At 37.8% G+C, this 121,896-nt stretch overlaps 10 protein-coding genes, 1 long non-coding RNA gene and 3 pseudogenes across 56 annotated transcripts; 7 read left to right on the top strand and 7 right to left on the bottom strand.

Moving 5' to 3' along the window:
- Positions 1-803: 803 nt before the first annotated feature.
- On the top strand, positions 804-9,518 carry LOC137748685 (putative inactive poly [ADP-ribose] polymerase SRO1). Of its 15 annotated transcripts, none has more exons than XM_088682418.1 (10): positions 1,603-1,912; positions 2,033-2,077; positions 2,463-2,575; positions 3,245-3,732; positions 3,841-4,495; positions 5,126-5,367; positions 5,749-5,837; positions 6,341-6,568; positions 6,674-6,764; positions 9,176-9,518. In XM_088682418.1, exons 4-10 carry the CDS (start codon positions 3,372-3,374, stop codon positions 9,184-9,186), a joined length of 1,677 nt encoding a protein of 558 aa, XP_088538544.1. In that variant the 5' UTR covers positions 1,603-1,912; positions 2,033-2,077; positions 2,463-2,575; positions 3,245-3,371; the 3' UTR covers positions 9,187-9,518. The 15 variants fall into 15 exon arrangements, with proteins under 15 accessions (XP_068344961.1, XP_068344959.1, XP_088538544.1 ...); XM_088682415.1 differs by having other exon boundaries at positions 2,442-2,575; positions 6,674-6,769; XM_088682412.1 differs by having other exon boundaries at positions 2,341-2,575; positions 6,674-6,769.
- A 3,554-nt stretch (positions 9,519-13,072) lies between these two features.
- On the top strand, positions 13,073-15,315 carry LOC137748378 (transcription factor DIVARICATA). Its single transcript, XM_068488525.2, has 2 exons — positions 13,073-13,515; positions 14,709-15,315. The coding sequence occupies exons 1-2, from the start codon at positions 13,157-13,159 to the stop codon at positions 15,040-15,042; spliced, it is 693 nt and encodes a 230-aa protein (XP_068344626.1). The 5' UTR covers positions 13,073-13,156; the 3' UTR covers positions 15,043-15,315.
- A 3,066-nt stretch (positions 15,316-18,381) lies between these two features.
- Positions 18,382-22,693, top strand: LOC137746977 (protein RBL). 2 transcript variants are annotated; one of them, XM_068486980.2, is made up of 6 exons: positions 18,382-18,638; positions 18,810-18,908; positions 19,672-20,759; positions 20,834-21,092; positions 21,664-21,737; positions 22,182-22,693. In XM_068486980.2, the coding sequence occupies exons 1-5, from the start codon at positions 18,620-18,622 to the stop codon at positions 21,732-21,734; spliced, it is 1,536 nt and encodes a 511-aa protein (XP_068343081.1). In that variant the 5' UTR covers positions 18,382-18,619; the 3' UTR covers positions 21,735-21,737; positions 22,182-22,693. The 2 variants fall into 2 exon arrangements, with proteins under 2 accessions (XP_068343081.1, XP_088538522.1); XM_088682396.1 differs by lacking the exon at positions 21,664-21,737.
- A 360-nt stretch (positions 22,694-23,053) lies between these two features.
- On the bottom strand, positions 23,054-24,698 carry LOC137746978 (uncharacterized). Its single transcript, XM_068486981.2, has 2 exons — positions 24,487-24,698; positions 23,054-24,125 (listed from the first exon to the last, which is right to left on the bottom strand). Exons 1-2 carry the CDS (start codon positions 24,632-24,634, stop codon positions 23,170-23,172), a joined length of 1,104 nt encoding a protein of 367 aa, XP_068343082.1. The 5' UTR covers positions 24,635-24,698; the 3' UTR covers positions 23,054-23,169.
- LOC137746976 (uncharacterized) lies at positions 23,810-31,819 on the top strand. Of its 6 annotated transcripts, none has more exons than XM_088682392.1 (12): positions 25,338-25,496; positions 26,148-26,395; positions 27,092-27,296; positions 27,583-27,673; positions 27,807-27,952; positions 28,260-28,503; positions 29,547-29,651; positions 29,789-29,971; positions 30,180-30,390; positions 30,668-31,160; positions 31,427-31,499; positions 31,601-31,819. In XM_088682392.1, the coding sequence occupies exons 2-11, from the start codon at positions 26,170-26,172 to the stop codon at positions 31,497-31,499; spliced, it is 1,977 nt and encodes a 658-aa protein (XP_088538518.1). In that variant the 5' UTR covers positions 25,338-25,496; positions 26,148-26,169; the 3' UTR covers positions 31,601-31,819. The 6 variants fall into 6 exon arrangements, with proteins under 6 accessions (XP_088538512.1, XP_088538518.1, XP_068343078.1 ...); XM_068486977.2 differs by having other exon boundaries at positions 31,427-31,506; XM_088682391.1 differs by having other exon boundaries at positions 25,422-25,619; positions 31,427-31,506.
- A 12,718-nt stretch (positions 31,820-44,537) lies between these two features.
- Positions 44,538-45,748, bottom strand: LOC148698380 (large ribosomal subunit protein cL37-like). Of its 2 annotated transcripts, none has more exons than XM_088682366.1 (2): positions 45,218-45,748; positions 44,538-45,053 (listed from the first exon to the last, which is right to left on the bottom strand). In XM_088682366.1, the coding sequence occupies exon 1, from the start codon at positions 45,590-45,592 to the stop codon at positions 45,242-45,244; it is 351 nt and encodes a 116-aa protein (XP_088538492.1). In that variant the 5' UTR covers positions 45,593-45,748; the 3' UTR covers positions 44,538-45,053; positions 45,218-45,241. The 2 variants fall into 2 exon arrangements, with proteins under 2 accessions (XP_088538492.1, XP_088538496.1); XM_088682370.1 differs by having other exon boundaries at positions 44,538-45,040.
- Positions 45,749-45,854: 106 nt separating this feature from the next.
- LOC137748619 (phosphoenolpyruvate carboxykinase (ATP)) lies at positions 45,855-52,019 on the top strand. 13 transcript variants are annotated; one of them, XM_088682323.1, is made up of 15 exons: positions 45,855-46,520; positions 46,632-46,691; positions 46,787-46,987; positions 47,106-47,191; positions 47,347-47,595; positions 47,694-47,788; positions 47,907-47,991; positions 48,496-48,549; positions 48,660-48,730; positions 48,845-49,018; positions 49,150-49,215; positions 49,373-49,420; positions 50,672-50,714; positions 51,407-51,498; positions 51,618-52,019. In XM_088682323.1, exons 7-12 carry the CDS (start codon positions 47,915-47,917, stop codon positions 49,381-49,383), a joined length of 453 nt encoding a protein of 150 aa, XP_088538449.1. In that variant the 5' UTR covers positions 45,855-46,520; positions 46,632-46,691; positions 46,787-46,987; positions 47,106-47,191; positions 47,347-47,595; positions 47,694-47,788; positions 47,907-47,914; the 3' UTR covers positions 49,384-49,420; positions 50,672-50,714; positions 51,407-51,498; positions 51,618-52,019. The 13 variants fall into 13 exon arrangements, with proteins under 13 accessions (XP_088538449.1, XP_088538474.1, XP_088538455.1 ...); XM_088682348.1 differs by having other exon boundaries at positions 49,140-49,215; XM_088682329.1 differs by lacking the exon at positions 50,672-50,714.
- A 1,106-nt stretch (positions 52,020-53,125) lies between these two features.
- On the top strand, positions 53,126-58,616 carry LOC137748011 (uncharacterized; annotated as a pseudogene). Its single transcript, XR_015951873.1, has 11 exons — positions 53,126-53,213; positions 53,920-54,124; positions 54,411-54,501; positions 54,635-54,779; positions 55,126-55,357; positions 56,404-56,508; positions 56,647-56,829; positions 57,040-57,222; positions 57,402-57,958; positions 58,224-58,303; positions 58,398-58,616. The product of XR_015951873.1 is annotated as an uncharacterized LOC137748011 (transcript).
- A 1,492-nt stretch (positions 58,617-60,108) lies between these two features.
- On the bottom strand, positions 60,109-64,270 carry LOC137748012 (uncharacterized). Of its 2 annotated transcripts, none has more exons than XM_088682293.1 (3): positions 63,322-64,270; positions 62,675-62,986; positions 60,109-62,575 (listed from the first exon to the last, which is right to left on the bottom strand). In XM_088682293.1, the coding sequence occupies exons 1-3, from the start codon at positions 63,559-63,561 to the stop codon at positions 60,251-60,253; spliced, it is 2,877 nt and encodes a 958-aa protein (XP_088538419.1). In that variant the 5' UTR covers positions 63,562-64,270; the 3' UTR covers positions 60,109-60,250. The 2 variants fall into 2 exon arrangements, with proteins under 2 accessions (XP_088538419.1, XP_088538422.1); XM_088682296.1 differs by having other exon boundaries at positions 63,290-63,464.
- A 141-nt stretch (positions 64,271-64,411) lies between these two features.
- LOC137746451 (toll/interleukin-1 receptor-like protein pseudogene) lies at positions 64,412-65,057 on the bottom strand (annotated as a pseudogene).
- Positions 65,058-68,741: 3,684 nt separating this feature from the next.
- Positions 68,742-71,004, bottom strand: LOC137746466 (uncharacterized). The gene is made up of 4 exons (XR_015954663.1): positions 69,780-71,004; positions 69,574-69,682; positions 69,051-69,117; positions 68,742-68,969 (listed from the first exon to the last, which is right to left on the bottom strand). It is a non-coding gene; the product is annotated as an uncharacterized LOC137746466 (long non-coding RNA).
- Positions 71,005-91,122: 20,118 nt separating this feature from the next.
- LOC137746656 (uncharacterized) lies at positions 91,123-101,345 on the bottom strand. 2 transcript variants are annotated; one of them, XM_088682363.1, is made up of 10 exons: positions 100,971-101,345; positions 100,783-100,873; positions 100,559-100,676; positions 100,421-100,470; positions 99,767-100,070; positions 99,541-99,663; positions 99,133-99,228; positions 98,360-98,470; positions 97,227-97,405; positions 91,123-91,652 (listed from the first exon to the last, which is right to left on the bottom strand). In XM_088682363.1, exons 7-10 carry the CDS (start codon positions 99,199-99,201, stop codon positions 91,610-91,612), a joined length of 402 nt encoding a protein of 133 aa, XP_088538489.1. In that variant the 5' UTR covers positions 99,202-99,228; positions 99,541-99,663; positions 99,767-100,070; positions 100,421-100,470; positions 100,559-100,676; positions 100,783-100,873; positions 100,971-101,345; the 3' UTR covers positions 91,123-91,609. The 2 variants fall into 2 exon arrangements, with proteins under 2 accessions (XP_088538489.1, XP_088538485.1); XM_088682359.1 differs by having other exon boundaries at positions 99,541-99,608.
- A 558-nt stretch (positions 101,346-101,903) lies between these two features.
- On the top strand, positions 101,904-108,282 carry LOC137746449 (uncharacterized; annotated as a pseudogene). Its single transcript, XR_015954622.1, has 7 exons — positions 101,904-102,645; positions 103,594-103,618; positions 103,782-103,964; positions 106,677-106,887; positions 107,165-107,655; positions 107,920-107,999; positions 108,088-108,282. The product of XR_015954622.1 is annotated as an uncharacterized LOC137746449 (transcript).
- A 381-nt stretch (positions 108,283-108,663) lies between these two features.
- LOC137746448 (TMV resistance protein N) lies at positions 108,664-119,533 on the bottom strand. Of its 9 annotated transcripts, none has more exons than XM_088682280.1 (7): positions 118,528-119,533; positions 118,413-118,452; positions 118,207-118,315; positions 117,682-117,748; positions 111,380-112,481; positions 110,726-111,037; positions 108,664-110,626 (listed from the first exon to the last, which is right to left on the bottom strand). In XM_088682280.1, exons 5-7 carry the CDS (start codon positions 112,388-112,390, stop codon positions 108,827-108,829), a joined length of 3,123 nt encoding a protein of 1,040 aa, XP_088538406.1. In that variant the 5' UTR covers positions 112,391-112,481; positions 117,682-117,748; positions 118,207-118,315; positions 118,413-118,452; positions 118,528-119,533; the 3' UTR covers positions 108,664-108,826. The 9 variants fall into 9 exon arrangements, with proteins under 9 accessions (XP_088538406.1, XP_088538416.1, XP_088538397.1 ...); XM_088682290.1 differs by having other exon boundaries at positions 118,246-118,315; XM_088682271.1 differs by having other exon boundaries at positions 118,413-118,619; positions 118,784-119,533.
- Between the last annotated feature and the right edge of the window lie 2,363 nt (positions 119,534-121,896).

Below are 121,896 nucleotides of genomic sequence, written 5' to 3'. Positions count from 1 at the left end.
CTTAACGGACTGTCAATGCCCAATTGACAATCCTGTGATCAGGAACGTTTAGGATGTGTCAACGAAAGAATGGTCTCATGAATCTAACTTCTTTAGATCGCATTCTTCCAATCACATATTCCTTGGACTTATCGTTTAAGCATATAACATTTATATGAGACGGCTCAAACAATAATCTTTGCCCTTTACATTTAAACTACATTAGTTTAACTTTGTGAAATGTCCGTAAAGTATCATCATATGATTGGTTTTAGGGCACATTTCCAACAGAAAGCTTGGGATTTGGGTTGGGCGATGGATATTTGAATCAGTGGAGTCGTCGCTGGCGAGGAATGGTGAGCTAGAAGCTAGAGTAAATGGGTTGAGGAAAGACAGTGAGTGCGCTGGTTAAAATTATTCTTGGTTGTGTGCTCTAAAATAAGGGCAAATTAGAATCCTTAGTGATATTATTTTTTTAATAAGCAAATTAAGTTTACAAAATGAATGTCAACAAAGGCATCCTTAAAAAATGAGTAATTTAGGTAGATTAGGGTTTGCTTGGTATCGTATTAAAAAAAATTTAGAAATTTTCAAGACATTTCTTAAAAACATCTTTTAAGAACGGTTTTCTTTAAGATTTAAAAACTTATTTGGTATAAGACTCAAAGTTGTTTTTAAATTTTAATAATTTAAGAGAAAAGAAAAAAAAAACCCAACATAAGCTCCTTGTAAATTCGAATATTACTATTAAATTTAATTGGACAGACAAAGAAATTCAAAGAGAGATAAAAAAGAGAGAGGAGAAAAAAAGCAAAGAGATGAGAGAACCATAAGGTAGAGATTCAGAAGGAAGGGAGAGTGGAGGAGAGAGAGAGAAATGAGGGGAGAGAAAAATAGGATTGAGATAGAGAGCTTGCAGCCGAAGTTTGAGAGTGAGAGGAGAAAATAAAGAAAGTAGTGGGTCTGGAGTTTAAAATTTTTAAAAACTTATTTTTTGTGTTTTCTATAAGTAGGTTAATTTTTAAGTTAGTTTGAGTAGAGTTTATGAAAACAGTCCAACCAAAATAAGATGTAAAACTTAAAAAATATTTTTGAGTTTATAAAATTGGATTCAAGTAGAGTACTAAAGATACCTTTAATATTTTAGACTAAGTTTGTAAATTATATAACATGTCACTAATAAAAAGTAAACAATTTAATTAACATTTAACTAATAATCTAATTACCAACCTCTATACTATGACCTGATTTGATACTGAGGTGATTCTGAAAAAAGCTGCTATAAAAAAAAGTTGGGAGCTGTTTTTGTGTTTGGTAAACACTCAGCTTCAACCTTTTTTCACAGTTTTGGATGAAAAAAGCCAAAAACAAGAAGCCGTAAAACCCAGCTTTGAAAAACCGGTTTTTTTTCACATCTGTTTTACATAAAAGTTTACCAAACACTCTAATACTGTTTTTTTTTTTTTCAAAAGCACTTTTACAAAGAAGTTTACCAAACACTCTGCTGCTTTATTTCACAGCTGCTTATTCTCACAGCACAAAAGAAGCAGTTTTTTTTCAAAGCACAGCAATATCAAACCAGCCCTATATCATTTATAAAATTTTATCTAAAAAAAGGATCAAACTTTGAAAAATACGTCTCACCTTTCCAAGGAAGGGGGCCCGAGAGGCGATTATTAATTTTCTTTATCGCCACGCGTCAACGTCATAGCTGACTAGTATTGTAGGTAAGAAAACGCAGGATCACAACTTCTAGGTCTTCGTCCTCGCCACGCAACCCTCCCATCTGCATTTACATGTCAAAGTAGCGCCTGCCTTGTCAAACCCTTGGCCAATCCGAAACCCTAGCACCGTCGTAGTAATCACCACGACTCCGTCTCACAATTTTCAAGCGAAGCCATGGAAGCAACTGAAGCCATCAGCAAGCCGATCTGTGAGTGTTGAGGGAAAACCTGATTTTTATTTTTAATTTACAAATTATACTTTTCGTTTTAAAATTCATTTATGTTTTGGTTTGATGCTAATATCTAATCAATTGTTTTTTTTGGGTCAGCCTTGATTGCACCGGGTTTACCGGGTTGTTGATTTGAGGATTGAGGTAACTGTTGCTTTCTTTTGGTTGTTCTGTTGGCGGATCGATGCCCATACTGTTTAGATGATTAAGTATTTTTGATTAGCTGTTGTATTCTGCTTATGTGTTTGAACTGTTTAATTTTTGATTGCAAGTTATCTGAATATCTGTTTGGTAGTTATGCTGGGCTGATGTTTATGTTGATTCGATGTTGAAATTGCTTTGATCTGGTTGAAATTGATCTATATGTGTATGGGCTGATTACAATTCTGGATATTTTTCGAAATTAGATTTCGGAGTTTGTACGTTAATTTTGTGCTGGAGAGATCCTTTCTCTGATTCCAAAGAACAATCACGACAACCACTTTTGTTGATCTTGATTCTTCCCTAGCTGAAACATCGTTGGTTACAGCTCATCTAACCCCCTACTCGTAGAAAGAAAAGAGAAACAAACATATCTGAGGCGTGGGATCATTTCCCTGAAGAAGATCCCCGTATTGACCCCCACAGACCCTAGGGCCAGAGGTAATTCTTTGAGGCAACGTTGCATGCTCTTCTAAGAAGTATGACCTGACCTTAACAATCCATTTAAGAAGCCTGCTGATTGGCATTTTTATGGGTTTTTAATGCATTTCTCTCTCTTTGGTTGTTATAAAGTTTGACTTCGCCAAGTAGCTTTTAACTGTGGAATTTCACCAAGTGCTATGATCTTAAATTTTAATGCCTTTATGCTATCATATTTATAAGTCGCCATGCCATCATGTGTACAATTGGTTTTGTTTTATTTGAAATATTTAGAATTTGTTATCAAATAATTGTTTTTTTTTTTTTTTGATAAAAATTGGGTTGTCAATGAATTGATTGATGCTCCTAGGTTGTATCTCTTTCAGGAAAAGACCAATTCGCTTCAAATGCTTCTTCCTCCCATCACCATTGAATTATAGTTAATGTGATCTCCTGCATCCGGATTTTGAAAGTTCGTCAATTCAAGAATTCTTGTCTACTTAGTTAGCTGAAAATGACCGAAATTCTCTAGTTATATGAAAGTTGTGTAGTGTTGAATGAATTGGTTGCACAATAATGCAAGCTTTGGATTGCAGCCATTTAAGTTTGCTCATCTATTTGTCTGATTTTTCTCTATAACCTTGATTACGTTCGTGTTCTCATATATGATTCATATTTTTCCCCACCCAGGAAGGATTTGAAAAATATCTTCGATGGCTCATCTTCTGAGAATGATGGGAGCTAGAGTTCTATCTTAATTTTGAATTCGAACTTTTGGATTCATACTTGCTGATAGATATCGGTCTAGCAGACGGAAATGGAGACAAAGATCGCAAAGGTATTGGATAGTGGTCCAAGTGTTAAGCTCGATTCAAAGAGAAAGCGGGCAACGCGGTATGCTGCAAATTTTCCTGGAGCTACCCACAGAGTATCTCAGAGGCCGAGCTTGAATAAGCTTGCCAAGCGAAGGAAATTACATGGAAGCAAAAGCAAGCTTATGAGCCCTGGATCTCGACGATCCTTACTTGCATCTTATTCAAATTTTTCAAGAAGCGGTGTGCCACAGCGCCTAATGTTTTATCAGAGTGGTGGATGGACTGATTTTCCTCAAGATCTTGTTGACTTGGTTATGAAAGATCTACAGGTCAAGAAGGAAACTGTGAACATCAAATCACATGGTGAACATTATTTGCTAGATTTTTTGCATATGTTCCGATTGAACTTGAAAACTGGTCTAAAGCAACATATTGCTTGGATTGATGAAGCTGGTAGTTGTTTCTTTCCAGAAATTTACGATGAGGATGACGATGAACCAAATTGGTACTGCTCACCTCAAGGTGGCAAAGATTTGGAACCCTGGGCTGAAGAGCATTGCGGGTCACGTGAAATAAGACTGCACCTGGAAATTGAAATAAATGGTATGGGTCAATCTGGGTTGAATGAATGTAGTGGGGAGTCCAATGGCTTTGTAAAGAAAATTCAGGTTGATCAAATTCCTGCCAGCCATGGTGATGGTGCGGAAGTTGAGAATAGTTGCAACAGGAAACATGGTCTAAAAGTTGATGAGTATTCTGAAGACAATGAAGCAATGACAAAGAATTTAGCTAGAGCAACTGAGATTGAAAAGGAGAAGTTGGATCGGGATACTGTTCATAAGATATTCCTTAAAGGAATGAGCAGCTTTGATGTTGTAGAAGTACTTGATATATACCAGTGCTCAAGTACTCTGATGCAAGCTCGTTTGGAACTTTTTCAGAAGCAGGTAGAAATTACAAAAACGTTTCGCGGTGATGCAAATATACGATATGCTTGGCTTGCTTCTTCTAAAGGAGAGCTTTCAAGTATAATGATGTATGGGCTTGGTCATTCTGGACTAGCCATGAACAAGTCCATATATGGCACTGGTGTTCATCTCACAGAAGCGAGCTTCTCTAACACCTGGTTAGTGTTTGTTTGTTTAATATTTATGTTTTCTGTGTGAGAATTATGTTCATACTGTTCATATGAATGATCAGATGTTTGAAAAGAGTTAGTATTCCTGGGTTGGGTTGCTACTTCCGCCATTGATAAAAATGGTTTCTTGCATGGGGAAAGGATGAAGTAATGGTTTAGGGTTTCCTAAATAACATTGTCGGCACAGTTGACGGATAGTATTAAGGGCTAGACATGATTACTGTGAAGTATGGAGGTGGTATGTTATTGTCCTGCACCTAGTGTCTTGTTAGGCCTAGTTATTCCATATGGCACGTCCTCTGTGACCTGCAGCTGTTTATTACCCGCTAGCTTGGAAAGTGGCTATTTTGAGTGACAATGCTATAGCAGGCATTTATTAATTTGTTTTTGTTCACTACCTTCATTGGTAAAAATGTACTAAGGTAATTGTTGGTTGCTTCTATTTTATTATGGTTATATGTTACTGCTGGCTTCCTTTGCCATGAGAAGGTATTGGTATTGGTTATTAAGGGTATCTTTTCTGATAATTTGACTTATGCTCTTGCAGTTGTTTTACATATGGTTACTTTTTGTTAGTATGCTCATTAGAGGTGGAATAAACTTTTCATTTGTTCACAGTGCAAATTCTTGTGATGTTGACGAAAATGGGATACGACACATGTTATTCTGTCGTGTCATAATGGGAAATATGGAGTTACTTCACCCTGGAAGTACACAATTCCATCCCAGTAGCAAAGACTTTGATAGTGGAGTGGATGGTCTTGAGGATCCAAAACATTATATTGTCTGGAATATGAACATGAATACACACATATATCCAGAATTTGTTGTTAGTTTCAAGATCATATCCAATGCTGAAGGTGATGCTCTAATCCTTAAATCTTCCAGTTTGTTTCAATTATTTTCTTTTGCTAACCTGTAATAAGAACCTATGTGTCCATACTTACTGTATTTTAATAGTTCTATGGCTCTGAAATACACTGTTCAGTAGCTGTTACAATTTGGATGGAAAATGTTTGGAAGTTATTTTAAGCAAATAGGCTTCATCCATTGGCCATAGACATCAATGGTTGGGATGTTTCACCAAATCCAAGAGATGAATGATGAATTACCTCTCCAACTTCTGATTCACTGAGACAGCTGGATGTATCTTCAGAAAATGCTGTATCAGTAACGTGTTTTCATTATTTGGGACTTTTTTTTTTGAGTACTTGAGAACTGGCGCTTGACGTTTTTTACAGGGCATCTGATTGGAACTGAGAATAAACTTGGTGCATCCGGGGTTGCAACATCCTGCCAAGGACCACAGGGCTCGTCTGCAGTTGATACAGTGCGTGCCAAACTTTCATATATTTTTTATGGTTGTTCTTGGCTGTAACATGGGATGCTTGTAACTTTACCTGATTACTTGCTTTATTACTAAATCTTACATCTATTCCTCATAGTAGAATGCTTGACGTGAGTTACATGTTCATCCAATCCAAGTGGCTGCCTCCTGAAAATTTTATTTTGATGAGCTTAGTTTGACATATAAGTCCTCATCCATATTGAGGCTTAGATCTTATTTTCGAGCTGTTTGATTTATTGAACTGAAGTCCCGGAGAAGTTTGGTAGGCTTTCTATGTCTTGCACCGAGTAAAATTCCCCTTCAGTGGAGAGTACAGCTTGCATTATTTTGGGACTTAGTGTCACATTTTTACTTCGAGAATATTTTGTATTGCAACAGAAGTTTTCTTGCTATTTTTTTGCCTTTCCTTTATTGACTGTGGAGTACTAGTAGACCATGGTGATCAGCGATTAGCATTTTTTTTTTTTTTTTTTTATTCCTAATAGGGGAGCGAGACTCAGCCACTTTCTGATTCTGGGAAATCTCATGGAAACAATATTCAAATGGTTTCAAAGCCTGGGGGATTTCAGGGGGAAAGCACTACTACTGGTTCTGCTCCTCAAAGAGCCCCTAAATCGCCTTGGATGCCTTTCCCCATGTTATTTTCTGCTATTGAAAATAAAGTTCCTCCTGAAGTTATGAAACAAGTTAATGTTCATTATGACTTATTCAGGGTATGATTAATATTGTTATTTTCCCTTCTCCCTTTTTTTGTTTGAACTTTTTAGCCTCGAAATATCTAGACACTTCTGTGTCTGACTATGATAATATCTTTTCAGGTAAAAAAGATAACTCGTGATGAATTTGTGAAGAAGTTGAGGTTGGTTGTTGGAGATACTTTGTTGAGGTCTACGATTACAGAACTTCAATGTAAGGTACAATTTTACTTTTTTTGGAGTAATTGGGTCACATTGACCTTCATCAGTTTCAACATGGATTTATTTAGTACATTAAAAGGATGAAATTAACTTACTAAAGAACGATAATGCAATCGAATAATTTAGCTTGTAGTTTGTTCTTTAGCCATTCTATTCTTTATCCAAAATTGTGGGTTGGAAACAAGTCTATATACAGTTTTACAGGTGTTCCTTTTGTATTAAATTGTATTATAAAATATGATTATGAAAATACATGATATTGAATACATATCATATACAAACTTAACTTGTATGATTATTGAACTATATTTTGACTTTTTAATTTTAAATGAAGCATAGATTACCAATCGAGATTCGGTACAAACTTAGGCTCTGGACATTGTTATGCACATTTTATATTAGTTTGTTATAAGGACATGGTATTGAGCACAGAGCTCAGGTGCAAAGGGTGAATTGTCACGTCCCGGATCCGAAGTTGGTGAATGAATAACCCGCGACCGGTGCGTGAGTAAAAAAATTTTAAAAATAAAAACAAAGACAAAACTTCTCTTATTCAAAAAAAATCCGAAAAACCTTACAAGGTGTACAAAATAATAACAAAAAAACTCTTAAATTCCTTGTCTAACACAACCTCAGCATGTCTAGCACCTTGTCTTGCCAAATAACTCATCTGTAAATATAAAAGGGTGACGGGTGAGCAACAACCACCGTTGCCGAGTGAGTAGGATATGTAATATGCAGTCAAGCGTGCTGTTTTACCCACACTAAAATATATGATAATAATTATACATAGTGCCATATCATACCGTCCCTTCACATTTTGGTTATCCTTCATGATATGTAGCTCACCACATGACCCCTACATTGGCCATTTGCCCTAATTTACCCGGGTGCCATACATTTATCTATCGAATAACCAAACAATACAGTTCTCATGCTTCATGAACATCTCAAACGATTGCACATGGAATGTATATATACACACGTCGAAATCGATTACACGAAATCAAACATGCTTGACACGATTGCACATGGAATGTATATACACACACGTCAAAATCGATTACATGAAATCAAACATGCTTGACATGAAAATAGATCGAGATTTAGAAATAGAATAAATCCCATGACAACTCATGGTTTTCATGTTATTTGAAAAATAAGAATATTTGGAACACATTACTTAAACCACTCACCCTGATCGATAGCTAGACCACAAACAATCTCCACACATCGAACCCTCTAACCCACTAACCTAAACTCTTTCTTTCTTTCGTTTTCCCTCACTCTCTTTTCTGTATATATAAACATATACATTTACATACATTCATATACATAACCTGGAAGATGCATGCATTGCAGCAGCCAACCGACGTTTCTAGTGGAGTTGAATAAATGAATGAATGCAAGTCCTTTTATAGTGGAAATGGGCGGTTAAAAGACTTAAGGGCTACTAAGCAAGTATAAATGAATGGATAGATAAAAATATGGTCTGATCTTGAAGTAATGAGTCAACGAAGTAGAAGTTGACACCTACAAAAGCAAGTTGCTGCGTGTTTTAAACTAAAACGAAACTATCCCATTAACTGACACCACTAAGATTTCAATTGCAGTCTACAGCATTCAAAATGCATGCTTGAAAACCTAGTGATTATAAATTGTAAACAAACCACAACAACAAACTAATAATATACTTAAAATAGATTGAAGAAACCATGTACAATAATATCTTTTTACAGAAAGTACACATTTAAAAATACGGGATCTCACATGAATACTGCTAACCACTTGAGTTACAAGCTCTCGGCATATTTTATTATCTAAGAAGTTAAGAAAGAGGTCAGAATACCACAAATATGGACTGGAGGGTGAAGTCCTTTTTATTAGTGAAAACATGAAATAAAGAGGTCAGAATACCACAAATATGGATTGTGGAAAATGATGTAGATTATAACCGTTTCCGATTGACCAATTTAGGCGAAATGCAGTGCTTCTTCAGTTCCAGTCTATTACAGTCTACGGATTTTAATTTTTAAGTCCCAGTGGATTGAGACCAAGTTATTAAGAAATAAACCACAAAATGTTAGATAGAGGTGATTATGAATGCCCTCCATGAGCATTACAAAGACGTGAGAGGGCATTCATAATCACCTCTATCGGGTTCATTTCTTGAAAACTTGGTGTCACTCAAGTCCCAAGCTCGAAATTCCCTTGGGACTTGGAAATTCCTTACCTTTGACCAAAAAAAAGAAAAAGGAAAGTCCTTAACCCAAACCGAGCCGAAGATTAAACCAGACTCGATGGTTGATTGGTTCCAAGTGAACCCAGTCGCATTGGCTCATCCAGTTTTTAGATCATATCCTGTGCGGTATAAGTTTATTCATTATTTTGTTTTTGTTGCAGATGCCTTATAAAAGCAATGAGTAAATTCGAAGTTCCAAAGACAGGTTTACGCGGCCTCTAGTAGCGTGGTCCTGCCTCTCGGAGCCTGTCCATAAAAGTTTCAGATATCTGAAGACAAAGATCGTTTGAAGCTTGCCTGGTACTAATGTGTCGACATGAAGTAAATGTTATCATGGACCTATTTAAGGTTTGTTATTCAGGAATATGGGAATTCTTAGCTTGTTTTTTTTTGGCGAAATTTTATCTAAACATTTTACAATTACGTTGGTGTAGTGCTTAAAGTTTATGCTTTGTGTAGAACCCTAGATTTGATGGTTTTAAAGTGGATTTCTGCTGTCTACCATTCTTGTGTATATTTTGGAACTCATAGCATGGAGAACGCCTTCATCTTGTGTGAAGCCTTTGCACTTTTCATTAACTTCGGTCCAAATCTATCTTGAATGGCTTCTGACTTTCATACTCTTGACAACCTCTTTCACGATCTTTTCTTCGAAAATTGATACGTATCTATCCAGCATTGTTGCTACTTATTTGAAACACCGATAATCAGGAATCGTAGTTGTATTTTGTGTGTGTTTTTTTTCCCCTTATTTTTTTGTCATAGGTAGACCTGTAAACGGATGGGATCCATCGGATTTGGATTTTATCATCAAATTGAAAGTTTCGATCAATATTCTATTAATTACATTGTATTTGGATCAAAAAGATCCGATCCATTGACAGGTCTGGGTATGGTTATTGTTTTGAAACTCCAAATTTGCTTGCTTGAGTTTTTCCTCCCAGAACTCCCGAAGTTTTTAATGACATAGGGATCCATCAATTTGCTTCTCTATATGCTTCTTACGTGCCTCTCATTCTTTCTGAACCCTAATCTGTACTCAGAACACAAGGTTGACATGTCACACTGTAGGGAATATTCGTAATGTTCTTCCGCTTGTATTATGATACATAGTATGCCATCATGTGTTTTAGGTACATTGAAACACCTATCATTAACTAGGGCTGTGACGTACAAGGATTGTTATGTGCATGTAATTCTTCTCTACGTCAAGTTTGTACTATGGTTATGTGCATTTAAGATTTCGAGCATGGTAATGTAAGCAAAAATAACAAAAGAATGAACAAATTAAACAATGAAAATCGATTTGTTAAGACCATATTAGAGAGTAAAAATCAAGTCTCGTAGGAGTTTGGAAATATTTAGAGACCGTTTGATAACCATTTCGTCTTTAGTTTTTATTTTCACCTTTTTTTTTCCTGAACTTTTGCCCCTATAAGGAAAATGAATGAGATCCTCAAAATCAAAGATGAGAGTGAAGGATTTTGTGCAGGATTTTAAACTGCGTTTCTCTTCCTCCCATCCTTGTGCCATGCAACTATTAATAAAGTCATTAATGTAATTCAAATAGTATTACATGCATAAACCTCATTTTTGCTAAAGCGGCTGGAAGATCTATCGTTGAGGTGCTGAATGACTTTGCAAGTGCTTCTGGTCAAAAGGTAAATTTCCACACATCCTCACTTTTTTTCTCAAATAATACTTTTAATCAGACTACGAGTGACATTGTAAACATCCTACCGATACAGCATAAAACTACTAGGTAAATATTTGGGCATCCATAATATTGTGTTCTGGAAGGATCCTACAGATGGGAAAGAAATAATGCAACCTTCAAAAATGCAAAGCCTCGCCCTGCTAAAGTTCATGCTTTAGCTACTGCTATTGTGATGGATTTTTCAAGAATAACTGCAGAACAAGAAAGAAAAAAAGGAAAGGATCTGTGGCACCCGCCTGATTCGACGTTTGTAAAAATTAACTTTGATGGCTCGGTTGCGGGAAGCAGTTATGCTCTCGGTTTTGTGATTCGAAGTGAAATGGTTGCCCTATCACTGCTGGAGCCAGACCATTAGGTGTACGTACTATAACGGTGGCTGAAGCGTTGGTGCTCAAAGATGCACTTAAGATTGCAAAACAGAATGGTTTTTCTCCTTTCATTGTGTGAGTTGGAAGCATATTTATCGTGGAGGGAGACTCTAAGCTAGTTATAGACGCTGTGGAAGGAAGGTGTGTTGTCCCTTGGAGAATTCGAGAAACGGTTGATGACATTCGTTGGTTGACTTTCTCCTTTTATTGTGTGACTTGGAAGCATATTTATCGTGAAACAAACTTTGTAGCTGATGCAATGACTAATGTCTCTCTAATATGCATATTTGGGATAGGACCCTTCCTTTACGGGCTACTTCTGCTTTTATGATTGATTGTATTGGTAATGGTTGTTTGCAAGGTTTCTCGTCTTAATTAATTTAATTTTTTAGCAAATCGTGCAATGCATCATAAAATAACATAAACAAGCATAGATAAGGTCAAGAAAAACTCCCTTTAAGTAACTAGGACTATTTCGAAAGAACTGCGCACACCGTCATTGTCATAGTAACCATGGGTTGCATTCCAAGAAGTGCTAATTATCAAACAAGGGACAATTGCTTCTGTGACGTAGGAACTCTCCAAGTGGGCTCAGTTAGATTACCATTCTCATTGAGTGTAACTTCGATTTTCGAATCTTTGATCTCCACACCTCGAAGAGGAATGACTTAAACATCTCATAGAGTTCAATATGATTCTCATTCTAACCCGATAATCGTGAATAATCGTTGTTTACTATCTAATATTCCCACAAAAGCATCATTCAGCCTAAAGTACTAATCCTTGTGATTAGGTTGAACAATTTTGTCGACAGTGTGCTTGATTTACATAGTCGATATCTTATTGGCCTACTTAATTGTCTATCCGTTGGGATAGTTTATCAACCAAAGAAAAAAGTTAGTCCAATTACCACCCAGTCTTTAGGTTCTCTAGTCATGAGGCTAAATGTGCTACGTTTTAGTCTTCAAAGAATTATTTTTTAAGGATAATGATAGAGAGATCCAACTACGTTTTTTTGTTTTGTTTTGGAGTGCAGTAAAGGTAAGAATATTTCCATCTTAAGTAGGATGGATATTTTATGTTTTTATTTTTTTTGTTTCGGATTTCCACTGCATTTTTGTAATTTCACAACTTCAAGAAATAAAATACAACAAAATTAAAAACGAGTTATAACAACGCAATAAATACCCTTATTTTACATATATCTTAAGTGAAGTCATTTACCGTATACTCGACAAAAAAAGAAAATCACTTATTCACCGAACACTTGTCTAATGAACCTTAAATTCATATTGTCGTGGAAGATGGTTGTTGGATTGGATTAGATGCTTGATAGATTGGATTAGATGGTTGTCTAATAGCACCAGCTTATTAAAAACAATTATATTAAGGTATCAAACTAGGAAGGTTAAATTGCATCTTCGTCTAAGACTTCCGTTTGCACCTGGACGGCCCTACACACCACCACCATCACATCCCACCCAACCCTACACCACCGCCAGAATTCACCAAAACCGACGCCACTTCGGCCATCTCCATATCGTCCCCATACAAGAGTGCGTGTGAGAGAGATGGAGACGAAAGAGGAGAGAGAGCGAGATAATTCATTTTTAATTTATGTTTTTTTTACTAAATTTAAAAATAACCAGATGAGAAACTACAATAAATATGTTATCCATCGTGTAGTTTAGCCAAATTCTCGTTCCTCTAAATGTAAAAATATCAATGTAGTGAAAAAAAAAAAAAAAAAAAAAACCTCAGGACAAAAAAGAAAGTAAAAGAAGCAGAAAATAGGCGCGTACATTTGTCACTCGATTTTACAAAACGACATGAAACAAATAGTAAAATAAAAACCAAAATAATAGAAAAAACGTGTTGATTTAGAAGTCTGAGCTGGCAGCACCAAAATTATTATTAAAAAAATAATAAAATAAAAACCTCTCTCCGTCGGTCCGTCCTCTATAAAACCCACAAACTCTCCAAATCTCCCACCAAACCCAAATTACGCGAAATATCCAAGAAACCAAGACAAAACAGAACTCAACCCAAACCCGCAAATGTTTCAAGAAACGGCGCCGTGTTGGTCGAGCGTGGTTCAGTCGGCGGCGTCGACTCCGTGGACTCGGCTTGAGGACAAGGTGTTTGAGCAGGCGCTGGTCAGGTTCCCGGAGGACTTGCCCGATCGGTGGGAGAGGATCGCGGGAGAGTTGCCGGGCAAGACTCCCAAGGAGGTGTTGGAGCACTACGAGGACTTGGTGCACGATGTCTTGGAAATTGATTCCGGCCGGGTCAATTTGCCGAGTTATGCTGATGAGTCTATGGTCGGCTGGGAGGACACGGCCAGTCAGATCACTTTTGGGTCCAACCGCGAGACTGAGAGGAAGAAGGGAACGCCTTGGACTGAAGAAGAACACAAGTAATTTCTTTCTCTCTCCGTATCATTTTTTCGTATTTCTTTAATTTTTCAAACTTTGTTTTTAACTGGTGAGAAATTTATTGAGAGAAAAATTAAACCAAACTGAGATAATTAATTGGTTATTTGATTCTAGAAAACAACCGAAGAAAATGATGTAGGTGATTTGCGTTGTTTTTGTTTCTGATTTCATTATCCACACCCTTTTTGTTTTCGGGGAAATTGGCTGAAATGATCACTTTTTGGTATTTGGCCAAATATGTCATTCATATTTGATCAAATATTGATCAAATACTGAGCATTTCGCCAGTTGGAATTTGTAAGTTCATCGTTTCAGCCAGCCAATTTCCGTCCTTTTGCTATTTGATTGGATACATTGGGTTGTAATTTACTTTTTATAGTTACATGTGTCTATTTATTTTAAGTGCTCCCAATAATTAATGTTTTAATGTTCAAAATGTTCAAAATGTTGGTTCATCACTTTGTCCTCCATTTTGTTTTGCTACCAACTGGAGCTAGTTGGAATGTGTTAGATTCTATATTTATGTTCACCATTAAGTGTTTGATGATGTCATGAAAACTTTCTTGCCAGCTGAACCGGGAATTTCACCTTTTTTTTTTCGATTTAGGAGTTTGGATGTTGCATATGTTCTAAATTAGAATGTTATTTTGTTGCTAAATTTGGAATAAAGGGTTAAATAGATGTTCTGTATTGTGTCTAAAAACATATCATGGACATCCCATTTTCATTAAAGAGAGTTGGTGGTTTTCCGAAGGCCGTTAATTTCATAACTTGGGGCTTTTAAGCAATTGAAATTCTTATTTTTTACAAGCTATTGAATGTCTAAGCTATGTTCTACTTTTCCAGAATATATTGCATAGTTACATAATTAACGCTTGAATTGTTTTAAGACACAAATAAGTTTCAATTTAATTTTCATCTCAAAGTGACAATTGAGTAGAAATTGTTAAGCTGTTGTTCAAGTTTTCTAATATTTTTATTTAGTTCATTGATACGGCAGGCATACTGACAATCGTGGTTGTGTTATCATGAAATCTATTCATTTATTGTTTTTACGACCCTACATCAGATTTAAATACGATGTGGTTGTGTTAGGAAATATTAATACTAATACCAACCTGATAGCTCGATTCTACTGTTCAAGAGCCTGATTTTCTTTATGTACTCTGAACAGGTTATTTCTAATTGGACTAAAAAAGTTTGGTAAGGGCGACTGGAGGAGCATTTCAAGGAATGTGGTTGTGACAAGAACACCAACCCAAGTAGCAAGCCACGCCCAGAAGTATTTCCTTCGTCAAACCTCAATGAAAAAGGAAAGGAAAAGATCAAGCATTCACGACATAACCACTGTAGAGAGCAACTCAGTATCTGTGCCTGCTGATCGCAACTGGATTCCTCCACCTGCAGTTCCGGCTCATCAGTCTCCATTGCAACATTTGACCCAACAGAGTCATTTGCCTGATCAGGGGGATTTGTCGGGGTACCAAGATTTTGGCTATCCGATGTAAAGATGATTACAATCTCGTGCTGCATACTCTGTGTATAGAGAAATTGCCTTCTATGAACAGTCCAATTTGTAAAGTTCTAAATATTTTTTAGTTCTTTGTAGCCGGTAGGCGGTTAGGAGATCTGTGAAGTGAATATGACAGTTTAGGTTCTGTTTTCTTATGTGAAGGGAGAAAGAATTAGTGGAGAATAGCTGTGGATTATGTAGGATACTGTTATTAGTTGATAACCTCTTTCTTGCCCAGTAAATTTAGTGTACAAATTTCTTTGGTTTACTGGTTCTGGAGAGCCAAGTGCAATGACGTTTTAAGATTCATATAGCCGACTTCATTTAGTGGGAAAATGTTTTGTTGTTGTTGTTGTACTGGTTCTGCAGGGCACTTTGAGTTGGATTCTGCTAGTGCAGTGTTGCTGGTCCAAAAGCCTTGGTTTGGGCTAGGGGCGATTTTCGGACGGATCAAATCGGAAACAAGGTTTGCAATTTTCCTTGTTTCCAATTTTTGTTCCCAAAATTCCGGATCGGATTAGAGTTTTCAGAGGAGGAAGAGATGTTGTAAGACGGATTCAACCTTTGAATCTGCCTCCGCTGTCGACCGAGCATCGAGACCGAGTGAAGAGAGGCTGGCAGTATAATTTAAATTGAACTTTACGTTAGTACTACAATGCAATCCATCCAAGTATAACAATTTTACCTTATAATATGACGTTCACACCGTAAAGAGTAATTTGGTTATAGTAATACCAACGTCATTTATGCATCTTAACAGTGTAATATGACATTCACACTGTAAGGGGCAACCTTGTTATCGTAATACCATGGTCATCTACGTAATTATATATAACGTAGACTTAAAAACTCACCGCCTGCCAATTCCATAGCTCGTTGAAAGGCTTTGTTCTACTTTTCAGACGAGTGATCAAGATCTATCCAATCCAAAGTCAACTTGCGGACCCTTGAAGATAAGTGTGTTATTCACATATCATGGAGGCTGATCCGCATCGTGTCGATTGATCCCATTGTTGACAGCATGAATTGCCTGTTACAAGTAATTGATAATGTCAAAATTACTGTAGGACTAACAAGAATCCAAGTCAAAGAAAATCTTTAGGATCTCATACAGGGCAGCAGAAAACGTGTGAGACTCTCTCTCTCTGATTTCTCAACCTTGCAAACTCCTTTGCCGCCAGCCCCAGATTTTGGCTTGGGTGCCGGTGGCTATCCTTGTCCAAGTTCCTTGTTCTCCTCTTTCCCTCTTTCTCCTAATCCTTTTCTCTCTTTTTCAATTTTCCCTTGAGATTTTTCTCAGTTTCCTTGAGCTTTGTCTCAAATTTTCCCGTGAGTTTGTCTCACTTTTGGATTTCATGTCCCTCCTCTCCACCCCTCCTCCCTCTCCTCTGGCCGTTCTTTTCCAAACCCAAAATTCCATCTCCCCTCACTTTTCCCCTTTGCCTCCCTTCCCCATAAACCATCCCCACCCCATCCTTTGCTCTGATATGCAGACTCTGGGCCTAATATGGTTGCCAGCTTTATTTCCCTCCCTCACTGTCCTCCCCCCCAAAACGGCCTGCCGAATTTCCATCGAGGTCAAGTGTACTATGGCTTCGGGCAAAGTAAGGGTATTTTACATACCCCTTAGCCTCACCTTATATCCATGTGTTACTGTATTTGTATATATTTGCTGGGATTCGTGAATGGGATTTGGATCTGGTGACTATCTTTTGATTATATGTTGGTGAAGCAATCTGGATGCGGTGTGCTACTTGTTGCGGGTTTGGTACTTTTGTGTTGCGATGTCTTGTTCGTTTTCTCTAGTGTTGTCGCTTCGGTAGCTATTGGTGAGACTGTCGTGGCAGTGATAGCGGCGGACACTACTTTCTGCGGTCGAAAATTAGGGATTTGGGTTCTCGTTTTAGTTTATTTAATTGGGTTGAGTTTTTATGTATCTGGTTTCCCCCAATGTATTTGGGTTATTTTGCCTTCCTTTGAGTTGACATGTAACCTACTATCGGATTAATGCATTTATCTTTTCAGACCAAAAAAAGAAAAGAAAATCTTCTGAATAGTGAAGAAGATGAAAAGACCAACTTATATGACGGCGTGGGTTTGAATCCGTTAGTGGCTAATCAAACATCTAATCTAACAAAATCTATTGTTTGACAAAAAAAACAAAAAAAGCCTATGCTATTGGGCAATCCAATCCCCCCTCCCCAAAACCACTCTAGCCTGTCCCACTTAATTGGGCTCCGAGGCAGTTCGACATACAATCTAGGCTTGAATTGCCTAGCCCATTGAACGGTGGATTTGATGATAGCCTGACGTTGACCACTTTTTTTATTTTTATTATCTGCCAGGCGAGGGAAGAGTCAGTTGGCGAGGGTTTTGCGATTTCTCTGAAAACTAGACAAATCAAAACATTTGCAAGATGGGCATCCAATAATAAGCATTCACAGATGGTTTTGAGTGAAGAAGATTTGAACTACAAGGAAAAAGACTTACCACAATATTTACATGTATTAAATACAATATCATATTCACGGTAAGATTATGACTGTATTAAGTACATACATTTAGTTTCCTAACATTACTCTTAGATGAATTATATTAACCATTTGATGATGATTATATTAAATATATATAAATATTGTAGGTTTTGAGCAAAAAAAAAAAAAAATGTTGGCAATCTCAATTTAAATTTTTTAGCATTATTGTTTTATCATGACTAGGATTATGACAAAGGGAATGAAATTTTGATTTTGATGCCTATGGGGTTTAGGGTCTAAGAGTGATTTTGATGCCTATAGGGTTTACCAAATGCAGATCTCAAGGCCAGATGTAGGTTACAAATTTCAAATTACTGATGTTGATTGTAGATTTTTGGATGGCAAAGCGATGTAGATTATGAATGCAGACAGATTCAGATGTTGATGTTATGATGTATGAAAAGAAAGCATATGAACGTATACCGAATTTAGAATTACATATTTCAATGGTGCCATTGCAAGATTCACATTAAGAAAGAAAGAAAAAAAAAAATTCAATTTATCATCATGTACAATTGTCACTCAAGTGGTTACTAATCCAAGCATTCGAACGATCGTTATACAATAAAAACAAATTTTATATATTATAGGATCTGTATGCTTATTATTTTTCTCTATTTTATGATTAGTTACCTCTTCTCTATATCTAATCATTTATTATATAAAAATCACTCATGAATTAAATTTGTAAATACATTGAAACACAAAAATGAGAACCCTCAAATTCTAATTAGGGCTGGTGAAGAGGAAATTATAGGGCATGATGAGAATAAAAGAGCCGCGCGTGGGCCTTTCCATGTAGTATTGGGCTTTTCCAGAAGACGACAACACTAACACAAGAAGAGAGAGAGAGGGAGAGAGCTTATTCCTTCCTTCTTCAGGAGAGAGAGAGAGGAGGAGTGAAGGCGCTCAAGTTTGTATTTCAATTTTTTCAAACGAATTTCTTTCAATTTCTCCTCCTCTCGTTGCTGGTTGCGCATCAAAACGCAGCATTTTGCAGAGTTTCTCTCTAAGAAGTAACTCTGTAACTACATAGCGATGAACGCTGCAATTATCGGTAAACCCCTCTCCCTCTCTCCCTCACTCTCTTGATAGTTCACTTTTAATTGAAGAATTGAAGATTTTGTTATCGTTTTCATTGAGTTTGATGGTTTTTGGCAACAAAATCCAAAATTTAGATGTATGATTAGTCAATTAATTAATTAATTAATTACTTAATTGTGTGAAGACCCATTGCAAGGGGATTTCCCAGAAGTGATAGAGGAGTATTTGGAGTATGGCGTTATGAAATGCATCGCCTTCAATCGCCGCGGCACCCTTCTTGCTGGTAATTTTTCCACCCTTCTCTGCCCCATTACTTTTTTCTGAATAAATTTACAAAAAAAAAAAAAAAAAAAAAAAAAAAGGAAAAACAAAAGGAAAGTTGTAAATTTGGTGCGCATTAAGTTGTCCTTTTGATATACAATGTGTAACATTGTAGACTGGCTAGTTATCCGATTTAAAGTTCAAGCATTTGGCATGAATTACTTTCAGTGCACACCTGTTTCAACAGTGAATGTTGCCACGTAAGCTCAAGGCGCGTATTTATGCTCAACGTAGCATTTCTTAATTGCCTTGTCCGGGTTTATATTTTCTGAAAGTTGAAAATTGCCTTAAATTTATGCCCGAAAGGGCTAACAGGACAGTGTTGGCATTGCAACATTTTGGAAGGTATCGTTTTATGTTGTTTTGTCAGATTGGAGACCTTCAGTTTTATAATTGGTCGGAATTCTGTTATTGTCTTCATGCTTTGCCCTATGACAGAGGTGTTGCTGAGGATTTTACGTTTTTGCTTTTTTAGAATTGGGCTCCTTGTTCACATATATGGTAGTTTACCAATGCGCTGATTGTCGAGTTGCATCTGCAAAGAATTAAGTGAGGTTGTTTATAGCAAGCTGTAACGATAATCATGTCATATTGATTGTTTAGGTGAAATTTGATTTTTGCGTTCATTTGTACTATCATTGACATTTGATGTGTCCTTATGTTACTGGAGATATTCTGAAGAGTCTTCTTCTTACGAGCGATACTTGTTTGATATTCTTGATCAGCTGGGTGCTCTGACGGAAATTGCATCGTATGGGATTTTGAGACCAGGGGAATTGCCAAGGAGCTTCGTGACAGAGATTGTGTTGCTGCGATAACTAGTGTATGCTGGTCAAAGTATGGGCATCGCATTCTTGTGTCTGCTGCGGACAAGTCATTGACACTATGGGATGTTGTCAGTGGTGAGAAGATAATGCGAACGATACTGCAACAAACCCCTTTACAAGCTCGGCTTCATCCTGGTTCGTCTTCTCCATCTCTCTGCCTGGCATGCCCCCTCTCATCTGCTCCCATCATTGTTGACTTGAATACTGGAAGCACAGTTGTTCTTCCAGTTTCCATTCCTGACTCTAACCCAGGAACTGTCCCTCCACCACGGAACAAAATCTCTGAGGGAAGTCCACCTTTCTCTCCTACCGCTGCTTGCTTTAATAAGTATGGTGATCTGGTTTATGCGGGGAACTCCAAAGGTGAAATACTTGTAATAGATTATAAAAGTATTCAAGTGCGTGCCATGGTTCCCACTTCTGGAGTTTCTGTGATTAAGAACATAGTATTCAGCAGGAATGGACAGTATTTGCTTACAAATTCAAATGATAGAACAATCAGGATCTACGAGAACCTTCTGCCCTTGAAAGATGGACTTAAAACCCTGGATGACATAAATGAGACCCTTGATGGACTTGATGGTGTTGAGAAGTTGAAAGCTGTTGGATCAAAATGCTTAACACTTTTCCGTGAGTTTCAAGATGCCATCACAAAGATGCACTGGAAAGCACCTTGTTTCAGTGGTGATGGTGAGTGGGTGATTGGTGGTTCTGCAAGCAAAGGAGAACACAAGATTTACATATGGGATAGGGCTGGACATCTTGTGAAAATTCTTGAAGGGCCAAAGGAAGCCTTGATCGATTTGGTGTGGCATCCTGTTCACCCTATTGTTGTCTCTGTTTCACTGACTGGTTTGGTTTATATCTGGGCCAAAGATTACACTGAGAACTGGAGTGCATTTGCTCCTGATTTCAAAGAGCTTGAGGAAAACGAAGAATACGTAGAACGAGAAGATGAGTTTGATCTAATACCTGAAACTGAAAAGGTAGGAAGAGAGTGAAATCTGGGCTATTTTTTTGTCCATTTTCTGGTGTCTAAATTAAAAAGTAATTTATGCAGGTAAAAGACTCTGATATTAATGAAGATGATGAAGTTGATATTGTGACAGTGGAGAAGGACTCAGCTTTCAGTGATTCAGATATATCACAGGAGGAGCTATGTTTTTTACCTGCAATTCCTTCTCCTGATATTCCGGACCCGCAAGATAAGTGCATAGAAAGTTCATCAAAGCTGGTGGATAGTAATTCTGGCTCCCCTATTTCAGAAGAGGGCACACCAAATGGACGTGCAATTAATCATGCGTCAAGTCCACTTGAAGGTAAGATTACTACTTTGATGCGTATTTGTGTGCCCTTGAATGGGTTTTATGACTTAAATTTCAATTTCACAAGGAATAGCCCTAGAACTCTCATTCTCATTTTCTATTTTGATAGAAAAAAGAGCAAATTCGTTTTTTGAAAATTTAAAAAGAGCAGTTTATCAGGCATAAAATTAATATGCCAATGCCATAACAAACATTAAGCCTTTTCCTCTGCATAGATGGTCAATATTCTTCTGTCCTTTTGGTGCACAACACACCAATGGGGGGTAATAACAAAACATTACGCCTTTTCCTTTGCATAATATCATATTAACAGCTCCAGTAGTAAGCTTAATCTGTGAGGTTTGGTTTTCTTGCTCAATCTGTGAGGTTTGGTTTTCTTGTCCGAGTTTTGATCTTCAGTTCGAAACCCTTGATTACTAATCTTATTCTGGCACCCAACATAGACTGATATAGTGATGATTTCATAAGACATTGACCTTGTACTCAGATTGTAAATAACATTTTTCTCGCACCTGTTTTGTCGGACCAATTGGCTCATATCCAAACTTATATATGTCTATTGCAGAGGATGCTGGAGCAACACGCTTGAAAAGAAAACGGAAACCTTCCGAGAAGGGGTTGGAGTTTCAGGCTTAGAATGTTACGAAACCCTTCAAATCTATTAGTAGATCATTGTAACTTAAACATAAATGTGTAGTCAATTAGGATTTTGCTTCACATGTGATGTATCACTTTTTACATTCACAGCAGTGTTGCTCCACTTATCACTTTTTCTATCCTTTAAGAAGTATGAAATTTATTCCCTTGCTTGCTGTATGGATCTATCATCTGTGTTAATTTTCTTGTGAGTTATTTGAATGGTAATTGGTTATGTCTTTGTTTATTCTTCACGTGTACGCTTGTAACTGTAAAGCCTTTGAGGTTCTATAAGATTGTTCTGGATTGCTTTGGGGAGGTTTTCCTATTAGAGATAAATGATGGCCTTGTGGGATAAATTCCTGTACAGCTGGCACTTACTCTTTCTTTACCTCCCTAAAGAAACCTTTGATCTATTGATGTGTCACTTTTTTTAATGTTCTGCAGTTTCAAATACACCAGAGATGACAATGGTTGATGCTGCTAGGGATGACCATTCTCTTGCATCTTGACACTTGGGTGCCCATGGCAACAACAAAATATTTGCAGTGACTAACAACCGAAGAAGTATTACATGTATCAATGGCACTGCGATTAATTTACCCGAAGCTTATGATCACTGTTCTTCCAGAGATGTCATAAATGCCTATATCTTCACCTGCATAGCACCCCGTGGGCAAAATCCTGTTTGGAATTGGATTACTTGATTGAGGTTTTGAGCTACGTTGACACTTTAAGGGGAGCTTTGGATGATTTTTAGGTATGTTGTATGATTAAATCATGTGTAATGTTGGACAAAGCAGTGTATAATCTTAGTTTAGTCAAAATGACCAATTTGATCCCCATCTTTGGATGCCTTTTCAGCTGGGTCCGTGTAATTATAACCGTCTCTATCATGTCTGCGTAGATTTTTGTTTACAACTGATGACAAATCAAAGAATTCGTCGGTTAATTTGAAATTTATGAATCAAGTCTCTGTATATATGTTCTGTTTCCCATCAGGTCTGTCATTAAATTTTAACTGATCGATGAACTCTTGAAGTTTCTAGTGTAGAATTTCAAGATTTCTTTGATGGCATATTTCAAGAATTTCAAGATTTCTTTGATTTTCAGTGGTACTAATTTTGGGTTCCTATGGAGATCAACAACTTGATGGTTTGTTTGGTATGGATTGATTCCGAGATGATATACCCAGACTGAACTGGTCATTTGTAGCTTACTATAAGTTATCATCAGCGACAATGTATTGCTTTCATGTTCCAAGGATGGATATATATATATATATATATATATATATTTACACTGGGTTGTAAGGTATATTTACGTGTCGAAGGTTAATTCCTATACAAATTGATGTAAAAGCTGCAATACTTGTGCATATGTTTGTATACTTTGTAATAACAGATTTGTAATGGAATGTGAAAGGATGCTGGGCTTAGTTTTTGCCTGTTGCAGAGGACCAGATATTGTAGGATGCAGAAGCCCCTAGTGCCAGAAGAACTAGAACTGCCGCGCCCATATTGATCAACATCTGCTTCTCTTCATCGCTCATCCCGTTCCCGAGGTTTTTCATATGCTGCTTTGCACCACCCATCACATTTGCGACCACGGAGTCCTCTTTAGGCTTACTGAGACCCCTTGCTTCTTTGCTTCTCTCACCGGTTTCCTTATGTAGAGTAATTTTGTTAAGTTTCTCAGCATTCTTCGGTTCTGCATCAGGCTTCCCATCTGCTTCTCTCTGATCCCTGTTTTCAACCCGCTTTCGAGACACACTCTCGACAGAAGCCTTTCCCCTCTCTCCATCATGACCATGCTCTTGAGACTTGGGCATGCCGATGCCTGTTTCCGGACTAGTCAAAGGTAACAGCCTCTTCTCATCCCTTTGTTTGAAATTCTGGGTCGATGAAACTGGTATTGGCAGCGCCGCGTCCTTATCCTTTTGTGCTTTTGTCTCGGCTGCAGTGCCTTTCGGAGGGCCTAATGGACGACCACCATTCTTGTCATCCTTTTCTTTTTCATCTCTGGCAGTGAAAGTAGCCTTTTCTGCCTTTGACGCAGCAGCGGCTGGTGTTGTCAAACTCGGCTTTGAAGGAATTGGGTCCTCTTGAACTTTCTGTGGCATCGGCTTGGGAGCGGTTGCAGCAGTTTTCGGTGGTGGCTCTTGGACTGGTTTGGTTGCTGCTGTCTGTGTGATGACTGGCTTTGGTATTGTGATGGTAAGAATCCCATCGTTAAATTTGGCATCAATTTTACTTACGTCGCAATTTTCTTGAATCGGAAATGTTTGGTTGAAACGGCTCGATTTGTTGTTGCCCAGAGGTCTTTGTCCATGAACCCTAATCACATTAGGGTTATGCTCAATAGTAATCCTCACCTGCTCCTTCACAAAACCTGAAAACAAACCATATATTTTGTGACACGTGGGTTAGGTCAATTCAGTTGTATCCCTCGTTCTCTGTAGATTTTTGATATAATTGCAACGCAATTTAGAACATTAACTAATTTTAACGCAAGGAGTTTGAGTTTGTTTGAAAGTACTTTTAAAATAACTAAAAAGTGTTTTCAAATCACCAAAAGCTCATATGATCATGTTTGGCAGAAAAGTAGAAAAGTGTTTTTGGATCCAAAAAAGCACTTGCAGTTTTAGTAAAAGTTGTGATGTGCTTTTAATAGAAGCGCTTTTGCTTCCATTGAGAGTGCAAAATGAAGTAGAGTTGGGTAAAGAAGAAAGGTATAAAGAAGAGGAAGAGACCAGGCAGATGAACAAGTACTATGTGAGCTTCCTGCTCTTCCTTCAATTCAAAGCGGGGCTGGTAATCTTCATAAGTGGGACGATTGGTTTGTCTTGGTCGGGTATTAGTACCAGAGCTTCCACCAATTGGACCACGTCGCATAACCATCTCTCTCTCTCTCTCTCTCTCTCTCTCTCTCTCTCTCGCTTTTGGGTTTCTGTAGAAAATGTTGGTTGGCCTGCCTGACAATTTTATATATAAATGGGGGATTGAGGAGTTAGTTTTCCTATGGTGTTGTATGAGGTATAACGTCTCGTGCAAACTAAACTAAAGTTGGTTGGTTGCCCTTCCCTTCCCTTTCCCACCAATTAGGGTTTTATCATCCTTAATTTCCTTCATTTGTGTTTGTTCCAAACTTCCAATGGAGAATATTTCTAGGGTAAAGATTAGTATATTCGAGTGCTAATACTAGGCCGAAAAAAAATGAGTGTGATATTAATATATTAGACTCTTATACGAATCATACTTGTACAGTGTGTAGAAAAATTTGAATATTAAGTGTGTCGAATTTGAGTATGATACCAATATATTGAACCCGTGAGTTAAAAATATATACAATTCATGAGTATGATATCAATATACTAAACTCAAACTAGCGTAGTAATAACGTTAAATGTGTCAAACTCAGATTGACGAATTTAAGGGTGAGTAAATCTGGTTTGTTTGCATGAGTGATTTACGAAAAGGCACGTTATGGAGATTCTCTACACGTTCCCATCGCAAAGGCAAAGTGACAACTGCACGAACCAACCAAATCAAAAGCCACCTTCTTTTCTTTCCTTTATATTAATAAATAAAATAACACATTTTCAATTCCAAAAGAGTCAGGACTCTTCCTTCCTTCCTCTTTCTTTCCCAATAATTATATTCTAATTAGTAATTAATAAGCATAACTTATAACCTAATCTCCTTCTTCTTCCTCCTTTTGTTCTAGTTTCTACTTGCTACTTGCTTCCTGCCTATAAAAAAGGTACAAGAAATCATTGCATTTTCAGCTTCATTTCATTCATCTTCATTTCATTCATTCATTCATCTTCATTTCATTCATTCATTCATCCAAGCTTGGACTCAGTCGCATTAACACTACTCAACTGTAACATCTCTCTCTCTCCCTCCCTCTCTCTACATCACAATGCTGCTCTTCTTCTTCTTCTTCATTGACTATATATAATTAATTTTTGATGCTGGATTATTATTTTTCTACTTTAGCTTCTGAGAATATTATGAAACTTTAAGGATGGTGGTTATTTATTTATTATTTTGTGTTGGACATCATTGGATTTATGTGGGTGCTGTATCTTGCTGGTTCACATGATATAGATGGTGTTCCACATGATCTCCTAGAAGGGAATATATAATAAGCTATTGGAAATCTGCAACTTGGATTTTAAATTTGGAAAATAATTGTTTTTGAGGGCCATTCAGCTTATTGTTATACAAAATATATATAATTTAATGGGTTTTCAAAATATAATCTTCCTACGCAACCAGGACAATGACTTTGAACAAAAACTCTCTGTATGCTTTTTTCTGTTTCTTGCATTTTCTCAGCCACCAAACGGATGGTTAGAGCAAATGATGGACAGTGTGTAATTCGGGTCTTTCGTGTTTGGTTTACCAGAGTGAAAAAGGATCCATTTACAATGGCTTGGGTTTCGTTACCAGTGGTGGGTTTGTTTTTGGTTTGGTGGTGGATGGGTTTGGCTACGGTCAAGGCTGATTACATCATGTACAAAGATCCAACCCAACCAGCAGCTGCTCGAGTTGGGGACCTTCTTAGCAGGATGACTCTTGAAGAGAAGATTGGTCAGATGGTGCAGATTGATAGGAGTGTTGCCTCTATCGATGCTATGAAAACTTACTTCATTGGTATGTAATGTATCTATTTCAATACAACCTTCAACTTTGTTTGATGTACACCAACATAAATTGTTTGATTTCTAGTGTTTGTCTCATACTGTCCGCATTTCATTCCTGTTATATCTTCAAATCAACCCGTTAAGTGACTTTTTATGATGGCACAACACAATTCTTGTATATCTTTCTTGTGGGTTTTATCTTATTAAGAAAGGAGTTTACGCACGAGTTGGGGTGTTCTCTAGTGATTTAATTTATATATACGGATAAAATGGTTGAAGTAGCAAAACAAAGGGGTGCAGTTGGTTAAAAAACCCTGGAATTGGGGTTATTCTGCAGCGATAATGTCTGTGCATAGGGTGTTTGAGATGTCAATATTAGGATTTTATTCTTATTGTGCAATTTTCCCTAAACATATGTCTAGAATCCTGCCTTGGTGTCACCAAAAACCACACATTACTTCTTTTTGTTGCATTTCTATATTTGTACAAACTAAACAGGAAGTATCACTTTGACTCTGGAGGCAGCAAGAACATATCCTGTTATGAGATTGGTTCTTCTGTATTCGATTAACAAGGCTTCAGATTGTTCTCCTTTTCCCCCATTCTTTGTTGCCTTGGAGGGAGTAAGACTTTCGGTAAAGAGAAAAATATTGAATACACTGAGATGATACGACAATGGAGTGAGGATGTGTTCTGATTTGGGCAGGTAGTGTATTGAGCGGTGGTGGCAGTGCACCACTTCCAGAAGCTAGTGCTGAAGACTGGGTTAACATGATTAATGGATTTCAGAAGGGAGCTCTATCTAGTCGTTTGGGCATTCCGATGATCTATGGCATTGATGCTGTTCATGGACACAATAATGTCTACAATGCTACAATATTTCCGCATAATGTTGGGCTTGGAGCTACCAGGCAAGTAAAAGTTTCAGATTCTATTTGCTTCATTTGAAAACATGATAGTGCACTGTTCTATTTTTACACAAAGGATGAGATCTATCACCGTCATTTAAAAGCAGCACTCTGAAACTCTATAACTACAGCAAGGTCCCATTAGGGTCAAATCCTTCCAAGTAAATCTCTATTATACTTCAGCAAGTATTAAAATAACTAACCATGCATTTCAAAATCCTTTTAGATGTTTTTCATTTTATAGTTCATTGAATGTGTCTTCTTTCTATTAAATATTTCCAATACACAGGGACCCTGAACTGGTACGAAGAATTGGTTCTGCAACTGCTCTTGAAGCCCGAGCTACAGGGATTCCTTATGTATTTGCTCCTTGCATTGCGGTAAATAATACATTGCAAAAGGATTTATGCGTTCAGCATTTTCTTCTTTTACATGCTTAACAATGTCCTTTGAGTGCATTCATATTTTCTCCATCTGATGACTTCTGTGCATTGCCTGGAACATCCTATATAGGTATGTAGAGATCCAAGATGGGGCCGGTGTTACGAAAGCTACAGCGAAGATCACAAAATTGTGCAAGAAATGACGGAGATTATTCCAGGTTTACAGGGAGATATCCCTGCAAATTCTCAGAAAGGAGCGCCATATGTTGGTGGAAAGTACGAATTTTATGAAAATAAGCATACTTCTATCTTTCCTTTTTTATTTTTCTCTGTTCATTCCATTTTCATTTTTCCTTCTTTTGATTTAAAAGATACAATCCTTTGTATTGTAACCATTGCTCATGATCTCAATTTACTGGATTTTGTGAGTTTAGGGAAGATAATTTGGATAACACGCGTCGTGTTTTTCTAGTTATGGATTCAATTAATAAATCAAATGAATTTAGTGGTTCTTTTTATCTTTTATTTCCTTTACTAATGTTAAAATACTCAAGCTTTAAGTGATTCCTGATATATATTTTAGTAAAAAGGTTGCAGCTTGTGCAAAGCACTTCGTTGGTGATGGTGGCACGAGCAAGGGCATTAATGAGTACGACACTGTGATTGACCAACAGGAATTGCTTAGCATCCACATGCCTGCCTATTCTGACTCCATCATCAAGGGTGTCTCAACCGTGATGATTTCCTACTCCAGTTGGAATGGGGAAAAGATGCATGCAAACCGTGATCTAATTACGGACTTCCTCAAGGGCACCCTTAAATTTAAGGTACCATTTTATTCATTTTTGTTTAATATCCAAGCTTGTTGCAGTTTTCTGGAGTTATCAACAATCACATGCACAGAAAGGTATAAAGTGGAATCATGTCTCATCTATGTACTGAGATTTGATGTAAGCACGAAACCAGCATGCCTAGTGTTAAAATCTTTCCATGAATTCAAAGAAAGGTTTCTGGCACCAAAACCTTTGCATATTGCATTTATCAGTACTTTTATTTGCGTGGTTTTCTCTTCCTTGACATCTCATAGCTTAAATTACAGATTTTCAAAATATATGCTCTTAATCGTGACTAGTTGACTGCTTTATAACTGTTCTTTCCCTCAATCTCTTCTTATTCTTTAAATGCTGTCAGCCTTATCTGTTTTCATTGCCTTTCTCAACATTGTGTATTTCCCACATGTTGGGTTTTAATACCTCCAATATTATCTAATCAAATTCAAATTACTTCCACATTACACATTAATGTGGTCAGGTTTTCTTGGACATTGCTTAGTGATTAGCATGATTCTTCACTTTCCCATGTTTCCACTTTTAGTGTCTATAGATGGGTCCGCTGCATTTACTTACTTTCTCGTTTTCCCCTCTAACGTCATCTCCATTTCATACAGTCAACCCCACTTTGTGGGATAAGGCTTAGTTGTTGTGTTGTGGTTTCTTGACTGCCCATAATGTTGCCATTACAGATTATTGTCTTTGTAGCAATCATAATACATTCAAACAAACTTCTGATGCAGATTAGTGCCTAGCATACATCGGTACCGCATCAGTTATATGATTTATCCTGTTTTGCATCAGTTCCCACATTTTAGCGTCTTTAAGCTTCATCTGTGTTAATGAGTTGAAATTTCAGATTCCATATGAAATTAAGGTATTTGTGATAAGTTGATAACTCAATAATATTACTGATCTCGAGTTCTGGTTGTTATCGGTCTCACAAGAGGTGCTTCATTTTGGTGACTCTATTGTACCTTTATCTGTGTTCTGCACTGTTTCATGCTAACAGCAGATGGTGTTTTTGGTTGAACATTCAGGGTTTTGTTATATCAGACTGGGAGGGTATTGACAGGATTACCTCGCCGCCACATTCAAACTACACATACTCTGTCCAAGCTGCAGTTCTAGCTGGAATTGACATGGTTCGTGGCTTATTTTATACAAAACCTCTTACAGAAATGAAAGAAGATAATAGCGTCTGTGTTGCCCTATATAAAACTCCTTTTCTATTCTGGTTCGAAATTATATAACTCTGAAAATGGTTCTCTTTGTTTTGAAGGTCATGGTCCCTATCAACTATAAAGAATTCATTAATGATCTCATTAACCTGGTCGAGAATAACGTTGTCCCAATGGATCGTATTGATGATGCTGTGGGAAGGATTCTGCTTGTCAAGTTCACCATGGGTCTTTTTGAGAACCCATTGGCTGATTTCAGCCTAGTCAACGAGCTTGGAAGCCAGGTCAGTTTATCCGAGATAATCAAATATCAGGATTTGCAACCCTCCTATTGGTCATTTGATTGATGTATGTAGTTCGTTAAAATTAGAATGGACATTCCTTTGAAATTGGTGTTACATTCAATGGCCAAAAGACTGCTTAGTAAGCTTTGTATTTATTGATTTACTGACATGAATCAATCATTTTTGTATTTTAATTTAACATTACCAGGATCATAGAGATTTGGCAAGGGAGGCTGTCAGAAAATCCGTTGTGCTTTTGAAGAATGGGAAAAGCGGGAATATTACAGATCCAGTCATACCTCTTCCCAAGAAGGTGTCTAAAATTCTAGTCACCGGCAGTCATGCTGATAATCTGGGCTACCAATGTGGTGGATGGACAATTGCATGGCAAGGATTCAGTGGCAACAATTATACAACCGGTATAGTCTGCTTTCATCGCTGTATTAAATACATAATATTCTGTCTATGTGCACTACTTTTGTGCTCTACAATAAAATGATAGAATTGAATATCCACAAAATTGAACATTAAGCACTTAATAAGAAGATTACACAGGTGCTGGTTAGTTGCAACAAGAAAATCGTCTTCACAGTTATTAGAATGTATGGAAATATATACCCGTGCGTATAGGATGTTAGTACATAAATGTATCTAATCCTGGCTGTATTTTTCATAAAACTTCCTTTTCATGATTAGGGACTACGATCCTTGGTGCTATAAAATCAGCAGTCGACTCAAGCACAGAAGTTATCTACAGTGAGAATCCTGATGGTAATTTTGTAAAGTCCAACAACTTTGCATATGCCATCGTTGTGGTTGGCGAGCATCCTTATGCTGAGACTGCAGGAGACAGCCCAAACCTAACGATGGTGGAACCTGGCCCAAGTGTCATCAGCAATGTGTGTGATAGTGTCAAGTGCATTGTTATCTTAATAACTGGCAGACCTATTGTAATAGAACCATATATTTCCTCGATTGATGCTCTGGTGGCAGCATGGTTGCCAGGCTCTGAAGGCCAAGGCATTACTGATGTCCTTTTTGGGGATCATGGATTTAGTGGAAAGCTTCCAAGAACATGGTTCAAAACTGTCGATCAACTCCCAATGAATGTTGGTGATTCACACTATGATCCTCTTTTCCCGTTTGGGTTCGGACTGGAAACTGAGTCAGTAAAGGAGCTTGTAACAAGGTAACTCATCATACATGTATATCTCTTTATAGGACCAACTTCATAGCAGGTATCCCGTTTTACTGGACGCTTGTTCATATAATAAAACTTGATGGGAAAGAGAAAGAAATGAAATTTACAAGGGAGTTGGGACCGGTGGTGGCTTCTAGGTTTCAATCTATCATTACTACATATTGTTTTAAATCATTCATATGTTACGGTGTAATATAAATTAAAGAACTTGGTTACTTGTATCGATACTGATTACAGCTTCGTGATGCCTGCAGGTCGACCTCAGCTGGTGTTGTTGCAAGGCCATGCATACTTATCGTTGTGGTTGCTCTGATTCTTAGCCTATAGGTTAGAGGTATAGTTTTGGGTCTAGGATTTTTGGGTTCTCGGCTTTTCCTAATCGCGTAGGTTTCTGCTTACGCATTGCCTTTTTCATCAAAAAATTTCAGGAAGCTTTTACTAATGGTAGATTCCTACAGCAATTGGATTTGTTGACTGACACAGTTTACGGCAGAAGGAAGGGAAAAGCCTTGAGTTGATTAGATTATGGCTGCCACACATTCTGGTTAACAAGCAAAATATAAGCATTCATTGTCGAGCCGTTTTAACGATTACAATTTACATGTAGCAAATTTGGATAATAAATTAAGTTGATTTTTGTTTTGAAATTCTTGAGTGAAAAAAAAAAAAATGTTAGGAGGATCATCATCAATGGGCCCTTCTGTTGGTCTATTAATATTTTTTTTTTAAGCAATCTTTTGCAATTTTGCTTCAATACTTCGTAGTAAATGATATGGAAAATGTATGTATGAGATAATATGGGTTTTTTTTTTATTTTTTTATTTTTTATTTTATTACAAATGATCATTGAAAGTGACGTTGTTCGTCAATTTAGTCTTTGAAGTTGAAAATTAATCAACATCATCCCTAAAATTTATTAGAAACATCAAGGAGCTGGCTATCACAACTTTTTTTTTTGGGTCTCACACCCCTTAGTCCCCTCTAATTGCCCAGATCACCGCCCATTGCAGCCCCCTGACCTGGAACAAGAGGACGCAAGCTCTGAGTGAATACAAGAAGAAACTGTCACAAACTTCACACGCATCACATGCTTCTCATACTCGCGTGTCTTGCACGAGTATATCTAAGACAAAGTCAGCTACTATGACAGCTGGCACAATCCTAGCTTATGAGCTAGTTTAATCTCAGCCTTCCAATTCAAACAAATAAGAACAAGACTAAGTACGGAACTTGAACTCTCAAGAAATCAGCGTCAAGGCTTAATCACTAACAATGCATACTTGATCGAAGAGAAAGAAAAAACATCTTTACAATACATACAGATAAGTAAATACTGACCACGTACCACCGCAGGTGAACAAGAAATACGCGAAAAACAAAAATCTAAATAGAAGAGCTCAAACACTGATCCAAATATACCCCGAAGTGCTGAAAAAATTGTCGTTTTCGGATCCATGATTGCTGTCTTGATGTATACTAGTTCCCCCAAGCGTGCTCTCTAATAGCATCCCTAATAAGGAGCTCTATATAAGGCTGAAAAAGTGGTGGATAGAGTCCATTTTAACGCTTCGAGGAATCTTTGAGGCTTTATAAAAGAATCTCTCCCAACGAGGGGCTATATCTTTTGAGTTCTATATATTTATTTATGTAGTAATTTGATTAAGCGATGATTTTTGTTTTGTGTTAGCTTTTCTTAAATTGATTTTTGGACGTGTTATCTTAAATTAATTTTTTTTTAATGAACCCTTCAATCTAAAAAGTTCAAATTGTGACAAAGTTAAATTTTATCACTTATGAATTGTTCGTTGAATTAGATTCTCTTATCTCAAACTCATCTGTTGAAAGAAACAAACCCCCACTTCATCATTTGAAATAATTTGATTTTCACGTATAATACAACAATTTACCTAACACCAATTGGTAAATTAGTATCATACAATTTTGAAAAAAATTTATTTGAAAAATTCACCCATCAATGCCCATAAATGTTAAATTAATTTGAAATTTTAATTTTTATGGAATTTAAAACAATCATTAATTAGCCAAATTGCAAGAAACATAATTAAGAAAAATAATTAAAAATAATTAAAAGAGAGTATAAGTGTATTCGGAAGTGGAGGGAGAGTGATAGAATTTAGCTTACATGGGTTGCTACTTTGTTTGTGGGACCCATTGTTTTTTGGGGCTAGATGTAGTCCGATTTTATGCTACTCAAGAAAGGAAGTTGTTAGCCCCAGTGACAGATCTAGCCCTATTTTTCGGCTCGTTGGGGATGAAATTTTTTGTTAAGACTTGGGGATGAAATTTCTTGCTAAGGCTTGAAATGTGGTAGCCTTATGGATGATAAAGCCCCATTGGAGATGCCCTAACTCAAGGAACTAAAAATGTCGCGGCCTCATCTCTTGCAAACGTCGACGTAGCCTCATTGGTTCCAAATGTTGCTGCCTCATCTCTTCCAAACGTCGACGTCGTTGCCTCATCTCTTCCAAATGTCGCTGCCTCATCCCTTCCACATAGCTTGACTCCTCAGGAACAGTCAAAATTCTACGGGGGAGGAGGGATTCCTCATCAGCCACCGCCTCATTTTGCTCATTGTTTGGTAACATGGCATTAATCATAGGTGCAGTGCTTCGAAACTGTGCCAAATCAACTCAACTCAACAAGTTTAGAGAGTTTCTAGTCACAGCTAACATTTATAAAAATTTCATCCTCAAAATTTGCAATAATTTGCCATATAATCAAAATGCTCAAAGTATAGAAAAGAAATATAAAGAAGATATTAAGTTAGAGCAGTTACATATAGAGAATGTCATTCCGTCGCATGACGAGATTGCAATGATTTCTCTATCATGCCTCTAAACCCACTTCTAAACACCAAAGTGAAATGTAAAATGACCAAATCGTCCATCAAATCACTTTTCTCAAGGCTGTAAAATAAATAAATAAAAATCAAATACACCTAGAAATTCAAAATACTAAAAACAAATAATAAATTTGGAGTGGCATATCACAAATATAGACGGATGACTTTTAAATCAGATCAATCTTTTTAGAGAAGACTTGATTAGAAAAAAAAAAAAACAATTTATATAAACCCAGTAATTTTAACTTCAGCCATTAATTTTTGTATAAACTTTATATTCCATTTCCAGTTACACCTTAAAACAGATGTGGGTGTAGAGGTAAATTACTCAATTATATAAACTGGTAAATGGGTTGGTGTGGCGTCACTCATGGGAGCCACCATTTGTGACTGGTCACAGGTCTGATGTCCCTGTTTTTTTTTTGGTCTCTATTGTGTCTTCTTTTTGCTAATAATTTGTCAAATGTCCTATGATTTAACTAAGAGATAGCTTTGTTAACTCTTTTATTTGACATTCAAAATAAATAAAACAACTCCAAATACAATGAAATACGCGCATGCGAGCGTATTGTTAAATATGGCGTATCTTCTTCTCAGACTATCATGTCTCAAACCCTATGAAAACCCAACTATCTGAACCTCTATCCTCATAATCTGCAAGAAAAACACCATTGATCTCATATCTTTTTTCTTATGCTTTCTCACAGCCCATTTTATCTTCACTTTTTTTTTCCACCCATATACAATGATTGATAAAAAAAAACTCTCTTCTACTACCTGCCCCAAACACCAATCCACTACTTGTTCTTATGGTTTTAAATCATAATAAATAAGCAAAACACACAGTTTCTATATCTCCGTGTGAACTCCAAATTCCATATCCATAAGCAACCCCTCATTTTACAGTTTCAAGTTTCAGTCGCCACCCCTTGCTCTTACTCGGGGTAGGCAGCAGCCCGCTACTCCTTTTCTTCCTCCTTCCTTCCTCTCTTCTTTGCCCTTTCCTTCTTTTTCTCCCTTCTCATCTCCTCTGTCCATTCCCCCTCCTGCATCCACCTCCTCTTCCTTTTTCTTTCTTAGTTTCCTTGGGATTTTTATCTTAGTTTTCCTGAGCCAGATCTGAACTATCCCCTGAGTTTGTCTCAGATTTGGACTTCATGGTCCTTATCTGGCGTTTTTCGCTTGCTGCTTTATGTCTTTTATTTTTCCTTCTTCTCTCATCCCTAGCTGTGATACTTCATCCCATCCCACTATGTGCTTAGGTCAGCAGGCTCCGTTCAGAAAATTGGATATTAGATCCGCTTCCCTCCCTCACTTCCCCTACCCCAACTGGCATGCCGAATCCTCATCAAGGCCAAGTGTGGGGTATTTTACAAACCCCTTAGCCTCACTCTTTACCCATATGATACTTTGTTTGTATATATTTGTGGGGGTTCGTGAAGGGGACCTGGATCTGGTGGCTACTTTCTCAATTCAGAGTTTGGCTTCCTCTGAGGATGTGACGGCGGTGGCGGTGTGGTCTTTGCTTTTGCAACATTCAAGCCTAAGCTTGTGTAGGCTTCCCGTTATATCTTGGATTGTCGTTATCATTTTGCTTGGACTTTACTTTATTTGTTGTTGTTTACCCGGTTCATTTTGGGTCTTGTTAATGTAATGAAAGATATATTACTTGACCAAAAAAATAATCACAATAAATTACTTTCCATGTGGAACAACCTAATTAGACTTTTAGGATCCACATATGCACCACATTAGGACAATAAAACATATATAATAGAATTATATCAAAAGGAGACATTGGTTGGTTTTCACCTTTAAGACGAGAGCATTTTTGTTCATCACCATAACTTTAGTGTATGCTCACCATACACCTCATCTTCTGACACGTGTTATTTCAACTAATTTTGGTTAACTTTAATATTAAATATACATTTTCTAAACCAAAAAAAAAAAAAAAAAAACAAAGGTTAAGTGAAAGGACATATCATGATGAGGAGTATGGTGATCATACACCATAATTTATGGTGTTGAGCAAAAATGCACCACCGTTAAAACAAAAATGATGGGGGGTGCCCATTTGTGACCAAAACTAGATCCGGCAGTTTCTGACACGGCACGAAAATAAAGGGTTTCGAGTCAACACGATAACTAATCGGGTCATTATTGGGTGACCCGTTAAGAACCCGTTAATAACGGGTATACATGCAAGTAATAAGTGGGTAACCCGTTTCGACCCGTTAAGAAAAAAAATTATTTTGATAATTTTAAAGTTTAATTACTAAAAGGTTTATTATAAAATACAATAGCCATATTAAAAAAATACAATATATTCTATATTAAATATATAGTTTTGTATTATTATTCTATATAAGTTAAAAAATAAAAAGTTTTAGTCATTATTTATTTTTATTATGAGAGTTCCTTATCATCATTACTAGGATAAATTTTACTTAACATGTTGTTGTCCAAAATTAAAATAAACTAGTAAAGTATTTGTATAGGCAAAAACTAAGAAGAAATACATACAAGTATGAAAAATGTGAAAGAATATATGAACACTTGTGATTCATCATTATTCCTCCAGGAGTAGATAATGGTTACACTTACATTATTGTTTAGATTTTTAAAATCCTCCAAACCCTCATGAATAATGTTTTTTATTTGAGGGCAAAATTAATAAAATTAATAATAATTATTGTAGAAGTGTAAAAAAAATGTAAAAAAATATATACAATCTCTCATAGTGACAAGCTTTACAACTTTAACGAAGGGGCCAGCTTCAAAATCCAACACTATGATCCATAAACCTTAAATTTATATTTAACCATCGATTGTCATTTACGCTTTATTCTTCTTACTGAATTTCATTTTTAAAGTTTTCTTTTTTGAAAACATGATCATCTGGTGGATGTAAGAAGATGAATGGTTCAGATCTTTGATATCACGTTTCGATATTTACGGTTAACTGAAAGATGAGTCGATGTCATATAGTTTGTAGAAACTTTATAAACATCAAGCAATATTTTTCACTAATCGTAAAACTCTGAATATAATATCAACGATCCAAACCGTTTATCTTCCTGCATCCTCTAATAGATCATGTTTTCAAAAAAGAAAATCTGAAGAAAAAAAAAATTTGATGAGAACAATAAAGCGTAAATGTAAACAACAATCAACGGTTAAATTTTGATCTATGATTTATATGATTATAGTGGCAAATTTCGAAGTTAAGCTCTTCATGAATGTGAAATCATGTTCCCGGATTTCACTGTTATAATCTACATATTTGTATTGTTGAGATTTTTATCTTTCAGGAATTTATATTAATTTATTTGAATTTAGATTTTAATTAAACTAGTTACGAAGAGTGAAGTTTGACGCGTAGGCGTAAATCGTTCGTGAAATGGAGTTATAACGAGAGAGTTATTAACGTTTAAAGTTAGGGATATTTTTGTAATTTTGCCCTCATTTAGAAGGCTCCAGAAAATCTGAAGCAAAAGATGTGCCACGTGTGTGGCTAGAATGAAAGCAAAAGAAGAGATGGATGGCTGGGATAGAAAGGAAAGAAAAGAAAGGAGGGAAATGAGAGAAAATGAGGGGGAAGAAGGACCAATCGAAAAGAGAAGCAAGGAGGGGAAAGGAGAGGGGGGGAAGGAGGGGAACCGGACCCCTATTCGACCCGGTTCCACTTCTTGACCTGACCCGGTTTTTTCATCTTCTCCAATGGTTTTTCATCGGTTTTTCCAGCAAACCACGTTATCTAACCCCTTGAAAAATGTTCCACGACCTTCCCTCTACCCATTAAAACCCAAAATTGTAGAAATTTAGCCATGAAATTATGAAAACCGCATCGGTGGGTGCGGGAACCCCTTGCCATCTATTCTCCCATTATTGAAACGATTTTCACCAATTATCACCACCATTAGAATCTCCTTGAACCCAGGAACAAAGCCCAAACAACCTTGGAGGCGGCGGAGCACCGGAGGTGACGTATTGAAGTCACCTAAATCAAGGGTTTCTGGCAGTTCGTGGGCCATTTGAGGTGTTTACTGTAAAAATTGGCCTTGGTCACAGGTATGAAACTTACTCTACTCATTGAGATATTCATTCTGGTAAAACTTGAGAATTTTTGGAAATAGTTGAATTTTCCAGTGAGTCGGGATGGCCGACCGCCACCTGCAACGACGCGTGGCTAGTGGGCCAACGATGTCTTTTTAAGTACTATTAGATGCCCTGGGTTCATGTTTCATATCCATATGACGTAAATTGATTGTTTGAACTTAGTTTCATTACGATACATTACTTGATCAAAATATGAATTGCTAATCCGATCGTTGGATCGTCACCAAACCTTAATGTGTTATAGAACATAATATTTGAGGATAACTAAAACTGATTGATTGGGAATCCGACATACGGATCTTCCCGAATTAGATTTCTAAGTTAATAAAATTAATTGTTAACCGCCACTTAATTCTAGCAATTGGCGGAGATCCGACCGTCGGATCGCGGTGAGATTTTAGTATGTTGTTCTTTGAGCATAATGTGGACCTTAGGAAGTTACAGATCTAGATTATGATATGCGGATCTTCCGGATTAAATTACTAGGGTGTGGACCCCACCGTTGACGTTTGGTCAACAGGCCTTGAACCATTTGAATTACTAAAATTAGTATTACTAGAGACTCAGTGAAGCTTTACGGACTTGTCTTGGTGAGTAACCTTAATATATGTGATATGGTGATTACCCGATTCTTTATATTAATATCCTTTGTGGATATGACATGGTTTTATAAATGTGTTTTTCTGTTAAAATGTGATTCTTTTATAATTGGTCATCAATCTATTTTTATTAAACGTGATTTGATTCATGGATTCGTAATATTTGTGAAAAAAGTGATTTGAATTGCATATTGAAATGTTTTGTAAATTGAGGGCTAGGAGGGGACTATGACCCTACTTGGTTAGTCTGTATTAGGGGTCACTAGTGGTCCTGCTTGGTTAATCTGCATTAGGGGACCATACTCAATATGGATCGCGCTTGGTTAATCCACGTTGGGCGATCCTTATGACCATTTATACATAAGGGGTGATCATGCTTGATTAATCCGCCTTGGGTGATCACTGCTTAACAGTTATGTAGGTGTGACTCTGCTTGGTTAATTCGCGTTGGGGGGTCATTACCTACCTGATTATCTTGACCCTACTTGGTTAATCCGCATTGGGGGGTCACTAGTGGTCCTGCTTGGTTAATCCGCATTGGGGGACCATATTATATATCGATCGCGCTTGGTTAATCTGCGTTGGGCGATCCTTATGACCATGTTTGCTTAGGAGTGATCATGCTTGGTTAATCCGTATTGGGTGATCACTTCCTAACAGTTGTAGGAGTGACTCTGCTTGGTTAATCTGCATTAGGGAGTCACTGCCTACTTGGTTATTTTCTCAGGGATGGCTCTGCTTGGTTAATCCACTTTGGGGGGCCACTTCCTATTTGGTTGCTTATGTAGGCTTCGGCTAAAATGCGTCCCTCTAGCCCTAGTTTTTAATGTACATATTAAAATTGGTTTTTTAAAATCTTGTGGTTTGAATTAGAAAAACCTGTTAGATGTCTGGGTGACTCATACGGAGTTTTCAGCGACTTGATTATGATTCCATAAAACATGATTCTATACTTGATGTTTATAGATTGTGATCGATTGTCTGTTTTAATTGAATATCACATACTTGTATTCTTGTCACTCACCCGAGCTACGTAGCTTATCCAAGTTCTGTTTGGCGGGTGCACCATTTCCATGATGTAGGCACTGATTTTACATATGACAATTCTGGGTAGATTATGAGAAACCGCTTGATATTTTGGTTCCGTTGAGTGGTCCAAAACCCGTTGTTGTTGGATTCTGTTGAGTGGTCCGGAATCCTTGCTTTCGCTCGTTCCCATAAGATTAGTCTAGAACCCTAGATTCGAGTGAATGGGAATTACCCACAATAGACCTTGTGAATATAAAATAGATTTACCATGTTATTGCTCATAATCCAAGTAGGAAATTATATAGAGTTCATTGGTTAAATTTGTGAAATGATATGTTATTGCATTCATTGATTAACATAATTAAATGCTAAGATCATGTATCTTTGATTTATGAATTGATGGATTGATGGGATTGTGGAATGACCTCGGTTATGAATGTCATTATTATTGTGATATCCCGGCCCCAAAAATTATTATTTTATTTTATTCTTGACGTATTTCGATGATTTGATTGGAACTAGTTCGTTAATTCTCCAAATTTGAGAAAAAAAAAGCGAGGGGTACTTTAGTCATTTCTAATTTTTTCAACCTTTTCGATCAACTCTTGAATTGGTTAGGTAGAGTTCGATTCCATGAGCGCATAAGCGTAAACATATCTTATTTCCGAGTCAAAACGGAAAAATTAGAGTCGTTTGAAGTCGGTGGCATTTTGATAATTTTACCAAAATGCTATAAATAGGAGTGAGACCTCCAGAAAAGGGGGAGGTTTCTGAAAAATGGGCAAGGGAGCTGCTACTAACCCGTTTTAGGGGAGACTTGGACCCGAAAACCCACAAAACATGACCCGCTTGTATCTTCTTCATCCAAGCTCCGTTTTGGGTGATCTTGGTGTCCATGGAAAGCTCTTGACGAACCCTACATCTCTGTGGTGTTAGATTTCCCAATTTCTCTTCCATCTTTGCAGTTCGACGCTGCAAAGCCCACGAGTTTTCCGGCAGTTTTATCATTTTTCCGATGATTCCGGCAACCCCTTTCCTTCGAGTGAGGTATGAAACTTCATCTACTCTTCATAATCTTCAAGTTGGTATGCTTAGTTTGTGCTTTCGTATTCATTTTAGAGTTGGGTGTTTAGAACTCTAGAAATCCGGTTTTCTCCGGTGAATTTGGATGGTTTTCGGTTAGAAATTATCGTCAGCCTAGTTGTGAAAAGTGTTTCCCTTGTTGAGCTCTAGCTACCACGTAAATTTGAGCTCATCTAGTTAATGTTGAAAATTCGGGGTTTCTAAACCATCCATCTTGACTACCACTGCGTGTGGCAGTGCGTGGGATTGTTCACGAGTGTTGTCTAGGTTTCAAAAACCTTCTGGTGATCCTGTGAACCTATGTCTAGCTCGGTTTCCAAAAAATTAAATTGTTTGGTGTGGTGATCAAATTGGACCACCACTTGTTTGTGTGATTGACGACAATCTGACCGTTGGATCATAATGAAATTTTAATATGTTATTGTAGAAGCATAATGTGGACTTTGGGAAGTTATGGATCATAAATCCAATGTGCGGATCTTTAAGATCGAATTACGTAGAGTGGTGGACCCTATTGTTGACCGAGAGTTGAATTGTGGTTAACATGTCTCGATATGTTCTAAATAATAAAATTAGTACTATGGGAGACTTAAGTGAAGTCTAGTGGGCCTACATTGGTTAGAGAGTGACTTGAACATATGTGATATGGTTATTACCTTGATTTCTTATATTGGTATCATCTGTGAATATGACTTGGTTTTATAATGTGATTTCTATTGAAATGTGATTATATATATATATATATATATATATATATATATATTTAGCCATAGACCTACGTTTATCAAACATGATTTGGCTTGTGTACTGATGATGATCGTGATATGTGATTTGACGTGCATATTTGAAAGGTGGTTGATTGGCATAGATGGTATGATATGATGAAATGTGAGTGACTTTAATTTATGTGAATATGGAATGGTTTTATAATTATGTTTCCTATAAATTGTTAATTTTTATATTTGGCCATCGATCTCTATTTATTAAATGTGATTTGATTCATGGATCGGTAATATTTGGGGAAAGGTGATTCGAATTGCATATTGAAATGTTTTGTAAATTGAGGGCTAGTAGTGGACTATGACCCTGCTTGGTTAATCCGCATTGGGGGGTCACTAGTGGTCCTGCTTGGTTAATCCACATTGGGGGACCATACTATATACATGGGTCGCGCTTGGGTAATCAGCATTGGGCGATCCTTATGGCCATGTATGCTTAGGAGTGATCATGCTTGGTTAATCCGCATTGGGTGATCACTTCCTAATAGCTATAGGAGTGACTCTGATTGGTTAATCCGCTTTGGGGGGTCACTGCCTGCTCGGTTACTTTCTTAGGGGTGGCTCTGCTTGGTTAATCCGCTTTAGGGGGCCACTTCCTGTTTGGTTACTTATGTAGGCTTCTGCCGAATTGCATCCCTCTAGCCCTACTTTTCATTGTGTTGTGTGAAATTATGGTTGTGAAATATTATGATTTGTTTTAGACGAACCGTTGGATGTCTAGGTGACTCATTCAGAGTTTTTAAAAGTTTGGTATTGATTTCTTATGAATGATTTATATTCAAGGTTTATAAATTGTGATTGATGGCTGGTTTTATTATTGTATCACATGCTTATATTATTGTCGCTCACCTGAGCCTCGCAGCTTATCTGAATGCTTGATTTGGCAGGGCACCAATCCCATAATGTAGGCATTGACATTACATATGACAGGTCTGGGTAGATTACGAGATACTGCTTGATATTTTGGTTTCGTTGAGTGTCCGGAACCCGATGTTGTTGGATTCCGTTGAGTGGTCCGGAATCCTTGCTCTTATTCATTCCGTAAGGTGATCTTAGAATCCTAAATTTGAGTAGATGGGAACTACCCACAATAGATATTGTGAAAATAAATCAGAATTACCATGTTTATTACTCATAATCCAATTGGGGAATTATATAGCTATTCTTGGTTAATTCGTGAAATGTTTTGTTATCGCATTGCTTGATGAACGTAATTAAATGCTAAGATCGTACATCTTGATTCACTAATTGCTTAATTGACGGGATTGTGGAGTGACGTTGGATATGAGTGTTGTTATTATGATTATTTTAGTTGATTAATATTTCTGGAGATTAATGTTGTGCTTTGTTAATTCTTTAATATGTTACACGCTATGAAATGTGATTTTATGTGGGAACGTGATGATTTATGGGATGGATGAAGTGGAAATGTTATTCGTCTTGTGGGATTATTATGTTGGATAACATTGTTATTGTTATGATTGATTTGTTGATAAATATGGCGAGAGAATATAATTGTGCTTCGTCGTTTGTTCTTTAAAAGACTACATGATTTTCATGGTGATACTTTGTTGGGACATATCGACTTATGTGATGAATGTTCGAGTGTACTGAAGTAATGAACTACGAATGACTTGGTCCTTATTTAGGGTACATAGGCAGTCTAACGAGGATGTTAGATGCAGCCATAAAGTCTACGAAGAATATTTGTTCAGTCAGATCTTAAGTTATGTTTTACCTTTTTCCAAAGGCAGGGTATGTTAGAGATGAGTATTTGGTGACATCACGTGTCGATCCTGGACGTATATCGGGATCGGGGCGTGACAATTATAATTATTTTAGTTGATCAGTGTGGCTTGATAATAATATGTGCTTTGTTGGTTAATTGATGTGTTACATGCTGTGGATGGAAGTATCGTCCTGAAAACATGGAAGTTATACGATGGATGGAATGAGAATCTTGAACGACATGTTGGTTTGTTATGTAGCCCGAGTCTAGGAATTTCATGCTGTCAGGTTATAATAAATGATTATTGAGGAATGCTATGCTTTTCTGCTTGAACTTAGTGGGATAAACGTCTGATTTTGTGAATGTCGAACTACGAATGGTTTGATCCCTATTGAGGGTACGTAGGCAGTCTAACGAGAAGGTTAGATGCATCCATAAAGTGTACAAAAAATTACTATGTAGTTGGATTGTGAGTTGTGTTTGCACATATCCCGGAGGGGGTATATGTTAGAGATACAAATTCTTGGTGACATCACGTGTCAATCCTGGACGTATGTCGGGATTGGGGCGTGTCATGAAAGTTGTAAATCTTGTCATTACAAGTGTTTATATATTTTTCTATATTTTTTACACTTGTACATTAATTAAAAAACTATTAAAGACTTTACTTAATTATTTAAGCTATTAATTAATTTATACTCATTTTGTTTCAGAAGCAATGGATGCTAGAGATTCATATTCAGTAAACCTTAGTGATGAGGAGTTCGTGGAGATTATAATGGGAACAGAACGATATCTTAAAAGTGAAAGTATAGACAATACAAATATGAGTCTTGCAAAGAAAAAGGCTAGAACAATCAATTTAGGTAAGCGAAAATATACTTAAAAGAAAAATGCGTTTTTATGTTTTGGATGTGACAATATAGAATGTATATACTTATTAAGTATTATGTTTTTTATTTGATTATTTATTGGTTTAAAATATATTTTCCTTAACGGGTAATGGGTTGGATCATTACCTGTTAATATTATCAGGTTGATTTCGGGTCGGGTCATTTTACCTATTTATTTTAACGGGTTTTACACGATATGACCCGTTAAGATATCGGGTATGATACGAAAACGACACGAACACGAAAAACATGACACAAATACCATGTCTAACCAAAACTCTCTTTTTCGGGTGGAAGGGAGGATTTTCTTCATTCGGAATACGGGAGCAAACTACATGTTAGGAATAATACAATCAGCCCCGCATAGGGGTTTTGCCATATAAATATTGAAACCCGGTACAACAGACAAAACTCATTAGAGCTGACAACAAATTAGCAATAGGATCTGCTTCACATTAAACACTAGTGTCGCAGCAACACTCAACAAAGATGCACCTCAAAGGGGAAATTGCCATTCCGCTCAATTTTCCCCCACCGCCCCGTTGGAGGGCCAAAGTACTTGCTCGTCATCAAAGACGGCATGAATTTGCTGATCCACTAGTGAAATATCGGCCACTCCTCTTTATATATCGATGCAAACTCAAAACTTTATTTCTCCACCAGCTAAAGGAAAGATCCACACACCAGATCCGAAATAGATCTTCAGCCTTCGCCCAAAGCAAAAAAGAACGCTTGCATTGGATGTCTTGGAAGAAAGATCCAGCTATAAAACTGGAGAACAGCCCTGAACAAGCCAGGGGATGATCAAAACCTTGCAAAAACGTAAGGACTATTTCCATTGACATCATCAAGATTCAAACTAAGAAATTACATCAATACGAAGAGACATTTGATCTTGCAATAACAAAAATCACGCGTCCGCATAAACAAAAAGGGTCAGAACTAAACCTGCAAGAAAGCATGAGGTAAACCTCAGACATTCTTTAACTTGTTCATATTTGATGGAGGCCATCTGCCTTTCTTTCTCAGTTTTCGCTTGCGAACAAGTCGCTTCCTGCGAAGCCTTATTTTCTTCGCCAGTTGCATCTTCTTCTTCTGCTCTAGCTGCTCTTGCAGCTTTGACTCCAAAGGAAGCTTGTCGACAGGTACCACCGTCTTTTCCTTGCTATCTGGAAGGGGCTCACTGCCCTCATTTGCGGCAGCAGTTCCATCAATGTCAGAGGAGGCCTTAACAACTACTGAAGCTGACCTTTTCACAACGGGCAAATGAAGTCGAACTCCACTGAAAGATTTCGGATGCAGATTATTGGGTTTCATGTGCATCCTTGAAACTGGAAGCCAGAGACACAAAATAAAATTACCGAAAAATATACGAAAAAAAGCTGATATACAAACCAAATTAACTATTACTTTAGTCTAAAGAAGGAGGCGAAATTGCACTGTAGAAATGAACAGTGTTTTGGACCACATTTCAGTTTATTTACAGGATTGCCACTCAGTTGCTTTTAACACACTTTCGTTTTATTTACACAATTGCCACTCAGGCTTAAGAACTGATTTTCTACCGTTCGCTGCATTTCAGCTTTTGACTCGGGGAGAGAGGGGAGGGGGATATCACGGCTGACAGATTGGAGAGAGACGATGACTCCCATTTTTGACTCGGAGACAGCTGGGTGTCGCTGTGTCGAGCGGAGAGAGGGGGACAGAGCGACTACAGAGCAGGGAGACACAGGGCCTGCATTTCAGCTTTGACTTGGGGAGATAGAGGGGAAGGGGACATCATGGCTGACGAATTTGAGAGAGATAATGGCTCCCATTTTTGACTCGGAGACAGCTGGGTGTCGCTGTGGCGAGCGGAGAGAGGGGGACAGAGAGCCTACAGAGGAGGGAGACACAGGGCCTGACAGATTGGAGACGGATGGGAGCTACGGATTTGGACTGAGTGAGAGAAAGATTTTGCTAGCTCCTCTGCCAGGATCTTTGGGATTTTCTCCCATTTTAGAGAGAGAGATACAGAGCGGAAAGCATGGGTGTGTGTATTCTTTAGGGTTGACAGGTTACGAACAGAGTCGGTGATGAGGGGATGCCTCAGGGACGAATGGCAGTGTCTGGCCTTCATTTCTGTAGCTCGAGAGCTTCGGTGAGATGAAGGAGAGGAGCAGGGAGATGGGCTCGAGTCGGCGAACGGCCGAAAAGATCTTCAGGGATTACAGTGATCGGAGAACCGACGCCGTCCACGATTTAACTAACGGTACTCCGATCTCTCTCTCTCTCTCACTCTCCTCCGTTTCTCTCTCTTAATTTCCTTTTGGTTTTGGAAATCTCTGACCTTTTGGGTGATGTTGTTTTCTCATGTGGACAGAGAGAGAGGTCGAGCAAGGTTTCGTCCATTTCGGTCAACTTGGGCTACCCCCAACGTTTGGTAAGGTATCAATCTCTTCCTGGTTTTCACTTTGATTTTTTTTATGGAAGGTTTGAGATTTCTGAAAATTTTTCTCACTCTGTAATTTCCCTCAGATCCCTCGCCGATCTCTTCTCTCGCCTATGTCGTCTTACTCCACTGTTCACGTCAGGAAGGCCCGTGCGTGGTTTTTTGGGTGGGGATTTCAGATTTCAAGGGGGAGAGAGGCTGTGCTTCGTTTCAATTGGGCCAAGCCTCTATTTGCAAATCGAGGCCCCGGTGAAGCATAAGCATTACAGGCCTGCAGTAAATTCTAGGTCACCTCCTCCATCTCCGATAAGCTCTCCTATATACATAAGTATTAAAAGAACAATTTCCAATATTTAATTTCACCATTTTCTCACACTTCCAGTTGATTGTCCCTCGAATTTGCAGGGAAAGAAGAAGGAAGGAAATGCCGCGAGGTACGTCACCAGGTCACAAGCTGTCAAGCAGCTTCAAGTCAGTCTTCCCCTCTTCAGGTCTGTCTTTGGTATTCAAGTTGTAATTTCTGTATTTTCACATGATTTATGCAATTTATGTTAATCTAGGGTTTAGGGTTTGTGCATTATTCGGATTTATCGGTTGAATTATTGTATGATTGCTTAATATATGTGCATGTTGTTGGAAATTATAGAAAATTGTGTATTCTAAAGGGCGTGTTCCCTTGGGAGCTGAAGAAAAAGGTGAAAGGAAATCACCATACCTATTATTACTTGAAGGATGTTTCTTTCATTCAGCATGAACCGCTACTCGAGTAGTTGAGAGAGATAAAAGCATACGAAAGAAAAGTAAAGAGAGCCGATGCGAAGAAGAACAAGGAATGAGCTGCTCTCCTGAAAGAAAGAAGACCCACTTACAAATTAGATAGAATTATTTTGCAGAGGTTTGTTGGGTTTTTCTTACTGTTAAAAAATTAGTTGCATGTCTGTTATTGTATGTAGGGCCTCTGACAGTTGTTGTTTGGTATGTTTGGAATTGCAGATATCCAAAATTCGTTGATGCACTTAGAGATATAGACGACTGCCTCAGCTATTGAGGACAGAATTGATGTCAAACACATTCATAACTGTCGAAAGGTATATTTGAATTTTTCTAAAAAAAGGAGTTCTGAAGTATGAAATGATGCTTAGTTACTTCTAGGAGTTAATCGTTTCGTGGAATCTTCCCTTAATATTGGTGTTGCTTTCGTACCAGGTTGAGTCATGAATGACAAGCTTACATATCTTGGACTCATAAATTGCGTAAAGTCTTTGTATCTGTTAAAGGCATATATTATCAGGTTTGGTTATGTACTGTACACTGCTTATCAAATCTTCAACTGTGCATTTTATGTTATTGTGTTATTTGGGTATGAATTCTTCCGTTGTTTGTCCATGCAAGCAGAGGTTAAGGGGAAAAAAGTCATATGGTTGACCCCTCACCCTTTGCACCAAGTTTCGACTGATGATATTGATTATATTTTGTACTTTGTATTTCTTTTTGTCCGTTATCAACCTCTGTTCGATTCCGGAGTGGGAGTTTGATAAAGAATGTGACTTTGAGATGACAGAGTTTTTGAAATTGTGTTGTAGCCATGTGTGAAGCTAAATGATGCAACCTTTGATCTCTCCCATCTGAATAAAGCTAAATTTTTGTATTAAAATGTTATAATATTCAAATGTATACTAAGTTTCTCGGTAGCCAAAACAGACCCTTTACATGATTTTGTCTAGAATTCATTTAAAGATTTAAAATTTCTCTTCACTCTGTTAATGGGTTTGATTTTTCCCCATCTGTTTTGCAGTTTGAGTCTACTGAGTTCTGCGGATTCACTCAATTGCAATCATCTCTTCTGCAAGTAATCTCTACCTTCATTATTATTCGCATATGAATGTTAGGTTTTATTTAGATGTATTAATACTTGGAATGTGCTTGATCATATTGCCAGTGTTTGCTTATTTTTTACAGCATTTGCACCGTGAAGTCAATGAAATCGGGTTCCATTTGTCCAGTTTATAAAATTCCATATCGACGCAGAGGTATGAATCATGATAATTTTATGTGTGCAATGATCAATTGGCGATGATACATCAATCTTTTGTGTTTCAGTTTCTTTTGTGTTTGTGTAACTGATCCTAGGATGTTTGTTGCAGGCACTGGGAAGACGACTCTGTCTACGGATCATAATCGGTATCTAATTGGATTTGATGAGCACTGCTGGAGCAACAATGGTGTGTCAAACATTGAAGGTGGTTGCTATGCCAAGTGCATTGATTTGTCAAAGAACTGGGAACCAGATATTTGGAATGCTATCAAATTTGGGACTGGTACTTAACATCATGATTTAATTGAACATTCTACTTTAAAAATGACAGTTAGCACGAAATGTTTATGTTCTGTGTCATGATTGGAGTGATATTTCAAATTCTTATCAAATATGGTTGCAAGTGTTTGGCAGTTTTGGAGAATTTTGTGTTCGATGACCATAATCGAGAAGTTGATTACTCAGAGAAATCTGTTACTGGTAAGTAATTTAAATTTTGGGGTATTTAGTTGAAAGTTTTAATTTATAGTTTAGTTTAGTTTTTTATTTATTTATAATTTTGGTATTTTGTTTGTGTTTGATTATATTGAATTCGGATTTTAGTGAACTTATGTTTGGGCTTGATATTTTCCTACAGGTTGTGATTGAGGGAGCTTGAAATAGTAGTTGGATTTCATCGTCGTTGGTAAGGAAGACCTTCTCCCTCTCTCATTTCCATGCTAATCATTCCAATTTTCATTTTTGTGTCCAATTCTAAATTTTAGAATCAGGGTTTAGATTAGAACCATGTGTTACGCATTTGGGATTTTGAGTACAGTTAGTATTTCATATTTTCCCTCTTGTTTTTTTTTTAGAGATAATCAACTGTTATTAAGCTGTTTTGGTAGTGATTATAACTTCCTTTAGAAATAATGAATCAAGTGATAGAGAGATAAGCTAATCGAAACAGTTCAAATATGAAGGAAAAAATGTTTTGCTTTTTTAAGGTTTCAATTTTTTTGAAGTTTGGAGGCTTATATCAATCTATAACAATTGTTTGAATGGTTGTATCTAAGTATGCATTATACATTCAATTGAGCCGATGATGCATGTGTGCCAATGAATTTTGAAGAGTTCGGCTTGGTTTTCTCTCTTTGGTCTTTAACATGAAAGGTGAGGCACCTGTTCGTTGACTAATTGAGTCCCTTCTCCAAGTTTTTAGTATAGATTGGGTCGCTGTAATTTGCTTTTATGAGCACATCTGTGACTAAAGAAAATTTAAGCTGTCAAGTTCCCAAAATGTCTAAGGATATATCAAGTTTAACAAGTCACGAACTGTGATCAATCGAAATGCAGTGAAATTAGGGATTTTACACTAAAAAACTCAGTTAACTTTAGACCATAGGATTAGCATTTTGTTGCACATGTGAGTATCATTAACCTGCTCATTTTATTTTTCTGGATAAGAAACAAACTGTCATTGAAGGGAGAAGACACTGTACAAAAACAAAGTTTATGTAAGATTTATATACGTGAGATCTTTGCTGCCATAGATTTTACTTGCTATATATATTTTGGGTCATAGTGGATAGCTGGGATAACCTCACAATAAGTATGTATTTTTCTTCTATATAATCAATTCTATAGCTGTTGTTTTTCCTGATCCATATTTGCATTCTACATGTTATCTTTGACTGGCTTATCAAGTCACTAAGCAGCAAGCGGATGTGCTGTTTTTAATTTTAGTCAAATGGAACAAACTAATGGTCTAAGAGATTGCCTAAATGGATCCTAGAATAGTAAAAAATGCATAAAAGTTTGAAATAAATTGAGATCCAATATTATGAGTTGATTATCAGTACCATACATAAAACAAGGGAGTTCTTGATTCAAAGGTGAACCATTCCATGAAATTATGATATTCTGAACAATGAATTTGTGTTTTCCGTTAAACAAGAAGCTAAAGCGTAATCAAAGGATTTGTTGACCTATTGTGGAAGGTGAGATGCCAACTTTGTTTCCCAATGCTTATCTTTTATGGAAATTTTAATATTTTATATTTTGAAACTCTAAACTGATTGTCCTTCACGTGTTTTATGTAAATAGTGACATATCTATGCACAAATGATTACAATCAGTTCATCGAAATCTTGGTTATTTAAATTCTTAAGAGATGCCTATGTTGATTTGTGATTTTGTTGCCCTGTGTTTTACTTTGTTGGTTGGCAAGAAGCATGTTCAGTTGATTCAATTTATTCTTTTACTTTCTATGACAAAGCAATCCTTTGCAGTCCTTTGGTATCAAGGTTTTTTTTTTTTTTTTTTTCCGTATAAATCTGGTGCCCTACATGCAATTACACACGTGTGAGAGACTTTTTAAATTAGACGCACTACACACTTCTTACGAATTTTATAACATCAGATTTTCATTCAGTTGCTGTTTTAAATTTGGGCTTCCGTTTGGTTGAGCAATCTTTTCTCCAAAAGGTAACATTGTTTCTAATGCCTAATCAAATTTTGATTTCTTGGGTCATTACAATTTATGTAGTTTTGTAAAGAGAAATTTTTTTACAAGTGCAAACAACTGCCAGATTTTATTTTGAATTCTGAATATGCCAATAGAACCATATAATTATAATAGTTTGGCAGTTACCGTAAATCTTTTTGTGACGTTTTTTAATGGATATATTAGGGGATGGACAGAAGTCCCCGGCAGCAATCTCTTTGTGATCATTGCTGGGATAATATCTTGGTCATTTTGAGTTCAGATTCAGCTAGCATGTGGTAAGCGTTTCTTTTCCGATTACTTTCATTTGTTTATTTGTGAATCAATAACTTTTTTAGGAATAATGAATGTCACAATTGCTGATAAATTGATACTTTGTTCGGAGCTTGAATTGTAGATTTGTGCAAGCTATCCATATATGGATCAATGCTATGGACTCTTCTCAACTTATGGACCTCAAATTTCAGTGCGTCTTCCATCATTTATCCTACCTGACTATGTATGGAGCTATTACATTTGCAATCATATTAATTCCTTGAAAACAATATTTATATTTCTCTGTAAACTGCTAATTTTGTATTATACTATCGTTTCCTTGCTGGTACATTAAAATGAAAATATGAAAAGTAGTCTCAATCTTCTGAGGGAGAGAGGTGTTGGGTGCCTGAGACGAGGGGTTTCAGGTTAGGGAACCAAAACGTTCAGTTTCATCCTATTCATTGTACAATGTATTTTCATGTCAGCTCAGTTGAATGTATATAAAAACGAAGCTGCATATCTTACTAACTTCATTCACTCATCTATCCCTCTTTTCATTTATGATTGTGTTAAATTTATTCAGGTAAAATGTATAATATTCATGCAATTCAAGGTGATGCATTCAAGTCCCGCAGCAACGCGCGGACACATTTTCTAGTAAAAACTAAAATAGTTGCTGAACAAGTTTTCAGTTTTCAAAAAAGCAAAAACAAAACCTGGAAGACTGAAAACGAAATGGAATAACTTGAGAATTAATTTACGGCAGCCGAATGTAGTACTTATTGCATCACATTGTGTAAACTAACATATCAGATTGTGTACTTCGTAGCAGTAGGATTCTGCAATTGGCCTACACATCAATCAAACTTTAGTCACCATGTAGTTTGACCTGGTCCTGGTAACTTATATGTACAAGGATGCCTTATTGTGACCAGTAAACCTGGAATTAACCACCGGATTCTGAACACAGCATTCAAGATAGATGTGTAAACAATATGGAATCAGATCCTCTGATCCCGACCCTAAGAAAGTGTGTCAAAATGTGTCTCCCGATCTTGACCCAAGAAAATAGATGCAGACCTGGTTAGGAAGCAAAACTAACCATCTTTCTTGTTCTTTAATTTCCGAACTGTCCAGCCATGTCTGATGCATGTGCAACCAAGTGAAAGCAGCTGGCACCTCAGCCTGGTAAAGCCATAACAAATCATGAGTAATATAACTACCAGATTAAAATCTCTCCCAAGTTATTACATTCTAGGCCAACAGGGGACATGAACTTAAAAGGTTATACCTTCGACCTCATCAAAACTGTAGTCAGACAGCATTGCCGCTCGTTCTCTACACCAATAAATCCAACAATCTGTCATCAATAACAATCCATTTCTATCAGAAAACTAAATCAAGTTCGGCACGATAATTAGCACTCACAAAAACCATTCTGCATGATAACTTTTCTGGAAAGCTAAAAGCAGCTTCCTAAATTTTTCCACTTACATTTTACATGACCCTTTCAGCTTTAATGTCTATACTTGGAGAGTCTCAGATATTTAACTAACGACTAGCTACCAGTTTTGATACAAATGTTAGATATTCTACTAGATTAAGTCAACAAAGATATTCTTCAATTCTTATTCTATTCTTGTATAAATGCTAGAAAGGAAGCCTCATCTCACCTTCAACACGCAGATTGATAGGAGTGTTGCCTCTGTTGATACCATGAAAACTTACTTCATTGGTATGTAATGTATCTATTTCAATACAACCTTCAACTGTGTTTGATGCACACCAACATAAATTGTTTGATTTCTAGTGTTTGTCTCATACTGTCCGCATTTCATTCCTGTTATATCTTCAAATCAAGCTGTTAAGTGACTTTTTATGATGGCACAACACAATTCTTGTATATCTTTCTTGTGGATTTTATCTTATTAAGAAAGGAGTTTACGCACGAGTTGGGGTGTTCTCTAGTGATTTAATTTATATATACGGATAAAATGGTTGAAGTAGCAAAATGAATAGCAAAACGAAGGGGTGCAGTTGGTAAAAAAACCCTGCAATTGAGGTTATTCTGCAGAGATAATGTCTCTGCATAGGGTGTTTGAGATGTCAATATTAGGATTTTGTACTTACTGTGCAATTTTCCCTAAACATATGTCTAGAATCCTGCCTTGGTGTCACCAAAAACCACACATTACCTCTTTTTGTTGCATTTCTAACTTTGTACAAGCTAAACAGGAAGTATCACTTTGAATCTGGAGGCAGCAAGAACATATCCTGTTATGAGATTGGTTCTTCTTTATTCAATTAACAAGCCTTCAGATTGTTCTCCTTTTGCCCCATTCTTTTTTGCCTTGGAGGGAGTAAGACTTTCGGTAAAGAGAAAAATATTGAACACACAGATGTTATGACAATGGAGTGAGGATGTGTTCTGATTTGTGCAGGTAGTGTATTGAGCGGTGGTGGCAGTGCACCACTTCCAGAAGCGAGTGCTGAAGACTGGGTTAACATGATTAACGGATTTCAGAAGGGAGCTCTATCTAGTCGTTTGGGCATTCCTATGATCTATCACATTGATGCTGTTCATGGACACAATAATGTCTACAATGCTACAATATTTCCACATAATGTTGGGCTTGGAGCTACCAGGCAGGTAAAAGTTTCAGATTCTATTTGCTTCATTTCAAAACATGATAGGGCTTTGTTCTATTTTTACACAAAGGATGAGATCTGTCACCGTCGTTTAAAAGCAGCACTCTGTAACTCTATAACTACAACAAGGTCCCATTAGGGTCAAATCCTTACAAGTAAATCTCTATTATACTTCAGCAAGTATTAAAATAACTAACCATGCATTTCAAAATCCTTTTAGATGTTTTTCGTTTTATAGTTCATTGAATGTGTCTTCTTTCTATTAAATATTTCCAGTACACAGGGACCCTGAACTGGTACGAAGCATTGGTTCTGCAACTGCTCTTGAAGCCCGAGCTACAGGGATTCCTTATGTATTTGCTCCTTGCATTGTGGTAAATAATACATTGCAAAAGGATTTACGCGTTCAGCATTTTCTTCTTTTATATGCTTAACAATGTCCTTTGAGTGCATTCATATTTTCTCCATCTGATGACTTCTGTGCATTGCCTGGAACATCCTATATAGGAATGTAGAGATCCAAGATGGGGCCGGTGTTACGAAAGCTACAGAGAAGACCACAAAATTGTGCAAGAAATGACGGAGATTATTCCAGGTTTACGGGAGATATCCCTGCAAATTCTCAGAAAGGAGCGCCATACGTTGGTGGAAAGTACGAATTTTATGAAAATAAGCATACTTCTATCTTTCCTTTTTTATTTTTCTCTGTTCATTCCATTTTCATTTTTCCTTCTTTTGATTTAAAAGATACAATCCTTTGTATTGTAACTATTGTTCATGATCTCAATTTACTGGATTTTGTGAGCTTAGGGAAGATAATTTGGCTGAAATATAATTTGGAGAACACGCGTCGTGTTTTTCTAGTTATGGATTCAATTAATAAATCAAATGAATTTAGTGGTTCTTTTTATCTTTTATTTCCTTTACTAATGTTAAACTACTCAAGCTTTCAGTGATTCCTGATATATGTATTTATTTATTTATTTATTATATTTTAGTAAAAAGGATGCAGCTTGTGCAAAGCACTTCGTTGGTGATGGTGGCACAAGCAAGGGCATTAATGAGTACGACACTGTGATTGACCAACAGGAATTGCTTAGCATCCACATGCCTGCGTATTCTGACTCCATCATCAAGGGTGTCTCAACCGTGATGATTTCCTACTCCAGTTGGAATGGGAAAAAGATGCATGCAAACCGTGATCTAATTACGGACTTCCTTAAATTTAAGGTATCATTTTATTCACTTTTATTTAATATCCAAGCTTGTTGTAGTTTTTCTGGAGTTAACAATCACATGCACAGAAAGATATAAAGTGCAATCATGTCTCATCCATGTACCGAGATTTGATTTAAGCACGAAACTAGCATGCGCAGTGTTAAATCTTACCATGAATTCAAAGAAAGGTTTTTGGCACCAAAACCTTTGCATATTGCAATTATCAGTACTTTTATTTGTGTGGTTTTCTCTTCCTTGGCATCTCATAGCTTAAATTACAGATTTTCAAAATATATGCTCTTTATCGTGGCTAGTTGACTGCTTTATAACTGTTCTTTCCCTCAATCTCTTCTTATTCTTCAAATGCTGTCAGCCTTATCTGTTTTTATTGCCTTTCTCAACCTTGTGCATTTCCTACATGTTGGGTTTTAATACCTCCAATATTATCTAATCAAATTCAAATTACTTCCACATTACACATTAATGCGGTCAGGTTTTCTTGGACATTGCTTAGTGATTAGCATGATTCTTCACTTTCCCATGTTACCACTTTTGGTGTCTATAGATGGGTTCGCTGCATTTACATACTTTCTTGTATTTCCCCTCTAACGTCATCTTTATTTCATACAGCCAAAACCCACTTAGTAGGATAAGGCTTAGATGTTGTTGTTGTAGCCATTACAGATTAGTGTCTTTGTAGCCATCATAATACATTCAAACAAACTTCTGATGCAGTTTTTGCGCATTTCTCTTGATACAATTGAAGTGCCTAGCATACATCAGTACCGCATCAGTTATATGATTTATCCTGTTTTGCATCAGTTCCCACTTTTTAGCGTCTTTAAGCTTCATCTGTGTTAATGAGTTGAAATTTCAGATTCAATATGAAATTAAGGTATTTGTGATAAGTTTATAACTCAAAAATATCACTGATCTCGAGTTCTGGTTGTTATCGGTCACACAATAGGTGCTTCATTTTGGTGACTGTATTGTACCTTTATCTGTGTTATGCATTGTTTCATGCTAACAGCACATGATGTTTTTGGTTGAACATTCAGGGTTTTGTTATATCAGACTGGGAGGGTATTGACAGGATTACCTCGCCGCCACATTCAGACTACACATACTCTGTCCAAGCTTCAGTTCTAGCTGGAATTGACATGGTTCGTGGCTTATTTTATATAAAAACCTCTTACAGAAATGAAAGAAGACAATAGCATCTCTTTTACACTATATAAAACTCTTTTTCTATTCTGGTTCGAAATTATAAAACTCTGAAAATGGTTCTCTTTGTTTTGAAGGTCATGCTCCCTATCAACTATAAAGAATTCATTAATGATCTCATTAACCTGGTCAAGAATAACGTTGTCCCAATGGATCGTATTGATGATGCTGTGGGAAGGATTCTGCTTGTCAAGTTCACCATGGGTCTTTTTGAGAACCCGTTGGCTGATTTCAGCCTAGTCAATGAGCTTGGAAGCCAGGTCAGTTTATCCGAGATAATCAATTATCAGGATTTGCAACCCTCCTATTGGTCATTTGATTGATGTATATAGTTCGATAAAATTAGAATGGACATTCCTTTGAAATTGGTGTTACATTCAATGTGGCCAAAAGACTGCTTAGTAAGTTTTGTATTTATTGATTTACTGACATGAATCAATCATTTTTGTATTTTAATTTAACATTACCAGGATCATAGAGATTTGGCAAGGAGGCTGTCAGAAAATCCGTCGTGCTTTTGAAGAATGGGAAAAGCAGGAACATTACAGATCCAGTCATACCTCTTCCCAAGAAGGTGTCTAAAATTCTAGTCGCCGGCAGTCATGCTGATAATCTGGGCTGCCAATGTGGTGGATGGACAATTGCATGGTAAGGTGTCTAAAATACATAATATTCTGTATTGAAATATATTCACAAAATGATAGAATTGAATATTCACAAAATAGAACATTAAGCACTTAATAAAAAGATTTCATAGGTGCTGGTTAGTTGCAACAAGAAAATCGTCTTCACAGTTATTAGAATGTATGGAAATATATTCCCGTGCGTATAGGATGTTCGTACATAAATGTATCTAATCTTGGCTGTATTTTTCATAAAACTTCCTTTTCATGATTAGGGACTACGATCCTTGGTGCTATAAAATCAGCAGTCGACTCAAGCACAGAAGTTATCTACAGTGAGAATCCTGATTGTAATTTTGTAAAGTCCAACAACTTTGCATATGCCATCGTTGTGGTTGGCGAGCATCCTTATTCTGAGACTGCAGGAGACAGCCCAAACCTAACGATGGCGGAACCTGGCCCAAGTGTCATTAGCAATGTGTGTGAAAGTGTCAAGTGCATTGTTATCATAATAACTGGCAGACCTATTGTAATAGAACCATATGTTTCCTCGATTGGTGGTCTGGTGGCAGCATGGTTGCCGGGCTCTGAAGGCCAAGGCATTACTGATGTCCTTTTTGGGGATCATGGATTCAGTGGAAAGCTTCCAAGAACATGGTTCAAAAATGTCGATCAACTCCCAATGAATGTTGGTGATTCACACTGATCCACTTTTCCCGTTTGGGTTCGGACTGGAAACTGAGTCAGTAAAGGAGCTTGTAACAAGGTAAACCCTTCATACATGTATATCTATATAGGACCAGCTACGTAGTAGGTATCCTGTTTTCCTGCAAGCTTGTTCATATAACAAAACTTGATGAGAAAAAGAAAGAAATGAAATTTACAAGGGATTTGGGACCGGTGGTGGCTTCTAGGTTTCAATCTATCAATACTACATATTGTTTTAAAGCATTCATGTGTTCCGGTGTAATATAAACCGAAGAACTTGGTTATCTGTATCGATACTGACTTCAGCTTCGTGATTCCTGCAGGTCAACCTCAGCTGGTGTTGTTGCAAGGCCATGCATACTTATCGTCATAGTTGCTCTGGTTCTCGGCTTATAGTTTAGAGGTATAGTTTTGGGTCTAGGATTATTGAGTTCTCGGCTTTTCCGAATTGCGTAGGTTTCTGCTTACACGGTGCCTTTTTCCTCTAAAACTTTCAGGGAGCTTTTACTAATGGTAGATTCCTACAGCAATTGGATTTGTTGACTGACACAGTTTATGGCAGAAGGAAGGGAAAAGCTTTGAGTTGATTAGATTGTGGCGGCTACAAATTCTGGTTAACAAACAAATTATAAGCATTCATTGTCGAGCCATTTTAACGATTACAATTTACATGTAGCAAATTTGAATAATAAATTAAATTGATTTTTGTTTTGAAATTCTTCAGTGAAAAGAATGTTAGGAGGATCACCTTCTATTGGTCTATTATTATTTGTTTTTTTTTTAAGCAATTTTTTGCAATTTTGCCTCAATACTACGTAGTAATGAATTATGTGAAAAATGCATGTTTGAAATAGTTTGGATTTTTATCATAAATGATCCTTGAAAGTGACGTTGTTCGTCACCTTAGTCTTTGAAGTTGAAAATTAATCAACGTCGTTCCTAAAATTTACTAGAAACATCGAGGAGCTGATTATCACAACTTTTTTTTGGGTATCACACCCCTTAGTCCCTTCTAATTGCCCAGATCACCGCCCATTGCAGCTCCATGACCCGGAACAAAAGGACGCAAGCTGAGAGAGAATACAAGAAGAAACCGTCACAAATTTCACATGCATCACATGCTTCTCATACTCATGTGTCTTGCACGAGTATATCTAAAACAAAGTCAACTACTATGACAGCCGGCACAATCATAGCTTATGAGCTAGTTTAATCTCAGCCATCCATTTCCAATTCAAGGCTTAATCACTAACAATACATTACCTGATCGAAGAGAAAGAAAAAACAACTTTACAACACATACGGATAAGTAAATACTTACCACGTACCAACCGCAGGTGAAGCAAGAAATACCCCAAAAAGCCAAAAACTAAATAAAAGAGCTCTCAGAAGCAGAAACCAACTCAAAACACGAAGGAGTCGCAAACTCTTACCACACAAAATCACCATTTCTTCCCTCTCGCAGGTCCCTTAGTCTTGCTACTATATCAGTGATCATGCGCTAAATACCTCAATCCCCATCACCCCGTGACCCACAGATACAACCCCATATCCCCCCACCTCTCCTTGAGGCTGCCACCGCCTTCTCCTCCTTCTCTTCCTCATGTCTCGACTGCTTGAGATCACTCAAAATTGCCTTAAAAGCCATCGCCTCCTTTTCCCCGTAGCTTAAGTCCACCATATCACTCATACGTGCAGTGCTCTGACACTGATCCAAATACCCTTAAGTGCTGAGAAATTATCGTTTTTAAAGAGAGAGATGCTACAGTTCCCTCTACCTCAAGGAACTCTAGACATTGCTGCCTCCTCTTCCAAACATTAACGTCGCTGCATCATCTCTTCCAAATAGCTTGACTCCTCAGGATCAGTCAAAATGTGATGAAAAATTTGTTGGCAGTCCCACATCAGTGGGTGAAATGAAAACAAATGAGTTTAAATAGGATTACCCCTTAGAAACAGGTACCCAGGCATTTTAGGGTAAAACCCAGCCCTAAACGTCAACGTTTGATCTCTTCCAAAGGTCAAAGTCGCTGCCACTTCTCTTCCAAATGTCGCTGCTGCCGCTTCTCTACATAGATGCGCCGCATCTCTTCCGCATCTCATCCGCAAAGAGCCGCCGCATCTATGCCGCTTCTTCCGCACAGAGCCGTTGCATCTCTTCCGCTTCTTCCACAAAGAGCTGCTGCATCTCTTCCGCTTCTTTCGCAAAGAGCCGCCGCATCTCTTCCGCTTCTTTCGCAAAGCGCCGCCGCATCTCTTCCGCTTATTTCGCAGAGCACCGCCACATCTCTTCCACTTCTTTCGTAGAGCGCCACCGCCGCCGCATCTCTTCCGCTTCTTTCGCAGAGCGTCACCACATCTCTTCCGCTTCTTTCGTAGAGCGCCACCACATCTCTTCCGCTTCTTTCGCAGAGCGCCGCCGCATCTCTTCCGCTTCTTTCGCAAAGCGCCGCCGCATCTCTTCCGCTTCTTTCGCAAAGCGCCGCCGCATCTCTTCCGCTTCTTTCGCAGAGCACCGCCACATCTCTTCCACTTCTTTCGTAGAGCGCCACCGCCGCCGCATCTCTTCCGCTTCTTTCGCAGAGTGCCACCACATCTCTTCCGCTTCTTTCGCAGAGCGCCGCCGCATCTCTTCCGCTTCTTTCGCAAAGCGCCGCCGCATCTCTTCCGCTTCTTTCGCAAAGCGCCGCCGCATCTCTTTTGCTTCTTGCCGCATCTTTTCCGTTATCGTATAGCGCCGCCGCATCTCTTCCACTTCTTCCGCATAGCGCCGCCGCATCTCTTCCGCTTCTTTCGCATAACAGCGCCGCATCTCTTCCGCTTCTTTCGCATAGCGCCGCCGTATCTCTTCCGCTTCTTTCGCATAGCGCCGCCGTATCTCTTCCGCTGCCGCCGCTGCCGCAGAGCGCGACCGCATCTCTTCCGCTTCTTTCGCAGAGTGCCTTTCCGCTGCCGCTTCTTCCGCATAACGCCGCATTTCTTCCACATAGCTTGATTCCGCAATATCCTGCTGCCTCTCTTCCACATAGCGCCCCTTCCCTTCCACATATCTCTTCCACATAGCTTGACTTCCGCATAGATCCTGCCTCTCTTCCACATGGCGCCACATCCAGGGGAGGCGGGATTCAACATCAGCCACCGCCTCATTTTGCTCAATGTTTGGGACCATGGCATTAATCTTAGGTGCAGTGCTTCGAAACTGAGCCAAACCCCCCAAATTGATGAATTGCTGTTCTGGGCAGTAACCATGTATACCAGTTCCCTTTATGTCAAGGCGCTTCAAATACCATAAATCTTCAGGCAACTTCGAAAGTTTTGAGCACCCATTGAGAGTGAGCCATTCGAGACTTAACAAATTGCAGATACTGTTCGGAAGATAGACCAGGCTTTTGCAGTTTTTCAGATTTAACGACACTAGTCCCTGAAGCCGTTCAATTGATGCAGGAAGCTCTCTGATAGATGTGTTATCCAAATCAAGGCTGGCTAATCTTTCCATATTTTCTAATATGTCTGGAAACACCTTAAACTTTGTACAACCGGAAAGAGAGAGATAATTTAGGGACTTGAGCTGACAAATGCTGCTTGTAAGACTCTCAAAGTCTTTGCTATACCGTAGCGTCAAGGTAGCAAGTCCAGTAAGACTATAAATTATGGATGGCAATTCTTCAATTGCAATCCCTGAAAACTTAAAATTTTCTTGGCCGAGAAAAACTTCTGCAACTAAAGTCCAATCTAAATGAAGCTCTGTTAGGTTCTCCGTAACTTTTAGAAACTCTGGTAAATTCCTCAGATTTGAGCAGCCAGAAACATTCAGGGCTTGAAGAGATCTCATATGAATGCTGCCTGGAAGAATCTTTAATCTTCTGCAATCCTTCAGGCTCAAGGTAACGAGTCCCGTAAAATTTTTGATGGACGAGGGCAGTTCTAAAATTGCAGTCTCATCTAAATTAAGCTCTAATAGGTTCATAACTTCAGGAATTTCTGAAAAATTATACAGATTGAAGCAGCTGGAAAAATTAAGGGTTCGAAGAGATCTCATACGAATGTTGCTTGGAAGACTATGAAGTTTCTTGCATTGCCTTAGACTCAAAATCTCAAGGTTTTGAAGAGATGAAATTGATGGGGCAAGGCCTTCAACAGATGTCTCATCCAAGCGAAGCTCTCTTAATCTTTCCATATTTCCGACATTTTCTGGAAAGGCCTTGAGCTTTGGACAACCAGAAAGATTAAGAAGTTGCAAGGACTTGAGTTGAACAATGCTGTTTGGAAGAATCTCAAGTTCTGTGCAATATTTAAGATTCAAAGTAACAAGCCCTGTAAGGTTGTTAATTGATCGAGGCAGTTCTTTCATTGCAGTCCCTTGCAAATAAAGCTTTGAAAGCTTCTCCATAACTTTGGAAATCTCTGGAAACTTCTCAAGTTTTGAGCAAAAAGAGAGATCAAAGGTTTCAAGAGATTTCATACAAATGTTCCTTGAAAAGGACTTGAGTTCGCCGCACCAACTTAGATCCAAGAGGACAAGTTTTTCAAGGGCAGAAATGGATGGGTGAACCTCATATAAACTTGTGCATCCACCAAGAATTAGCTTCTCAAGATTCTTTGCCTTAGCGAAGTCCGGCGTTTCCTTAAGACGATAAGAGCCTTTTAAATTGATAATTTTCAACTTTCCAAGACGCTGTCAATATACATCAAGGAAAATATGTGTTACATACATAATAAGGCATTTAAAAACTAAACCATTTAAAAGCAGTATATAGGCAAATGATGAACGTACCTCAGTTCCTTTCCAGAGGTGTTCAACCCAACTACATTGCATGTCAATTTCAACAAGATTCTCTGGGTTAAACTTGGACGATAAAGACTTTAGGGGACATTTGTTCCAAAACAGATAACTTAGTTTTTCAGAGAGAAACTTTAGATTCTCGTATTGCCAGTGATCATCGGCCGACTCGCCCTCTGGTAGTAAACAGTGGGTATGGACTCTGAGTAGTCTTAGTTTTGGCTTTTGAGCAAGGGCGATATCTAATTCCACCACATTGTTTGAGTGTGGCCATTGCACAATTATGCTTTCAACTGCTTCCATAGCCTGGATTATCAAAATTGCACTTTGAATGAGTACAAACTTAAGATTAAAACGCCCAATGCACATGGTTCTCATGAATTGCATTTTGGTCAAAGTTGAAGCTTTACTTTTATTATTAAGGAAAACTAACAAAAAATCCAAAAAAAAACTTTATTTTAATGAAAAATGACAAATAAAGATGCAGTGAATAGTACTAGGAAAATGTAAAAATGTGGTTTTTTGTTAAAAGTGAACAATACCAAAAGTATTATTATTATTTTAAAATTTACTAATATTACTGGGAGAGAAAAGATTCAATGCAATTACATTAATGGAGTGGACGGGAGCGTATTTCTCACATTTTTTTTATTTAGCACATAATGAACATCTTCACAGCTCCACAATCTGCTGCGCCTTCCAGGCTCCTTTATATATTCCTGGCGTACGATTTGGTGACCCATTTCCTCTATTAAATCATGCATCTCGAGTACACCATCAGATGAGATAGTGACAAGAGCTCTACCAACTAGAACGTCTAATCCGGTATGGGGATGGAAGTCACAACCCTCCATAATCCTTGTTGCCAAGTCTTTCTTCATTTGTTTAAAGAAACATGCAATATCAAGAAATATTGCCTTCTGCAAACCATCTAGTCCATCATAGCTTGTTCTAAGGACTTTTTGGATTCCCGGGTGCGGGTTTCTCGCTATTTTCTTTAACTCATCTTTCCACACAAGTACACTTTTGTCATCGAGAAATGCTCCCAAGACTTTGAGTGCTAAAGGCAAACCTTGAGCATATTTTATGAAATGGCCTAACAGATCAATGTATTCTTCTGTGGGTTGCTTTGTACTCAAAGCATACTGCCTAAACAGCTTGAGAGCATCATCGTCATTTAACAACTCGGGCTCATATATTGTCAAGTCCTGCGATTGCTAGTTATATAACACTCATCACACTGTCATTGAAAACACAAAGTAACGACCCAACAATTCTCAGGAGTTTATTCTTCTTTCATTTACTCAATGCACTCTTCTAAGTTCAATCAACATATAAGAGAACTAGTCATCTATATCCTCTCCAGATGTTTTATAGACCTTTTAATAGCGGCTATATATTTTGATCTTGCGGTTTGAAGAATTAATTTAACTTGTTCTTTTTTTACTTATTAATGTTGGACAACGTCTTTTTTACATTATGTCTCCTCTCTGTTTCTCACACCTGCTCTTTCCTCATCATGAAAGAGGGAAGAAATTAAGAGATTTTGTACAAACGACATCGTCCCATGTGAAAAAGTAAATAAAAACAAGTGAATTCTTCACCGCAAGATCAATATCAAAGGCCCCTAATTTTTTATATTAGTTTCCTCTTCCCTTCTCATGGAAAATATCTAGGTGTGGTGGTGGAAAGTTTTGCAGAGAGTTGGTGAGTATTCAATTTTGTAGAGGGTTGGGAAGGAAGTCTTGGTTCTAGTTGTATTAACATTAATGATAACCACAGGAAATTAGCGACTATAAACGAAATAAGAATTTTCTTCAAAACTAAAACGACCAAAACAGGAAATTAGCTAAACTTCTAAACTACTAAGTGAATAAGATTATGAGGTTATGAGTTACTGGTAATTTTGTGAATCCCAGCCACATAAATCGGGGGCTCTTTGTAAAGCGGACCTCCACCGCTGCACTTCTTCCATGTCGGCGTCAGGATCATGTTCATGTTTAGAAAAAGCTTCCTCAAAACTTCCCTTGATTTTACGAACATGAGATGGGTCTACTTCGTAGAAGATGGGAATCACAATCTGCTTCTTCTGATCCATGCACTGCAGGATTTGGACGAGTTCTTTCAAGCACCATGTGGAAGAAGCGTAGTTTGGAGAAAAAACTACAACCGAAAGCCTCGAGTCGCTTATAGCCGTCAGTAGCTGCGAAAGGCCGTTGCCTTTTCTGAGCTCTTCAGCGTCAATGAAGGTGTTGATTGACCTCCGACCTAGAGCTTTGTAGAGATGGCCGATGAAGGTCCTGCGAGTGTCTTCCCCTCGAAAATTCAAGAAGACATCGTATTTGCAATCAGGAACAGATGAAGAAGAAGAAGCCATCAACAAGCACAAGATCGACAGCCTAATGTGATTCTCAAGTAGCCCCTTAACAAACTCAAGATTGCTGGTCAACGACCCCCTTCATTGGTTCTCACTAGAAAAATGAGATGCATCTCCAGGGGGTCGCTTTGGGCAAATAAAGTCCACTAATCTACGCGGTCCGATTGCATGTTGGCCGGCAACCCCATCGGGCTGGGCCCCAGTCCCTTCAGCATTCCCTTGCTTTTTGGCGCGTTGCCTTCCTTTTAGCGCGTCAAAGAGCGCAGCTTTCTCTCTTTCTCAGCGCGTCCACACGCAGAGTGGATCGGAAAGTTAGTCTAACAAATACAAATGAAAGAAAGTAACATTCATATTTTACTAAGCCTTTTAATTTTTATTTAAAATAGTCTCTAAGATTAACATAACTTCTCAGTTTGGTTCCTGAATTTTGATCGATAGAAGTGATGGTTAAAATTGTTTACCATCAATCATTTTGGTTATTCTATGAAAAATCTTGGTTAAATTAAGGGTATTTTTGTTAATCCCTTTGAATTGATCATGATGCAAATTATTGGTGATCCAAATCTCCTTTATGCCTGTAGCTTCTACTTATGTCATAATCTTTCAGCTTCTACCAATTATTGTTTCAGATGATTTTATTTTTACTATTTATTTTACTTTGTCCATGGGTGGCTTTTAGGTTCCCCTGCCGTCTTACTTGCTGTGTTATTTTCTCAACAAGTTTTGCTTTTATGTCCCCTTTGTTCGTAAATTTCCTCTTTTAATTTTAATATGATAATGGGATGATTGTTGAGCACTATTACCCCATGCTTTTCACGCATGCACACAAAAAAAAAAAATTTAGAGAGTTTCTCGTCACAAGTAATATATTTATCAAAATACTTGAAAAGTTTAGAAAGTTTCTAAGTCACAACTAACATTGCCATATAGTCAAAATGCTCAAAATATAGAAAAGAAATATAAAGAAGATATCAAGTTAGAGCATTCCGTTGCGCTATGGGATCACAATTATTTCTCTATCTTGCCTCTAAACCCACCTCCAAACACCGAAGTGAAATGTAAAATGACCAAAACACCCATCAAAACACTTTTCTCATGGCTCAAAAATAAATAAATAAATAAATAAATAAAAATCAAACACACATAGAAATTCAAAATACAAAAACTAAATAATAAATTTTGGAATGGAACAACTTTTAAATTAGATCAATCTCTTTTGAGAAGACTTGATTAAAAAAAAAATTATTTAAACCCAATAATGTTATCTCTTCACTCATTAGTTTTTGTATAAACTTTATATTCCAGTTACACCTTAAAACAAATGTGGTCCACATTCTGTGGGTGTGGATATAAATTACTCAATTATATAAACTAATCAATGGGTTGTAGTAGCGTCATGGGAGTCCCCATTGGTGAATCGGTCATAGGTCTGATGACTCCCTTTTTTGTGTCTTTTTGCTAAATATTTGTGACATGTCCTATGATTTGGTTGAAAAATAACTTTGTTAACACTTTTACTTGACATTCAAAAATAAATAAAACAACTCCTAATATGATGAAATGCGCGTGCGAGCACGTTGTTAAATTTGACGTATATTCTTAGACTATCATTAGAAATTACGCCCTCGTGTTGCTGTGGGAATCAGCTGTTTCAGGCGTAATCGGATGAATAAACACATTTAAATTGAATGAATTCAACACAAAGCTGGCATATAAACACATTGTACAATGAGTGGGAAGAAACTGAAAGTCTTTGATTAGAAAGAGATGGTTTCCAAAAAAGTTCTGTTTCCTTAAGAAACAAAAGAAACATGTAGTTCACACATATAATGTGTCCTAAAAGGCCAAGGAGAAAACAATGATTAGTCTTGCGTAAGCAAACCTGATATACAAGGTGTTGATTGAGTTCTGAACCAGAGCTTTGTGGAAATGGCCGATGAAGGTCTTGCGAGTGTCTTCGCCTCGAAAATTCAAGAAGACATCGTATTTCCAATCAGGAACAGATGAAGAAGAAAAAGCCATCAACAAGCACAAGATCGACAGCCTAATGTGAGTCTCGTGTAGCCCCATAGAGCAATTCCACCGGAGGTGGAATAGCCCATCATCCAGTCAAAAAACCAAGCTAGCACTTTGTCAATTCATTCCAGCCCGTGTGTTTGCCTGGCACCTAGCCTAAGTTGGTCTCCAGACTAGCCCCATTTTTGACAGACCTTGGGATGGGCCATTTGTGTTGTTGCGCGTGGCGCGTGGCATGTGGGCGCGAGTAGCAGACAACAAAATCAAAGGCGGGGCCCAATGGCACAGGCGCACTAACATCTCCCCTGGGTGGTCGACGTGGTCCAATTTCTGTCATTGGATTTCCAATGGTAAAAAAAATTTGAATTTCACTTTTAAACTGGACCGTCTAATCACAGATCAATGGTCCAAGTTTTTTCCCCCAAAAAAAAAAATTAAGTCAGAAATTAAAAATAAAATAATTAATTTTTATTATTTTATGATAAAAAATAATAATATTTTAATAAAATTGACCAACCTATTTTTTGTGTTTAAGGGTGGAGATACTTTGGCTATTACTATTCATTGAGGTCTATTATTGTTCACTTGAATGAATAAATACGCTGGATGCTAAAGTAAAGTCTTTAGGGTGGAACTGCTCTTAACAAACCCAAGATTGCCGGGCAACGACCCCCTTCATCGGTTCTCACTAGAAAAATGAGATGCATCTTCGGCCCCCGCCGGGGGGGGGGGGGGGGTGGCGGCGGCGGCGGCACTTGGAAGTTCCCAGGAAATAAAGGGTCGCTTTGGCTAAATAAAGTCCACTAATCTACCAATTTACCAAGTGGAATTGCACATGGTGGCCGACAACTCCATCAGGATGGGCCCCAGTCTTCTCAGCAAATCCTCTTTTCCCTTTCTTTTTGGCGCGTTGCCTTCCTTTTAGCGCGTTTAAGTGTGCAGATTTCTCTCTTTCTAAGCACGTCCACGGGCAGAGTGGGTTAGAATTTTTAACCCAACCCGATTTCTTGTGTTAAATTTGTTGGTCAAAAATCAGTTTTACCAAGGTTCTAAAAGACGTTATACGCTGGTCAGGCGGCGAGCTGGGGCCTAGCGCCTAGGCATCTAGGCGGATTTAACTAAATCCATTATATTTTATGTAAATAAGTGTATGTTTATACTTAAAATATATATAATTTCATCATAAACTACAAAATAGAATGACACATATAATATGAAGTATTGGAACATAATGAAAATATGGGGAACAAACATTTAAATATTCGACAAGTCTCTTACAATTTATTGAAAAAAAAAATGCAAAAAGAAAGTTATTTATTTTCTGCCTAAGTGAGTCGATGCCTTGGTGGGTTTGGACGGATGCCTAGGCGGTCTAGGCAAGCACCTCAGTAGGTCTATGGGTCCTTTCTTAATTTTCAAATGCCTAGACATTAATCGGTGCGGTAACCAGCCACCTAGCGCCTAGGCGGCGCTAGGTGGACATTTTTAGAATAGTGGTTTTACCCAAGAGTCGAAGCAAATTGGAAGGAATTTAAAATTTAAATTTTAGGTTTTATTAGAAAGTTGGGGTTAGAAATTGTGTGAAAAATTATGTTTTACAGGTATAAACACATCAACTTATATCACATCTAATTGAATCAAGCAATCTCTAAGCATGAGAAATGGATCTTAGAAAGTATAAATCCTACCTCATAATATTAATACAATTAACAAATTCTCAGTGCATGATCACAAAAAGGTAAAGAAAAGTAATTCAATTTCTAAATTTCAAAAATGGGAAAGATACAAAATGGGTCTAAGTTCTCATTTCTCACCATAATGAAAATTATGATATCATTTTAACATGAACTCATGTTTTATTTTGGTCACTAGTATTATAAAGCTAGCGACTTCAACCTGTGCAAGCAAACAACTGAATTAGATGCAAGCCTAACTTTGATTTAACCAAATCAAAAAAGCAATTACGATCATACTAACCACTCCTATTCCCATATGTAGAAGCTATCCCTTGTTTTGCCTTTGTGAGCAGTGCAGTTTTCACTCTCTACACACAAAATGAACACACTCAAAATGATCAGCAACATTAAAAAACTTAATAAATTATATGTATACATTACTATATATGTATTTGGACATAAAGTACAAAAATTTACTAACAGATTAAAAAAATAAGTATTATGAATTGGAATTAAATGATATTATAGTTGTTAAAGAAATACCTAACCAATTTTTGCATATAGCATCATAAATTGTTAAAAAAATAACTGCACTGAAATATCTAATTACTCAAATCTATAATTCCATTAAAACACATCACCGAAAACCCCAAGGAGAGAGGTGCATATTCCTAACCTTGCACAGTTAAATTTGCATTTTGTTTGAGGGGAGAAAAATGATCAAAACTGATAAGTCAATAGTTAAATAGATTTACTGTGGTGTCAAATATTTTTTAATACATACATAATGCTGTATATTTAAGTCAACTAATATTCTTGCATACCTTCGGTTATAAAATGTTTGGAGTTGAATGTATATATACCCAAATGGGAATAATTCTTTATCCGAAACTTAGAACAAACCAACTCATCCGAGAACGCAATGGAACTTAGCTGCAACTCCAATTTAATCAATGTAAATTATTATACTGAAACAATGTGATCAAACTTAATCAAAACTCCAAATCCACCAAAAGTTTAAATTTCTTACCTTGAGTACAGAGGGCTTCAGAAAACGACGGAATTCTAGCTTGGAAGTAAAATCCCAAAAATCAGAAAAATGAAATTTGCACAGAATTCACAGTTGTAAACACAAAATTACCCACCCCAAATCGGCTAGAGAACTTCCCCTCTAAACTCAAACAAAATCAACTCCAATCTTAATTAAATTTGTTTTCTTTTCCAAAACTTCTCTCAATCTGCAACATCATGAGCAAATCAAAACCCCTAAATGCAATTGATCACAAACTGGATCAGTGCTCTGTCTTTCAGACACAACGAAAGCATAACCATATTGCCCAATAATATATAAAGTTCGCTAAACTAATAGGATTTCAAAATTTTGTGACAAAGAGATTAATACCTTAGTCAATACCAGAAATGTTCATAGCTGAAACACAGAAATGATGAGCCTAAAAATCATAACCTAAACAAATGATAAGATAACCATAATCTCACACAATAACATTATACAAAAATTTAACCACAAAAATGGAAAATGAACAGATTCGTAAAGGAAAGCAGCAGCAAAGCAACTAATGGATTCTCTCAAAAGATAATATTGTCAAATTTGTAAGATTAAGCAAGCAAGAGAGACTGCTGGCTTGCGGAGCGGAAGTTGTTAATCGACACATTATTTTGTCATAAGTTAAGCAACTAAAGGTTTGTTTAGGCACAATCGTAATCAAACCGAGCTTAAATATTTTTAGATATAGCAGAAGAATTTTTTTTTTTTTTTTTTTTTTAAACCAAGATAAAAATCTGAAAAAAAAACTCACAAAATGCAAGGTCCTCCAAAAAATTAAAAACCCACAAACCAAAAACTTAAAATTAAAAAATTAAAAAAAAATATCAAATTTCTTTCTCTAGAGGTTCTGACAAAGAAACCTCTTTACCTGCACAAAAAATCAAAAATTAAAAACCCACAAACCAAAAACTTAAAAAATAAAAAAAATCAAATTTCTTTCTCCAGAGATTATGACAAAGAAACTTGAAGAGGTCTCCGATGGGTTTCCAAGGGAGAGGTCGAAATGGAGGAGATGTTGTCCAACGGATGGGGAGGAGGAAGGAAGGAAGAACAACGCATCATTTATCTGCACAAATTTTGACTGCTTCGTCGTTCTTAGCAAGCAAGTGAGAGGGAGACAGAGAGACAGAGAACCCAAGATCAGTGAGCCAAAAAACGTGAGGATTGAGAGGAAGAAAAGCGTTTATGAGACACGGATCGAAAAGGATGGAAGGCTCCAGAAGACCAACGCGTCAACATCGTATGGAAGCAGACGGACGCGTGACCAGCATGGGCAAAACTGAGAATTCACTATAGAGAAGCCAAAACAAAAGGCAGTCAGAGTAGCATTGCAAGGACATTTTCGCCATTTTACTGTTATAGAACAGTGCCCGATGACCAACACGTGTGAAACATGGCACAAACGAAATAAACAAAGCAAGCAGGGGCAAAATAGGTATCACACTGCTTTATGAACAGTATTTCAGTTCATTTTCTCTTTTAGTGTTTGTGTGTCTATATGTATATATATAATTTTAGGAGTTGGAGTTAGTATCTAACAAATACAAATGAAAGAAAGTAACATTCATATTTTAGTAAGCCTTTTAATTTTTATTTAAAATAGTTTCTAAGATTGACATAATTTTTCACTTTGGTTCTTAAATTTAAAATCGATAGAAGTGATCCTTGAGATTGTCCACCATCAATCATTTTGGTCATTCTGTGAAAAATCTCGGTTAAATTAAGGGTATTTTTATCAATCCCTTTGAATTGATGGTTTCCTTTATGTGTGTAGCTTTTGCTTATGTCATGATCTTTCTGTTTCTACCAATTATCGTTTCAGATGATTTTGTTTTTACTATTTGTTTTACTTTGTACATGGGGTGGCCTTTAGGTTCCTTTGTCTTACTTGTTATGTTATTTCCTCAACAAGGTTTGCTTTTATGTCCCCCTCGTTCGTAAATTTCCTGTTTTAATTTTAATATGATAATGGAATGATCGCTGAGCACTACTACCCCATGCTTTTCACACATGTACACAAAAAAAAAAATTAGAGAGTTTCTCATCACAAGTAACATATTTATCCAAATACTTGAAAAGTTTAGAAAGTTTCTAGTCACAACTAACGTTGCCATATAGCTCAAAGTATAAAAAAGAAATATAAAGAAGATATCAAGTTAGAGCAGTTACATATAGAGAATGTCATTCTGTCGCGCTATAGGATTGCAATGATTTCTCTATCTATCGTGCCTCTAAACCCACCTCCAAACATTGAAGTGAAATGTAAAATGACCAAAACACCCATCAAACCACTTTTCTCAAGACTAGAAGATAAATAAATAAAAACCAAACACACCTAGAAATTCAAAATACAAAAAATAAATAATAAATTTTGGAATGGAATATCACAAATAATAAATGTGGGCCACCTTATGTAGCCAGGGATCTGCTGTCCCGAATTTGATGTCCCATTTGTGTCTCGTTCTTAATTTTTTGACATTTGTCTATTAATTTAACATTAATGTTAACACTGATAATTTTTTATAAACTAATTGAAAAATTAAAAATTAAAGAAAATAAAAACCCATTTGATAACTATCCACTGCGACTACAGAATCCCATTGTCGATGACCACTGCAACCACACAACTTATCGCCGCCGACTGATAGGAGCATATTCATGCGACTTAAATGGCTTGTTCTCGTACATTTACGTTATGTTTCTTTAGTTATTTTAGTTCTTTATGCTTCTTTTGTGTGTTTTCAGGTTCTAAGGGCTTAGGGAGCAAGAAAGTGCATTTTGAGGCCATTTGGAGCATTTTTGGGCATGGATTGGATAGCTTATCCATGGAGCCAAAGTTTGGACGAATTTGAAGGCCTTATTTTCACTTTGGACATAAAACAAAGGGCCTAGCCCATTCTCTCTTATTCTATCCCTTATAGCCATGCAAAGAACCATCCATTCCATCAAAAACAATCCATCAATTCACATGCAAAACCACCATTAACATACATGCACCCAAACAAAGCCAACCTAGCTAACCCTACATGCATTATTTATTAGCATCTTTACAAGACATTATCATTGCATAACATTCCACTTCCACCTCTTTCCAACCTAATTCACATGCATATCAACCCTACATACATTAATTAGTCATTCTTTTCATATTACACTCAAATGCATTCACATGCATTTCAAGAAGCAAAACAACATTGTGCCGTGAGCTTCCCTTGCATTTTCAGCTTTCCTCCTTGCATTCACATGCATAACCAACCTAGTGTCACTCCCATTCATTCCCTTTAATTATTTAGCCATTATCATACATTTATTCTCCCATAAACAACCCAACAATGCCGTGAGTTCCCACTCCCATTTCCAACTTTCCATAACTTTTCCTAGTTGTTTTATTACATACATTCCCCCTTCATTATTCCAAACACATGCACCCATAATCATTCATCCCCTCCTAGCTGCAATATTCCCTCTTTTGTTCCCCCATTTCACCTATAAATAAGCATCCAACACTCCTCAAAATTCATTCACTCTTCCATACACATTTTCAGTTACAAACACTTCCATTTTCTGTGCAGTTTTTCTCCTTCATTGCAGCCACTATCCAACCACTTCCCATCCCTCCAAAACACTTCACATAATCCCCAAAGCTCATCTTAGACCTTGTGCTACAACAACGAGGAAGAAAAGAGTGCTTAAACGTTCATACAATTCAAGTTTGAGTTGTTGGAATGTTTAGGTGTTTCTTTGATTTCAAAGTTATGAGGAACTAAACCCCCTTTAGCTAGGGGGTGATTCGAAACTATGTTTATATTTGCAATATGAATTGATTACTTTTGGTTGGTATTTCATAAGTTGTGGATTCAATTCGTTTAACTGTTTGATTGATAAATTATTTATGTATGTTCATTAAGATTGCAAGCTTAATTTTCATGCATGAATATGACGCTAGAATATAAGTGAGTTTCACCTAATCGTTATGAACTTATATTCACAAGTAGTGGAGGTTGCTTATAAAACAATCGCGTTAAACGAATTCTTGGCATAAGTTTCATGCGTATTCCATAGTAACGAGTGCCTCGTCAACACTTATAATTTTCATTGAACTTAAAGATCTTTGTTGAATGTCTCTATCATGCGTATTCCATAGTTAGGGACTTTGATTAAGAATAATTTGGTTGTAATGCGTATTCCATTCAATCCAATGAATTTAGGGAAATTTGAAAGTTAATTTAAGCGAACCTAATTAACTTGGAGCATTGAGTTTCATAATTTATCGAAAGACCAACCGAAAATCAATCTTGTATTGCAAGTGTAACATGTGTGGAGAAGAACCCCTTGGCTATTCCATCATCCATATTTTCATCACATTCATATTTACGTTTATTCGTTTTACAATTTGCTTAGTTTATTAACTTGTTTTGTTATTTCAATTTTCGTCAAATCAAACTTCCCCCCCCTTATTTTGTTAAGTCTTAATCATTTGATTTGTCTTATTTTATGTTTTTAAAGTATTTGGAGTCTTTTGAACTTGTTTTGAGTCTTTTAAGTTCTGGGCTTGAAGAAGACGAAGTAGGTGAAGAAGAAAAGCCCACGGATCAAATTTTTGAAGAAGAACAAGCCATGGCAGCAGATAATAGAACCATCAAGGAGCTTTCGGCCTCGGGTTTGGCCAATGCAGACCCTCTTTGCATTCAATACCCCGCGGCTGCCCAAGGCAAGACCGATGAATTTGAACTCAAATCCAGTTTGTTACACCATATTCCGAAGTTCCATGGCTTGTCTATGGAAGACCCCAACAAACACTTGAAGGAGTTCGAGGTGGTTTGTTCGAGCATGACCCCCGTCAATGTGGATGGGAGTATATTGAAGATGAAGGCCTTTCCATTTTCACTTATGGACAAGGCCAAAGATTGGCTCTACGAACTAGCCCCGGGAACTGTGACTTCGTGGGAGAGTATGAAGTGTGCTTTCTTGGAGAAATTCTTCCCTACTTCGAGAGTGATTCTCCTACGGAAGAAAATTAGTGGTATTCAACAGAATCATGGTGAGACATTCCCGGCTTATTATGAGCGCTTCAAGGGCCTTGTAGCTTCATGTCCTCAACATCAAATGAAGGAGGAACTTCTCCTTCAATATTTCTATGAGGGCCTCCTTCCTATCGAACGTCAAATGCTTGATGCATCAGCGGGAGGAGCATTGGTGGACAAAACACCAAGGGATGCCAAGATTCTCATAGCCAACCGAGCGCTCAACGCCCAACAATATGAAGGAGTGGGCCAAAGGGAAGCCCCACGGCAACAAAGTGTAAATGAGGTGAGTGCTATTTCTGAAATTCAATCACAACTTGCTAATCTTACTTCTCTTGTTTCTCAGGTTGTAATTGGTCCAAAAGCACAAGAACACCAAGTTTGTGGCGTGTGCTCAATTCAAGGGCATCCATCGGACAAGTGCCCTCAACTAATCGAGAATGGTGGATGGGAATCTGCCAATGCCATGGGCTATGGGAATCAAAACCAACCAAGGAACGATCCATATTCTAACACATATAATCCAGGTTGGAGAGACCATCCAAACTTCAAATGGAGGGAGCCACAACAAGCTGCCCAACAAGGAGGATTTAGGCCAAACCCCCCTGGTTTTTATTCCAAGCCGTATGCACCCCAACAATCCCAACAACCTTCGGCATCATCTCATTCAGGTACGTCTTTGGAAAGTAATCAAGCTATGCAATTACTAACCTCTATTTCGCAGGGGTTGCAAAATCAAAACAACCGGATAGAAAATAACGAGAAGGAGATGATGGATATGAAGAAACAAATAGGGCAGATTTCTGAGTTCCTTGGACAGATCAGAGAGCAAGGAAAGCTTCCTAGCTCAACCACAGTCAATCCAAAGGGAGGATTCGAATCCGCCAAGGCCATCACCCTAAGGGGTGGAAAAGAAGTTGGGACCGAGCCAAACAATCCCAAATCTGCCCAGAAAGTAGATGAAGAGACGACACAACCTGAGGCAGATCACCCTAACTCGGCCAAATCAGGTAATTTAAGTTCAAATTCATGTACTTCACGTCCTAATCTGCCCAATGTACCTTTTCCTCGCAGGTTCATGCAAGAAAAAAAAGAAGAAAGCGAGAAGGACATTCTTGAAACGTTCCGGAAGGTGCAAGTGAACATACCGCTTCTCGATGCAATCAAACAGGTTCCAAAGTATGCTAAATTCCTCAAGGACCTATGCAATACAAGGAGAAGAAGGGCAAACAAAGAGGTAGTGAAGGTAAGCGAGAATGTGTCCGCTGTTTTGCAACGTAAACTGCCTACCAAGTGCAAAGACCCCGGTAGTTTCACGATTCCTTGTGTGATTGGACATAATCGTTTTGAACATGCCATGCTTGATTTAGGTGCATCCATAAATGTCATGCCTTCTTCTATTTATGCATCTATGAATTTGGGTGAATTAAAACAAGATGGTGTAATTATACAATTGGCTGATCGTTCTAACGCATATCCAAAAGGAGTTTTGGAGGATGTGCTTGTGCAGGTGAACCATTTAATTTTTCCGGCTGATTTCTACGTCCTAGACATGGAGGATTCAGCCCATTCTACATCTTTGCCGATTCTCCTTGGTAGGCCATTCATGAAGACGGCCCGAACGAAGATTGATGTATACAAAGGCACCTTGACAATGGAATTCGATGGGGAAGTGATTGATTTTAATATTTCTGAAACTATGAGATATCCCGTTGATGACCATTCTTGTTTTTCCATTGATGTTATCGATTCTTTGGCGCAGGTATACCTTGAAGAATTGAACGAGGACGCCCTGGAAACAACCATCACTAAGGCCATAGAGCGCAAAAATGAAGGATTTGGGCCAATGCAAGGCCACGGCAAGGAGGAGGAATTCTTTGCAATGGGTTCTAGTGAAGAAATAATTGAGGTTGTGGCAGCCCTTGAGTCATTGCCACAACAATATGGTAAGGTTCCACTCTCACTTTCAAATTCAGTTTCCACTAAGATGCTACCTTCTGTTGTTCAGGCACCATCGCTTGAACTTAAGCCGTTGCCGGACCATTTGAAGTATGTGTTTTTGGGAAAAGGCGAAACATTGCCCGTCATCATTTCATCAAGTCTCACGGCAATGGAGGAGGAGAAGCTTGAGAGGGTGCTGCGAGAGCACAAAACGGCCATAGGGTGGACTTTGGCCGACATTAAAGGAATAAGCCCTACCACATGCATGCACCGTATACTTCTTGAGGAGGGGACTAAGCCATCCCGAGAGGCTCAACGCCGTCTCAACCCTCCGATGATGGAAGTGGTGAAGAAGGAAATAATCAAGCTTTTGGATTGCGGAGTGATCTACCCTATCTCCGATAGCCGTTGGGTCTCTCCAGTTCAAGTCGTTCCCAAGAAGTCCGGAGTAACTGTTATCAAGAATGATGAGAATGAGCTCGTGCCTACACGCATTCAGACTGGATGGCGAGTATGTATCGATTACCGGAAGCTAAATGCCATGACTAGGAAAGATCACTTTCCTTTGCCATTCATCGACCAGATGCTCGAAAGGTTAGCCGGTCATGCCTTTTACTGTTTTCTTGATGGATACTCTGGATATAACCAAATTGTGATAGCCCCGGATGATCAAGAGAAGACCACATTCACATGTCCCTTTGGAACATTTGCTTATCGTCGCATGCCATTTGGCTTATGCAACGCACCGGCCACTTTCCAAAGGTGTATGGTAAGTATATTTTCCGATTTTGTTGAAAAGATCATTGAGGTTTTCATGGATGATTTCAGTGTATTTGGGAGTTCATTTGATAATTGCTTGGATAATCTGACCTTAATTTTGAAACGATGTGTTGAAACTAACCTTGTCTTGAATTGGGAGAAATGTCACTTTATGGTGAAACAAGGTATAGTTTTAGGACATATTGTTTCAGAAAAAGGAATTGAAGTAGATAAATCAAAAATAGACCTTGTACGTCACTTACCCTCTCCTACTTCGGTTAGAGAGGTACGTTCGTTTCTTGGCCATGCAGGGTTCTATAGGCGTTTTATCAAGGACTTCTCCAAGATGTCCAACCCTCTTTGCCGATTGCTTCAAAAAGATGTGCCATTCAAGTTTGATGGAGAGTGTAATTCGGCATTTAACCAACTCAAGGAGAAGCTAGTCTCGGCCCCCATTATTGTACCTCCAGATTGGAGCCTTCCGTTCGAGCTCATGTGCGATGCATCCGACTATGCATTAGGAGCTGTTCTAGGACAAAGAAGAGACAAGCGGCCGCATGTCATATACTATGCCTCTCGGACTCTCAATGATGCCCAATTGAACTACTCCACGACGGAAAAAGAACTTCTAGCTGTGGTTTTTGCTTTAGATAAATTCCGTTCATATTTAATTGGTACTAAAGTAATCGTTTATTCTGATCATGCAGCTTTGAGGTACTTGCTCACGAAAAAGGAAGCAAAGCCGAGGCTTATCCGTTGGATTCTTCTTCTTCAAGAATTTGATATTGAAATCCGGGATAAGAAAGGAAGCGAGAATGTAGTGGCTGACCATTTAAGCCGAATGATCCACGAGGAGCATGAACATGCCGTACCTATCCCTGAAACTTTTCCCGATGAGCAGCTGCTTTCCATTGAGGTAAGTGAACCATGGTATGCAGATTTAGTGAATTACTTGGTGGCTAAACAAATTCCAAATGAACTAAACAAGCACCAACGTGATAAGCTTAAAAATGATGCACGTTTCTATGTTTGGGATGACCCTTATTTGTGGAAGTATTGCTCAGATCAAATTGTACGTAGATGTGTGCATGATTCTGAATTTCACTCAATTCTAAGCTTTTGTCACACATATGCATGTGGTGGTCATTTTGGCACACAACGCACTGCCCTCAAGGTTTTAGAGTGTGGTTTTTATTGGCCGACTATATTTAGGGATGCTAGAACCTTTTGTATGTCTTGTGATCGTTGCCAACGAATGGGTAACATAGGTACCAAGGACCAAATGCCGCAAACCCCTGTCTTTAATGTTGAAATTTTTGATGTTTGGGGCATTGATTTCATGGGCCCTTTCCCTCCATCTTATGGTTTCACTTATATCTTGCTAGCCGTTGATTATGTTTCTAAATGGGTGGAAGCAAAAGCCACCCGTACTAACGATTCTAAGGTGGTTGCAGATTTCGTGAAAACTAACATTTTTGCTAGGTTTGGAATGCCGAGAGTAATCATAAGTGATGGAGGGTCTCACTTTTGCAATCGGACCATTGAGGCGTTGCTAAGAAAGTACCATGTCAACCATAAGGTCTCCACACCTTACCATCCTCAAACAAATGGCCAAGCCGAGGTGTCTAACCGAGAAATCAAACAAATTTTGGAGAAGACCGTTGGACCAACAAGGAGGGATTGGAGCTTACGTTTAGATGATGCACTGTGGGCATATCGTACGGCATACAAAACACCCATTGGGATGTCACCTTTTCGGCTCGTCTATGGTAAGCCATGTCATTTGCCCGTAGAGTTAGAGCACAAGGCACATTGGGCCGTGAAGATTTTCAACATGGACATAGATGCAGCGGGAGTTCATAGGAAGCTCCAATTGAATGAACTTGAGGAGATTCGGAATGAAGCCTATGAGAATGCCCGGATGTACAAAACCAAGACCAAAGCATTCCATGATAAAATGATTCGAACCAAGACCTTCACAGTTGGGCAGAAAGTGTTACTTTTCAACTCTCGCCTACGGTTGTTTCCTGGTAAGTTGCGTTCTAAATGGATTGGCCCGTTTGTTGTTACTAATGTTTTCCCTCATGGTGCAGTGCAAATCAAAAGTTCAAGGACGCAGCAAGAATTCAAAGTGAATGGGCATCGATTGAAGCCCTATTACGAGATGTTTGAGGAGCATGTCGTGGAGGAGGTACCCCTCCATGCCGTGGAACCTAGTCAAGCTTAAACGGAGGTACCGTCCGGCTGCAAGACGTAAAAGAAAGCGCTACTTGGGAGGCAACCCATGCATCCGAATAGAGAAGAACTTGGAAACCCCTTTAAGAGACTTATTTTTATTCCTTTCTTTTTCTTTACTGCCTTTACTTTGCTTTCTTTCTCGTATTTGTTTATTTGCTTGCTCTGTTGTGACTTTCTGCTTAAAACATTGAGGACAAAGTTTGATTTAAGTGTGGGGGGGTAAACAATTTGTATTTGCATGAATTTCGTGGGATTTATTCACCTTTCACTTAGAATGTTGTTTCTTGCTGTTTTAAGCATTTTTAGAGTGTTTTAGTGTGTTTTATAGTGTCTTGGTATAAAACTCCGAAAATTTAAAAAAAAAAAAAAAAAAAAAAAAAAAAAAAAAAATTCTTTTGAAAAAAAACCCAAAAATATGTGTTTTTAGAGTCATTTGAGTCATTTTGTTGCTATTTCGTTTCTGCCTTGTTAGGTTGTTTAGTTGTTATTGTTTGTTTGTTTATTAATTGTGTGAGTTTATGATTGTAACATTGAGAAAATGTTTGATTTATTGATAGGCACTGCTAAACAAAGAAAGATGGTGCTTCACAAAGGTTGTTTGCTTGAGGCCCCACTACGTGGCTTTACTCTTGAAGCGGAAGGCGTAGGAACAGAAGGCATCGGAGCGGAAGGCGTAGGAACAGAAGGCATCGGAGCGGGAGGCATCGAAGATAGAGCATTCCAGGCCTCAATACTTGGCCAAGCGCTGGATGAGCCAGGAAAAAGGTGCCTCTGGAGGAAAGACGAGAACCTTTGACGGTCACTGTGAATCCGACCTTCAGACTCTTGCAGCTCATCAAGCTTCCTCTTCATGCCCGTCGAATAGTTGTTTGCAAGCACGTGCAAACTTCTATTCTCATACTTCAGCTGCTGGATCTCCTGCTTGAGACTTTCCACCTCTGCCATCAATGATTCCACCTGACGGGAGCGGGCAAACAGGCGTTGGCCCATGTTGGACACAGAACTCGCACACTGAACACTAAGTGCGAGGGACTCTTGAACGGCCAACTCATCGGACCGTCCTGACAGCAGCCTACTATCTTTCGGAGTGAGGAGGTTCCTAGCTACTATTGTAGCTGTTGTGGCGTCCTGCATCACGGAGTCTTCACCTGTGAGAGGACCGTTAGAAGAAAAGAAAGAAGGGCGCCATACGTTACCTTGACGCGGCGCGCCCGCATCACTGCTAAGGTTTAATTCCAAGCTAAGGTTCGATGAGTTTGCCATTTTTCAAAAGTGTTCAAGGGGTGGATGGAATTGATTCTCAAAGGGCCGGAGTCGATTTTTCAAGAATGGGATTTCTTCAGAGTGTATTTGTTGGGGTGATCGATAGCTCCATAAAAAGCCATGGCGACGCGTCCACCGATTCAGAGATCCGGATTTTCCTCCGCAAATTTCGACGACGCTTTCGCGGCTTTTCAGAAAACGCGCTCAGCTTTGTCAAAAGATATCTGACAAAGCTGATAACACGTGGAGGCCATCATCTCAATTACACGTCTTTAGCCGACAAGCGCAAAGTTCGGCGACGCTTTCTCTGCTTTTCAGAAAACGCGTGCAGCTTTGTCAAAAGAGCCGCACCCGTGACTACTTTTGCCATGCAGAAATCGAAGAGCCGTTCGTTCAGAAATCGAAGAGACGTCTGTCGACAAAGGGTAAAAGAGCAGTACCACCACTTTCTATTCAGAAAATCCCTATATTTGTCGACCTTCATCTCTTATGGCAAGGCAGACTTGAAGAAAATGCCCACCAACTCTCTCTCACCTCTGAGGGCGCACTCCCAGCAACGCCTTTTGAATTACTCAAAATTTTCTTCTTCCCCAAAGATGATACCAGATACCTGGAGTATATATGACCCAGGAGGAAATACATGCGCTGATTCCTTCACCGCTTCTTCAAAAGCAAAGGTATCTCATATCATCAAGGTCAAAAGCAAAAGTATCTCATATCATGCTCTCTCCCTGTCTTTTTCTTTGTCCTTGTTCTTACTCGCATGGCAAAGTGAAATAAGCAATCAGCCGGCACTTGGAGTCAGTCTTCCGATCTGGAGCCAACTGCCTGGAACCTATTCCTGATTGCTTACCTAGCGTTGCTCTCGAGTAGTCATCTTCAACGGTTGATACACTTCCAGAGAAGGGACCACTCCTGCACAGATTGAACAAAGAAACAGACAAAAGGGATAAGCTCAGACCTTCGGGGAAGACCAAAAGAATCCTCCAGCCCAGTAGCACAAAGGAAAATCAATGATGGGCGGAAACCAGTTCGAGAGTAAGCCTGTGGATCATCAAGATCAAGCCTCATTGCAATCAACAAAGAGAAGATGGAATTTACACTCCATAACCAGATTTGCGTCCCTAAACTCTTCTCTTTGTTAATTACATTTTGCCATGTTTAGTATGTTTAAGTGCTTTTTGTGTATTTACTTATGCTTTGTGTGAATCTATGCTTAAAACATTGAGGACAATGTTTGATTTAAGTGTGGGGGGGTAACTAAGTATATTTGATGCAAATTCGTTGGATTTTATCACCTATCACTTCACATGTTGTTTCTCACTGTTTTAAAACTATTTTAGTGTGTGTTGTTTTATAACTCCGAAAAGCACATAAAAATTTGAAAAATTGTTTTGAAAAGCCTAAAAAGAGTGTTTTGAGTCGTTTTTGTGAGTTTGTGTCTTAGGATACCTTCCAACACAATGTTAAGGATTTGGTTTATAATTGCATGACGGTTAGAAAGAGTTATAAACATAGAGAAAAGTTTGATTTACTCTTGGTTTATGCTTAGTTATGGTTATAATATATGACTTCACATGCAATCATAAAAGAAAAATTCGTTTTTGTAACATGCTTGAAGGAAGGAACTCAAACAAACGCTACAACCCTGTGAGACTCGAGCCATTACCTTCTTTGGAGAGTTATTTTCTGTGATTCTTTGTTTTCTAAAGTTGTTGCATGATCTCATTATTCCTTGCTTGGTTACTACTTAGAATGCAATTGTATCATGATAGAACTAAATGCTAGAACTTATATCCGTTTCATTCAAAGCATGACATTGAATTGCATAACATATATCAAGATGAAGTTGTGTAGTTGCCACCATAACCAAATAGCCTTACTTCCCATATTTCGTATTTATTGTAAGTTTTAACCCCGTTGAGCCTCGTTTAGCCTTTATTCTTTGTTAACCCACATCACCCCTTACCTAGCCTAGAGTAGGACTTTCCTATACCCTTGTTCTTAAAGGATAGTGAGCATGACTTAATTGAATTCCTTTTTATTAATATGTTGCAGAAAATAAGTGTGGGGGAAGGGATTTTTGTGTGTATGTATGTGCCTAAGTCTTAAAGGAGGCACGGGAAAAAAAAAAAAAAAAAAAAAAAAAAAAAAAAAAAAAAAAAAAAAAAAAAAAAAAAAAGAAAAGAAAAGAAAAGAAAAAGAGTGAAAATAAGTGAGAATGGACTCACAAGTGTGATTGTTGATGAAAGGGCCCAAAAAGTTTGAATATGGCCCTAAGTGTTGTGATTTCCCCTTGGGTGTTCAAAGTTAACTTCTGCGTTCTAAAGGGAATTCTAAGTGCCTAATTCAATACTTTGCTCACTATTGCTTTAAGAACGTTTGTGTACTCTACCTTTCTTTGTTAAACCATTACCCTTAGCCCCGTTACCTCCCTCAACTTCTATCTTGAGTGTTATGTGTTTCAATTTGCGGAGTTTGAAATTGATATGAGCTTATGGAATCACTGGTTCTCATTCTAAGTAGTAGCATTCCATTCATGAGATCATACCTAAACATGCTTATTAACTCCAGAAATTGCTCTCTTTATGATACATATATGTGAGTGTTCGTTTTCATGTTTACATCAATCTTCTCACATATGACTAGATTAGGGTGTGTAGTTAGAAATTCTGAGTGAAAATCGAGTGCATATCTTGTAAGGAATTGAGCAAATTCTCTAAGGCATGTTACTACATTCAAAACATGGTTTTAAATGCTTAATTGTGAACTAGTATATGGTGACTATGATTAAGAATGTACTTAAGTGTGAAGATGACTAAAAATCTGTGAGAATGATGATTTTTAACATGTCATGTGCATTGGAAATCCCTAAGACGGTTGTTGGAAGGTTTAGGTTGTGTTTTACGTGTTTAGTGTCGTTTTGTTTATTTGTTTTTATTCTGTTTTGCTCGAGGACTAGCAAAAGCTAAGTGTGGGGGTATTTGATAGGAGCATATTCATGCGACTTAAATGGCTTGTTCTCGTACATTTACGTTATGTTTCTTTAGTTATTTTAGTTCTTTATGCTTCTTTTGTGTGTTTTCAGGTTCTAAGGGCTTAGGGAGCAAGAAAGTGCATTTTGAGGCCATTTGGAGCATTTTTGGGCATGGATTGGATAGCTTATCCATGGAGCCAAAGTTTGGACGAATTTGAAGGCCTTATTTTCACTTTGGACATAAAACAAAGGGCCTAGCCCATTCTCTCTTATTCTATCCCTTATAGCCATGCAAAGAACCATCCATTCCATCAAAAACAATCCATCAATTCACATGCAAAACCACCATTAACATACATGCACCCAAACAAAGCCAACCTAGCTAACCCTACATGCATTATTTATTAGCATCTTTACAAGACATTATCATTGCATAACATTCCACTTCCACCTCTTTCCAACCTAATTCACATGCATATCAACCCTACATACATTAATTAGTCATTCTTTTCATATTACACTCAAATGCATTCACATGCATTTCAAGAAGCAAAACAACATTGTGCCGTGAGCTTCCCTTGCATTTTCAGCTTTCCTCCTTGCATTCACATGCATAACCAACCTAGTGTCACTCCCATTCATTCCCTTTAATTATTTAGCCATTATCATACATTTATTCTCCCATAAACAACCCAACAATGCCGTGAGTTCCCACTCCCATTTCCAACTTTCCATAACTTTTCCTAGTTGTTTTATTACATACATTCCCCCTTCATTATTCCAAACACATGCACCCATAATCATTCATCCCCTCCTAGCTGCAATATTCCCTCTTTTGTTCCCCCATTTCACCTATAAATAAGCATCCAACACTCCTCAAAATTCATTCACTCTTCCATACACATTTTCAGTTACAAACACTTCCATTTTCTGTGCAGTTTTTCTCCTTCATTGCAGCCACTATCCAACCACTTCCCATCCCTCCAAAACACTTCACATAATCCCCAAAGCTCATCTTAGACCTTGTGCTACAACAACGAGGAAGAAAAGAGTGCTTAAACGTTCATACAATTCAAGTTTGAGTTGTTGGAATGTTTAGGTGTTTCTTTGATTTCAAAGTTATGAGGAACTAAACCCCCTTTAGCTAGGGGGTGATTCGAAACTATGTTTATATTTGCAATATGAATTGATTACTTTTGGTTGGTATTTCATAAGTTGTGGATTCAATTCGTTTAACTGTTTGATTGATAAATTATTTATGTATGTTCATTAAGATTGCAAGCTTAATTTTCATGCATGAATATGACGCTAGAATATAAGTGAGTTTCACCTAATCGTTATGAACTTATATTCACAAGTAGTGGAGGTTGCTTATAAAACAATCGCGTTAAACGAATTCTTGGCATAAGTTTCATGCGTATTCCATAGTAACGAGTGCCTCGTCAACACTTATAATTTTCATTGAACTTAAAGATCTTTGTTGAATGTCTCTATCATGCGTATTCCATAGTTAGGGACTTTGATTAAGAATAATTTGGTTGTAATGCGTATTCCATTCAATCCAATGAATTTAGGGAAATTTGAAAGTTAATTTAAGCGAACCTAATTAACTTGGAGCATTGAGTTTCATAATTTATCGAAAGACCAACCGAAAATCAATCTTGTATTGCAAGTGTAACATGTGTGGAGAAGAACCCCTTGGCTATTCCATCATCCATATTTTCATCACATTCATATTTACGTTTATTCGTTTTACAATTTGCTTAGTTTATTAACTTGTTTTGTTATTTCAATTTTCGTCAAATCAAACTTCCCCCCCCTTATTTTGTTAAGTCTTAATCATTTGATTTGTCTTATTTTATGTTTTTAAAGTATTTGGAGTCTTTTGAACTTGTTTTGAGTCTTTTAAGTTTGTCTTAGTGTTTTAAAAGTTAGTTTTATTAATTTAAGTCAAGTGTTTAGCATCCCTAGTTAATCCCCGGTTAGAACGATCCCTACTTACATCATTACTACAATTGTCACAAATAGGGTTTAGTTTGTGTGCGTATAATGCTCGCATCACCGACCACTGCAACCACACCAATGACGCCACCCCATCGCCGCCGATGCTGCTCCTCACGACGACAAAGCTTTCTTTCCTTTCCTTTCCCTTCTCTCTTTTCAAATTCTTGTACTCTCGTCAATACGTGTGAAGTTTGAAATTTGAAATTTGGGATATCTAATCGGTCGGTATGTGATCGATTCGTCTCTTCACAGCCAGCAAACAGTGTGCGAAGTTTGAAATTTGAGAATATCATATCGATCGATTGGGGGAGGATGCCGAAGGGTTAGGGTTGGTGGCTGCAGTGACAAATTGAGAATATCTAATCTAATCGATCCATCTCGTGGCCGAAATGCATGGTGGAGAGGTTGGGTTTGGTGGCTGCGGTGATAGATTGGGGGAGGATGCTGAAGGGTTTCTTAGAGCAACTCCAGCATTGGAGCCCTCCCTCCAGGCTATTCACTATTTAATCCACTTGATGAACAGTAACTACCCTTAATGAACAATAATCGCCTTTTGCATCTCCATCGTTACACTTCAATAGCCCTGACAATAGGCAATAAAATATTACTATTTTTTTTATTTATAAAATAATACAAAATAATTTTAATTGTAATTTCGAATAAGATTTTTAATCGTTCTCGTTGCGTCACGTGTCATTATCCGAAGTATTATTAAATAATACAAAATAATTTTATTTGTAATTTCGGATAAGATTTTTAATCGTTCTCGTTGCGCCACTTGTCATAAAATCTGAAAAGACAATTATGGGGGATGGATTTCCGATAAGATTTTTAATCGTACTCGTTACGCCACGTGTCATTATCTGAAAATACAATTATTGGTGATGGATTTCTGATAAAATTATTAACCAATCATGTCGCACCACGTGTCATAATCTGTTTACAATCTTTGAGGATAAATTTCCATCAGATTTTTAACGAATGACAACATGCCACGTGGCATTATCTACAACCTAATCCTTTCTGATCTTCCATGTAATCCACCATCCATCCTCACAAATCTCACACCAATTTTCTCAAGATCTCTATCATTATTCATAGTTTCTGCTTCCTCTTTCACAAAAATCTGTATTATTATTCATAGTTTCTGCTTTTTTCTTACAATGTCTTCCTCTTCCTCAAGGATGATGTGGGAACTCGATCAGGAAGAGGAAGAATTGTTTAACCAATCAGAAGGAATGTTCAATCACCAAGTGGCAAAAAATGAGAGGGAAGAAGATGAGAAGCGTAGAAGGAGAGATGACGAAGTAAGAATGGGCAGAGCCTCACATTCCTGTCAAGTCATCCAAGTTGTGGCTCAAATATATAGGCCTAGCCGTTTCGGAAACCTTGATAGAAGCAGGCAACGACTAGGTATGGAACTCTTGGACGATTATTTTGTCCCTAATAGTGCATTCCCTGATACGTACTTTAGACGTCGTTTTAGAATGGAACGACATTCAATAAAATCATGATTGCTGTTTGCAACCATGATTCTTACTTTGTGCAAAAGAAGGATGCTTTTGGTGCTATGGGTCTCATTCCTCAGCAAAAAATTACTACTGCTATGCGGATGCTTGCATATGGAGTATCTACAGACCAAGTGGATGATAACGAGGATGGGGAAATCAACCATTCTTGAGTCCCTGATGAGGTTTTATGGAGCAATCGAATCTATCTACACCGCAGAGTACCTCCGAAAACCTACAAACATGGACTTGGAACGGCTTCTGAAGAAGGTTGAGATGTGTGGTTTTCCTGGGATGATTGGAAGCATTGATTGTATGCATTGGAAATGGGAAAACTGTCCAAGTGCATGACAAGGCATTTATGGGGACAGAAAAGGAGCAAAAAGTATCATTTTGCAGGCTGTGGCATCTTTTGATACATGGATTTGGCACGCCTTTTTCGGGGTTTGGGAGCTCAAAATGACATCAACGTCCTTGCCCAATCCCCAGTGTTCAACGATGTCCTGCAAGGAAAGGCACCAAAAGTCACTTATGAGGTCAACGGATGTATGTACAACGAGCCATACTACCTAGCTGACGGCATTTACCCGCGGTGGTCAACATTTGTCAAAACAATGCCACGTCCGCGAAGTGCAAAGGATGTGGAACGTTGTTTCGGTATCCTCCAAGCTCGCTGGGCGATAGTCAGGGGTGCTGCCAGATTGTTTGATGTAGAGTCGCTTCGATCCATCATGATGACGTGCATCATTCTTCACAACATGATTGTGGAAGATGAGTATGATTATGAAGCTATTGATGAATATGAGCCAAATATGATGAACAATTCAAGAACACGTATATATTGTGCTCATGACACCACCGATGAGCCCGTGCAACATGAGCCGTTACAAAGGGATGGACGTTACAATGAAAGGCTCATTCAACGATATACTGCATTTCAAATGCCAGCCATGCACAATGCCCGGCAAATTGACTTGATAGAGCACTAGTGGACATTGAAACAAGCTGAAGATAATTAAGTTCATTTAGTGTTTTTTTTTTAATTTGGTATGTTTATGTAATTTTATTTGGTGTGTTTTATTATTTGGTATGCTTATGTAATTTTATTTGGTATGTTTATGTAATTTTATTTGGTGTGTTTTATTATTTCGTATTTTATGTAATTTTATTTGGTGTGTTTTATTATTTGGTATGTTTATGTAATTTTTTTAGTGAGTTTTTTATTATTCGGTATGCTTATGTAATTTTATTTGGTGTGTTTTTGTCATTTCAATAAATATTCTCTTAGTATAAATAACTTACCAAATTCATTTGAATAAATATTCAATAAATTGGAAACAACATAAAGTACTATATTCAATAAATAATAAATTACAACCCAAAGTGATTGGAAAATTATGGGCTCCGATTACCAAAACTACTCTATTCATCATCACTTAACCAATTTGTGGTGCTAGGATGCTCTTCTCTTGTGGTGCTAGGACCATCTTGGCTTGCTATCGCTTTTCTTGCATGCCTCCTTCGCACCACGTCCGCTTTCTCTGACTTCCAAAAAAATTTAGAATTTGGAGACTTCCCTTCTAAAGGTGTGTTCATAATCTCACGATCTCGTTGAGCCCGTCTTTCTTCTCTAACATGTTCCCTTTCTTGCCTAAGTAGCTCTCTTTCTCTCTCATTAGCCTGAAATTCTCTCTCAATAGCTGCAGCTCTTGCGTCATCTCTAGCCTTATCAGCCTCATATTTTGCCATTTCCCTCGCCAAAGTCAATTCACCTTGGCGAGTAAGTTCTTCCATGAACTTTGCATAATCATTCTTGGAAGCACTCCCTTTTCTGTTTGAAGCCTTCTTACCTTGAGACCTAATTGGATAACGGGTCGAACCCGACGCTTGTTCAGGGAGGGGCGTTTCAGGCACTTCTTCTGCATCATCTTCATGAACATGCGAGACATGATTGGGTGTAGAGTGTAGAGGGGTGCTGTTCATGAAAACTTCTTGACCGACAGACACAACTCTAAATTTAGGACAATCTTTGACGATATTCCAACATTCCCACCGGTTGAATGATTTATTTTTAACTTTGGTTTTGGCAGCGTACCAAGCTTGTGCTTGAAGTTCCTACACAATGCGGGAGAAGAAATAATTATAATGAAAATAGGTAACAAATAAATAATACAAACAAATGATTATAACGTAAATTTGGGTATAGTACAAACAAATAAATAATATATTGTTACCTGATCCGAGTAATTTTCCCCACTTCGAATATTACTACTAGCTTGTGCCAATGCGTCTCTCCATGTACTAAACGATTGGCTAAGTAATTTCCAACGACAGGACATCGATTCTTTGGTTCTTTTCCCACCAATTTTCGTAAGATAATTGGTATGAATAAGACTCCACATTTCTCGCAACTGCATCTCATTACCCGTAAGCGAACTATAAGTAACTTCAACCCAGCTAGTACACAACGCAACATCATCTAGAAGTGACCAATTCGTACCTGCATCAGTAGTCATTTTGGTGAAAAAAAAATGGATTGAAACTTTGAGAGAAAGAAAGGAATGTGATTGAAAGTAGTTGAAAAAATATGAAATTGTGGTGTAAGGTAAATGATAATAAGAAGGTATTTATAGAAAAGTAAAAACAATTGTTTTTTAAAAAAAAATTTCAGATTTTTTACAATTTTTTTTAAATTTTTATTCAACTAATTAATCTCTGCCATTGGATATTAAAAAATTTGAATTCCAACACTCCAGATTGTGCCACGTGTCACAACAGTAACTTTTCTTAATTTTAAAACTATTTTTTCTTTTATTTATTTATTTATAAAGCATATTAATATCCACCATTGATCTCAGATCGAACGGTGGATATTAAATAGGACTTTTTTTATTTTTTTTACCGTTGAGATCGAACGGTCTAAGTTAAAGAGCCGTTGAAATCGAACTGACCATGGGAAGCCACATGGCTCCCAACGGTAACTGAAAAAGTTACTGATTTTTCTGATTTTGTGTCGACGACGCGTCCTCACGCGCGAGTAGGGTGCACGCGCCTGACAGAAAAAAAAAATATAAAATGGCATGACACCAGGTTGACGTCAACGCTGGCGTCACATTCACTCGGGCTCTCGGGCTGACAATTCTTCACGGGCCCGAAGCTCGGGCCTCTACCTCCACTCGGGCTCCTTCACGCTGGAGCTAGTCCACAAGGCCTCGGGCCCTTTTTCTCTGGCCTGTCCCCCGAGCACCCACCTACGGTGGAGTTGCTCTTAGGATGCTGAAAGGTTTCATCAACTATGGTGCCTTTAATTTTACAGTTTAGTAAAAGTTAATAGAGTTAGGTTAGAGTTAAGTGGTAGTACACATGTCAAATAAATAAAGGAGACATGAAGGAGACACCATTTTCGAGACAACATGCCCGGAGCCACCTTATGTGGGTGTGGAGATAAATTATTCAATTATATAAACTAAAAAATGGGTTCGTGTAGTGTCATGGGAGCCATCATTGGTGACTTGGTCGTAGGTCTGATGCCTCCCTTTTTGTCGCTGTTGTGTCTTTTTACTAACATTTTGTCACATGTTCTATGATTTAGATGAAAAATAACTTTGTTAACTCTTTTACTTGACATTCAAAAATAAATAATCCAACTCCTAATCTGATGAAATGCGCATATTCGAGCATATTGTTAAATCTTAGGTATTTTCTTCCTAAACTATCATGTCTCAACCCTAGCAAAACCCAAATCTCTATCCTCGTAATTTGCAATAAAAGCACCATTGATCTCGTATCTTTGTTCTTATGCTTTCTCAAAGCCCATTGTATCTTAAATTTTTTTTTTTTTCCTACCCATATACAATGATTGGAAAAAAAAAAAAAAAAATACTCTCTTCTGCCACCTGTCCCCAAACACAAATCCACTACTTGCTTTTATGGTTTTAAATCTGAATAAATAAGCAAAAAAACGTGGTTTCCTCTCTCTTTGAACTCCAAGTCCCAAATCCAAAGCAACGCCTTCCCTCCAGTTCAAGTTTTAGTTGCCGCCCCTTGCTCTTGCTTGAGGTAGGTTGACAAGCCCCAACCTCAATATCTCCAAATAACAGGATAGACACGTGTTGGCCGATACCTGAGAGTGACGAAACCATTTTAACATGCATGCAAGTTACAACGAAAGGAGTAACATAAATAAAATATGTAATTTAGGAATATAATGAAGTATGCAATTGCAGGAATGTGTTCAGAGCATACAATTAATCAAGAGAAGTATGAAGGAATATTTTAAAATAAATGAGATTACCAAGAAAGTGGGTCCTACACTGAAAAGACTTGAAGATACCTAAGCGGAAGTGCCCTGACGTTAGGATTATATGCCTCGATTCTAACTTTTAAAGGGGGCGCAAAACCAAAAGGATGAGTGGACCAAAGTTTATAATAATAATAATACAAACCATTTTCTTTATGAACATACTAACCCCCTATTTTGAAAACATATATATAGTACTACATAGTAGGTTTTCTGAAAACTCTAACATGCCATGAAAACATTCGTAAAACAAGTATGTAAAATCTAATGCTCATTAATGGAAATATCGCCACCCGAAGCCAAATCCATAAATCTCATCGATGATGTACTCACTAGGGGTATCATAGTGGCTTGAAGGCATAACCATCACCAAAGGTGAAGTTGTACGACATCAGGTTATGGCAATGAAGAAATCGTGGTCCATCACCTGAAGGTGAAGCTATACGACTCTGGGTTACGCCAGAGAAGAAACATATACATATAACATCACACATCGACACTAGCCTCGGGCTAGTGAAGCTGGGAGTATGTCATAAATATCCTCAATCGTGTCATATGGCCATAGACGTCTACATACTCGGTTATGTGTATGTGCTGTATGATAACCCCCTAGATAAGCACCAAAAACATATCTCAAAAATCTCATATCAATCTGGGGCTCAAGGGCTTAATTCTCATTTCATAAATCCATGATAATTCATATTCATAAACCATAAATAAATCATATCCGTAAATCCATAGCATTTCATATACGAAAATCCAATAATTCATAACCTTTCGTAAAACGTAAATTTGATAAATCATAAATAATCATGCTTTTCGTGAATGCAAGCCTAATATTTTATAAAAACATGCAAGTTAAGAAGTTGTCCACTCATAGATATTTCATTGCCCAGAATCCGCTCGGACTAGCAAGGTTGGTGTTACTTCCCACCGACGCACCTAAGCATAAATAGAAGCTATTTAATAAAACTCTACTAAAATGGTCGAATTTGGGAAAACGGACAATGAATTCAGATTCGGCACGTTGAAAAACCTAAGGTAAGACTTCGGGTTCCCCCACGCGTCGAAAAACCTAAAGATACCTTGAGGCATAAATGACATAGTCCAAGAGCCTTACTGGAGGTTTTCTTGCATGAGAAGGAATTCTTCGTACACCTTGGGTTGACTATGATGGTTGTGCATTGTTAACTTGATCTTTAGATTCATGCTCAATGTTGCCTTGTGAGATGACCTGTGAATTTGAAGAATTCGTGACTTGGCGTACTTCCTCATTACCATGAGTGTCATGCACTGCTAGAACATCATCATCATGCTTTGTGCACATAGGTAATGGAAACAAATCCTGTAGAGACTCCCCCTCACAAGAAGCATGCCTTCTTGGTTGAAAAAAAATGGTTTCTTCATCAAATAAGACATCTCTGGAGACAATACATTTGTTGGAGCGAGGATTGAAGCATTTATATCCCTTCTGTGTAGGTGAATACCCTACAAACACACATTTTTTAACCCTAGCATCCAATTCGTCACCATGTTGATGTTGTACATGAACAAAACATGAGCAACCACACTTTCAAGTGAGACAGCTTTATAGGTCTCTTTTCTAGAGTTTCATAAGGAGATTTAAACCCTAGGACCCGACTTGGGAGTCGGTTGATGAGGTATGTAGCTGTTAAAATTGCATAGGACCAAAACTTCTTTGGAACATTCATATGTAACATCAGTGCACAAGTTTTTTCAAGTAAGTCTCGGTTCTTTCGCTCAGTAATCCCATTTTGTTGTGGGGTACCCACACAGCTGGTTTGATGTACAATTCCTGTGAACTCAAATATTGAACCATGTCTTTGGATAAAAACTCAGTACCATTATCTAATCCTCAGTGTTTTAATAGTTGAATGGAATTGATTTGACACAAGTGTATGAAAATCTTGAAAAATAGTTGGAACTTCACTTTTAGCCTTCATGAGATAAAGAAAAGTGACACGAGTGTAATCATCCATAAAAATGACAAAATATTTGTAACCTTCCATTAATTCAATAGTATGACCCCATACATCGGTGTGAACAAATTCAAAAGGTATGCTAGACCTAGACATTGAGGTTCCAAATGGTAACCTAGCAAACTTTGAGAAATGACAAGTATCACACTTAATCAATGGGCAACAAAACTTTGGAAATAGTTTTGACAAAACAACTTCGGATGGGTGGGCTAGCCTTTGGTGCCAAAGTTGTTGATCCTTGGAAGAGCTTGGTTGAACTTGAAGGACTATTGATAAAGGGGGCTTCATTCAAAAATAATAAAGGCCATTTTGATGGAATCCTTCACCAATCTTCCTCTTGGTGAGAGCATCCTAAAAAATTACATTTGTGGGTGAGAATATGGTTAGGCAATTTAAAGTGTTAGTGAGTTGTCCTACTGACATCAATTGAGATGGAAAAGATGGTATTTATAAGGCAGTAGACTCTATGGTGTTTGAGACTAAACCTAGTTTTCCCTTTCCCATGACTGAGACATTTTTTCCATTTGCAACTAACACATGAGATGATTTTGACAAGGCTTGGAATCATGTTGGTTTGAATCTTTATTTATCATCTGATCAGAGGCACCCGAGTCAATTATCCAACAATCATGATTAATACTAAATTTTAGTGCAGTTGAGAATCTTTGAAGATACTTGGAGCTATATCACGTGGAACATGATCATGATCATGATCAGCTAGAAATCCTACAATCTGTCCAAGAAGTGCAGTGTGATTGTTCCCTTCACCCTTTGATGTTTGTGCAGCTTCTCCATGGTTTTTAGTTTGTAAGTAGGCTGCAAACTCGTTGATAAGAGTTACAAGGTTGACTGTGAAGTCCACCAAGCCATGAGTGAGAGAGCTGGTAACATTATTGACAACATATTGAGCTTTGAAAGGAACCATTGATGGAGATTTTGGAGCCATCATCTTGTTGTGTTTGAACTTGGGCTTAAGTTCAAGATGTAACTCCCAACACCTCTCTTCTGTGTGACCAGTAACATTGCAATACTTACACTTAAGATATGGATTCTTTCCCTTCTATACCTTGGAATCATGGATCCTGTGGTTTGTAACATATCCTCGAGTCTCTGATAGCTTGAGATTAGACTCTATATTCATCACCCTTCTTCTTGCTTCTTCACGTTGTATCGTAGCACAGTCTTGAATGGTGGTAGCTTCGCACTCATTAATATGTGACTCTTCAGATCCTTATATTCTGAGTTGAGACTTGCAACCAGTTGATAGATCTTATCTTTCTCAGCTCTTTTGAGAAGAATAGTAGAGTCTGTGGTATGAGGAAGGTATACATCTAGGTCATTCCACAATTTTTAAACTGCCAAGATGTTGAACAAATGACTTCTTTTCTTGCTAAAGACAAGCGATGTCTCTTTTAAATTGGAATAACCAAGCATAGTTGTTCTGGTTTCCATACATATCCTTCACAGATTTCCACAAATCTTGTGAAGATTCAGAATAACTAAATATCTTAACATGTTTCTCCATGATGTTAAGCAGCAAGGACATAACAGTAACTTTCATTGATGAACCATAACCTTCCCCTTCCTCTTGGAGCAAGTGAAACTGCCCTAGACCAAGGAAGGTAGTTGAGCTCATTCAACAACACCGAGCATAGGCGCTGGTTGATATTGACTTCGGAGTCTAAGAAACTCGAAGGAGCTACCTGCGAGCCTTCTCCCTCAAGATTAATTGAGCTTTCCTCAGCCATTACAGAAGCTCACAAGAATAGCAACGGAAACTAAACAGGCAGAGACAGAGGTCAAGGATGACACTGCTCTGTTACCATGTGGATTTTAGTTTCAAAGTATTTCGGTTTCATAAATAGTATTGAATGTACATGGCAGTATATGTAGGCAAGAAAAGTGAATGGTTACAAGCAACCATCTTTACATGAAACCTTAGAGACCAGGTAAACCTAGGATACAAGCTTTTCCTTAATTTAAGGTGATTTAAATCAAACCAAGACTAAGAAGTTATCAGCAAGTTAAGTGCCTTAAATCAAGGAGGAGACAAAGCTGGAAAGCTGGAAAGCAAAACTGGCAGTTGACTTTGTGCATCCATGATTACATGGAGACTTGTGATACGAGGTGACATGCTAGGGTTTAGTGACTGGTTCCAACAACCATTTATTCCGCTAAAGAGTTTGATCTTTAAGTTTCTTGGAAATTTTTGATCTTGAAGTCTGGTACACATGCTTTGTCAGGGAAGATCGATGAATGAGATTGGGTAATCTGGAATTAGCAGTTTAAAGGGCCAACTTCGCAATACATGTGGATGTTATATTTTTAATTTGTAATTTTAGTTAGCAGAATTTGATGAAACTCAGAAGAAGGATTGAAAAGAAAATAGATGAGAAGCAAAATGGTAAACGTAGCTCCAGCTTCCTCTTTGATTGAATTTCGCCCACTGAATAAAAATGAGAGACAAAATAAAAGAAGGAACCATTACAAACTCCACATGCATCACAAGTGTCTTATACTTATGTGTCTTGCGTAAGTATATCTAAGACAAAAGGTCAGCTACTATGACAGCTGGCACAATCCTAGCCTATGAGCTAGTCTAATCTCGGCCATCCGTTTCCTATTCAAACAAATAAGAACAAGACTAAGTAACTTGAACTCTTAATCACTAACAATACATACCTGATTGAAAAGAAAGAAAAAACAAGTTTACAACACATATGAATAAGTGAATACGAATCACGTACCAACCGCAAGCGAAGAAAGAAATACACGAAAAAGAAGAGCTCTCAAAACACGAAAGAGTCACAAATTCTACCACAGAGAATCACCACTTCTTCCCCCTCCCATGCCCTAAGTCTTACTACTATATTAGTGATGACGAGAAAAAATGGCCGCACGTTGCTGCGGGACTTGAATGCACTCGTCTTAACTACATAAATAAGACATATTTAACCTGAATAAATTAAGACACATGCACCATGCACTCGTCTCTCAATTATAAGAAAACTTGTTTGCAATACTGAGAAAAAGCTTATATTATTGTTGATAAAAATACACACGACACCAATGGATCATGCCATAAAAATTACACCATGAAAAATCCAGAGACCAAAATCCCCGTTGGCAGAATTTATTCACATCAAATTTAAATTCTAACACCATACGATCAAATGTTAATCAAACACACAATCTCAAAAAGCCGAAACCATGTTAAGCAAAAGAAACAGAAGGAAAAAAGTGAAGATGTAAGCATTGATAAGAATATGAAAAGTGGCAGCACTTATATCATGCACAAATAGGACAATGAAATATCGGAACCAGCAACAACATATAGAACCAAGAAGGAAAAGAATTGATAAAATAAATAAATAAGAAATAGGATAGAGGCACAAACCAACGACATGAGCTCAGTTTCTTCACCATGAATTTTGCATGGCCTGAAATCAAGAAAATGATGTGTTTACCAGGATTTTGAAATGGACGCCCACAGTCCGAATGACAGCGATCATCCCTCTTTTGATGGTCCAGAACCGACTCGGGACACTCATACGAAATCCAAAAAGGCAGCATTATCTAGAAAGAACATGCGAAGCCGTCAACAACAACGAAGTAAATATATAGTTCCATAGATGCAAACAAAATAACACTATGGCATGATATTTGATTAAGATCAATCTCTACAAATTTGATGGCAAAAACACACCTCTCCTATACGGGAATGAACCTAACCATTTAACGGAAAAAAAAAAAAAAAAGATGAAAACCCATGCGGGAATGAACCTAACCACACTGCATGCACTCACATAGACTGCATACACACACTCACACGCACTGAAGAATGAACGCATTATATTCAGTTAGCACCATTCAACTTTAAAAGCAGTGAGACCTTCCAAAGGCATAGCCTAACTGGTCTTGGTTCAAATAACCAAATTGAGAACAACAGTTCAATTTTAGAAAAGCTGTACAGAGGGAAAACAAAAAAGAAAAGAAAAAACAGACAAAACAATCCTATAACCGCAACTGAAAAACAAAATCAAACTGAACATAATAAAATATCAGCAGAGCATGAACGCTAACTAACATCCCTTGGAAACATGTGCTGGTTACGTATAATATATATGCGCATAAATTAAGAAAATGGCTTAAGTGCCCTAGCAGTGGTCTTTATGCTGAACCAAATCACTATTAGGTTAATTGTATTGATTCACGCATCTTCTTTTATGTCTAAATCTCTACTAAATTGCCCTACGAAAATGACATAAAACTAATTAAAATTCCCAATATATTTGAGAAATACAACTTTTAAAAGTGTGAGAATATATGCAGCACCAGGATGTTGCAGAACTCACTGCCCCAATTTAAGATTCGGTTTTTGTCCAATGTATGTATATGCTTAGATACATCTGAGAATTTTCTTTGCAACAGTTGCTACTCTCATCGTCTTTTGAGAGAGATAGATACAAAGGTAAGGATTACAATGGGGAATAGTTAAGTATCCCTCTAAAATACTAAAGAAAAACATACCTCGAACGGAGTAAACAACTGTTTGTCTCCATAGCAGTTTCTCAGAGCATTTATGTTGTCAGAAAGATAGTGCTCCACTCCAGAAGGATGGACAAATGTACCAGATGGAGACTGACCCAAAGAAAACATAACTAAAAGTTAGTATCTGATGAACAATTAAGGTGATGCAAAAGGACAACACGTGATGTGAAATTATTATACCAAAATATCCAGGGTCTGTTAATCTAATCACCCAATAAAATAAAACAGAAATTAAGCACAATAATATCAAAATTAAAAGGAAGGAATAACATGAAACCTTGTGCATATAACATTCGCGAGAATGAATCACACAACAATCAAGGGTGGACAAATCACAAAAGTGACAACTAAAGGGCACCTAACAGACACCCCCATCTCTCTCTGCAATCGCAAAAATCCCTCGGGTTTGAGGAAGCAAATGGAAAACGAAATGTTTTTCCATCCCCTACCCATACCCAAACCTCCCTTACCTGTTCCCTTTACCCTCGCAGAAAATCCTCCCATCTCCCTCTCTCACCATTGTCCCATCTCTCTGTTTGCAAATCGCAGAAAAGAAACCCTAAACAAATCCCTGAAATCCCTCGCCTAAATCCTCCCACATTTCTCTTTAACACCCCCTATCTCTCTCTGTGCAAAACCTAAACCAGATCTCCTAAATCCTATCTCAGACACGCCACAAACAGCAAAGAAGCCAAGGTATGAAAACAATCTCTACATAATACCATGGAACAATGAAACAAAATGGTACTTACTTGTTCTTGTCCAAAATCGTTGGTGCCGCCGCACATTGTTATCAATTGTGGGTTTATCAAATCCTTCATGGCTTAGATTGCATGAAGAATTAGAATCTAAAAGATAAATATATGCTGTAAATCATCATATAAATGTAACTGCATTTGAAAAAAAAATAAAATAAAAAGGGAATGAAAAAATTGAATTCTATTTCATCATTATGTAATTGCATGAAATGTTACATTGAATGCAGACTCAATCAATTTCCCCAAAGTCATTGTTAAGTGAAAATCAATACCAAACCCATAAATACCACCATTGAATTTGGCAAAACCCAAAAATAAAATACATAAATTTACTCATATAATCACAGAAAAACATGAAATTTGAGCACCCATTTGGCCAAGTTAAAGGATAAAAGCACTCACATCATTATAGTACTCTTTGGGACGATCTTCTAATACTGGTTCTTCCTTTTTCTTGCTCTTCCTCAGAACTGCCATTAAAAAACCCAGAGAAGCACACAAATTCAGAAAAGATAAGGTCCAAAACTGCCATAAAAAATCCAGAAAGCATACAAATTTATTAGAAAGAAAAGTTCAAATTACAAAAACCAACTGATGTGAGTGAGTAGTGAGAGGTTGTGTTAGGCACCTGAAACACGTTTTGGTTACAATTGAAAGGGCCAGAACCTTGCATGTGAGGAAGATGACGATAGGATTCCAGAGACAGAGAAAGGAGGAGTAAGACGACGGAGGTGAGAGAAGGGAGACGGCGGCGAGATGAGGATAGGACAGAGGCGAGTGCCAAAGTTTCTGCTTGTCTACAAAATTGGCAAAATTGGCACACAGGTTCACAACTCGTCGTCTTCCCTTGATTAATGGCTCCTTTAAATATCCAAATGATCAAGGACGATCGTGCTCGCAGAATACTTGATGAGCTCCTTTTGGTAATCCCCCTAAAACAAATAAGCACAATATCTATGTAAACTGGCATTTCACTCAATTATACATTAGTTATGGCATCTTTGGAACTAAATGACTTCAACCTTAATATCCTATAAGCAGTATGTTTCTATATTTTAAATCCTGTTATGATAACAGGTAAATATAGATGATACAAAAGTAATTTAGTTTCATCATGCATATTTTCGCACTATTTAGTAAAGAACTCGGCCGGACTTGATTCCGAATAACATTCACAATTTCATATAGAATTTCAAAAGCCAGAGACTTTAGTGTAAATTACAATAAAATTTCACAAAGAAAGCAAATTGTAATATAAGTCTGATCTACAATTCGAATTTACCTGGATATGGTGATTTACGTTTTCATTGGAATTTTTGCATGCATTTACATCTGATGAAAAAATAATACATCATTAGTTGGCAGGAAGGAACTTTGATAAGCAGATAAAGAAACAAGATTGAATATAAGTTTCGTGTACCCTGAAGTTGTTTGTTCTTGCTACAGAATACTCGCATCCTTTGCAGCCACTTCTATTTTCTTATGGTTTCAGTAATGGTATGCTTGGGTCCAATTCTTGTTGTCTTCTAGTTCTCATCCTAAATCAAGTTAACAGTTCAACATTATTCGTTATAAGCTAAAAAAGTAGGATTAGTTATTTTAGTAAATCTATTTCTTGTAAACTTGCCTGTTCCTCGAACATACCTGACAAATCGAGATCATTGGACATGGCTATCAATTGGAATGCATTCATAAAACTCGAGGATTTGGGAATTATTGTCTCCACCACATTTTCCTGCAATGAAAATAGCAATTGTAACAAAAATCAGATATTTGGACCGAAGGTAAGATTCTAGCATTTTCTCCGTATCACAATCATGCATAGCTTTTACCTCAATTGAATCAAATCCAACACTAACCCATCACAGCTCGATGATCACTCAGAAAACTGAACGCAAAAATCAACAAAATTTCACAATTTTAAATTATAATTCGTTTCATATTCTTTAATCCACTGAAAAAGCAAAAAATTAAAATTAAATTAAAAGGGAACTTGGTGGTCGTGGGTGCCGCCGCCGATGAGGAGGTTGAAGGGATTGATTTTAGCTTTTTTGTTGAAAAGCTGGCTTTCTTCTTTTTGTTCCTTCAAAACTTTTTTCAGCATTCGCCTGAGGAAAGGGGAAATGGTTCAGAGAGAGTTGTCTCCATTGCTGCGACCTTGTCCATTGAACTTTTTGCAGTTGCTTTTAAGCATCGCTCCTTCCCTTCCTCCCTTCCCTTGCAAGTCACATACCTTCCCCTCACCAAACCCTTCTCTCTCTCCCTCCCCCTCCATCCTTCCCTCTCTCTCCCTCCCTCCTCTCTGCAAGTCGCATGCCTTCCCCTTACCAAACCCCAATCTCTCCATCCCCATCCCTCCTTCCCTCTCTCTCCTCCTCTCTCCCTCCCTCTTCTCTGCAAGTCGCATGCATTCCCCTCACCAAACCTCTCTCTTTATCCCCTCCCTCCTCTCTCTCTCCTCCTCTCTGCAAGCAAGCATGCCTTCCCACCAAATCCCACATCGAGCCATCAATCCCACTGAATGCAACCCTAACTGACAACAATGCCCACCCAACTTTTATCCCCAACCGTGTGATGTTAACCCCAGACGGGCATTCCCGTCATTTGAACTGATGATGGCATCTTCGTAAAAAGCTAAAAGCATCTCAGTGGCAATCTTGTAAATAAACTGAAATGTGGTAAAAACACTGTTCATATGAATAGTGCGATATCCCCTCCTACTTTAGACTAAAGTAATGACTTCAATCCCCATTACCCCATGACCCACTGATGCAACCTCATATTCTCCCACCTCTCCTTGAGGCTGCCACAGCCTTCTCCTGCTTCTCTTCCTCATGTCTCGACTGCTCTAGATCACTCAAAATTGCCTCAACAGCCACTGCCTCCTTTTCCTCGTTGCTTGAGTCCACAATCTCACTCAAAGGTGCAGTGCTCTGATTCTAATCCAAATACCCCAAAGTGCTGAAAGTTTGTTGTTTTGGGTGGGAACCCGTTGATCCTTGATTGTTGTCTTCCCTCTAGCGTACTCCCTACCTCAAGAAACTCCCAATGTCGCTGCCTCATCTCTTCCACATAGCTTGATTCCTCAGGACCAGTCAAAATTTATGAATCATCGATCCAGGGGAGGAGGGATTCCTCATCAGCCACCGCCTCATTTTGCTCATTGTTTGGGACCATGGCATTAATCATAGGTGCAGTGCTTCGAAACTGAGCCAAATCACCCAAAGTGATGAATTGTTCTGGGCGGCAACCATGTATACCAGTTTCCTCTATGTCAAGGCGCTTCAGATACCATAACTTTTTAGGCAACTTCGAAAGTTTTGAGCACCCATGGAGAGTGAGCCATTCGAGACTTAGCAAATTGCATATACCGTCCGGAAGATAGACCAGGATTTTGCAATTTTTCAGATTTAACCACACTAGCCCCTGAAGCTGTTCAATTGATGCGGGAAGCTCTCTGATAGATATAAAGTGGAATCATGTCTCATCTATGTACCGAGATATGATGTAAGCACGAAACATCATGTCTCATCATGTCTCATCTATCTTACCATGAATTCAAAGAAAGGTTTCTGGCACCAAAACCTTTGCATATTGCAATTATCATTACTTTTGTTTGTGTGGTTTTCTCTTTCTTGACATACCGTAGCTTAAATTACAGATTTTCAAAATATATGCTCTTAATCGTGACTAGTTGACTGCTTATAACTATCCTTGCCCTCAATCTCTTCTTATTCTTCAAATGCTGTCAGCTTTATCTGCTTTCGTTGCCTTTCTCAGCATTGTGTATTTCCCATATGTTGGGTTTTAATACCTCCGGTATTATCTAATCAAATTCAAATTACTTCCACATTACACATTAATGTGGTCAGGTTTTCTTGGACATTGCTCAGTGATTAGCATGATTCTTCACTTTCCTATATTTCCTGTTTTAGTGTCTATGGATGGGTTTGCTGCATTTACATACTTTCTCGCATTCCCCCTCTAACGTCATCTTCATATTTCATACAGCCAACCCCACTTAGTGGGATAAGGCTTAGTTGTTATTGTTGTTTTTTAACTGCCTATGTTGGCATTACAGATTATTGTCTTTGTAGCCATCATAATACATTCAAACAACCTTCTGATGCAGTTCTTGCGCATTTCTCTTGATACAATTGAAGTGCCTAGCATACATCAGTACTGCATCAGTTATATGATTTATCCTGTTTAGCATCACTTCCGACTTTTTAGCGTCTTTAAGCTTCATCTGTGTTAATGAGTTGAAATTTCAGATTCAATATGAAATTAAGGTGTTTGTGATAAGTTGATAACTCAATAATATTACTGATCTCGTGTTCTGGTTGTTATCGGTCTCAAAGTAGGTGGTTCATTTTGGTGACTGTATTGTACCCTTACCTGTTTTCTGCACTGTTACATGCTAACAGCACAAGGTTTATTTGGTTGAACATTCAGGGGTTTGTTATATCAGACTGGGAAGGTATTGACAGGATTACCTCGCCGCCACATTCGAACTACATATACTCTGTCCAAGCTTCAGTTCTAGCTCGTTATTTTATATAAAAACCTCTTACAGAAATGAACGAAGACAATTTCTGGTTCGAAATTATAAAACTCTGAAGATGGGTCTCTGTGTTTTGAAGGTCATGGTCCCTGTCAACTATAAAGAATTCATTAATGATCCCATTAACCTGGTCAAGAATAACGTTGTCCCAATGGATCGTACTGATAATGCTATGGGAAGGATTCTGCTTGTCAAGTTCACCATGGGTCTTTTTGAGAACCCGTTGGCTGATTTCAGCCTAGTCAATGAGCTTGGAAGCCAGGTCAGTTTATCCGAGATAATCAAATATCAGGATTTGCAACCCTCCTATTGGTCATTTGATTGATGTATATAGTTCGATAAAATTAGAATGGACATTCCTTTGAAATTGGTGTTACACTTAATGGCCAAAAGACTGCTTTGTAAGTTTTGTATTTATTGATTTACTGACATGAATCAATCATTTTTGTATTTTAATTTAACATTACCAGGATCATAGAGATTTGGCAAGGGAGGCTGTCAGAAAATCCATCGTGTTTTTGAAGAATGGGAAAAACGGGAACATTACAGATCCAATCATACCGCTTCCCTAGAAGGTGTCTAAAATTCTAGTCGCCGGCAGTCATGCTGATAATCTTGGGCTACCAATGTGGTGGATGGACAATTACATGGCAAGGATTCAGTGGCAACAATTATACAACCGGTGTAGTCTGCTTTCATCGCTATATTAAATACATAATATTCTGTCTATATGCACTACTTTTGTGCTCTACAATAAAATGATAGAATTGAATATTCACAAAATAGAACATTAAGCACTTAATAAGAAGATTACACAGGTGCTGGTTAGGTGTAACAAGAAAATCGTCTTCACAGTTATTAGAAAGTATGGAAACGTGCGTATAGGATGTCCGTACATAAATGAATCTAATCTTGGCTGTATATTTCATAAAACTTCCTTTTCATGATTAGGGACTATGATCCTTGGTGCTATAAAATCAGCAGTCGACTCAAGCACGGAAGTTATCTACAGTGAGAATCCTGATGGTAATTTGTAAAGTCCAACAACTTTGCATATGCCATTGTTGTGGTTGGCGAGCACCCTTATGCTGAGACTGCAGGAGACAGCCCAAACCTAACGATGGTGGAACCTGGCCCAAGTGTCATCAGCAATGTGTGTGAAAGTGTCAAGTGCATTGTTATCTTAATAACTGGCAGACCTATCGTAATTGAACCATATATTTCCTCGATTGATGCTCTGGTGGCAGCATGGTTGCCAGGCTCTGAAGGCCAAGGCATTACTGATGTCCTTTTTGGGGATCATGGAATCAGTGGAAAGCTTCCAAGAACATGGTTCAGGACTGTCGATCGACTCCCAATGCATGTTGGTGATTCACAGTATGATGCACTTTTCCCATTTGGATTTGGACTGGAAACTGAGTCGGTAAAGGAGCTTGTAACAAGGTAACAGGTTCTATTTGCTTCATTTCAAAACATGATAGTGCATTGTTCTATTTTTACACAAAGGATGAGATCTATCACCGTCATTTAAAAGCAGCACTCTGTAACTGTATAACTACAACAAGGTCCCATTAGGGTCAAATCCTTACAAGTAAATTTGTATTATACTTCAGCAAGTATTAAAATAACTAAAATAACTAACCATGCATTAATCCTTTTAGATGTTTTCCGTTTTATAGTTCATTGAATGTGTCTTCTTTCTATTAAATATTTCCAGTACACGGGGACCCTGAACTGGTATGAAGAATTGGTTCAGCAACTGCTCTTGAAGCCCGAGCTACGGGGATTCCTTATGTATTTGCTTCTTGCATTGCGGTAAATAATACATTGCAAAAGGATTTATGCGTTCAGCATTTTCTTCTTTTACATGGTTAACAATGTCACATTCATATTTTTTCCATCTGATGACTTCTGTGCGTTGCCTGGAACATCCTGTATAGGTATGTAGAGATCCAAGATGGGGCTGGTGTTACAAAAGCTACAGTAAAGATCACAAAATTGTGCAAGAAATGACGGAGATCATTCCAGGTTTACAGGGTGATATCCCTGCAAATTCTCATATGCAGTTTTTGCGCATTTCTCTTGATACAGTTAAAGTGCCTAGCATACATCAGTTATATGATTTATCCTGTTTTGCATCAGTTCCCACTTTTTAGGTTCTTTAAGCTTCATCTGTGTTAATGAGTTGAAATTTCAGATTCAATATGAAATTAAGGTATTTGTGATAAGTTGATAACTCAATAATATTACTGATCCCGAGTTCTGGTTGTTATCGGTCTCACAATAGGTGCTTCATTTTGGTGACTGTATTGTACCTTTATCTGTGTTCTGCACTGTTTCATGCTAACAGCACATGGTGTTTTTGGTTGAACATTCAGGGTTTTGTTATATCAGACTGGGAGGGTATTGATAGGATTACCTCGTCGCCACATTCAAACTACACATACTCTGTCCAAGCTTCAGTTCTAGCTGGAACTGACATGGTTCGTGGCTTATTTTATATAAAAACCTCTTACAGAAATGAAAGAAGATAATAGCGTCTCTATTACACTATATAAAACTCCTTTTCTATTCTGGTTCGAAATTATAAAACTCTGAAATTATAAAGAATTCATTAATGATCTCATTAACCTGGTCAAGAATAACGTTGTCCCAATGGATCGTATTGACGATGCTGCGGGAAGGATTCTGCTTGTCAAGTTCACCATGGGTCTTTTTGTGAACCCGTTGTCTGATTTCAGCCTACGACATGAGCTTGGAAGCCAGGTCAGTTTATCCGAGATAATCAAATATCAGGATTTGCAACCCTCCTATTGGTCATTTGATTGATGTATATAGTTCGATAAAATTAGAATGGACATACCCTTGAAATTGGTGTTACATTCAATGGCCAAAAGACTGCTTAGTAAGTTTTGTATTTATTGATTTTCTGACATGAATCAATCATTTTTGTATTTTAATTTAACATTACCAGGATCATAGAGATTTGGCAAGGGAGGCTGTCAGAAAATCCATCGTGCTTTTGAAGAATGGGAAAAGCAGGAACATTACAGATCCAGTCATACCTCTTCCCAAGAAGGTGTCTAAAATTCTAGTCGCCGGCAGTCATGCTGATAATCTGGGCTACCAGTGTGGTGGATGGACAATTGCATGGCAAGGATTCAGTGGCAACAATTATACAACCGGTATAGTCTGCCTTCATCGCTGTATTAAATACATAATATTCTGTCTATGTGCACTACTTTTGTGCTCTACAATAAAATGATAGAATTGAATATTCAAAAAATAGAACATTATGCACTTAATAAGAAGATTACACAGGTGCTGGTTAGTTGCAACAAGAAAATCGTCTTCACAGTTATTAGAATGTATGGAAATATATACCCGTGCGTATAGGATGTTCGTACATAAATGTATCTAATCTTGGTTGTATTTTTCATAAAACTTCCTTTTCATGATTAGGGACTACGATCTTTGGTGCTATAAAATCAGCAGTCAACTCAAGCACAAAAGTTATGTACAGTGAGAATCCTGATGGTAATTTTGTGAAGTCCAACAACTTTGCATATGCCATCGTTGTGGTTGGCGAGCATCCTTATGCTGAGACCGTGGGAGACAGCCCAAACCTAACGAGGGCGGAACCTGGCCCAAGTGTCATCAGCAATGTGTGTGAAAGTGTCAAGTGCATTGTTATCGTAATAACTGGCAGACCTATTGTAATAGAACCGTATGGTTCCTCGATTGGTGCTCTGGTGGCAGCATGGTTGCCGGGCTCTGACGGCCAAGGCATTGCTGATGTCCTTTTTGGGGATCATGGATTCAGTGGAAAGCTTCCAAGAACATGGTTCAAAACTGTCGATCAACTCCCAATGAATGTTGGTGATTCACACTGATCCACTTTTCCCGTTTGGGTTCGGACTGGAAACTGAGTCAGTAAAGGAGCTTGTAACAAGGTAACCCTTCATACATGTATATCTATATAGGACCAGCTACGTAGCAGGTATCCTGTTTTCCTGCAAGCTTGTTCATATAACAAAACTTGATGGGAAAAAGAAAGAAATGAAATTTACAAGGGATTTGGGACCGGTGGTGGCTTCTAGGTTTCAATCTATCAATACTACATATTGTTTTAAAGCATTCATGTGTTTCGGTGTAATATAAACCGAAGAACTTGGTTACCTGTATCGATACTGACTTCAGCTTCGTGATTCCTGCAGGTCGACCTCAGCTGGTGTTGTTTCAAGGCCGTGCATACTTATCGTCATGGTTGCTCTGGTTCTCAGCTTATAGTTTAGAGGTATAGTTTTGGGTCTAGGATTATTGAGTTCTCGGCATTTCCGAATTGCGTAGGTTTCTGCTTACACGGTGCCTTTTTCCTCTAAAAGTTTCAGGGAGCTTTTACTATAGCAATTGGATTTGTTGGCTGACACAGTTTATGGCAGAAGGAAGGGAAAAGCTTTGAGTTGATTAGATTGTGGCAGCCACAAAAATTATAAGCATTCATTGTCGAGCCATTTTAACGATTACAATTTACATGTAGCAAATTTGAATAATAAATTAAATTGATTTTTGTTTTGAAATTCTTCAGTGAAAAGAATGTTAGGAGGATCACCTTCTATTGGTCTATTATTATTTGTTTTTTTTTAAGCAATTTTTTGCAATTTTGCTTCAATACTACGTAGTAATGAATTATGTGAAAAAAATGCATGCTTGAAATAGTTTGGATTTTTATCATAAATGATCCTTGAAAGTGACGTTGTTCGTCACCTTAGTCTTTGAAGTTGAAAATTAATCAATGTCGTTCCTAAAATTTACTAGAAGCATCAAGGAGCTGATTATCACAACTTTTTTTTGGGTATCACACCCCTTAGTCCCTTCTAATTGCCCAGATCACCGCCCATCGCAGCCCCATGACCCGGAACAAGAGGACGCAAGCTGAGAGAGAATACAAGAAGAAACCGTCACAAACTTCACATGCATCACATGCTTCTCATACTCATGTGTCTTGCACGAGTATATCTAAAACAAAGTCAGCTACTATGACAGCCGGCACAATCCTAGCTTATGAGCTAGTTTAATCTCAGCCATCCATTTCCAATTAAAGGCTTAATCACTAACAATACATTACCTGATCGAAGAGAAGGAAAAAAACAACTGTGCAAGACATACGGATAAGTAAATACTTAGCACGTACAAACCGCAGGTGGAGCAACGAGTACCCTGCCGCCTCCGCTTTTCTTCCGCATCGCGCAGCATCTCTTCAAAATAGCGCCGCCCTTCTTCCGCTTCTTCTTCCGCATTGCACCGCATCTCTTCCACATAGCTTGATTCCGCAATATCCTGCCGCCTCTCTTCCACATGGCGCCACATCCAGGGGAGGCGGGATTCAACATCAGCCACCGCCTCATTTTGCTCAATGTTTGGAAAAATGGCATTAATCTTAGGTGCAGTGCTTCGAAACTGAGCCAAACCCCCCAACTTGATGAATTGCTGTTCTGGGCAGTAACCATGTATACCAGTTCCCTTTATGTCAAGGCGCTTCAAATACCATAAATCTTCAGGCAACTTCGAAAGTTTTGAGCACCCATTGAGAGTGAGCCATTCGAGACTTAGCAAATTGCAGATACTGTTCGGAAGATAGACCAGGCTTTTGCAGTTTTTCAGATTTAACGACACTAGCCCCTGAAGCCGTTCAATTGATGCAGGAAGCTCTCTGATAGATGTGCTATCCAAATCAAGGCTGGCTAATCTTTCCATATTTTCTAATATGTCTGGAAACACCTTAAACTCTGTACAACCAGAAAGAGAGAGATAATTTAGGGACTTGAGCCGACAAATGCTGCTTGTAAGACTCTCAAAGTCTTTGCTATACCGTAGCGTCAAGGTAGCAAGCCCCGTAAGACTATAAATTATGGATGGCAATTCTTCAATTGCAATCCCTGAAAAGGCTCCCGCAGCTAGCGTCCAATCTAGCGTCCAATCTAAATGAAGCTCTGTTAGGTTCTCCGTAACTTTTAGAAACTCTGGAAAATTCCTCAGATTTGAGCAGCCAGAAACATTCAGGGCTTGAAGAGATCTCATATGAATGCTGCCTGGAAGAATCTTTAATCTTCTGCAATCCTTCAGGCTTAGGGTAACGAGTCCCGTAAAGTTTTTGATGGACGAGGGCAGTTTTGAAATTGCAGTCTCATCTAAATTAAGCTCTAATAGGTTCATAACTTCAGGAATTTGTACAAAATTATACAGATTGGAGCAGCTGGAAAGATTAAGGGTTCGAAGAGATCTCGTATGAATGCTGCTTGGAAGGCTACGAAGTTTCTTGCATTCCTTTAGACTCAAAATCTCAAGGTTTTGAAGAGATGAAATTGATGGGGCAAGGCCTCTAACAGATGTCTCATCCAAGCGAAGCTCTCTTAATCTTTCCATATTTCCAACATTTTCTGGAAAGGCCTTGAGCTTTGGACAACCAGAAAGATTAAGAAGTTGCAGGGACTTGAGTTGAACAATGCTACTTGGAAGAATCTCAAGTTCTCTGCAATATTCAAGATTCAAAGTAACAAGCCCCGTAAGATTGTTAATTGATCGAGGCAGTTCTTTTATTGCAGTCCCTTGCAAATAAAGCTTTGAAAGCTTCTCCATAACTTCGGAAATCTCTGGAAACTTCTCAAGTTTTGAGCAAAAAGAGAGATCAAAGGTTTCAAGAGATTTCATACAAATGTTCCTTGAAAAGGACTTGAGTTTGCCGCACCAACTTAGATCCAAGACGATAAGTTTTTCAAGGGCAGAAATGGATGGGTGAACCTCATATAAACTTGTGCATCCACCAAGAATTAGCTTCTCAAGATTCTTTGCCTCAGCGAAGTCCGGTGTTTCCTTAAGACGATAAGAGCCTTTTAAATTGATAATTTTCAACTTTCCAAGAGGCTGTCAATATACATCAAGGAAAATATGTGTTACATACATAATAAGGCATTTAAAAACTAAACCATTTAAAAGCAGCATATAGGCAAATGATGAACGTACCTTAGTTCCTTTCCAGAGGTGTTCAACCCAACTATATTGCATGTCAATTTCAACAAGATTCTCTGGGTTAAAATTGGACGATAAAGACTTTAGGGGACATTTGTTCCAAAACAGATAACTTAGTTTTTCAGAGAGAAACTTTAGATCCTCGTATTGCCAGTGATCATCGGCCGGCTCGCCCTCTGGTAGTAAACAGTGGGTATGGACTCTGAGTAGTCTTAGTTTTGGCATTTGAACAAGGGCGGTATCTAATTCCACAACATTGTTTGAGTGTGGCCATTGCACAATTATGCTTTCAATTGCTTCCGTAGCCTGGATTACCAAAATTGCACTTTGAATGAGTACAAACTTAAGATTAAAACGCCCAATGCACATGGTTCTCATGAATTGGATTTTGGTCAAAGTAGAAGCTTTATACTTTTATTATTAAGGAAAACTAACAAAAAGTCCAAAAAAACTTTATTTTACTGAAAAATGACAAATAAAGGTGCAGTGAATAGTACAAAAAAAATGTAAAAATGTGGGTTTTTGTTAAAAGTGAAAACAGTACCGAAAGTATTATTATTATTATTATTTTAAAATTTATTAATATTACTGGCCAGAAAAGATTCAATGCAATTACATTAATGGAGTGGACGGGAGCGTATTTCTCACATTTTTTTTATTTAGCACATAATGAACATCTTCACAGCTCCACAATCTGCTGCGCCTTCCAGGCTCCTTTATATCCTGGCGTACGATTTGGTGACCCATTTCCTCTATTAAATCATGCATCTCGAGTACACCATCAGATGAGATAGTGACAAGAGCTCTACCAACTAGAACGTCTAATCCGGTATGGGGATGGAAGTCACAACCCTCCATAATCCTTGTTGCCAAGTCTTTCTTCATTTGTTTAAAGAAACATGCAATATCAAGAAATATTTCCTTCTGCAAATCATCTAGTCCATCATAGCTTGTTCTAAGGACTTTTTGGATTCCCGGGTGCGGGTTTCTCGCTATTTTCTTTAACTCATCTTTCCACACAAGTACACTTTTGTCATCGAGAAATGCTCCCAAGACTTTGAGTGCTAAAGGCAAACCTTGAGCATATTTTATGAAATGGCCTGACAGATCAATGTATTCTTCTGTGGGTTGCTTTGTACTGAAAGCATACTGCACAAACAGCTCGAGAGCATCATCGTCATTTAACAACTCGGGCTCATATATCCGATCACCAAGTCTACTTAGTGACTGTTTATCTCTAGTTGTTATAATGATTCGACTTCCGCCACCAAATGAAGGTTGCTTTCCAATTAAGGCTTCAATTTGGGATGAACTCTCCACATTATCCAGAACAAGTAAAACTTTTTTCTTACCAACTCTTTCCATCATCTTCTGAAAACCATTTCTCAAAATCTCTGAACTCCCCACCTTCATATTTGTGATACTAGATAGAATTTCTGCCTGCATATCTAGTGGCGCTTCACCTGCATCAGTTGAGGGAAAACGTTGCTTCACATTTTCAAGAAAGCAACGACCTTCGAAGTGATGATTGATTTTATCATACACAGCTCTAGCGATGGTGGTTTTGCCTATACCGCCCATACCCCATATTCCAACAAAGCCAACGTTATCGACCTCGGGACATAATAGTGAATCCATTTTCTTTAAGCGGGAATCCATTCCAACCAAGCCATTCTTTTCACTTGATGGGATGTTGATCACTTTCTTAAAAATATCATCTGCAATCAACTCAACAAGCTTGGCATCATCCCTGCGAAATTTGAAAAACAATATTGTCAAGTCCTGCGATTGCTAGTTATATAACACTTATCACACTGTCATTGAAAACACAAAGTAACGACCCAACAATTCTCAGGAGTTTATTCTTCTTTCATTTACTCAATGCACTCTTCTAAGTTCAATCAACATATAAGAGAACTAGTCATCTATATCCTCTCCAGATGTTTTATAGACCTTTTAATAGCGGCCATATATTTTGATCTTGCGGTTTGAAGAATTAATTTAACTTGTTCTTTTTTTACTTATTAATGTTGGACGACGTCTTTTGTACATTATGTCTCCTCTCTGTTTCTCACACCTGCTCTTTCCTCATCATGAAAGAGGGAAGAAATTAAGAGATTTTGTACAAACGACATCGTCCCATGTGAAAAAGTAAATAAAAACAAGTGAATTCTTCACCGCAAGATCAATATCAAAGGCCCCCAATTTTTTATATTAGTTTCCTCTTCCCTTCTCATGGAAAATATCTAGGTGTGGTGGTGGAAAGTTTTGCAGAGAGTTGGTGAGTATTCAATTTTGTAGAGGGTTGGGAAGGAAGTCTTGGTTCTAGTTGTATTAACATTAATGATAACCACAGGAAATTAGCGACTATAAACGAAATAAGAATTTTCTTCAAAACTAAAACGACCAAAACAGGAAATTAGCTAAACTTCTAAACTACTAAGTGAATAAGATTATGAGGTTATGAGTTACTGGTAATTTTGTGAATCCCAGCCACATAAATCGGGGGCTCTTTGTAAAGCGGACCTCCACCGCTGCACTTCTTCCATGTCGGCGTCAGGATCATGTTCATGTTTAGAAAAAGCTTCCTCAAAACTTCCCTTGATTTTACGAACATGAGATGGGTCTACTTCGTAGAAGATGGGAATCACAATCTGCTTCTTCTGATCCATGCACTGCAGGATTTGGACGAGTTCTTTCAAGCACCATGTGGAAGAAGCGTAGTTTGGAGAAAAAACTACAACCGAAAGCCTCGAGTCGCTTATAGCCGTCAGTAGCTGCGAAAGGCCGTTGCCTTTTCTGAGCTCTTCAGCGTCAATGAAGGTGTTGATTGACCTCCGACCTAGAGCTTTGTAGAGATGGCCGATGAAGGTCCTGCGAGTGTCTTCCCCTCGAAAATTCAAGAAGACATCGTATTTGCAATCAGGAACAGATGAAGAAGAAGAAGCCATCAACAAGCACAAGATCGACAGCCTAATGTGATTCTCAAGTAGCCCCTTAACAAACTCAAGATTGCTGGTCAACGACCCCCTTCATTGGTTCTCACTAGAAAAATGAGATGCATCTCCAGGGGGTCGCTTTGGGCAAATAAAGTCCACTAATCTACGCGGTCCGATTGCATGTTGGCCGGCAACCCCATCGGGCTGGGCCCCAGTCCCTTCAGCATTCCCTTGCTTTTTGGCGCGTTGCCTTCCTTTTAGCGCGTCAAAGAGCGCAGCTTTCTCTCTTTCTCAGCGCGTCCACACGCAGAGTGGATCGGAAAGTTAGTCTAACAAATACAAATGAAAGAAAGTAACATTCATATTTTACTAAGCCTTTTAATTTTTATTTAAAATAGTCTCTAAGATTAACATAACTTCTCAGTTTGGTTCCTGAATTTTGATCGATAGAAGTGATGGTTAAAATTGTTTACCATCAATCATTTTGGTTATTCTATGAAAAATCTTGGTTAAATTAAGGGTATTTTTGTTAATCCCTTTGAATTGATCATGATGCAAATTATTGGTGATCCAAATCTCCTTTATGCCTGTAGCTTCTACTTATGTCATAATCTTTCAGCTTCTACCAATTATTGTTTCAGATGATTTTATTTTTACTATTTATTTTACTTTGTCCATGGGTGGCTTTTAGGTTCCCCTGCCGTCTTACTTGCTGTGTTATTTTCTCAACAAGTTTTGCTTTTATGTCCCCTTTGTTCGTAAATTTCCTCTTTTAATTTTAATATGATAATGGGATGATTGTTGAGCACTATTACCCCATGCTTTTCACGCATGCACACAAAAAAAAAAAATTTAGAGAGTTTCTCGTCACAAGTAATATATTTATCAAAATACTTGAAAAGTTTAGAAAGTTTCTAAGTCACAACTAACATTGCCATATAGTCAAAATGCTCAAAATATAGAAAAGAAATATAAAGAAGATATCAAGTTAGAGCATTCCGTTGCGCTATGGGATCACAATTATTTCTCTATCTTGCCTCTAAACCCACCTCCAAACACCGAAGTGAAATGTAAAATGACCAAAACACCCATCAAAACACTTTTCTCATGGCTCAAAAATAAATAAATAAATAAATAAATAAAAATCAAACACACATAGAAATTCAAAATACAAAAACTAAATAATAAATTTTGGAATGGAACAACTTTTAAATTAGATCAATCTCTTTTGAGAAGACTTGATTAAAAAAAAAATTATTTAAACCCAATAATGTTATCTCTTCACTCATTAGTTTTTGTATAAACTTTATATTCCAGTTACACCTTAAAACAAATGTGGTCCACATTCTGTGGGTGTGGATATAAATTACTCAATTATATAAACTAATCAATGGGTTGTAGTAGCGTCATGGGAGTCCCCATTGGTGAATCGGTCACAGGTCTGATGACTCCCTTTTTTGTGTCTTTTTGCTAAATATTTGTGACATGTCCTATGATTTGGTTGAAAAATAACTTTGTTAACACTTTTACTTGACATTCAAAAATAAATAAAACAACTCCTAATATGATGAAATGCGCGTGCGAGCACGTTGTTAAATTTGACGTATATTCTTAGACTATCATTAGAAATTACGCCCTCGTGTTGCTGTGGGAATCAGCTGTTTCAGGCGTAATCGGATGAATAAACACATTTAAATTGAATGAATTCAACACAAAGCTGGCATATAAACACATTGTACAATGAGTGGGAAGAAACTGAAAGTCTTTGATTAGAAAGAGATGGTTTCCAAAAAAGTTCTGTTTCCTTAAGAAACAAAAGAAACATGTAGTTCACACATATAATGTGTCCTAAAAGGCCAAGGAGAAAACAATGATTAGTCTTGCGTAAGCAAACCTGATATACAAGGTGTTGATTGAGTTCTGAACCAGAGCTTTGTGGAAATGGCCGATGAAGGTCTTGCGAGTGTCTTTGCCTCGAAAATTCAAGAAGACATCGTATTTCCAATCAGGAACAGATGAAGAAGAAGAAGCCATCAACAAGCACAAGATCGACAGCCTAATGTGAGTCTCGTGTAGCCCCTTAGAGCAGTTCCACCGAAGGTGGAATAGCCCATCACCCAGTCAAAAAACCAAGCTAGCACTTTGTCAATTCATTCCAGCCCGTGTGTTTGCCTGGCACCTAGCCTAAGTTGGTCTCTAGACTAGCCCCATTTTTGACAGACCTTGGGATGGGCCATTTGTGTTGTTGCGCGTGGCGCGTGGCACGTGGGCCCGAGTAGCAGACAACAAAATCAGAGGCGGGGCCCAATGGCACAGGCGCACTAACATCTCCCCTGGGTGGTCGACGTGGTCCAATTTCTGTCATTGGATTTCCAATGGTAAAAAAAATTTGAATTTCACTTTTAAACTGGACCGTCCAATCACAGATCAACGGTCCAAGTTTTTTCCCCCCCAAAAAAAAAAAAAGTCAGAAATTAAAAATAAAATAATTAATTTTTATTATTTTATGATAAAAAAATAATAATATTTTAATAAAATTGACCAACCTATTTTTTGTGTTTAAGGGTGGAGATGCTTTGGCTATTAATATTCATTGAGGTCTATTATTGTTCACTTGAGTGAATAAATACGCTGGATGCTAAAGTAAAGTCTTTAGGGTGGAACTGCTCTTAACAAACCCAAGATTGCCGGGCAACGACCCCCTTCATCGGTTCTCACTAGAAAAATGAGATGCATCTTCGGCCCCCGCCGGGGTGGGGGGGGGGTGGTGGTGGTGGCGGCACTTGGAAGTTCCCAGGAAATAAAGGGTCGCTTTGGCTAAATAAAGTCCACTAATCTACCAATCTACCCAGTGGAATTGCACATGGTGGCCGACAACTCCATCAGGATGGGCCCCAGTCTTCTCAGCAAATCCTCTTTTCCCTTTCTTTTTGGCGCGTTGCCTTCCTTTTAGCGCGTTTAAGTGTGCAGATTTCTCTCTTTCTAAGCACGTCCACGGGCAGAGTGGGTCAGAATTTTTAACCCAACCCAGTTTCTTGTGTTAAATTTGTTGGTCAAAAATCAGTTTTACCAAGGTTCTAAAAGACGTTATACGCTGATCAGGTGGCGAGCTGGGACCTAGCGCCTAGGCGGACTAGACGGATTTAACTAAATCCATTATATTTTATGTAAATAAGTGTATGTTTATACTTAAAATATATATAATTTCATCATAAACTACAAAATAGAATGACACATATAATATGAAGTATTGGAACATAATGAAAACATGAGGAACAAACATTTAAGTACTCGACAAGTCTTTTACAATTTATTGGAAAAAAAAATAAAATGCAAAAGGAAAGTTATTTATTTTCTACCTAAGTAAGTCGATGCCTTGGTGGGTTTGGGCGGGTGCCTAGGCGGTCTAGGCGAGCGCCTCAGTAGGTCTATGGGTCCTTTCTTAATTTTCAAACGGCTAGGCATTAATCGGTGCGGTGACCAGCCACCTAGCGCCTAGGCGGCGCTAGGTGGACATTTTTAGAACAGTGGTTTTACCCAAGAGTCAGAGCAAATTGGAAGGAATTTAAAATTTAAATTTTAGGTTTTATTAGAAAGTTGGGGTTAGAAATTGTGTGAAAAATTATGTTTTACAGGTATAAACACATCAACTTATATCACATCTAATTGAATCAAGCAATCTCTAAACATGAGAAATGGATCTTAGAAAGTATAAATCCTACCTCATAATATTAATACAATTAACAAATTCTCAGTGCACGATCACAAAAAGGTAAAGAAAAGTAATTCAATTTCTAAATTTCAAAAATGGGAAAGATACAAAATGGGTCTAAGTTCTCAGTTCTCACCATAATGAAAATTATGATATCATTTTAACATGAATTCGGGTTTTATTTCGGTCACTAGCATTATAAAGCTAGCGACTTCAACCTGTGCAAGCAAACAACTGAATGAGACCCAAGCCTAACCTTGATTTAACCAAATCAAAAAAGCAATTACGATCAAACTAACCACTCTTATTCCCATATGTAGAAGCTATCCCTTGTTTTGCCTTTGTGAACAGTGCAGTTTTCACTCTCTACACACAAAATGAACACACTCAAAATGATCAGCAACATTAAAAAACTTAATAAATTATATGTATACATTACTATATATGTATTTGGACATAAAGTACAAAAATTTACTAACAGATTAAAAAAATAAGTAATTATGAATTGGAATTAAATGATATTATAGTTGTTAAGAGAAATACCTGACCAATTTTTACAAATAGCATCATAAATTGTTAAAAAAATAACTGCACTGAAATATCTAATTACTCAAATCTATAATTCTATTAAAACACGTCACCGAAAACCCCAAGGAGAGAGGTGCATATTCCTAACCTTGCACGGTTAAATTTGCATTTTGTTTGAGGGGAGAAAAATGATCAAAACTGATAAGTCAATAGTTAAATAGGTTTACTGTGGTGTCAAATATTTTTTAATACATACATAATGCTGTCTATTTAAATCAACATTGATTCTTGCATACCATCGGTTATATAATGTTTGGAGTTGAATGTATATATACCCAAATGGGAATAATTCTTTATCCGAAACTTAGAACAAACCAACTCATCCGAGAACGCAATGGAACTTCGCTGCAACTCCAATTTAATCAATGTAAATTATTATACTGAAACAATGTGATCAAACTTAATCAAAACTCCAAATCCACCAAAAGTTTAAATTTCTTACCTTGAGTACAGAGGGCTTCAGAAAACGACGGCATTCTAGCCTGGAAATAAAATCCCCAAAATCAGAAAAATGAAATTTGCACAGAATTCACAGCTGTAAACACAAAATTACCCACCCAAATCGGCTAGAGAACTTCCCCTCTAAACTCAAACAAAATCAACTCCAAACTTAATTAAATTTGTTTTCTTTTCCAAAACTTCTCTCAATCTGCAACATCATGAGCAAATCAAAACCCCTAAATGCAATTGATCACAAACTGGATCAGTGCTCTGTCTCTCAGACACAACGAAAGCATAACCATATTGCCCAATAATATATAAAGTTCGCTAAACTAATAGGATTTCAAAATTTTGTGACAAAGAGATTAATACCTTAGTCAATACCAGAAATGTTCATAGCTGAAACACAGAAATGATGAGCCTAAAAATCATAACCTAAACAAATGATAAGATAACCATAATCTCACACAATAACATTATACAAAAATTTAACCACAAAAATAGAAAATGAACAGATTCGTAAAGGAAAGCAGCAGCAAAGCAACTAATGGATTCTCTCAAAAGATAATATTGTCAAATTTGTAAGATTAAGCAAGCAAGAGAGACTGCTGGCTTGCGGAGCGGAAGTTGTTAATCGACACATTATTTTGTCATAAGTTAAGCAACTAAAGGTTTGTTTAGGCACAATCGTAATCAAACCAAGCTTAAATATTTTTAAATATAACAGAAGAATTTTTTTTTATTTTTTTAAAACCAAGATAAAAATCTGAAAAAAAAACTCACAAAATGCAAGGTTCTCCAAAAAACTAAAAACCCACAAACCAAAAACTTAAAATTAAAAAATTAAAAAAAAAAAATCAAATTTCTTTCTCTAGAGGTTCTGACAAAGAAACCTCTTTACCTGCACAAAAAATCAAAAATTGAAAACCCACAAACCAAAAACTTAAAAAATAAAAAAAATCAAATTTCTTTCTCCAGAGATTATGACAAAGAAACTTGAAGAGGTCTCCGATGGGTTTCCAAGGGAGATGTCGAAATGGAGGAGATGTTGTCCAACGGATGGGAAGGAGGAAGGAAGGAAGAACAACGCATCATTTCTATTTTTTCGGAAAAATATCTGCACAAATTTTGACTGGTTCGTCGTTCTGAGAGAGAGAGAGAGAGAGAGAGAGAGAGAGAGAGAGAGAGAGAGAGAGAGAGAGAGAGAGAGAGAGAGAGAGAGAGAGAGAGAGAGAGAGAGAGGAGAAATTTTTCCAAGTGCCGGGAACACCATGACACATGGTGTTCCCTCACCCATTAGCATTTAGTTTTATTTATTTATTGAAATATAAAATTGAAGGATATCCAAGATGTCAAATGCTAATGGGTGAGGGAACACCATGTGTCATGGTGTTCCCGACACTTGGAAAAATTTCTCGAGAGAGAGAGACAGAGAACCCAAGATCAGTGAGCCAAAAAACGTGAGGATTGAGACGAAGAAAAGCGTTTATGAGACACGGATGGAAAAGGATGGAAGGCTCCAGAAGACCAACGCGTCGACATCGTATGGAAGCAGACGGACGCGTGGCCAGCATGGGCAAAACTGAGAATTCACTATAGAGAAGCCAAAACAAAAGGCAGTCAGAGTAGCATTGCAAGGACATTTTTGCCATTTTACTGTTATAGAACAGTGCCCGATGACCAACACGTGTGAAACATGGCACAAACGAAATAAACAAAGCAAGCAGGGGCAAAATAGGTATCACATTGCTTTATGAACAGTATTTCAATTTATTTTCTCTTTTAGTGTTTGTGTGTCTATATGTATATATATAATTTTAAGAGTTGGAGTTAGTATCTAACAAATACAAATGAAAGAAAGTAACATTCATATTTTAGTAAGCCTTTTAATTTTTATTTAAAATAGTTTCTAAGATTGACATAACTTTTCACTTTGGTTCTTGAATTTAAAATCGATAGAAGTGATACTTGAGATTGTCCACCATCAATCATTTTGGTCATTCTGTGAAAAATCTCGGTTAAATTAAGGGTATTTTTATCAATCCCTTTGAATTGATGGTTTCCTTTATGTGTGTAGCTTCTACTTATGTCATGATCTTTCTGTTTCTACCAATTATCGTTTCAGATGATTTTGTTTTTACTATTTGTTTTACTTTGTACATGAGGTGGCTTTTAGGTTCCCTTGCCTTACTTGTTATGTTATTTCCTCAACAAGTTTTGCTTTTATGTCCCCCTCGTTCGTAAATTTTCTGTTTTAATTTTAATATGATAATGGAATGATCGCTGAGCACTACTACCCCATGCTTTTCACACATGTACACAAAAAAAAAATTTAGAGAGTTTCTCGTCACAAGTAACATATTTATCCAAATAGTTGAAAAGTTTAGAAAGTTTCTAGTCACAACTAACATTGCCATATAGCTCAAAGTATAAAAAAGAAATATAAAGAAGATATCAAGTTAGAGCAGTTACATATAGAGAATGTCATTCTGTTGCGCTATGGGATTGCAATGATTTCTCTGTCTTTCATGCCTCTCAACCCACCTCCAAACATCGAAGTGAAATGTAAAATGACCAAAACACCCATCAAACCACTTTTCTCAAGACTGGAAGATAAATAAATAAAAACCAAACACACCTAGAAATTCAAAATACAAAAAATAAATAATAAATTTTGGAATGAAATATCACAAATAATAAATGTGGGCCACCTTATGCGGCCAGGGATCTGCTGTCCCGAATTTGATGTTCCATTTGTGTCTCGTTCTTAATTTTTTGACATTTGTCTATTAATTTAACATTAATGTTAACACTGATAATTTTTTATAAACTAATTGAAAAATTAAAAATTAAAGAAAATAAAAACCCATTCGATAACTATCCACTGCGACTACAGAATCCCATTGCCGATGACCACTGCAACCACACAACCTATCGACGCCGACCACTGCAACCACACCAATGACGCCACCCCATCGCCGCCGATGCTGCTCCTCATGGCGACAAAGCTTTCTTTCCTTTCCCTTCTCTCTTTTCAAATTCCTGTACTCTCGTCAATACGTGTGAAGTTTGAAGTTTGAATTTTGGGATATCTAATCGGTCGGTATGTGATCGATCCGTCTCTTCACAGCTAGCAAACAGTGTGTGAAGTTTGAAATTTGAGAATATCATATCAATCGATTGGGGGAGGATGCCGAAAGGTTGGGGTTGGTGGCTGCGGTGACAGATTGAGAATATCTAATCTAATCGATCCATCTCGTGGCCGAAATGCATGGTGGAGAGGTTGGGTTTGGTGGCTGTGATGATAGATTGGGGAAGGATGCTGAAGGGTTTCTTAGAGCAACTCCAGCATTGGAGCCCTCCCCTCAGGCTATTCACTATTCAATCCACCTGATGAACAGTAACTGCCCTTAATGAACAGTAATCGTCTTTTGCATCTCCACTGTTACACTTCAATAGCCCTGGCAATAAGCAATTAAATATTA

The sequence above is a fragment of the Pyrus communis genome, chromosome 2 (genome assembly GCF_041283825.1).
Source record: "Pyrus communis isolate YQ-2024b chromosome 2, ASM4128382v1, whole genome shotgun sequence".
Lineage (NCBI taxonomy): Eukaryota > Viridiplantae > Streptophyta > Magnoliopsida > Rosales > Rosaceae > Pyrus > Pyrus communis.
Note: the sequence above shows the minus strand (reverse complement) of the source record. Positions and strands in the feature narration are given on the sequence as shown.

Coding starts and splice junctions, on each gene's coding strand:
- LOC137748378 (XM_068488525.2), top strand. CDS start 13,157: ATGTTTCAAGAAACGGCGCCGTGTTGGTCGAGCGTGGTTCAGTCGGCG. Junction 13,516..14,708: donor TGGACTGAAGAAGAACACAA/GTAATTTCTTTC, acceptor TACTCTGAACAG/GTTATTTCTAATTGGACTAA.
- LOC137746656 (XM_088682363.1), bottom strand. CDS start 99,201: ATGAAGGATTTGATAAACCCACAATTGATAACAATGTGCGGCGGCACC. Junction 98,471..99,132: donor ACGATTTTGGACAAGAACAA/GTAAGTACCATT, acceptor TCTTTGGGTCAG/TCTCCATCTGGTACATTTGT. Junction 97,406..98,359: donor AGTTGTTTACTCCGTTCGAG/GTATGTTTTTCT, acceptor TGTTCTTTCTAG/ATAATGCTGCCTTTTTGGAT.
- LOC137748619 (XM_088682329.1), top strand. CDS start 47,915: ATGAATGACAAGCTTACATATCTTGGACTCATAAATTGCGTAAAGTCT. Junction 48,550..48,659: donor TGCAATCATCTCTTCTGCAA/GTAATCTCTACC, acceptor TATTTTTTACAG/CATTTGCACCGTGAAGTCAA. Junction 49,019..49,149: donor TGCTATCAAATTTGGGACTG/GTACTTAACATC, acceptor AGTGTTTGGCAG/TTTTGGAGAATTTTGTGTTC.
- LOC137748685 (XM_068488858.2), top strand. CDS start 3,372: ATGGAGACAAAGATCGCAAAGGTATTGGATAGTGGTCCAAGTGTTAAG. Junction 4,496..5,125: donor GCGAGCTTCTCTAACACCTG/GTTAGTGTTTGT, acceptor ATTTGTTCACAG/TGCAAATTCTTGTGATGTTG. Junction 5,838..6,340: donor GCTCGTCTGCAGTTGATACA/GTGCGTGCCAAA, acceptor TATTCCTAATAG/GGGAGCGAGACTCAGCCACT.
- LOC137746977 (XM_068486980.2), top strand. Junction 18,909..19,671: donor CCGCGGCACCCTTCTTGCTG/GTAATTTTTCCA, acceptor ATTCTTGATCAG/CTGGGTGCTCTGACGGAAAT. Junction 21,093..21,663: donor TGCGTCAAGTCCACTTGAAG/GTAAGATTACTA, acceptor TGTCTATTGCAG/AGGATGCTGGAGCAACACGC.
- LOC148698380 (XM_088682366.1), bottom strand. CDS start 45,592: ATGCACATGAAACCCAATAATCTGCATCCGAAATCTTTCAGTGGAGTT.
- LOC137746976 (XM_088682386.1), top strand. CDS start 26,170: ATGGCTTGGGTTTCGTTACCAGTGGTGGGTTTGTTTTTGGTTTGGTGG. Junction 26,396..27,091: donor TATGAAAACTTACTTCATTG/GTATGTAATGTA, acceptor TGATTTGGGCAG/GTAGTGTATTGAGCGGTGGT. Junction 27,953..28,259: donor GCGCCATATGTTGGTGGAAA/GTACGAATTTTA, acceptor TATATATTTTAG/TAAAAAGGTTGCAGCTTGTG.
- LOC137746978 (XM_068486981.2), bottom strand. CDS start 24,634: ATGGTTATGCGACGTGGTCCAATTGGTGGAAGCTCTGGTACTAATACC. Junction 24,126..24,486: donor AGTACTTGTTCATCTGCCTG/GTCTCTTCCTCT, acceptor GTTTGTTTTCAG/GTTTTGTGAAGGAGCAGGTG.
- LOC137746448 (XM_068486463.2), bottom strand. CDS start 113,682: ATGGCTTCTTCTTCTTCATCTGTTCCTGATTGCAAATACGATGTCTTC. Junction 112,482..113,203: donor TGGGATTCACAAAATTACCA/GTAACTCATAAC, acceptor CAAATTTCGCAG/GGATGATGCCAAGCTTGTTG. Junction 111,038..111,379: donor ATGTGCTAAATAAAAAAAAT/GTGAGAAATACG, acceptor TTGGTAATCCAG/GCTACGGAAGCAATTGAAAG.
- LOC137748012 (XM_088682293.1), bottom strand. CDS start 63,561: ATGAAGAAAGACTTGGCAACAAGGATTATGGAGGGTTGTGACTTCCAT. Junction 62,987..63,321: donor ATGTGCTAAATAAAAAAAAT/GTGAGAAATACG, acceptor TTGATAATCCAG/GCTATGGAAGCAGTTGAAAG. Junction 62,576..62,674: donor ACCTCTGGAAAGGAACTGAG/GTACGTTCATCA, acceptor GTATATTGACAG/CGTCTTGGAAAGTTGAAAAT.